The 105281-nt window shown below is 63.5% G+C and overlaps 9 protein-coding genes across 14 annotated transcripts in view; 4 read left to right on the forward strand and 5 right to left on the reverse strand.

Annotated features, from left to right (window-relative positions):
- Positions 1-3339, reverse strand: part of GFAP (glial fibrillary acidic protein) — a gene marked incomplete at both ends in the record, with an annotated part of 4226 nt that extends 887 nt beyond the window's left edge. Inside the window, 7 exons of the mRNA XM_084300907.1 lie at positions 189-232; positions 406-626; positions 819-944; positions 1592-1753; positions 1843-1938; positions 2142-2202; positions 2876-3339. Coding sequence (XP_084157033.1) covers positions 189-232; positions 406-626; positions 819-944; positions 1592-1753; positions 1843-1938; positions 2142-2202; positions 2876-3339 — 1174 coding nt within the window. The remainder of the gene's footprint in view (positions 1-188; positions 233-405; positions 627-818; positions 945-1591; positions 1754-1842; positions 1939-2141; positions 2203-2875) is intronic.
- Positions 3340-4744: 1405 nt separating this feature from the next.
- KIF18B (kinesin family member 18B) lies at positions 4745-17270 on the reverse strand (the record flags this gene model as incomplete). The annotated part of the gene is made up of 15 exons (XM_084301149.1): positions 4745-4887; positions 7144-7235; positions 7412-7507; positions 8206-8767; positions 9559-9755; positions 10566-10681; positions 10935-11055; positions 11365-11477; positions 11671-11745; positions 12096-12272; positions 12507-12704; positions 14246-14356; positions 14614-14718; positions 15207-15364; positions 16955-17270. The coding sequence occupies 15 exons, from the start codon at positions 17268-17270 to the stop codon at positions 4745-4747; spliced, it is 2580 nt and encodes an 859-aa protein (XP_084157275.1).
- Positions 17271-19374: 2104 nt separating this feature from the next.
- C1QL1 (complement C1q like 1) lies at positions 19375-25546 on the reverse strand (the record flags this gene model as incomplete). Its single annotated transcript, XM_084301058.1, has 2 exons — positions 24968-25546; positions 19375-19554 (listed from the first exon to the last, which is right to left on the reverse strand). Exons 1-2 carry the CDS (start codon positions 25529-25531, stop codon positions 19375-19377), a joined length of 744 nt encoding a protein of 247 aa, XP_084157184.1. The 5' UTR covers positions 25532-25546.
- Positions 25547-33500: 7954 nt separating this feature from the next.
- DCAKD (dephospho-CoA kinase domain containing) lies at positions 33501-41562 on the reverse strand. Of its 3 annotated transcripts, XM_084300996.1 has the most exons (6): positions 40844-41399; positions 39221-39338; positions 37158-37361; positions 34999-35086; positions 34315-34474; positions 33501-34148 (listed from the first exon to the last, which is right to left on the reverse strand). In XM_084300996.1, exons 2-6 carry the CDS (start codon positions 39330-39332, stop codon positions 34128-34130), a joined length of 585 nt encoding a protein of 194 aa, XP_084157122.1. In that variant the 5' UTR covers positions 39333-39338; positions 40844-41399; the 3' UTR covers positions 33501-34127. The 3 variants fall into 3 exon arrangements, with proteins under 3 accessions (XP_084157122.1, XP_084157121.1, XP_084157120.1); XM_084300995.1 differs by lacking the exon at positions 40844-41399 and adding an exon at positions 41470-41562 and having other exon boundaries at positions 33501-34474; XM_084300994.1 differs by having other exon boundaries at positions 33501-34474.
- Positions 41563-41866: 304 nt separating this feature from the next.
- On the forward strand, positions 41867-59813 carry NMT1 (N-myristoyltransferase 1). The gene is made up of 12 exons (XM_084301067.1): positions 41867-42027; positions 48810-48921; positions 50130-50274; positions 52626-52744; positions 53430-53521; positions 54186-54302; positions 54753-54923; positions 55348-55456; positions 56441-56611; positions 56847-57014; positions 57522-57659; positions 59477-59813. Exons 1-12 carry the CDS (start codon positions 41900-41902, stop codon positions 59495-59497), a joined length of 1491 nt encoding a protein of 496 aa, XP_084157193.1. The 5' UTR covers positions 41867-41899; the 3' UTR covers positions 59498-59813.
- Positions 59814-61488: 1675 nt separating this feature from the next.
- PLCD3 (phospholipase C delta 3) lies at positions 61489-71182 on the reverse strand. 3 transcript variants are annotated; one of them, XM_084301065.1, is made up of 16 exons: positions 71012-71182; positions 69127-69285; positions 67920-68148; positions 67700-67829; positions 66977-67202; positions 65911-66112; positions 65684-65828; positions 65433-65585; positions 65175-65357; positions 65067-65093; positions 64397-64556; positions 63816-63932; positions 63569-63717; positions 63121-63256; positions 62279-62428; positions 61489-62197 (listed from the first exon to the last, which is right to left on the reverse strand). In XM_084301065.1, exons 1-16 carry the CDS (start codon positions 71112-71114, stop codon positions 62109-62111), a joined length of 2358 nt encoding a protein of 785 aa, XP_084157191.1. In that variant the 5' UTR covers positions 71115-71182; the 3' UTR covers positions 61489-62108. The 3 variants fall into 3 exon arrangements, with proteins under 3 accessions (XP_084157191.1, XP_084157190.1, XP_084157192.1); XM_084301064.1 differs by having other exon boundaries at positions 65175-65360; XM_084301066.1 differs by lacking the exon at positions 71012-71182 and adding an exon at positions 70038-70094 and having other exon boundaries at positions 65175-65360.
- A 4227-nt stretch (positions 71183-75409) lies between these two features.
- ACBD4 (acyl-CoA binding domain containing 4) lies at positions 75410-83318 on the forward strand. 2 transcript variants are annotated; one of them, XM_084300930.1, is made up of 10 exons: positions 75410-75569; positions 75673-75793; positions 75883-75967; positions 76039-76159; positions 78423-78536; positions 79743-79849; positions 80413-80572; positions 81889-82067; positions 82424-82468; positions 82823-83318. In XM_084300930.1, the coding sequence occupies exons 1-10, from the start codon at positions 75500-75502 to the stop codon at positions 82931-82933; spliced, it is 1113 nt and encodes a 370-aa protein (XP_084157056.1). In that variant the 5' UTR covers positions 75410-75499; the 3' UTR covers positions 82934-83318. The 2 variants fall into 2 exon arrangements, with proteins under 2 accessions (XP_084157056.1, XP_084157057.1); XM_084300931.1 differs by having other exon boundaries at positions 75457-75569; positions 75716-75793.
- Positions 83319-84279: 961 nt separating this feature from the next.
- On the forward strand, positions 84280-85966 carry HEXIM1 (HEXIM P-TEFb complex subunit 1). Its single transcript, XM_084300913.1, has one exon. It carries the CDS (start codon positions 84471-84473, stop codon positions 85386-85388), a length of 918 nt encoding a protein of 305 aa, XP_084157039.1. The 5' UTR covers positions 84280-84470; the 3' UTR covers positions 85389-85966.
- Positions 85967-98658: 12692 nt separating this feature from the next.
- On the forward strand, positions 98659-100482 carry LOC311218577 (myosin light chain kinase, smooth muscle-like). Its single transcript, XM_084301307.1, has 6 exons — positions 98659-98779; positions 98994-99117; positions 99194-99346; positions 99537-99657; positions 99748-99838; positions 100217-100482. Exons 1-6 carry the CDS (start codon positions 98668-98670, stop codon positions 100381-100383), a joined length of 768 nt encoding a protein of 255 aa, XP_084157433.1. The 5' UTR covers positions 98659-98667; the 3' UTR covers positions 100384-100482.
- The last annotated feature ends 4799 nt before the right edge of the window (positions 100483-105281 follow it).

Consider the following 105281-nt stretch of genomic DNA (forward strand, 5'->3'; position numbering starts at 1 on the left):
GCACAGGGACCTGGCAGCAGGTTGGTGCCAGGGACAGGACCCTGGAATCCTCATTCCTTGAGATTCGGAGGAAAACATCCCACTCCTTCTGGATGGGGCAGGGCTGGCCAGGATGACACCTCCTCCCAGGGAGCCCCCAGGCCCTCCCGGCCCTCAGACCCCACTCACAGCACCACCATCCTGCCCACCTCGGATCTGCAGGTTGGAGAAGGTCTGCACGGGGATGGTGATCCTGTGGGAGCGATGGGGGCGTCGGGGAGAGTACCATGTCCCCACCACCCCACACAGCAGCTCCGCTCTGCCCAGGGCTGGGGCAGGAGGGCTGGGGGCTGCTCCCCACCCCCAGAGGGACCAGGAGGACGTGGGGATGGTTCGGGGCAGGATGAGGCCCCGCTCTGCCATCACCTGCTCTCCTCGCCCTCCAGCAGCTTGCGGTAGGTGGCGATCTCGATGTCGAGGGCCAGCTTGACGTTGAGCAGGTCCTGGTACTCCTGCAGGTGCCGCGCCATCTCCTCCTTCAGGCTGCGGATGTCCTCCTCCAGCCGCACCACCGTGTCCTGGTAGCCAGCGGTCTCCAGCGCGTAGCGCTCCTCCAGCTCCCGCAGCTGCCTCTCCAGGGACTCGTTCTGGGGGCCGCCAGGGGATGCGGTGCCCTCAGCGCCCACCTCCTTCCAGGAGCGAGGGGCTCCCCACGGTGCCCACCCAGCTCCCACCCCTGACCACTGGCCGTGCCCCCAGCCCAGGGCACAGCTCCTCAGCAGCATCCCCATGGTGGTGGCCCCTGCCCAAGGCTGTGTCCCCCCCTTTGTGGAACCTACCGAACCCCGCAGTGCCTCCAGGTCGCAGGTGAGGGCCTGGAGCTGGCGCCGGTACTCGTTGGCCTCCTGCTTGGCCGCACGCAGGGCCTCCGCGTGCCGGGCAGCCGCGTCTGTCAGGTCTGTGAACTGGGGGGGGGACATGCCATGGGGCAGGAGCATGGGGACATGACCCTGCTCTGCTCCTCGGGAGGGACACGGTCCCAGTGGCACATGCCAGGGGGACCTGTCCCTGCTCCCACAGGAGGGATGTGGCCACGGTGACACAGGAGAAGGGGGCATGTCCCTGCTCCTGCAGGATGGTGGGATAGCGCCATGTGTCACTGGGGACATGTCCCTGCTACCATGGGATGACAGGACAGTGGGTGTGGGGCACCTCATGGAGGCATGTCCCTGATCCCTTGGGGTGGTGGACGTGGGACCCATCCCTGATGGCAGGTGTTACAGGAGACATGTCCCTGCTCTTGCAGGAGGGAGGGATGGTGGTGTGGGATGTCAATGGGAACACGTCCCTGCTCCTATGAGACAGTGCCCGTGGGACCTGTCACTGCAAACACCTCTCTAGGGACTGTGACTCACCAATGGGGACATGTCCCTGCTCCCCCGGGGCCCAAACCAGAACACGGGACATGAGTGGGGACAGCAGGGATGCCAACCCCCCGGTGCCACCACCCTGCAGAGTCACCCAGCCCCGGGAGAGGCTGACCCCCTCCCCACAAAGGTGGCATCCCAGGAGGGGGACGGCACCCACCCGGCAGCCAGGTCCCACCCCGCACCTTGGACTTGTACCACTCCTCGGTCTCCTGCATGTTGCTGGCGGCCATGGCCTCGTACTGGGTGCGGATGTCGCGCAGGGCGGCCGTCAGGTCTGGCTTGCTGGCGTCCACCTCCACGTGCACCCGGTGCCGGGCCAGCTGCTCCTGCAGCTCCCGCAGCTCCTGTGGGGCACCGGGGGTCAGCACAGAGCCCTCTCCCCCACCCCAGTTCCCCCACGGCGTGATGGTGTCAGTGCTGTCAGTGGCGTTACCTCCTCATGCACCTTCCTGAGGAAGGCCAGCTCGTCCTGCAGGGACCCCACGCGGCGCTCCAGGTCCAGGCGAGCCAAGGCGGCGGCATCGACATCCTGCCACCACAAGGAACAGGACAGGAAGGAACGTCCCCAGGGTGGGCTCGGGGCGCTGCACTCCACACCCCTCAGCCCTGCTTGTCCCCATCCCAGCCCTGCCCGGTCCCACCAGGAGCCCCGGTGCTGGGGGGGGCTGAGCCTGGCCCCGCTCATGCCCTGGGGCTGGCAGCATGCAGCCAGGATCCAGCCCTTGCCCTCACCTGCCTGTACGCAGCCAGGGTGCTCTCGGCCTCCAGTCGCAGGGTCACCTCCTCCTGCAGCCTGCAGTGTCGCAGAGAGGCACCGTTACTCATTAGACACCTTTCCTCGTTACTCGCAGTGGCTGCTTGCAGCTCAGGCACAGGCACCCCCCCTTTGGGTCCATGCAGCTCCGTGGTGCTGCCTGCACCCACCCTGTCCCCATGTCTCCCACGCCACACACGTGTCCCTCACGTGTCCCCCGTGTGCCACACATGCTCCCCGCACGTGACCATCTTGGCCCTGCATCCCCACCACGTGCCCTGCGCCCTCATCCCCACCACCTGTGCCCAGAGCCCTACCAGCCCCCAGCTCGGCCCGTGTCCCATGGAGTCACTGTTCTCGGCCCTGTCACCAGCCTGGGGACAGCCTGATCCCCTCCTGAGGTGACCCCGCTTCCCTTCTGGGGTCACCCTGGTCCTTGTCACTGCCTGGACCCCAGGGTGCCCCTGGTCCTGGTGGCCACCCTGATTCCTGGGGACACCTTGGTCCTTGTCACCATCACAGTTCCAGTCACCACCCTGGTCCCCAGGACAACTCTGATCACCATCCCAGTAGCCACCCTGGTCCTGGTGGCCACCCTGATACCAGCCCCAGCGGGTACCTCGATCCCTAGGGACAACCTGGTCTTGGTGGTCCCCTGGTCCCAGTCACCGCCCCAGTCCCCAGGCCAACCCCAAGCGGGGCAGCATCTTACTTCTGCCGAAGATTTCCGAGGTCCTCGGCCAGGTTGTCCCTCTCGATCTCCACGCGGGCCTTGGCGTTGGCCAGCTGCTCCACGTGGCGCCGCAGGTCGCGCAGCTCCTCCTGGTAGACGTCGGCCAGGCGCGAGGGCTCCTGGTCCCGCGCCTGGTTCAGCTCCAGCACCAGCATCTTGTTCTGCTGCTCCAGGAGCCGAACCTTCTCGATGTAGCTGGCGAAGCGGTCATTGAGCTCCATCATCTCCACCTTCTCGTTGGTGCGCGTCTCCCTGAACTCCGAGTTGAGCGCCTCGGCCAGCGAGAAGTCCATCCTGCCCGGCCCGGGGCGGGGGGCCCAGCGGAGGCCCGGCTGCGCGCTGAGGATGCGGGGCCGGCCCGGGGGGCTGCTGGGGAGCCCCCGGCGCACGGAGGTGGCCGAGCCGAAGCGGCGGCCGTAGGAGGACAGCCGCTGGCTCTCCATGCTGAGGGCTGGGCACAATGTGTCCCGGCCCCGGGCGTTTTATGGAGTGTGGGGGCTCCCACCCCTGCCAGCCGCCCCTGGCGCTGGCCATGGGCCAAAGAGCCACAGGGCGAGCACAAAAGCCAGCCTTTGTGGCGCCCGGCAGGGACGGATGAGCCCTGGCAGACAGCCCGGGCGTCACAGCAAGGCCTCCGGCCCCCTGCCCAGACCCCCCTGCCCCAGGGTTTACTCCACGGTCCCATGGGCACTGCCAGCACCCGGGGCGGGAGGCAGAGCAGGACCATGGCCATGGGCACCCGTGGGGCACCGCTGATGCTTGGTGCAGTGCCAGGGGCACCGTGGGTGCTGGCTGGGTGCTGTTTCAGAGAGTGCTCACTGCAAGGGCACGGGGTGTCCCTGAGCCCTGGGTCCTGTCCCCACAGCCACTGACCCAGCTGTGTCTCCAGGTGCTCAATGGGCTGAGGTGTGTGGTGCACAGCCACACACACACCTGCACACACATCCTCATACACACACGTCCATGCACACCCACACGCACAAAGACGCAGCCACGTGTGCACACCTGTGAACGCCTTTTCAGGACACGGATGTGCTCACAGACATGAAAAGGCACCCACATGCACGCACAACTCCCTCTCACTTGTGCACCTACAGATACGCACACGCGTGTCTATCCATGGCCAGGCACACACGCACAGGGGTGCACTTGCACGTCCTCCCCCATACGTACACACACACCACGTGCAATGCAGCTACACACATGCATGACATGAGTGTGCAACAGCATGCACAGACACACACGTGTTGCTTCCCTGAACATGCGTGCACGTTGCACGCCCTTAGCAGTGCACACACACAATTGCTCCTCCCAAGCACATGCATGTGGTGTGCAGTGCAGTGCAGACAGACGTGCATGGCCACCCCATATGTGCACATACATGTGTGCACAAGCACGTGCACGCCCACCCGGCCGTGCGCGCGCGCGCGCACACACACACACACACACACATCCACGCACACACACACACACACACACACACAGACACACACACACACACACACACACATCCACGCTCACACTGCCCGTGCTGACCCCCAGAACAAGCCCTGGCTGAGCACCCAGGCGCCACAGCCCCGTTCCCCATGGCTGAGGCACCCCGTGGGATGCCTGGCAGCGAAGGTAGGCTGCTAATTAAAGCTGCTTTTAATTAGCCATCTGAAGCCTCCCAAGTCCGTTCCAGCCCAGTGAGGCTGTTAAGGGCGCTGGGCAGCGCCTGCCCCTCGCTGGGGCCTGGCTGGGGCTCGGGGCACCGCGTCCTGCTCCCAGCCCCGGGCCTGATCCTGCACACGCGTGTGCACGGCCTTGTCCCCGCCGCCACCCCCTGCACTGGCCTCACCGGGGTGCTCACACGTGCGCCAAGGCCGAGGGGGGGCTTTCTCCCCGCACCGGTCCCTGCGGCCGGGTGCCAGGGCTGCATGAAAGGGGCTCTGTGTGCCGGCGGGCGCAGGCCCGGCATGGCAATGAGGGGGCTTTGTGCGAGCCCGGCCCTGCCGGGAAACGCGGGGCTCAAGGCCGCGGTGACGGGCACAGGGCCACTGCCGACCTCAGCCCTTGTGAGCTGCTGCGGTGTGGCCATAAAGTGGGGTTACGGGGCTTGGGGACATCCTGGGGACAAGCCGGCGTTGGAGGGGACTGTGGTGCAAGGGGTGGGCTGGAGAGTGTTTTGGGGACCTGGGGATGTAAGGGACACGTGGTGGCATCGAGGGTGGCCGGAGGCAGCGGGTCCCTGGGGTGCTGGCTGGGGACACTGCAGTGGTGGGGACAGGCCTGGGCGGCTGGCAGCTAGGTGGCAGCCGATGGCTGGGAAAGCTCCCGGCCCGCCGGGTGGGGACGGTGCCAGGTCCCACTGGGCCATGTCCCAGGCGGACTGGGGAGATGCACCGGTGGCACTGGTGGCACGCTCAGGGACAGCCTCCTGTCACCACCGCCCCGAACACCCCACAGCTCCCTGCTCCCAGCCCGATGCTGTTCCCACACTGAGGATCCTCGGTCAGGTGCTGCCGGTATCAGGATGGGTTTTATACCCACGGAACCGTTGTGGTGCACGTCCGCACCCCATAGGTGCCGGGAGCTGCCTGCTGTCCCCAGCCAGCTGGAACAGGGACCCCCCTGAGGACATGCATTGGGGGGGGCTCTGCGTCTCTGCAGCCTTTCCCAAACCCACTGGGAGAGCGCAGGGTGCCCGGCCGGCCCCCACTCGGTTCCCCGGAGATTTATTTTCTCCCAGCTCCTACGCAGCCGGGATCAAAGCGCTGCTGCCTCTTGCAGAAAGCTGTCACTCCCAGCGCTGCAGGGATGCAGATCTGGGCTCTCCCCCCGCCTCCCCGTTCCCCTCTTAATGAGAGGAACGAACTCAGAGCGGGCTGGAAGTTTTAATTAGAAGCTTCCAGCCTCCGAGAAGACAAAGGCGAGAGCTGCGGCTGCCAGCCAGCGAGCAAAGTAGGGCAGGAGGAGCCGGTGACCCCAGTCCCCACGGGGAGCAGCCTGCGCAGGACGGTGCTGCTGGAGCAGGGCGAGGGCCGCAGGTTAAACGCAGCCGCCTGGCCCAGAGCCCACGCGGCTTCTGTGACCTCTGCCGGGGCCCTCACCACTGCCGGTGGCCCCAAGGAGCTGGAGCAGGCACCGGGGTACGTCACAGGGCCCAGCAGTGTCGTGGCAGGGTGGGGAAGTAGGACAGGGCACGGGGGACAGCTGCAGGGGCGATGCTCTGAGTTCTGCCCCAGAGCTGGGGTTGCGGCAGCAGCAGGAGCAAGGGACCCAGCAGGAGCCAGGGCTGGAGCTTCAGCAGGGGGAAGACAAGGCAGAAACGCCCCTGAAAGCACTCAAAGTGGGAGGAAGGACGGGGCAAGAAGCTGCCCCCCACCCATCCCCACACCAAGACCCAGAGCAGGGGCCTGCCCCCCCCCCCCGGCACCTCCCCTGCAGGGATGGGAGATGGGGCTGAAGCCTTGGGGCCGAAGATGGAAGCCACGGGGAGCCTGCCCCTGGGGGCCAGAGCCTTTTCCAGGCCCACTTCGGAAGGAGCCAAAACCCAACCACTGCTCCCTGCGCGAGGCGGAGGCGAGAAGAAGCAGCCACACGTCTCCCCGCGCCCCTCTGGTTTTAAGCTTAAAGATTTATTAAAAGCGTGTTAGTTCTTAGCATCACCCATCTGTTAGCACTCGACACCCCGGCGCGGAGTAGAGAGGGGCTGAGAGGGAACAGCAATAATCCATCTGCTACAAAAATACGCGGCGCTGCGCCCGGGGAGAGCAGGCGCGAGGCAGGAGGCAGCTGGGACCCCCCAGTGGGGGGAGCTGGAGGGTGGCAGGGGAGGTGGCCCTTCTGCGAGGAAGGAGATGATAGGGCCCAGAGGAAGAAGTTTGGCAGCTGGGTTTGGGCCCCCAGGAGAGGACTGGGCCATACTGGGAGCCATCAGCACAGGAGTTTTGGGGCTGGCAGTGTGGGGGCAGTGGAGGCGCTGCCGCGCGCTGTCAGCTCCTTGGTGCTGTGCTTGCTCTTCCAGCTAAGACCACGCCGAGGATGCTCTGAGGAGAGAAACAGGAGAGGAGGCGATGAGGCAGCTCTGGGGCAAAACCTGAAAGCCAGGCCCCCTCCTGAAGGGGATCCCAGCACTGCCAGCTCTGTCCCCCTTTACAATCCACTGCAAGCACCCCCTGCCCTTCCCCCAGGGAATATAAATTATATTGCCCCCAGCAGGCTGAACTTCACAAGAGGGGTGCCTGGCTGGGTGGGGGGCTCACCTGGGATGCTCGGGGGCTGCGCCGACCTCTGGCTGCTGCTGGAGAGCTGGCCAATTCTGCTCTGGAGCCCACCCAGCGAGCACGAAGTGGTGCTGTGAAAGAAAAAGGGGACACAAAGGGAGGGCCGTCTTAAATGCCAGGCTCAGGGCAAACCTGGCTGGCCCCCATCCTCCCCAGCTGGCCGCAGGCAAGGAGGGGGCTCCAAGCCCCCAAGGGGAGCAGCCCCCAGCCCTCGCAGAGCACTCCTAGCCCCCATCTATTGTCTCACCTCACCGCTCGCCTCCGCTTCCGCGCAGATGCTTTGGAGACAGAGGAGGGCTTGGGGATGGAGGAGCCCCTCGCGGCGAACACCGGGACGGAGGCCCTGCAGCCAGGGAGGAGAGGGTCAGCACTGGGGGGCCTGACCTGACCGCCTTGCTGGGAGCAGAAGCCACACACAAGCAGGACAGCAGCCCAGTTTGCAGCCCCAGGGGAAATGATCCAAACACAGTTAAAACCTCAAAAGATCGGCACAGGAGGAGGCAGCAGCTCCACCACCACTGCTCCCCGAGACACTCATGGTCGCACCATCCCCTGTGCCTCAGTTTCCCCAGCTGCCCTCTGCAGGAAATGTTCCCTCAGGTCTCCCACGTTACCTCAGGCATCACGACCTCTTCCCAGCCGGCCACCCAGTTCAGCAGAAGCACTGGCAATCAAGGCAATGCTGCACAGCCCCGCTCCTCACCCCAACCTCTCCTTAGGTAGAGGCACTGCCCCACCTGCTTCCCAAGAAGTACTTGGGGCTCAAGAAGCCACCTGGAGGATACTTCTCCCAGTCCAAAGGGAAAAAGGAAAAGGAGGAATAGATTCTTTGGAATACTTCTTCTGTCTGAGCAAGCCATTCATGCACAGGCTCAGCCCACTGCTTGCAGCCTGTTTTCTGCTCTATCTCCCCTCCTAGCCCAGCTGCAGGGATCCACAAAGGCTCTGTGGTGCAGTTAACTCAGAAAGCAAGATCAGGGAGGGGGAAATCCCCAGCCATGCAGGCAGCCCATCCACGAGCCTGGGCACAGCAGCACTAACCTGGGCACGAAGGGGCCACCCTGCTTGTTTAAGAGGCACTGGGCATTCTCCCAGCCAGGGAATTCGGGCAGGTTGAAGGTGTCTGGCTTGGCCACGCCAGGTGAAACGATGTCCTCGGAGAGGTCAAAAGTCCTGTTCAGGTCACGGGCAGCCAGGACAGTCGGGGTGCAGCAGTTCTGGGCAGCCGATGTCATCAGGGGCACGCGTCTTTTGGTGACTGTCAGCGGGCAGATTTTGGGGGTGCAACTCCGCAGCAGCTGGGAGGATTTGGCCTCTTTGAAGCAGGGCGTGCGCGGGCTCTGCATCGCCTCGGGAGCCTCCGCTTCTCTCCTGGATCCCTTCCGTAGGCCCAGCGGGGAGGATTTCCTCTGGCGCTTCGCCTGCGTTTTGAGGCTGTGGGGAGTTTCCAGCCTGGAAGCACTGCTCATCTCAGACCTCCTCCTCTTCCTCACCAGGCCAGGAGCTGCCAGCGTGGGACTGGAGAGCGGAGCAAGCTGCTGCAAGCGCCGCAGAGCTGCCCTGGTCAAGGGGACGCCGGGCTCAGCAGCAGGCGTGGTGGCTGCTGCCATGGCTAAAGGAGAGAAGCGAGAGTCAGCCCTGCCCGCAGCGGGTCCCAGGCATCCCCAGCACCTCCTTCTGTCCCCGGCACAGCTCCGAGGTGCCTGCCCAGCCCTAGCTGTGAGCCCAACAGCAGCAGTTTGCCAGCAGGTTTTGCCATCAAACCGTGCTCACACGAAACCCAGAGGGAGAGGCAGCGTAAAGCCCGATGTCTCATCAAACTACAGGCACCGGACTGGTTCCAAAGCAAATGCCCCGTGGCAGTGCCCTGTCTGTCCCTAAGAAACGGGGTCTGCAGAGTCCACAGCTTCACTGCTGGGTTCCTGCCGTGGCACTGAGGGTGTGGAGGAAGAGCTCAGCACTGCTCAGACACAGGCTGTCAGCTGGGAGACTGCAGCTGGGCTGACTTGGGCAAACGTACCAAGGAGTAAACAAGACTAGAAAAGATGAGAATCCGAGCTGCTGCTTTAGTCTCGTGGACAGAAATATCGCTCACGTTTAAGCTGACTCGTGCACACATGCTGAACTCCCCCAGGACAAGTGCTGCTCACTGCTCCTACCGTGCCCCGGGCTGCCAGAGATGCTGGCTGGCCTGAAACGCTCGGCAGCAGGGCTGGGAGCTGCTCTCGGAGTTCCCCGCCAGGCACCGTGTCAGGAGGAAACTCAGCTCTCGGCCTGTGCCCACGGCTGGGAGCTGCACCCTCCCACAAGCATCTCCTCCAAAGCACCCCTCCAGCACATGCTGTGCCCCGAGGAACGGGAGCGGGGACAGCACCAACTGTCCCAAATCCTTACTGTCACAGCCTTGCTGTGTCCCCTGGGCATCTGCGGGTCCGTTCGGCAGCGGGGCTTGCTCCAGGCTTGCACCAGCCTCCTGGTGCACCAGGCGCTCCAGTTCCTCGAATTCAGAGACCATGTCAGGAGTTAGGAGGTTGGCAGCCTTCAGGAGGGAATACTGCTTTCGGGCAACACTCAGGATAGCAGCCACGAGCCTGGCACAGAGAGGGACACGGTGTCAGGTGAATGGACCCGGCCCAAGGCAACCCCTCTGCATCCAGACCGAAGAAGCAATTCACAGCTGAGCTTGGGTCAGCATCACCCAGACCAGAGGCTCAGCACCACCAGCATCACCTCAGGGACCTGCTCGAGGCGGGGCAGAACCCATTAGTACAGGTTTGGGCAAAGATGGGCAAACTTTGAGGCTGTGAGGTACCGAAGCTGTAAATCTAGCGGAGGACCGGAGCCACAAGGTGCGCGTTCACCTGGTGGTTACAAGGAACACAACGGCACCCGTGCCCTTTCTGCCAGGCTTCAGGCACTCGTTAGCTCAGATAGAGGCAGACAGAGATCCAGGCACACGCTGAGGCCAGCCTCCCTCAAGAGACCTTTCTAGAGAGGTTCGTTCTGCCAAGATGCTTGGGGCAGAGACATCAGCAGATGGTGCCGCGGGAGCCCTGCCAGGGCAGGACCTTGGGGAGCCAAGGCAGGAAAAAAAGACTTTGCAGAGGTAATTTCAGGACTGACAATTTGCACTTAAGGCTCCTGCAGCTGCTGTGCCTGGAAACCTCCCTCTGTCCATGGAAATGGCATTTCCAGGAGATCATCCCACGGGATTAGATCCCTGGGAGCTAAATCTGTTCCTTCACACACGGCAGTGTCTGCAAGCAGAGACCTGCTCCTGCAGCCGTGTGGGCTGTCCCTGGGGGGGCTGCATGCAGCAGGAGGGTGGACAACACATCTTGTGTGGGAAACAGCACCCGCAGGCAGGAAGGGGCACGTGGGGGCAGCACGAGGACACTCACGTTTCTGTCTGGCTGCTGGACAAACTCTGTGGAAGGCAGCTTGGTTTCCTCATTCCCGGCTGGAGATCTGTCCCATCAGTTGCTCTGGGACTCCTGGGAGGAGTTTCCTCTGGAGCCTGGAGCAGTCATCCAGAAATGAGAACTTCTCTAGCCCAAGATTAGTTCATATCTCAACTGAGTCTGACCCCCACAAACTGTTATGTGGGAAGTTAAGAGGTTTTGCTAGCAACTTGCAGCTCACGCTGAGCCAGGACCCCACAGCCCAGCTGAGCTCCTGCCTTCTCCAAGCACGCCAGCTGTACCCCAAGTGTGTCTGAGCCCCCAGCTTGTTGTGCCAAGCCCTCGCATGCTGCACTCCCCTTCTCTCACCTCCTCCTCCCGTTCCAGCTGTGGCTGAGCAGCCTGTCCAGCTCCCAGCTCCTGCTGCCCTCCATCGCTCATCCCTTGAACACCCAGGGCTGAGCACATCTTTGGGACAGCTTCCTCCAACCTACAGCAGTCAGAGAGAAAGTCACTGAGCCAGAAGATCCATTGAGAAAACCATCACGTTTGACTAAGAAGTTTGGGCATGGATCAACCAGGACAAGACACGGCCTTTGCAGCACAACTTCCCTTGGAGCTTGCACGCTGTGGTCCCTCAGGCCCGTAACTACACCTCAGCGTGGTCAGGATGACGACACGCTGGTGGAAGAAGCTCCTGGGATGACACCTGGGCTGTGACCAGCTCTGGAGCTGTGCAGCCCTACTTGGCACAGGGGATGCCAGGACCCAGCAGCTCTGCCCCAATTCCTTGCCTCACCTGGGCAACCCCGCTGGGCTCGAGCTAGGGGCAGCCAGCGGTGCTGGTGGCTGCTTCTCTGCGTCCCGGGCGGTGTCCTCATAGGCACGGAGCTTCGCCCGCAGATCTGCCACCTGCAGGGAGGGATTAGCTGCTGCACAGCTGGCTCTGTGAGCCCAGGGAGCTCAGAGCTCCCCGAGAAGCTGACGCCACTTTCCCAGTGGGCAGCACTGCCACACAGCTCAGAGAGGACCACAGAGCTCAGAGGCGCACGTCCCAAGCAAACCACGGCTAAGGACAGTGCCCCCCTCCCTGCCAGCACCTCACCTCTGCTTTCAGCTGCTCGCAGATCACGGCGTATTTACTGATGTGGCAGTCGAGGCTGAGGACGTTGCTCTTCAGCTGCAGAGACAGGGACGAGTGGGAGGTTAAAGAAGCACTGGGCAGCACACACCCCTCAACCAGAGCTGGAGCAAAGCCTGCTCCCGAGTGGCTGCAGTGGGCACCACCAGTGCTCAGGGACCTGCTGTGCCAGCCACGAGCCCTGGGCTCTAGGCTGAGGGGCTTTATCACAAGACCAGGCACTCAGCGTCCTCAGCCTCATCCTGCCTGGAGCAGCCCCCGTGGCTGGATGCTGGAGCACAGAGACACCTCCTAACCTACCCCAGGTACCAGGGCACGTTGCAAAACCCAGCTCCTTCCCACCCACCCCCAGCAGCTCCCCAAACCACAGCAGGTCACGAGGTCCTCACCGACAGCTTGATCTCCTTGGCCCGGTTGGCGTACTTGAGCGTGTTGTAGGTGTCCTCGTAGGCCAGCGCGGAGGGGCTCACGGCAGCAATCATGATGGTGCGGCAGTTCCCTCCGATGGAGTCCTTCAGCAGGCGCGTCAGCTTGCTGTCCCGGTACGGGATGTGGGTCTTCTTGCTCTGCACCGAGAGATCAAAGGGCTGCTCAGCTTTTGGGACCTGCGTGCTCAGCCCCAAGTCCCGCACCACAAGGGCACGGCCACGCTCATCCCACTGCACCTTTCACAGCCCAGCCCAGGCTGCCAGCCCCACCACAGCAGCAGAGCCATCAGCCCTGGCACTCGAGGACCCCCCTCGCACCCACCTGCCCTGCAGAGCCATAGCCCAGTGGGGCCATGCAGGGAACAGCCTTACCTTTGCGTCAGCCAGCGCGTTGATGACGTTGATGAGGGCCAGCAGCGAGCGGTTGATATTGGCACCTTCCCGGAGCCGTTCGCCCCGGGTGTTGGTGACCGAAGCTCGCTCCGAGCCTGCCAGGTCGATCAGGCTCATCTTGGCTACTTGCAGGTCCTGAGCGAGGCCGACAACACGGTCCTGCTGCTTCACGTAGATCTGTGAAGAAAGAGAACCGCGAGGCTGCAGCTCAACAGGGCAGGTGAAGCTACCAGCTGGAGGCAGCTTCACCCGTAGGACAAGGTGTCAGCGTGTATAAAAGGATGGTGAAATGGATTACAAAGGCCAGGAGATGGGGCAGGGTTCAAAGAGGATCCCAGCACACTGAGAAGACAAGCCAAGACTCTCTGATGGCCTGGGTAGCAAAGCCACAGGAGGGATCCAACAGGGATTGACAGAGCTATGGGAAGTGATCGGCATTTCCGTGTGTGTGAGCAGCGCACAGCTGGTCGGGTCCCCAAAGGACACAGCCAACGGGGAGCCCTGGTGCCACCCGGGAAATGCTCGCAGCATCTCAGCCTCAGCCCCAAATCTGGCCGTGGATTTTGCCTCCAGAAGGTTGCTTGGAGATGATCACCACGGTACATGCTGGGAAACCCAAAGCTGACAGGGGCTGCGAGCCCCCAGGCACAGCCTTGCAGCCCCTGGGAGCATTCAGGCAGGGTTCTCAGTGCTGAGCCCAGGTCCTGGCTTACGTGGGCAAGGCAGAACTCAGCCAGTGAGACTGCAGCGCTGCTCCACAGCTTCCCCTTCTGCAGGCCTAGAGATCCCCCAGGAGCAGCAGACACCTCTCCCACCACCCCGTAACATCCTCAGCAGGCTGCTCGCCCCCCTGCCCAGCTGCCTGCCACGGGCCAAGAGACGTCCACGCTGGAGGTGCCACTGATGGCAACCAGTCGTGCGTCCTCACGCAGAGCCCAGCTCCTCCACAGCCCCTGCTCCAGCTGCCGGGAGGCAGAGCTGGCAGCGGGAGGGCAGCCTTCCAGTGCCACTAATGGATTCGCAGCAGGCAGGAGTCCAGCGCCCACCGCCGTGCCCAGCTGGGGAGCCGGCTGGGAAGCCATCCAGACACCTGGACTTCCCCTGCAAGCAGCCACGGGCAAGGCACCAGGTTCACACTGAAATTACAGTCAGAGTCCTCAGTCTCCCCACGCAGCCGTGACGGCCCTGCTAATTCAGGGGAGGGCCTGGCTGGAATTGAAATCAAGCGGCAGGTTTGTGCGGGAGAGCACCAAGGAAGCAGGAGCAAAACTTACAGAGCAGGGAACAGAACTCCTGGCTCAGAGCTGAGGGGGATGACGGGGCAGAAAACGCGCCTGCCCCCGTACTTGCAGGGAGGCACAGCCCCGAGGCAGGTCCCCCCTTGCTCTAGGTCAGGTTTGGGTACATCTGCCTGCAGCTTGCACACTCAGCCTGCTATAGTCCAAAGCAGCAAGTGGGTTTTCAGCCCCTGGGGGGTGTAACACCAAGCTGGGCCTGCTGGGACTGCTGGCTGGGGGGTGCAGCCACCAGCACGACCAGTACACTCTGTCCCAGTGAGGAGCAGGCTAAGAGGCCTGCCCAGCCCCGTGTCCCCTCTTCTCAGAGCCACAGCCGTGTTGATTTTCCCTGCAATTCACCAGGAGCAGCGATAACGACCCTGCTGGGCTTGCCTCCTATCTCCCGCTCAGCACAAAGCCTGCTCAGCCAGCAGCCCTCACCTGGAACACGGCGTGCGAGCGGGAGGAGGTGGCGTTGGCGTCTGTGGGGTGCTGCGTCCGGTTTTTGTTGCCGTTGGCCAACATCTCCAGGAGCTGCTCTGCCGATTTGGGCTGGAGGAGAACACAGAGAGGCAGGGATCAGCAGGCTGGGCGCCCCCTACACAGGCACCGAGACAAGCTGACATGGAGCAATGGCAACGGCTCAGATGAAAGGCAACCCACTGCTCTGCGGGGTTCGCTTCAGCTCGGGGTCATGTTTGCTGCTAGGAGCTGCACAGAAAGCACAGCCCCTGCCTTCCCTATGTTTGTTTCCAGAATTGGTTTAGCCGCAGCACCGCTCAGAACCCGTGCCCATCTTTTACACCCACCTGATGGAAGGAGAGGCCCTGGACCACGACTCCTTTCTCTGGGTCCTCCCGGATCGCCAAGGGGCCCTTGGGCTCCAGCAGGTCGTGAATCTGCTCGTTGTAGACCTAGAGGGGGGAGCCCGCAGTGAGGCTGAGCTCTGCTCCCCCAGCAGCGAGCAGAGAGAAGCTCCAAGCACCAGGATCACACCCGACCTGATCAGACACATCCTCCCCCCCACCACAACGCCCTGCAGGCCACTTCCCAGGCCTGACACGGAGCAGCCGAGGGTGCTCTAAATGCAGAGGACGGCTCTCGAGGGCTTTGCTTGCAAGTCACCGTGCCAGCGCTCCCCTGCAGCCCTCAGAGCCGGGAGGAGCAGATTGCTATGCAGACCGCAGGCAGCGCGGCGTGTCGGCGAGCAAGAGAAACTTCCCGGGCTCCAGGTGGGGGAGAGGCAGGGAGGAACCAGCAGCACCAGTTCACCCAGCTGCTCAGGTGAGCCTGGTTCCAGCAGCTCTCTGGGCCCCGGGGGCACTTGGGGGTCTGCGCCAGCCCTGCCTGGTAGCAGGGGAGCCTCGGAGGCAGGAGGGGACGCGGCGCGGGCACGGCGTACCTCCTGGTAGGAGACGAGCACCTCGCAGCTCTTCTCGTCCTTTCTGGCTTCGATCCTCTTGTACAGCTCCACCATGGTGAGGTACATGATGCCAGGGCTCTGCTCCGAGCCCAGCATGGTGTAGGTTTTCCCCGCTCCCGTCGCCCCGTAAGCAAACACTGGGAAGAGGAAGGGCGGACGTTTGAAGCTGTCGTTACCAGGAGCCGCGCAACGTTCCTGCAGCAGCCCCTGCAGCAGGGCTGGGGTCACTCCCTGCCTTCGGAGAGACCAGGCAGAGCGGTTCAATAGTTAATTATCCTCAGCACTGCCTGCACTCTCCTCTAGTGCAATTTCTTCCTAGTTTCAGCTGTCAGCATCTCTAATTTAGCAGATAAAGACAGAACGAGTCCCCAAACCGTCACCCATTTAGACACTTTGAGGCCATACTCGAGTCACCCTTTAACCCTCCCTTTAACAAGCTGAGCAGCCCCAGCTCCCTGCCTCTCGCTGGAAGGTGTTTCTTTTTCCAGACCTTGCAATTCATCTCATTTTTAACCCCGGTCTTTCAACACCATTTCTGAAGCATTAACATCAGAGCAGGCCACACTAATCTAGAGAGCCTCAGCCCTTCTCCCCCATTAGCGACACTTTGTGAGCGCCTCATTTGAGGATCCGGGCTTTGTTTTATGCAGAGAGAGACGCGAGACATGCCTGCCAGGTGGGCACGGTGACAGAGGCAGCCTTCAGCAGCTCGCCGGGGAGCCAGGAATAGCATCCTCCGGTCCCGCTGCCCAGCCCGGCGCATGATGAGACAGGAGAGCGGCCGTCTCCCGCTCGGTGCCTGCCTGGCAGCAGTGACATGCTCGTTACGCCGCTCCTCTGACAGCCCGCGAACCGCACGAGGATCCGCAGCGTCGGGCGAGGAGCTTGCAGAGCCGGTCCTTATGTGCTGCCAGCCTGGGAGACGTGCAGGGGGCACGGCAGCCCCCCCAGAGCCCCGACACGCGGGCGCCTCACCTGGGCTCCTGCTCTGACGCTCAGCGGGTGCCCCCCAAGCACCGCTGGGGGGTGAGGGCTCTGCCCATCGCAGCCTTTTGGGATGGGAAAGGATGGCAAAACCAAAGCAGCCTTTGCACTGTGAGTCCGCTCCACCTCCTGCTGCTGTCCCAGCCCCAGCACAGGCTGTCTGCCCCCAAAATGCCACAAACACCTGGGAAATGCCTGCCCGAGCTCACTGCCTCTAGCAGCGCCCTTTTCCCTCGGACATATCGCATCTCCTACAGTGCTGAGCACCATCGTGGCCCTCACAGCTCTGCTGGCTGTGGCCCCAAAAGGGCGCAGAGCCCTGGCTGCTGCCCCCCATAGCAGCACAGCCATCCCTTGGTCACACAGCTCCTGTCACCCACGCAGCACGTGGCTCGCTGTGTCCACAGCTTACTCCAGCCACCCTTAGCACCCAACCCCCCCCCTCCACAAACCATCTCCCACTACACCTCAAGTTTGTTTTATCCTCCTTGACCTGAGGAGTCCACTCAACACTTTTGTGCCAGGAACACCCCAGTCCACGCCTCCAACCACCCCCAGCTCATCGCCACTGCTTGAGCTATCCCATTAGCCCCAAAAAACCCAGGTGTGAGAAGAGAGCAGCAGCCACCTGCCCCCTTGGGGACGTCCCCACATGGTGACCGGCAGCACGAGGACCGCATCCTGGCCCTGCTGAGCCCACCCAGGTGGCATCACATGGGGTGGAGGCGCTGGCCGGGCCTTACCAGAGCAGTTGTAGCCATTGAGGACGCCGTCCAACACCTCCCGCGTGGTGTGCTGGAACACCTCCTCCTGCGTGGCCCCCTCCCCGAAAACCCGGTCGAAGACGAACTTCAGGTCCTTGCCCCGGTGCTTGGCCCCGCGGCCGGGCAGCGCGGTGCCGGGGGGGCCGCTGGGCTCCTCGGGGTCGAAGACGAGGATGTGCTGGTCGACGACGTGCAGCACGGCGTGCGCAGCCCCCTCCCGCTCGCAGGGGTTTGGGGGCCGCACGCGCACCACCACAGCCACGGTGCCCTCCTCGGGCGGGGGTCCCAGCGCCATGGGGCCGGGCAGGACACAGCCCGGGGGGGCCACACGCTGCGGGGGAAAGGGGTCAGCCCCGGGGCAGAGACAGAGTGGGGGGACCCCCACACAGCAGCCCCAGCTCCCACCTCCCCAAATTCCTCCCCATCAGTGCCACCCCTCCCCTGGTGCCCCCGTTCACACAGCTGGGGCCTAACCCACCCCAAGGGCCCTATGGGGTCTGCCCCTCCCATCCCCTGTCCCCTCCCTCCAGGGCCCTTCCAAACCCCCTCCAGGTGCCCTGTGACCCCCAAACCCCCACCCCTGCTTTGGGCCCTAATGCTGACCCCTTCAGGCCCTATAGGGCCGGAACACAAACACATGTATGTACGTATGGCCCCTTGTGGGGCCCTACAGCCCCTCACCGGGCCCTATGCCAACCCCTCAGGGCCCTATAGCCCCCCCCGAGCCCCGTACTGACCTCTTAGGGCGCGATACCAACCCCCGGGCCCCAGACTTACCCTTTAGGAGTTACAGCGGCGCCTCTAGGCCTTATGGCTCCTCTCCGCGCCCTACACCGACCCCTTTTGTGCCCTACAGCCCCTCCTTGGGGCCCTATCCCCACCCCTTTGTGCCTTATGACGACCCCTTGGGGCCCCACAGCCCTCCTTGGGGCTCTGTACAGACCCTTTGGGGCTCTGTACAGACCCTTTGGGGCCCCGCACCGCCCCGTTGGGTGCCCCCAGCCCCGCTGTGAGCCCCCAGCCCCCCACACACGGCCCCCGGCCCCTCCGCCCCCCTCCCCCGCCACTTCCGCCCCTCCGTGTTCAAACCACCCGGCAACCCCCGCCCGCCCTCCTGATTGGCCGCTCGCTCCGCCGCCTCCCATTGGCTCCCCCGCACCACGTGCCCCCTTCCCTCCCGCGCGGAGCCTCACGGGAGTTGTAGTCCCGCCGTGCCCCGTCCCGGTGGGCGCGGGGCGCCGCCATGTCGGGGTCCCGGGGGCGCTGCCGGGGCTCGTCCCGTGCTCGCCCCTTCCCCAGGCGGCAGCCCCGGGTCGCCGCTCCCCGCCTCCCCTCCCGGCTCGTGGGGGCTGAGAAAGTTGCACTGGGGGTCCCCAGCCCGTCCCCGCAGCCACCCCATGTCCCCAGGGTCCACCGGGCGATGTCCCCACGCCCGCCGCCACTTCTCGAGAGGTGTCCCCGTGTCCTGTCCCCATGTCCCGTCAACCACACTCCCGTGGGACCCCGCCACAGGGACAGCGAGCCCCTGAGGGGTCAGACATCCTGGCAGCCCCCCGAGGGGACAGGCGGGACCCTGCCTCTGGGCAGGACCCTCTGGGGACACCTTGGTGGCATCGCCGCATCACCCCCAGCCTGGCTCCCACGGGGACACCGGCACCCGGGGACAGGCTGCAGCCACCCAGAGGGGACGTGGGCCCCTCCTGGCACCCCCATTTCCCTCTGTGGGGCTCTTGGGGACGTGCCCCAGGAAGGCCACGAGGCCACGGGATGCCGTCCCCAGGGCTGGGAACACGGCTGTGCCCGACGCGGGGACAAAGACAGCACACGGGGGAGGTCACAGCTCTGCTTTACCGTGGAGTCGCCCGGGACCGGGCAGCGGTGGCCCCCCCAGCACAGCCCCAGCGCGGGGTGGGGGCACCCATAGGGCTCCTGTACATATCTACAGCCCGGCGCGCCCGCGGCGGGGACCGTGGGGCCAAGCAGGTCACAGCCAGGGGACACGGGGTGGGAAGGGGCAGCGCAGGGCATCCCCCGGCTCCTGCCTGCCCGCCGCCCCTCTGCTCCCCCAGCCCCGAGTTAGCAGCGTTGGGGTGAGCGGGCGGGGGGGAGCGGGGTTTTGGGGCCCCACAGCCAGCCGGGGTGGACGTCCCGGACCTCAGCGGGGGGACACCGCGGGGCTGGACAGCAGCAAGGGGACGCCGTGGGGCTGGACAGCAGCAGGGGGTGGCCGTAGGGCTGCACAGCAGTTGGGGGGAGGCCGTGGGGCTGGACGGAGGACGGGGATCCCATGGGTCCGAACCATGGCAGAGGGATGCTGTGGGGCTGGGTGGGCGTCGGGGGGTGCCGTGGGGAGATGCCGTGGGGCTGGACGGCCGCGGGGCGATGCTGCGGGTCCAGGCTCAGTCCGAGTAGATGATGAAGCCCGAGAAGGTGCTGTACTTGTTGTTGTTGCCGCCGTGGGCTTTGCCCCCGTCCAGCTTGATGAAGACCTCGTCACCCGCGTCCAGGTGCAGGATGACGCTGTTGCTGGCGTAGTCGTAGTTCTGGTCCGCGTCCTGTGCGATGGCGCTGGCCCGCACCTGCGCAGGGGACACGGCGTTAGCCCGGCCACGTCCCACGGCCCTGCCTCACCTGCAGGTCCCTATGGCCCCATCTTCACCCCACGTTCAGCCACCCCGAGGGACACCCAGCTCCGGGTCCTGATGTCCCTGCCTCGGCCCTGGCTGCGGGGAATGCAGAAGAGCAGCTTCTGTGCAGCTCCTGCATGCCCGTGGGACACCCATGGGTGCCCGGGGGCACGGTTCCCACTCCCTCCAGGCTGCCTCGGACCCACACCCACGGGTAACTGGGACCCAGCTAGAGGAGACAGCGCCGGCATGGGGATATTGGCAGGGCTCTGCCACCACGGTGGCACCCAGCAGCACCCTGAGCCTCTCCCATCCTGGCAGGCTCGGACACGGGGCCACAGCCCGGGTGTGGGGCAGGAGGGGACGCTCACATCAACAGCTGCCTCCGAGCGAGGACCCGGCAGAGCCCGCGCCTGCCCAGCAGACGCAAAACCTCCTGGAGAAGCAGCGCCGCGGCTGGAGCCTGCTGCTGCTACAGAATGATTTGGGTAATCAAATCTAAGCCGGCGCCGGAGCCTTGCAGCGAGATCTCACAGTGCCGGGTGACAGTGACAAGACGGCAGGTAAAATCCCGTGTGAAATACAAAGCGATGCGCCGGGGAGAAGTGGCTCCTAATTATAACTGACAAGAATGGGCTCTAAATTGGCTGGTGCTGGTCGGGGAGGCTCCGCTGAGCAGCTGCGGGGCCCCAAAGCGGTGGCAGGAGGAGGGAGGCACCCGCGGCACCCACAGCAAAGGGTCGTGGCCACCTCTGGGGACAAAGCAAGGCCACCCCAAAAGCCTTTGGGTGTAAAGGCAGCACAGCCTTTACAGGCATCTCCCCAGCCTGCGGGAGCGAAGAACCCCTCCAGCCAGGAGCTGTTCATTCTGGAACCTACTGATGGCCCAGCACAGTCCCCGGGGATGGCTCTCACACACACACAGACCCCTCATGCTGTCACGAGCACCAGCACCGTCACCACAATAAAATTCACCCTATTTCCACCCCACCACGTGGCACTGTGCAGCTTGCAAGCACCCCCGTCCCGGGGGGGTTCCTCTCAGGTGCAGCACCCCGCTCCCCGGGGGACGCAGCCGGGCTGGCGGCCGGACACGCGCTGCCACTGCACCCCGTGGGCTGCGGTGAGGAAGAGGAGGGTGGGAAGCAGCAGAGGGAAAGGGGAGGCAGGAAGAGCCACTCGGCTCTGTCCCCCCCCTCCCCAGCCCTGTCCCCGCTGCAGCGGGAGCCGCGCGGTGCCATCCGTCTTCCCTCGTTAAGGAGCCGCCTCGTCACCGCGCACCCGCCAGCCCTCCTCGCTAACCAGGGAAGATAAATGGCAGCGCCGGGGCTGGGCTGAGCAGCTCCCAGCTCCTCAGCGGCAGGGCAGGCGGGGGTGCCACCACCTCGTCCCCACGGCCTCGTCCCCAGGACCATGGGGGACACAGGGAGCGGGGAGCTCCGGGGTGGTGCAGGCGGCCGAGCGCTGCTCCGTGCCTCGGTTTCCCCACGGCACTGCCATGGGGAAGAGCGCAGCCCCCAGAGAGGGGGTGGGAAGGGAGAAGCAGCTCAAAGTGGGGACATGGTACCCAGCTGGGGGGCCAGGGGGGCTGGCCACTGTCACCAACCCAGGTGACCCTAGGGCTGCACTCAGGGGATGCAGGCAGCCCATGGCCCCACAGACCCCGCTCACTGCAGCCATGCCCCAACCCCTGTTGTCCCCCACCACGGAAGGACGTCACGGGGTGTTTGGGGACACCCTGTGACACATGCCTTGGGGACACTGGTCTCTCCAGCACACGCCTGGGGCCAAACACGCAGCCCTTGGGCGCATCCAGGCACCCCAGGATGCAGCGGGTACCCATGTCCCCACAGACCCACGGACACCTCTCCCTCTGTCCCACCTTGGGGACACTCCCCGTGCTGTCCCCGTGGTGACCACAGAGTCACCTGCACCCTGCTCTCACCACCGTCAGCTCCGTCGCAGCCCAGCCGTCACTTGTCACAGCCACACGGCCAGAGACAGCGCTGGGGACGGTGCCTGTGCCGGGACACCCAGCAGCACTGGCACTGCTGCCAGCCACAAGGGACCGGGGTCCCTAATCCCACCCCAAACCTGCTGTGACCCCACGGGACGTGGCACAGCCACAAATCAGGTGCTGTCCTACAAAACGAGGGCGGCCCTTGCCCTGTGACAGTGACACTGTGGCTCGCCCTGCGACAGTGACACCGTGGTGACATCCGCTCCCGCATACACGTGGCACCTCCGGACCCTCCGTGGGGGTGGGACAGGCTGGGACGAGGCGGCGGTGGCACCCCCTGTGCCCCCACCCCCACCCAGCTCCAACCCAACCGAGCCGCCCCGTCCGTCCGCCTGTCCCCACCGCTCGCCTTTCTCCCAAAGACCAGCTCATCGCCCCGCTCTCTCCTCGCCGCTCACCGGAACGGCTACAAGCTAATACAAATAAGAATAATTAATGCTAATTAATCATCAGGAGCTGCTCCCTCCCGGCACCGGGGCTCCCCTGGCTCTCATTAACTTGAGCACCGGGGCGATGGTGCGGGGGCGATGGGCTGCGGGACTTTGCGCTCCCCAGGGCCGGGGCTGACGTGGGAGCGGGGCAGGGGCCGGGGGGGGCTGACGTGTGCCCCCCGGGACCGACGGGGCCGGGGCTGCACCAAACCACAGCATCCTCCAGTGCTCACCGCCCCGCAGCTGATTCCTGCGCAAAAATTAACGCGGGGGCTGCCGCTGGGGCTGGGGGCACGTCCGATGCCGGGAGTGACATTTATTCATGGGGAAGCCAACCGCGTCCCCCGGGGCATCACCTCTGCGAGGAGCAGGTCACCGAGCCGGGCACAAGGACTGCAGAGAAGTCCAAGGGTGATCTGGTGATCTGCAGCCTTCCCGCGGGGACGCTGCCGGCGCCGGCTCGCCCCGCGCAGCCCTGGCAGCAACAAAAGCCCGAAAGGCGCCGCGGTGGCCCCGGCCCTGGTGCCCAGGGGTGCTCAGCGGGTGCCCCCCGCATCCCCCGGGGTGCAGCCCCCTGGTCACAGCACACCCCGGGCTGGCTGAGCATCGCCTGGCTGTCACAGGGCTGTGTTTCCAGAGCAGAAAGCCCAATTCCTCTGCTTTTTTATGCATTTTTTTTTGTACCTTTTTAAACTCCCTCCGCTCCAGCCCCGTGCCAGCCCTCCCTCCCGCCCAAAGCACTCAGCCACCTCCCGAGCTGCTTATTTATAAATATTTGAGCGGTGATATCTTGTTGGTAATTAGTACCCGGCGCGTGGAGATGGCTGCGATTCAGGCGCCCGACGAGGACCGCCGTTACGATGATTAAGCTGTATTGCAGGCGCACGCCCGACTGATTTTATTTACTCTTGACAGGGGCTTTGTAGCTTCTGGAAACGCATCTGTTAGCGCCTCGCCGCGCCGGCACAAGCCCACGGCGCGTGGGCCCCGCGGTTCACCGGAGGCTCGCGCTCGCCCCGGCGACCCAAGCTTTGAACGGCGAGGGTGCGGAAAGGGATGGGGGGGTCGTGCCCCCCCCTTCCAGCTCGGTTTCGGGGGGGTCGGGTTCCCGAATCGCTGTGTGGGCTTCTTAGGGAAGGAAAAAGCCATCCAGGTGCCGTGGGAGATGCTCACCCCGCGAGCAGGGGATGCCACGCGGGTGATGCTCCGAGTTGTCGCCATGGGGAAAAGCAGCCTGTGTGCTCAGGCATCGCCACGATCCCCCAGTTCGGGGCTGTAAAAAGCAGGTGCAAGTGAAGGGAGGGAAAAAAAAAAGAAAAGAAAAGAAAAGAAAAGAAAAATCCAACTGCTCGGTCACAGCAGCCCCGGTTACGATGCTGGGGGCTCCTGCCCTGCCGAGCCCGAAGCTTCTCGGAGCGAAGCGCTGGAGCGCAGCGGCTGTGCCGGGGGTGCTCGGCTCCCCAGCGATCACAGCCCGAGGATGATTTTGGGTTCATAACTCACTCTTGGCTTAATCTGGCAGCCTAGAGGCTTAAACTCGGGTGCGTGCTGAAGTGCATCAGGGTGCCAGGAGCGGGGCTTCGTGTGGGGGGAAGACAAAACAGCAAAAGCAACGGCAGGCAGGAGCCGGGGGCAGCGGCAGCGCTGCCGCGATTCCCTGCCCGTCCTTCCCCGGGGATGGATCCCGGCCGCGGCAGCACGACCGCACCGCAGCCGCCACGGTGACACCGGAGGAAATTCAGCTCGGGTGACATTTCGAGTGTGACAGCCAAGGCTCCAGCAAAGGCTGAGGATCTGTGCCTCGAGTCGCGGGTGGGGAGGACGGCGGGGGGAAGAGGCACCGTTCCGGGCATCACCAGAAAATCTTGGGAATGGTGCTCAGGGACAGCTTGGGATTTGGGGATGGAGAGGGCTGGGGGGGCTGCCGGAGGGCAGGGGTGGCAGGGACAGGGCCAGCTTCTGCCCTCCCCCCCCCCCATTGCGCAGATGTCCTTCAAGGGTGACGCAGGGACCACCACGGCCCCAAGCTGCCCTCCAGCATGGGGGGGCCACCAGCACCAGGGGGAGGCACCAGCACCGGGGAGCCAGTCCCATCCTTGGGTTGCGAGGGTGCCCCAGGGGCTGTCCCCAGGGCAGGCGGGATGTCCCACGGGTGCGTGGCTGCGCAGCCAGCCACAGATGGGGACATCGCTCCCAAAACAGGTGCCGGGCACTGTGGACCCGGCTCCAGGGATGCGGGGCAGGGGCTGCGCAGCCCCCTCGGTGCCCCTCTCGAGGCCACCACAGATGCTGTCCCTGCGGAGGAGTCCCCAGGGCAGGGCAGCCTGCATGGTCCATGGGGATGCTGGCATGGCCGGGGAGGACAAGGGACCTCAGGGACATGGCAGGGGACCACGAGGACACCCTGAAGGCATGGCAGGGCACGTCTGCAGGGCCAAGAAAAGGACAAGGAGGACCCCCGGGGACACATCGGGGCCCCCTGGGTGCACGGACGGAGCACATCTCCAGCGCTGTGAAAGGGACGGGGCGTCCAGAGCCTTGTCTGTGGGGCTGGGAGGAGGAGAGAGCACCCTGGGGGGGCACCCAGGGCACATCTCCGGGTGGGAGAAGAGCACAGGGCACCTCAGGGTGCTCCTGGAGCGCATCCCCGGAGCTGGGAGAAGGAGAGGGGGCACCCTGGGGGGGATGCTGAGAACGTCCCCGGGGCTGGGAGAAGGGCAGAGCACCCCGAGGGTGCACCCGGAGCACACCACTGCCAGCAGCAGGCGGGCAGGGCGCTCCCGGGGTGCATCTCCAGGGCTGGGGGGAGCTCAGGGCACCCCGGGGAGGCCCCGGAGCCCTTCTGTGGGGCGAGGGAGGTGGTGGCAGCTCCGATCCCTGCAGCGCGCAGCCCGGCGCGGCGGCCGGCCCTTACCTGGCCGTTCTTGCAGAGGTCGGCCCACATGCTGGTGCCGTCGCCGCCGCGCATGAGGACGTGGTAGGTGAAGAAGTAGGTGCCGGGGATGGCGCAGGTGAACTTGCCCGAGGCGGCGTCGTAGCTGTTGCCCAGGTTGGTGACCACGTCGTCGAACTTGAGGATCTCGTAGCCCTCGTGCGGGTTCTTGAGGCCGGCGTAGAAGGCGACGCGCGGCACCGTGCTGTACGTGGCCGTGCTCACCGCCCCCGTGGCCCCCGGCCCCGGCAGCCCGGGGGGGCCCGGCCGCCCCGCCTCGCCCCGCGCCCCCGGCGGCCCCGCGGCCCCCGGCGGCCCCGGTTCCCCGGGGGGACCCGGCGGGCCCGGCTTGCCCGGCCGGCCCGGTTTGCCCTGGGGCCCCTGCACCAAGGTGGAGGGCGGCGGGAGGGGGCCCCGCTCGCCCAGCGGCCCGGCGGTGCCGTAGGGCTCGCAGACCATGCGGCAGGTGCCCAGCATCTCGTAGCGGCCGTCGGTGCCCGCCGAGCTGACCAGCACCGGGATGAGCACCACCAGCACCAGCACCATCACCACGCCCGCCGCGGCCGCCAGCAAAGTTTTGCGGCCGAGGCTGAGCCGCCGCCCGGCCGGGGCGCGCTGCCGCCCGCCGGGGGGAATGGTGCCGGCGGGGGGGGGCGAGGCGGCGGCGGGCAGGGCGGCGGCGGCGGCGGCGGCGTTGGGCAGGGAGGCGGCGGCGGGGGCTCGGCGCTGGCCGCTCCGCTCCGCTCCGCTGGCTCCGGTGCGCTCCGCGCCCGCCCGCCCCGGACACGCCCCCTCCCGGGAAGCCACGCCCACCTCCTGCGAGGACACGCCCACCCGGCGCTCGGGACACGCCCCCTCCCGCTCTGGGCACGCCCCCAACGGCTGTGGGCACGCCCATTCCCTCCGTACCCACGCCCACTCCGCCCATAGACACGCCCGGTCCATCCATAACCACGCCCACAAACCCCATAACCACGCCCACTCCCTTCATGACCACGCCCATTACCTCCATAACCACGCCCACTTCATCCATAACCACGCCCACTCTTCGTAGACTCGCCCCCTCCCGCCGCAAACGGGTGGGAGCCACGCCCCCCGCCACACCCCTCGAGGCCACGCCCCCTCCACCACGCCCCCTCCCCCGGGCTGTGCCACCCCCCCCCCCTGCCCTGCGGTCCCCTGGTAGCCCCCCCGGGGACACCACCGCAGCTCCCCCCCCAGCGTCACCCGTGTCACCCCCACGTCCCCTCCGGCCACCCCATGCAGCCCCGCCGGGTCCGGAGCTGTCCCCCCGCAGGACACCCACACCCATGGGACCCACAGCCTGGTGACACCCTGGGGACAGGGGACACAGCCCCCGGGGCCACACCAGGGGACGTCCCCAGGGCCACCCGCGGTGTCCCCAGCAGGGCCAGAGGCAGCCGGAGCAGCCAGACGGCTGGGGACAGACGCAGGCCGCAGGAGCCCCAGCACCCCGCGGTGCCACGCTGCCTGTCCCTTGGGTGCCTGTCCCAGAAGGGCACCTGGGGACAGCCTCACTGCTCTGAGCACCCCGAGCCCCAACCCAGTGCCCGCTGGTGGCCACATCCCCGTGTCCCCACGGTGTGCCACCGGGCTGGAGGGGTGGGAGGTGGGCGGGTGCCCGGTGGTCCCTCAGATGTCCCTCCCTGTCCTGCATTGGTGCCTCCAGCTTCACCTTGGTCCTCGCTGTCCCACTGCCATGTCCCCATCACCCCAAAATCCTCCCCCAGCCCCACACATTCACCCCAACCTGGAGATCCACATGGGGCCATGCGGTGGGATGTCACCGCTGGTGGCATCAGGGCTGAGCACGGTGTCCCCAACCTGGCCGTGCCACAGGGCTGTGAGCCCCCCCCCAGATGGCACCGGAGCGCTGCTGGGGGAGCAGGCACACGCGTGCACATGGCCGTGGCGGTGGCAGCGGGGACAAAGCCCTGCGGCAGAGCTCGCTCTGCGCCCCGGGGCTCGGTGGCCCTGCTCTGCCGCTTGTCACCCTGCATTCGTGCCGAGGACCCAGGGGCTGGGGGGCCGCGAGCCCGCTCGTCATCGCTTGGCATCTTGGGCGGCCGCAGCGGCCAGCGACGCGATGGGAAGTGACAGCCGCCTCCGGCACCGGGACCCAACCGCAGCGGCGGGGAGCGGGACGAGGACGCAGGGACCGTGGCAGCAGAGCAGCCCCCGGGGCCGCTGCCGGTGACACCCGCCCGAGTGACACCGCAGCCCCGGGACGCGCAGGGCTCGGCCGCCCCGGTGGCCTGGGGACGCTCGCCGCGGGTGGCAGCGTGGCGGTGGCATCAGCCCCGGTGGCACCCACGGGAGGCACAGCAGGGTGCATCCGCGCCTGTCCCCTCTCCGTGGGGACACAATGGGGACAAAAACAACGCCCAACCCCCTAATGAAGCCGGGGGTGCGAGGACCATCCCCACGCAGGGCCATGGGGGCTTTGGCAGCCAGAGAGGTGCCCGCGTCCCCCCGCCGCTCCCACAAAGGGCCCCAAATTTAATCAGCGAGCAGGAATCAATTAGCCAGCTCCGACCCGCGCCGCTGCTTGCCGGAGAGCAGGATGGAGATGCCCCCAAAGAAAAAAAATCATGTTTCATAAGAAGCTCCCGAGGAGGAGGCAATTATTCCTGGTGGTTTAACAAGGCGCTGGCTCTGGGGGCTTTTTGGGGTTTGTAGGTATTGTGGTGTGGGGGTGCTGCCCCCCACACTGGCTCCGTGTCCCCTTCCGAGCTGTCACCAGGGGAAGAACAAGTCCTGCTCCACTGCCGCTCCCCCCTTTCTTTTCTCCTTCTCCCCCCCTTTTCTTTTCGTTTTCTAATGAGCTCCTAAAAATACGCCTCGGCGAGGCCACGGTGACGTGAGTCACCCTCCGGCACGGTGCTGCTGCGGGTGGGCACGGGGCTCTGCGTGGGGACGGGGACAGGGACGCGGACAGGGATGGGGTGGCCGTGGAGGGATCCCAGTGGGGCACCCCTGCTCGTAGCAGGGCACGCGTCTAATGCTGAGGGACAAGGGGCAAGGGACAAGGGACATCTCTGTCCCTGCCCATTGCGTGCCTATCGGGGGGGCAGCCCAGGGGCATCACGTCCCCACACCACAGCCACCACCCCGAGCCACTGTGTCCCCATGGCACGGCCACCACCACACCCCACCTCGCCACCCTGGGCCACCACGAGGTCCCCACAGCACAACCACAGCCACGTCCCCACCCCAGACCACAAGATCCCTGTGTGGCACTGCCACCACCCTGAGCCACCACGTCCCCATGGCATTGCCACCACCTCCCTACCCCAGACCAAAAGGACCCCATGGCACTACCACCAGCCCAGCCACCACGTCCCCATGGCACTGCCACCACCCTGGGCCACCACGTCCCCACAAGACAACCATGGCCACATCCCCCCCCTGAACCACAAAGTCCCCATGGCAATGCCACCACCACAGCCACCATGTCCCCATGGCGCTGCCACCACCCTCGCTACCACGTCCCTGCAGATCCAGCACGGGGAGCACTGCCCTGTGCCCGCAGAGCTGCACAGGTGGGGACAACATCCCGGGTGACCCATGAGGGAGCCCCCAGCGTGTCCCCATCCCCACCCCCTACACGTGGCCACCGCAGCCCCTCAGAGGAGCGCGCCGGGAGCCAGCCTGGCAGGGCCCCGTTGGCAGGCGCGGGCTGGAGAAGGACAAAGCCGAGAGGCAGCGGCTGCGGCTCCGCTCGACGCGAGCAGCCGCCGCTCTCTGCAAAGGTTAAGCAAACAGCAGCTCCCGCAGAATCGATGCGCAGCCGAGCCCACGGCTGTTTGCTCTGCATAATGAGGCGGAGGTGGGCGGCCGGGGGGCGCAGAGGGGCCGCTGCCGGCGGGGGGCCCGATCGATGCTCGGGGGGCGCGGGGGACGGCGCGGGGGCAAGGGGCAGTGGTGGGCGGCCACGGCCCCGCTGCTCGCTCGGGAGCTCATTAGGGAGGATTTGGGGAAGGGAGAGGGCAGGCGGTGCCGGGGCCGCGTGGTGGGGTCGGAGCTGCTCCGTGCCTCAGTTTCCCCTCCCGTGGCAGCCGAGCGGGTTCAGGAGCTGACGAGGCGTGCTGGACGTGGTGGGGGTGCTGTGGATGTGGGGTGGCACTGGGAGGGCACCCAGCCCCCAGCCCCATCTCCAGGGGGTGCTGCAGAGCTGAGCATGGCACACGCATGGCACACACGGGGGAGAGGAGCTGTGTGTGTGTGTGTGCACAGAGGGGCACGCGTGTGCGTGTGCGTGTCTTTAGGGTGCACTTGTTCCAGCAGGGTGTTGCACACGGGTGCCTGCAAACGCAGGTGAGCGCCTGCATCGCCCACGCTGGGCGCCACCACCCACAGTCACACAGCGTCCCTTGCACCAAGGGTCCATGACAGCCTTGCTAGGAGGCAGAGGCGATTAAACGAGGCTGTTAATGAGTTTTTTCAGCCCAGTGATGCCTGTGAAGATGTGGCACAGAGCCTGGGCACCGCAGTGGAGCTCTGGGGGCATGAAACAAGGGAAACTGAGGCACGGGGCAGGGCCACGACTGCACTGGCAGCGCTGCTCATCCAGCCGCCTGGTGACCTGGAGGCTGACTGACCACTGGCTGGCTCTTTGGGCTGGTGGCTGGTGGCCAGGTGGCTAGCTGGCCAGTTGGATGCACGGATGGCTCTTTGGCTGGTCGCGTGCTCTGCGAGAGAGCTGGTCAGTTGGCTGTCCTGGTAGCCACACAGCTAGGGGGCTGCTTGGCTGCTTGGTCAGCAGGTCACTGGCCAGATGGCAAGTGGCTAGCTGGCTGGCCAACTGGCTGGTCAGCTGCTTGGTAGACGGCTAGGCGGGTGGCTGGCTGGCCAGACGGTGGGTTGGCTGGCTGGCTGGTTGGCTCGCTGGTTGGCTAGGTGGCCAGTTGTCCGACAGGCTGGTTGGCTAGCTGGCTCATCAGTTGGCCAGCAGGCTACGTGGTTGACTTAGAGGGCTAGCTGGCTGGCTGATGGGCTAGCTGGCCAGCTGGCTCAGCCCCGGTATGGGGCCGTGGCAGCACGCCCAGCCCTGTGCCCGGCACTGTCCTTCGTCCTGATGGGTGACCCCATTGTGGCTGGGGGGGCGATGCGGGGGCACCACGTCCCCCTTGCAGCCCCCAACCCCGCCACATCGCGCTGCCTCTCGTTACGGAGGCTGCGGGCACAGCAGGGCCGCCACCCTCCCACTGCTTGGCAATTAAGGGCTGCCAACACCGACACTTAATTAGAGCCTGGTTGATTGGGACAGCCGGTGACTGATGGAAAATCACTGCTCGCCTGGCAGCAGGGGATGGGATGGGGTGGGCAGAGGGGACAGGCTCAGGGACCACGGGGACATGTCCCGCTGGTGGGGCCGGGAAGGGCGGGTTCAGGGCTGGTTTGAGCCCAGAGTTCACTGCTCTTGGCCACCTCAGCGTTGTCCCCTGGGCACGTGAACACGGTGTCCCCGAGGTGACTCGTCATGCGGTGGCACAGGGACCGATGCCACGCAGTGACCGGTATTTGCTGGGGACCTTCCACCCGCTGTGCCCTTGGGCAGCCGGTCACGGGGACGCTGTCCCCAGGCTGTCCCCAGGGCTGGCAGGGAGGGGGACTGGGCGCAGCGCACCCCAGGGGCGTGCAGTGACACTGGTGACAGCCCGCGGGACGTGCAGGGGAGTGGCTGTGGGGGATATCCTGCGCTGTGCGGTGACACTGTGACACCCCGTGGGCCATGCAGCGACAGCAACACTGGGTGACACCCGTGGGCCATGCAGTGACAGCGACGCTGTGCGATACGCTGCGGGACGGCAGTGACGGTGACGCTGCGTGACACCCGTGGGCCATGCGGTGACATGGTGCGGTGTGACACCTCCTGCGCCCGGCACTGACGGTGACTCCGTGTGACAACCCATGGGAGCTGCAGTGACACTGTGTGGCACCCCGTGGCCACGCTGTGACAGTGACACCCTGAGCACCGCGCAGTGACAGTGACACCGTGTGACACCCCACGGAACAGGGAGGTGCAGTGACGCCGTGCGGTGCCTCGGGGCCGTGCGGGACCCAGCGCGTGCGGGACCGTGCAGTGACGGTGACAACGTGTGACACCGTGGGGGCCACGCAGTGACAGCGACACCACGCCATACCCCAGGGGCCACGCAGCGACGCCGTGTGACACTGGGGAACACGCAGTGACAGTGAGACTCCTGACACTGGTGCCACCAGTGCCACCATTGAGCCTCCTCCAGCTGTCCCCTGGGGGCTGCTCCCTTGGGCGCTGGGGCCAAGACCAAGCCCATGCTCGGGGACTGTCCCCACCGGGCGACACCGCCCTGTCCCCATGGCACAGTTGAAGCCCCTCACCCAGGCAGGGACCCCCAGTGCAGCTCGTGCTGCCCTAGGAGGGGACACACGGGGAGGGGGCGGTCCCTGCCCCCACCAGCCGCAGCGTAATTGATCCAGGTGCCAATTAGCAGCAGCCAAATATTTGGCTTGCGCGCCGAGCCCGCTGGGCTCCCTGCTCAAACAGAGCCCGACGAGAGGAGACGGGTGGGCAGGGGCGAGCGGCTGCTCAGACGCTGCCCGATCGATGGCGTGAGGCGCGGTGAGCTGGGCCGGCCTCAGCGTGCGGGCTGGAGGACGTTGGGGACACGGCGCGGCGCGGCGCCTTTGGGCCACCACCAGCCCCCATGGCCACCTCCTGCCCACCCCATTCTGGTGGCTCCCTCCCGCCCGCAGCACCCCGGGGTGACCCACGGGTGACGGGAGCCCGCGTGGAGCCAGGTCCCCGGGGTGACCCCCCCAGCATGATGGGCACACGGGGCTCGGGCCGTGTCCCCGGGCTGGGTGCGCGCTGCCCTTCAGGCCCCCTCCAGGGCCATCGATTGAGCTGTCGATGTCACGGAGCAGCGCTGCCAGCCCGCAGAGCGGGGCCATCCGTCACCAGCACCGGCTGCGGGCCGAGCCACGCGGCCACCGCCGAGCGCAGGGGGACAGTTGTCTCCAAGAGGGACAGAGATGGGGACAGGGGTATCCTCACGGATGGTCCCCTGGGCGGGGTGGCTGCAGGAAGGGACGTGGGACCTCAGGGAGGACAGATGTGTCCTGGGGCACCCACAGCAGGGGGAACCATGGGTGGGCACCCACAGGGGGAGCAGCAGCTGGGTGCCTACCGGGCTCGGTGCCCCCCCAGGGGTCCCAAACGCCCTCTCCACACACCCAGAGGGAGCACGAGGTCCGACCCCGCAGCACCGTGGCCGCCCCCGGCCCCTTCCCACCAGCCCGTGCCGGGGGAGCGCTGCGCCTCGCAGTCCCCCTGAAAATCCCCCCTCCCTCGGCCCTGCTAAACTCATTAGCGGCTGGGAAACGTCAGCAGGGCAGGAACGAAGAGCCAAATGTGATTACTGTGCTGGTCTCGCTCCCCCCGGCCTCATCGCAGCCCCATTTATCGCGGAGGCAGCGAGCCGGGAGGGAGGAGCGCAATCAGTGCTTATCTCTGGCTTAGACCGTCCTGCTCCAGCCCTGATTTATGGCTTGCTGGGAGGGACTCCCAGCCCCGACGTTCCCACTGCAATTAAAGGCACATTAAAAAGGAGGCGAGGGGCTGGGTGAGGAGCGTGGCGTGTCGGAGGGTTATTGCTTGTCACCAGCTCCTCCCAGCACTGCCTGAAGAGCCTGGGTGCCCCAGCCAGGTGTCCCAGCTTGGGGACGCTCTCCCACAGCTGTAGGTGCCTGGGCTGTGGCTCGGGGACCAGCAGAGCCCCACAAAGAAGCCAGGCCCCCGGGCACCCCACTGGGCTTGGGGGGGGGGCGAGGTGTTGGGCTGGGGACAGGGGAATGGGGGCACACACGGGCTGGGCAGGGCTGGGACAAGCTGGGAAAGGTGCCCGTGCCAGAGGTTGGTGCTGGGGATGGGGGGCATGGTGCCTTGCTGCTCTGCAGCCCTGAGCTGATCGGTGGATCAGAGCCCAGGCACCCTGCAGGGTTTTGGGGCGAGCCCAAAGACCACCGCACACAAGCAAGGGCAGGCAAGAGCCTCGAGTGCCCAGAACTTCAGCACCCACCTCTCCCCACAACACCCAGACGTGCTGGTGGCAGCAGGATGCAGCTTCCCCGGGGGTAAAGCACTGAGCTCAGCCTCAGCAAAACGCCCCGAGCCCCTGAGCCAACACCGAGCCATGGCCCGGAGCCCAGAGCTGAGCTGGGGCCGAGCCCTGAGCCTGGCGAGGAGGCTGATGCTGCGGCTGCTGCCCGTGGAGCTCCCTGGGACCAGGGCCGGGCTCAGCACCACGAAAGCACGAGTGCACTCATAAGCTTTGCTCACATGCGGTGAACTTTACAGAGCGCAGCCGTGCCCCGGCAAAGGAACAACCTGGGAGCTGGCCAGGAAAAGAGCAGCGCTCGCAGCCCGGAGATTTCAGAGCCACGGGGAGCCGGCTGCTGTTCGGTGCTTTATTAAAACAAACGCCAGGAACCAGCACCCGCTTTGCCCAGACTCGTGCTCTCCCCCCCCAGGGAGCTGCTGAAGGCGAACTCCAACAGCAGCAATCGCATTTCCTGAGGCAGGTCCCAGACCCCTGCAGGGTAGGTCCCAGACCCCAGACCCCCTTCGGCAGGGGTGACCCACCAGGAATGGCCACAGGATTACTGATGCTGCAGAAATACAGGGCAGAGGGACCACAAGCAGCCAGCTGAGCACCTATCCCGTGTGCAGGGACATATTTAACACGGAATAAGGGGAAATCCCACACCTGAATTCCGATTAGCTGGGGCTGTGCACTAGGAGGGGACCAACCTGGGCACAACCGGTAGCAGCCCCGGGACCTGAGAGCCCCCATGGCTGCCCCAGGAGACACTGAAATGCCTGAATTCACCGCATAAGTCCCAGCATTCAGATCCACAAGGAGGAAAACAAGAACCTCATCCCCTCCAGGGGCAGCCACCCCACCCCACAGACAGCGGGTGGGCAACTACCTGAGCAGGAACTTAAAGAAAGGAGATGGGAGACGGTGCTGGAAGAAAACTCGTATTCACCTTGGGAAGGCTGCAAGGAGACGCCTCACCCCCTGTCTGCATTCAGCTGGCAAAGCTCATTAAAACAGGTGGCCTTTCGCTGCCCTTTTCAAACCTGGAAATCCAGGCCCTTCAAAGACAAAAAAAAAAAAGCCCCTAAAAAAGGTGATTTAAGAGATGAAGTGCTGGAGGAGGAGGTACAGCAGCCCTCCAAGCCCAGCCACAGCCGCCCCCAGCGCCAGCCGTGCCCAGAGGAAGTCCAGGGAATCCTCCAGCCGGGCGTGCAGCCTCAGGACCTGCCGGCGCGTGCTCTCGCGGTCCCCGGAGTTGTCGATGACGTGGCTCGCCAGCTTGCGCTTCTCGTCCAGCGGCAGCTGGGAGGCGATGCGTGCTTCGGCCTCGGCCTGGCACAGCCCGTTCCTCTTCATCAGCCGCGACAGCTGGGTCTGCGGGTCGCTGTCAGGGTGGGAAGGCAGCGCTGAGATAGGGGTATGGGAGGGAAAAGGGGTCTGCGGCCAACCCCATGTGCTGACGGGGTTTGTCTGACTTGGGCACGAGGGAAAATGGCCGGGATAGGGGGGAGAGATGCGCCAGAACGCAGCAACTGCCACCCCGCTGCCCAGGTGGACCCGGCTGCATGGTTCTGGCACTCCCCTGGCCCACAGGAGCAGGGTGGTGCCCAAAAGCCTGCCCAGCACAACAAGGCACAGCTTGTGCGAGGCCCAGGGACAGCAACTGCCATTACACTGGTGCCAGGTTTTAGAGAAACCTCGGTAGGAAGACTGTGGCACTCCTCCTCTAGGATGAAGGAAGATGCTGCTCCTTGTGAGCACCCACAGAGCAGAGCCGTGTTGCACGGCTTCACGCCAAGGCAGCGGCCAAATCCTCCCCGGAGGGCAGGGGAGGGATGGCACAGCCGCCCCCAGCCCCCGAGAGACGTGGCAGCGCCCTGGGCCTCTCGTGGCTCGCGTGGCACTTACCAGTAAACCAAGACCGTGTGTTTCATAAACTTCGTCAGCCTGTTGGTCTCAAAGAGCAGGGGGATGTCGAGGATCACGTAGCGGTAGCCTGCAGAAACGACAGCCCCCGCCAAAAGGAGCAGTCTCGCTCGCGTTCCCCAACCCCTCGCCCCGCACGTGCGGTGCAGCCACAGCTGCTCGAGCTTTACAGCTGCTCCGGAGGGAAGAGCAGAGCGCGCCTGCCCTCCTCCCTTGGAAGGAGGAAACGGTTCAATTCCAAGCTTCCACAGGAAAAAAAAAAAGACAAAAAAAAAAAAAAAAAAAGACAAAAAAAAACCAACAACCCTAACCTGGATGATCTCAGACCAAAGGTGAAGCTGCAGAAATATAATGAGGAGCTGAAACAAGAAGCTCAAATGAAAGCGCCTGTGCATTGCTGGCAAGAGTGGCAGCCTCAGCGCCTTCGCCGGCCTCTCGCGGGGAGCAGTGCCCACAGCACAATTTGCTCCTCTCTCTTTTGGCTGTCCAAGTCTCTGCCAGGCTGCAGTCAGTTAAGCCAAGGCTTCCCAGTTCATTTCTCAACTTAGTTTTCTTCCCTTTTGGAAAGCTTTAGCGCAGCAGTCCCACTGTTCCCTAGGGGAGCAAGGAAACCCTTGCAAACCTCTCGCAGCTGAAACACGCGCATGCCTCCGGGTACAGCTCCAGGGCCGAAGAACTCACCAGGATCCCTCAAGGTTCTTTAAAACACCCCCAAAACACGCACACAGCCCCAAGACCCCTCCTGGCTGCACCCCGGGACAGGGCTGGGCATGAAAAGTGTCGGTGGCACCAAGCACTGGGCTTCCTCCTGCACAGAGCCACGGGGACAGCTGGGGACAGCGCGGGCAGAGGAGAGCTGAGCCTGCCTCGGGGCTGGCTGGAGCAGGCAAGCTTTAAATCCCCTCCTCTCCACCTGTGGTGCTGTGAGCGCGAGGGGCAGCTGGTGGAGGAGTCCGTCACCGTGAGCCTCCATCCTCTGGGGCCCTGCAGCTGATCCCAACCTCTCCACGTGCCTCCGCTCCTCTGCCTGCAGGAACCCAAGCTCCTACAGCAGCTTTTGGGGCAGTGCTGCACAGCCTGGATGAGATGGTGAGGGCAGGGACAATGCCGTGTGCTGGGCCCTTGCTTCCCCGGGTCATTTGCTCAGACACAGCCGGCCACAGGGACATCTCCAGCTTCACTGGGGTCTCGGCTTCACAAACCAAGCCAGCGCTCCCAAACCGACCTGCCCACAGCAACGAAAGCCTTGACGAAGGCGTAATCATCCAGCAAACCACCATTTTACCAGCATCTCTAGATAGAGAGACTTCTAGCTGCCCTATGGCTTGATCAATAGCGCTTTCCTTACAAAGCAATCCTTAGAGACAGCATCCAGCTATCCCAAATCATTAAAGCCTGACTAATGAGGACAAAGCAGCCTGCTGAACACACACAGCGCTCTCGCCAAGGGGCAGGACAGCATCTTCCTTCTGCGTCCGCGGCCTGGGTTCGAACCTCCAGCACGGTTTAGCTCCCAGCTTCCCAGCCTGGGGCTCCTCTCCCTTCCTCCTCCTCCTCAGCCCAGGGGAGCGGGGCCCCATTCAGCTGTCACACGGCTCAGCTTTGATAAGCTGCGCAGAACCAGTCTGACTCTATTAAGACATCCTTCTGTCTACGCGGAGACCTCCAAAACAGCTGGTGATCTTATCTGGCATTTGATTAGACCAAGTTTGACAGCTGTATTTGTTATATTTATCAGGGGAAAAAGCGGGACTTTGGAAACCACAGCTGTCAGCCCATTCCTCACCTTATCGGGGCTCAAAGCGTTTTGCAGCTTTCATCGAAGCCCAGCGAGGCCGGGAGCGGGGGATAATACTTGGCCATTTCGGAAGGTATGACATTATCCAGCACGTAATCTCAGAAGAGGCCTCACAATGCTTTTCTCAGGCCCTCCAGATGTACTTTACACCACAGAAGAAGAACGTGAAGGGCAGCAGTGAAAGGCAGGGAGGGCAGGAACGAATCCTCCGAGCGCCGGCGCTAAAGGCCAGGGCTGGCAGACACAAAGGCCGTCACTCAGCGCCGGCTCCCTCCTCTTCCCCATCCCTCTTCCCACTTGAACGCCGAAGCCAGCGCGAGCGGGCACGGCCCGCATCGCTTACCTAGCACAAAGTACTTCAAGACCTGCTTCAGCATCTCCTTCTGGATCTCGGGGTGGGTGATGGCGTTCAGCAGCTGCCGTTTCTCCGGCTGGGAGAAGATGATGCTTCCCAGAGCCTCGCGATTTATCTCGCCGCTCTCCAGGAGGATGTCGGTGCCGAAGTGGCGCACTATCTGCTGATAGGCCTTCAAGTGGGGCTGCACCACTGATAACACGAAACAGCCGGAGGTTAGAGACAATTCTACGGCACCGCCAGCGCTTGCATCAGCGATCGGCCTCAAATGGGTTTTGTTCATTAAATAACCGTGCTCGTTCTCCTCGGCAGAGCGCATCTGGCTGCCAGCACACGCTGAGCCCGGCGCTGCAGCCTCGCAGCCACCTGGCAGCGGTGCTGCACGAGCCCCGTCTGCAAAGCTCCCAGCCCAAGGTGCCTTCGAGGTCTGACGCCCGAGAGATCGAAGCGCCCTGAGGCATTAATTCAGCGCCACGACCCGCCTCGTACGTGCGGGTGAGGAGTCAGCAGGCCGGGCGAGGGAGTTGCTGTCACAGCAGGGACAGACCAAGCCTGTTCCCACCGCAGGCAGGGCAAGGATTTGAGCGGGGGGGATCTTAAAGAGATTGGTTTCCTTCAGCTGAAACTTCACACGAGGGGAACGCAGCCTGGCTGCACGCTGGTGGTTGGCTCTGGCTGTTACTAAGGGTTTTTTTTTTCCACTGTCATTAGCCTCAGTCACCAAATTCTTTGTGAGCACAAACAGAAACCTTCTACAGATCCGTTCCCAGCAGGTATGTGCAGGGACTCTGACATCACACAAACACGGGATTTTAGAGCCATCAAAATCACCAATGAACAGGATGAAATAATAAAAAAACAGAATTAAGATCAAGCTGGGGCTAACCACAGAGAACGACAGCCTGTATATAATTTTCTCTCAGAAATCCAGGAACGTTGCCACAGGTTGTAACCTCAGGGCAACCTAATAAAAGGCTTTAGGGCCAATTTCTTTCTCTATTTGAATTCCACATTGAGGCAGTTTCAGTATGGGTGAAATCCGCATAGTAAACAGACCTCTAAAAAGGGAATCGGAGGAAAAGGAAGCGATTGGCAGAAAACAGACACCGAGTATCTGGGGTGTTTTCCTATGGTCTCTGAGGGCTTTTAGCACCTCTAGCAAATCTTCCACACCTCGAGGGGAATCACGGTGCAGCAAGATGTAGGAGCATCACAGCTCCGAGTGGCTACAAGGTGAGTTCCTCGACAAACAGCACGGCGCAGGCGTGGCCGTGACACAACCGGCAGCACTCCTCCGCTGCAGACCCGAGGCCCCGCGCATACAGAACGAGGGGGCCTCGTGGAAGCGAGCGCTGCTCTCCCCGGGGGCACTGACATCTCGCCCCTCGTCGCACCTGGGGAGAGCAGGCTCTGCTCCAGGCCCACTGCTGCAGCAGATCTGGATTTCTGGGTCTTTGCTGTAGCCAGGCAAACAGAGCAAGATGCAGATGTGCCGGGCGGAAGCACAGACCCAGTTCCCTCTGATCTGAGATATTCGCAGCCGCTTTTTCTGAGCACGTTAAGGCACAAGTAATTCTGTGGTTGATCTTTGTGTGAAGAAGAAAGCAACGCCCAGCACAGAGGGACATTCTCCTCCAGCACCAGCGATCCCACCTGCCATAAGTGAGGTCTGGGACGCGTGTCCTGGGGCTGAGGGAAGAAGTCGGATGAGCCGAGGGGACTCGCTGTAAGGAGCGCATTGCTCTCGCCAGGAGTTGGTTTCAAAGCCAGGAAGCGCTGACTGCACTGCACTCCAGGAGAGGGAAACTCAGGGCAAGATGTCCCCAGGGCATTTGTTATTAGGACACGATCCGTTTTTTTGTTTTTGATTAGAAATATATCCCAGTTCCAATCCCCCAAGACAGCCGCTCCGCACATCCTCATCGACCGGGGAATGGGAGGGAAACGGGCATCTGATGTACCCAGAGCACCCTCTGCTGTCTGCGCCTCACCGCACATCAATCCCAGTCGTCAGGGGAACCGCGGGGAGAGATGAGCCATGCACAACTCACCCTCTCTGGCAATAACATCGGCATCGATCACGGCACAGCCCAGCTCCCGGAGTACGGCCACCACCGTGCTCTTCCCCGACGCGATTCCACCCGAGAGTCCGACCAGGAACATCGTGCTCTGAAACAGAAAGAGAGAGCTGAGAACACGCCGGGCCACGGCTGCTTTGTTCATGCTGTGCCCATCAAACATTTACAGCAAACAGGCGACTTCATTGAGCTCAGTCACACGCTTCCAGGGAGGCACCAAGACCCTATTACACGTCTGACATCCTCTGCGCTGGGTGCCCCGGCTCCACAGGGTGAAAAACAGCCGGGTTAAACGAGGCTTCCCGAGGCCCTGCAAATTCTGGCTGCGTGGTTTGAGCCAGCTCTAAGCTCCTGCACCTCCCTGAGACTCGCTGGGATTGCTCCCATTTAGCACCCATGCATCAAGCCACAGCCTCACCTCCAGCGCCCCGAATTCCAGGACATTGAGATCTCCGGCGGGGCTACTGAGGGTGACTGAGAATCAGGGACAAACGGGAAGAACTTCCCCAACATCTCAGCCCACGAACACGAGGGCTGATAGCGAGAGCGCTGCTTGATCTCAGCAGATGGGGTGTAAGAGATGAGCTACCTCTGACATAATCGGGCCGCAAAGCGTGGCAGCCAGCGAGTAAATCCCATCCCCACGTTACCTGGAAGCCTGAACTGTCTGTGGCAGCACGCACTGCATGGACAGCACGACAGATGCAAGGCGGCACGGCTCCGTGCATGGGGCTCGTGTCTGTCAGCTCCCAACGGCAGCACTGCGCGCACAGCCTGGGCTTGCCGACAGCCTCGAGGCTGGGGGGGGCCCTGCGACCACCCTGCTGACCCACAGCAGCTCTCGCTGCTCCTGCGCTGAGGCCCCAGCTCGCTGGGAGATCTCTCCCTGCTCAATCCACACCCTGCGACCCCCTAAATCTGGTTTCCACCTTCTCACCAAAAGGCTGAGCAGCACAGGCACGGCTCTAGGCAGAAGTAGGGAGTCCTGTGAGCGAGGTGGTGTCTGAACCGCAGGGCTGGGAACGCAGGAATCCTGCAGCACCCAGGGCACCCACAGCAGAGCAGGGAACAGGCCTTGGTGCAGCTGAGTCCTGCAACCCCCCAAAGGCAGAGCCCCCAGCCCCACAGCACCTTGTCCAGGGCCATGACGCCCTCAGGGGCCAGGAGCTCTCGTGCCCAGCCAGAGCCTCCCAAGCCCCAGCGGTGGCTGCTGCTCCTTGCTGGTGCTGCTGAGCAGGAATTGGCTCCATGTCTTTGGCAGTGCCCCTCCTGGAGTCACCGTCTGCTCTTGGACACTCCTCAGCCTCCTCTTGGCCAGACAAAGGAAATCCGGGTCCCACCACCTCTCCTGGAGAGCCGCCTGCCCCAGCCCTGACAGCAGCCCCTGTTCTGCCTAACCTGGCTCCTGTCTCACACCTCAGCACCAGCTCCAAGAGCTCAGCACGCAGCTACCAGGTACCTACTGCCCATGTGGGCTCCCACAAAAGGCTGTTGGGACCACGCTAAGGGCAGGACCATGGGTGTGCAGGACTGCTGGGGATGAGTGGAGCATCCCAGACACGCAGCACAGCTTCCTTGCTGCTAGGAAAACGCCACCTTTGTTGTGACTCGGTCCTACAAAGAGGACCCAGGTCCACCACAGGGGCTGGATGTGTTCTGCGGCAGCTGGAGGCAATTCTGCAGAGGGAAAAACCAGGAGTGGGAGCGCAGCGAGGCCGCCAGCAGCACCTGCCAGCAGCAGCGTCGCCAAGCGGCTTCGCTCCCTGGCTGCCGGGAGCCGACGGCAGCACCACGGGCACCTTCCCCTTCCAAAACCCCAGCACACAGCCGGGGGCAGCTCCAGCAGCACCGGGGGGGCACGCACAGGGACCCCGGCAGGGCGGTGCGGACACAGCAGCGCCTCGCGAGGGGCGGACGCAGACCCCGGGCCTCGCTGCCCCGCCAGGGCCCGGGCCCCGCGGGGAGCTGCCGGCGGCTGCGGGCCCGGCCCCTGCCGCCAGGATCCCGGCCGCCCCCTGAGGCAGCCCGCAGGGGGCACCGGCAGCGCCAGGAGCAGTTTTTGGCCCAAATTCACCGGTTTTGGGGTGTTTGGGGCCTGCGCCGAGCGGCTCGAGCAGGGGGCAGCCGCAGGGGGCAGCCCCCGGGGCCGGGACCCCCCCGGGCCCTCTGGAGCCCCCCCGGGCCCTCCCGGAGGCCCCGCCCGCAGCCCCCCGTTCCCTCACCCGCTGCCCCCCTGCCCGGCTTCACTCGCTGCGCAGTGTCCCGCCCGCCCATTGGCTGTCCCCAAGCGCCGTCCCTCTCCCAGCCAATCGGCGCCGCGCTTATTGGTCTCGTTCCGCCCCGTCGTGCAGGAAGCGGGTGGGCAGCCCCTCCCGAGGGACGGGCGGCGGAGGGGCCGGAGGAGGAGGCTCCCCGCCACCGCGGGAACCAAACGGGCAGCGGGGGGCCTCCGCCGCCGCCGTGTCCGCCCGGCCCCGCAGCCCCGCCCCGGAGCCGCGCGGAGGCTGACGGGAGTTGTAGTTCCAAGCTCCGCCCGGCCCCGTCCCCGCCTGCCCGCGCGGACTACGGCTCCCGGCACTCCCCGCGGCCCTCCGCCCAATCGCGGCGCGCGTTGTTGCGGGGGCGCGGCAGCCGCCGAGGCCCCGTCTCAAGATGGCGGACGACAGTGAGACAGCAGCGAGGCGGCCGCCGGCGAGGCCTCAGCGGCCACCGGCGGAAGAAAACGACCGCGAGCACTGCAGCGACTGCGAGAACGAGGCGGAGCGCGGCTCGAACCGGGGGTGAGCGGCGACCGGGCCGCGCTCCGCGGCGCCTGCCGGGCCCATTGAGGCGGGCAGCGGCCGGGAAGTGAGCGGTGCCCCGCCCCTCGCGCGCGCTGATTGGTCGGCGGATAGCACCGCGCGCTGCGATTGGCCGAGCCGCCTGTCGATCGCGCCGGGGGGGGGCGGGCCGTCTGGCTCCCATTCACTCCCGTTGCGGGAGCGTGTCCCGAAGCTAAGCAGGGCCGGCCGCGTCCGTGGCCTGGATGGGAGACGGGATGGGGCTGCGCGGCCTCGAGGCCACCCTCAGTCGAGTGCCGGTCCCGGGGCGATGCCACCCCGCGGCCCCTGCCCCCACCACAGCCCCCGCGGCCCCTCGCGGTGTCACCCAGTGTCACCCAGTGTCACCCAGCGCCACACCGGGGCCTGCAGCTTGTCACCCTGCGACGGTGCCACCGCCACCCCATGGCCTCACGCTGCCGTCCCTGGGGCTCCCCGTGCCCTTCGTCACCCTCTTGTCCCCCGCGTCCCCGGGGCAGTGCCCGGGACACAGCCCAGGGCATGGGGGCAGCCGCAGGCAGCTGGCCAGGGGCTGAACCAAGCGGTGAGGGGCTCACAGAGCCCGGAGGGGGGGAGCAGTGAGACCCCAACCCCGTGCCCATGGCACTCCGCGAGGTGCTGAGCTGCCCCGAGGTGTGCAGGAGGCGGCGTCCCGGTCCCTGCCCCATAGCAGCAGGCACAGGAGCGCCCCGAAGCTTCACCCCCCGCTTTCTGAGGGGTTTTGTGCCTTTGCCCCACTCCTGCCGCTCGCCCGGCCCCGCTGCCCAAGGAGCTTTTCTCTCCCCGTCAGCAGCTGACGTCGGCTGTCCGGTAACCGAAGTTAATAAAAGGTCACCCAAGAAATATGACAGGGGCCTTCTTTGTGACAGCACAGATGTGCATTTGTATTTTATTTGCCTCCCGGGTGTGGCACAGTGTCTCGGTTTAATAGGTTTAGCCATGCTTGGGGAGATTTTTCTTTTCTTTCCCCCTGACATGATTAGGTTTGCGGAAACCAGATCCAAGCAGCGAGGAGACACGGCACTTAATCACTATTACGGGATGAGCTTTCTCGCCGTTATTTCCCAGCCCAGCTGTTTGGGCTGCTCTTTGCCAGGAAGAGGTGTGTTGGAGTGCTCAGAGTGCCCCGCTGCGGGCATCGCGACCCCGGGGAGTTGAGGGGAGCTTCCTTCCCCTGCTAGGACTGGGCTGGAGCACCACAAGCTGACAGCCCTGTAACAAGCATGCTTGTGGAGTTCCCAGCTCAGATAATTTGGGAAATAACCTTAAAATGGCAGGGCTAGTGATGGCCAGGAAGATTTTGGCGCTCGCAAGCGCATCCCCCACCAAGACTTCTGGCTGCGGGGCTGCGCAGGGGAGAAAAGGCCAAGCAGGAGAGGCTGTGGTTTGCTTTCTCGACGCGTATCAGTCCTGTGGATTTCCTATCGCCCCGCTGTGCTGAGGTGCAGACGTGTTTCTGGTACAGGGTGAGCGCTGTCCCAGCCCATGGGGACAGCAGGGGACGGGGAGCTCTGATTTCAGCAGGAATTTCCCAGCCGGGTGTGCAGAGCGCTGCCTGGAGTCCTGCCCCTGCCAGTGCCCAGTTCATGCTGAGAGTCACCAGACCTTGGCTCTGGGATTTAAAAACACAAAAATCTTGCAGAGCAATAGCAATACTTCCTTTCCTTTTAAGGACAGGAAAGAGGAATTGAGTTTCCTCCGCCCTGGGCCCGTGTCAGCACTGGGAAGTGGCTGCCCGGCCCTGGCGAAGCCGGCTGAGTTTATTTTCCAGCACAGGCTCGAGCTTTCGTATTCGTCCTCATTTCCTGCACGTGAGAGGGGCGTTGCGCTCGCGGGCGCTCCAGATCTGAAGCCTCAGCTTCATTTCTGGCTTCCCGTCGCACGGAGGCAGCGTGCGGGTCGCTTTGTGGCACAACCCATCCCGCTGACCGCTCTGTGCCGCGGACGTCTCGGCGGCCCCAGCTGTCTCATGTCCGCGGGGCCATCGCTCTGCTGGTGGAGAGCCCGTGGGCAGTTCCCTGGTTTCGCACCCGCTGCCTCCTCTTTCCCCCCGGGGCTGACAGGCAGAAGCGAGCTCGGTGCGCGGCGTTGCGCTCTGTGTGTCCGCGCCGTGCCCCGCTGCCCTCGCACCCCGCTTGGTGACGTCCCCGCTGTCTGGGGGCCTCCCTCTGCTCCAGCCTCGCCTCCGCCCCGCAGCCTAACGAGATTACCTGCCTACGTCTGCGCCCGATTAGCCGCAGGTTTGCCAGGAGGATTTGCCAGCAGCTAAATGCGGGACAGACGCCGTTCCTCGCCCAGCGCCTTTCTGGCTGCGAGGCTGTGCCCGGGAGGAGTTGCAGACGTACGTCGAGCAAAGCTGTCGTTTCCAGCTTGGTTCCTGAGGAGCAACCAGCAGAGTTGGGGCCTCTTGGCTCTCTTAGGCGAGGCGTGAAGCAGGCTGAGAGCACGAGCGCGACGTCTCGGTCTGTGCGCTGGCAGAAGCGCTCTGATGGCAGCAGCACTCACACAGCCCCCCTCATGGCTCAGGGCTGGGAGCTCCCGCTCCTGCTGGGTTTGGGGAGCCGAGGGGGCTGCGGGCAGCCAGCAGCAGCCCGGGCACGGTCAGAAGGCCTGGCTGAGCGTTGAGCTCTTCCCCCTTGGGCTTCCCTCCTGCTGCGTGATGAAATAAAGCTTTCAGAGGCAGAAGCGCAGCGGGAACACCTTCCTGGTGCACCCGATGTCGGCCGGCTTCCAGTGGGGCTGCACAGACAGCGGCCCTGAGCTGGGTGAAGGTTGGTGAGGGGCTTCTAAGGGCTGGCTCTGGAGATAGCTCGGGCTGTGAGCCTCAAGTACTGTGCAGAAAATCATGTGGGCTCCTTTTCCTCTGGCTGGAGGAGCCGTTCCCAGGGAAAAGTGCAGGAAAAGGCGATGGAGGTGACACTGAGGGCGCCTTGCCCAGAGCACCGAACGACCAGGTTCTGTGCTCGGGGGTGGTGGAGCCCCCCAGAAGAGATCCTGCAGGTGTTTGGCAAGTCGGGGCGAGACAGATAGCCCCTAACACAGCCAGCCTGCCCTCTCCACCCGCTCTATCTGTCACTGCAGCACGGGTCAAAAAGGAGATAGGAGAGGAGGGAGGCTGGGAGCACAGCTGGGAGTGCCGCGGGCTCCGTGCCGGGCTGACAGTTATCGGCTCCTCGGCAGATGGGAGGGGAGGGCGCGTGGCAGGGCACGGCATGGGGAGCACCAGCAGGGACTGGGCACCCTGGCGGGTAAAGAGGAGGGCGTTGGGTGCGCTACGTGGACGTGAAAATAGAAAACACCTCTGAGCGTTGCTGGGGGTAAGCTGGCAGGGCTTCAGCCCACCCCGATTTCTCCCTGGTCATGACAGCTTTGCTCATAAATCAGGGAGGATTTTCTCCCCGCTTTTACCTGAAAGCCCAGCGTGTCGGTAAAGTGAAATCGCTTGGGCTCGACTCATTAGCGGGAAGTTTGGACTTGGCAGCTCTGATTTATGAAGCGAGGCGACGCCGGCTGCATGCACAGGGACGGGCAGGTGGGGCTGGAGAAGGCAGGAGGGGTTTGGCTGTCGCCTCCGACACCCGCAGCATCCCGAGGTGAGGGCAGCACCGCTCAGCTGGGAGAACCCATCCACCTCCCTGGTCACTGGGACGCGCTCACACCCCCCCCTTTTGCTGCTTGGGGTATCAAAATGGGTAAGAAATCCCTGAAAGGATCTATTGCAGCCGTGGTGGTCTGCATGGTGCTTGGTTTCACTCCTCCCTCCAGCTCAGGACCCGGCTGCTGCCGCCCCAGGGGACGCTGTGTGGGGACGGCGCCGTCCTGCCCCTCCGCCAGCACCTCCCTGCTCTGCCGGGGTCTCTGCGGGGAGTTAAAAAACCCATCACACGTCTGCCACCAAAATCAATAGCCGTGTCAGGGCCGCTTTGCTGTAATTACTCGTGCTGTCATGTCAGACCGCGTTCCTCTGTGTCCCGGGGTGAAGTCGGAGCCCTTCCCCTCGCCGGGAGCAGAGCTGAGACGTCCCCTGCGGGCACCGCTGCGCACAGCCCCTGGCCGCCCGTCCCTGCAGAGAGAAGAGACGGTTTTTCCTCATCAGCTGCCAGAGCAAGTGCTTGAAACAGTCCTGCAGGGATCGGGGGCGCTGAGCGAGCTGAGCTGCCTTTGCCAAAGAGCTCCCTGAGCGGGGCAGCGAGCGGCCGGGTGCGACATCGCCCCGCGTGCTCACGAGCCAACGCTGCCCGTCTCCACGCAGGTAGCACCGACGGCCTCTCGCTCTCCACACCGGGATTGCCCTGCACACAGAGGAGCTGCCAGAGCGGTCTGAGAGGTGCTGAGCTCCGGGAGCAGCTCGCGGTGCCGTTAGGTTTGGTGTTTCACAGGGGCCTCGGCAGCAGCCGCCGGTACCGGCGCGGCGGCTCCAAAGCACCCGGCTCCCCTCAGCCTCGGGCTCGGTCGCGGTGCCGCAGGAGCAGCACGAACGGGACATGAGGAGGACGGGGAGCAGGCCCACGGGGCGTTGCAGCATCAGGGAAACGTGGAAAAGCCTGGCCGTGGAGGATCCCAGTGGGCAGGAATCGTCTCCCAGGGAAATGCCTCCTGCAGGCGTGTGGAGGAAGCCCGGCCCCGGTCACTGCTCGGTGGTGCAGAGACGTCCTGGAGCCACAGGTCGCTGCCTCGCCGGGGCGATGGCTCCACAGCACGTCGGGTGCTGCAGCACTCAACAGGAGCAGCTTCGCTGTCAGCACTCAGCCCTGTGCCCGGCCCTGGCTGTTTCATCCCCAAAACCCAGCTCTCGCTCCCCTTTCCCCTGGTTTCAAAACTCCCCTGCTGCTCCGTCCAGGTTTTTTTTTTTTTTTTTAAGCCTTATTCCCCCTCCTGGCTCTCTCCTTTTCCTGGCCTTTCTGAAAGAAATAGTTGGATGGTGCCGCAGCATACTTTCCAGTGTGTTTCTTCTTTCCTTTCTCTGCTCCACCCTGCTCACCGCTATCTGCTGCTTGGTGAAGTCGTTAAGGAGCCCCGGGAGCAGCCGCACCGAGGGGTTTCCACATGTCCGGAGGTTCTCCATGCACCGCCCGGCCGGGTCAGCGCTGTGGTCATGCTGGGGCTGCAAGGAAGAGGCAGCCTCTGATCTGTAGGGTGAAAAATGTGCTGGGCTGGGTCCCTGGAGACCTGCACAAGGAGCTGGGGAGAGAAGAGGAAGGAGGAGCGGGTCTGAGGCGTGCTTCGAGGGACACCGAGGCTCCCCGAGGGCAGGACAGCGTGCTGAAGGCCACCGCACGTCCCTTGTGGTGATCTGTGCCACGGGATGGGGCTTTGTGCCCGGGGGAGATCCTAACGGACAGGGGAGCAGGCAGATGATCTCCCAGGGAGGATGTGGCCACGTATGGAGAGACCTCGGCAGCAGCTGTGGGGTGGCCCCGAGACCTCCTGCAGGACAGAGGGGAGGCAGGAGCCCCAGCGCCCGTGAGCGGGCTGAGGTTCTCCAGGAAGCCTCCGCGCTCCTCAGCGAGGATTTTCCGTGTGGGTTGGGTTTTCCAGCTCCGCTCGAGGGGTTTGATGTCCTTTGTGAAAAGGGAAAAGCCAAGGGGCGGGCGTTTTTTAGCCAGACAAACTCAGTAAGGCCGTGGGGATGGGGCAGAGCTGGGGCACGTGGGTCAGCGGAGCCCGTTGGGTGTGGCTGGGCCTGGTCTGTGCCACCCTGTGCTGTGGGCGGTGTGGCTTCAGCTCGCTCCCTCTGCAGCCGTTTCAACCGGAGAATTCCCACCTGGGCCCTGCCCAAGGACACAGCCTGGCTTTGGGGACTGCTGGCAGGGGGACACCGGCACTGCCCGTCCGTCCTGCTGCCATCGGGCAGGAGCCGCCTGCAGCCAACCCCTGCAGCTCGTCCGTGCAGCCGAGGACACGAAAGCTTCGGGGGAATCCGCTGCCTGCCCTCCTGCCCGCCTCCCCCTCACCTCCCCTTGCTGCAACTCGCTTGCTCAACCCCGCAGTTTCTTAAGAGGGTGACGGGAGAGTGGTGGAAGAGCCGCCGCTGGCTTTGCGGGGACGAGCTGACGGGCGTGTTCCCAAGCTGGATCCCTGCTCACGGAGCCGTGCTGGGGACATGCACCTCCCCCGTGCTTTGTCCCGACACGACGTTGGGTTGCTGCCGGCACAGAGCAGGGGCTCACACCTGGGGCTTTGGGGTGGTTGCTGGCTGCACGGCCAGGGCCTGCCCTAAATCCCTGGAGAGAGCCGCAATGCCCTGGCCTGAGCGCTTCCCGCCCTCTGCTCCCAAAGAGAAGCTGTTGCCCTGGCTCGTTCTTCCAGCCCCAGTCTAACAATAAAATAATTTCCCAATCTAAGCACCACCCATCTCCGGAGCTCGTCACCCCTGCAGGTGGGGTGAATTTTGCTGCAGCCTCCTTGGCCACGGTCCCTCTGTGGGGCTCAGCCAGGACCTGCTGCAGTGCCTGCTCCTGGGGCTGGACCCGCACGGAGCCGGGCAGCCGAGCAAACCCCCGGGGCAGGAGATGTTCCTGCTCGTCCCATTTTGGGAGCTCGTTGAGCAAGAGCTGGGCTCGAGGGATCCTGGGCACAGTGCGTGTGGCTGCACCCCTCGTGCACGGGGTCCTCCTGTCCTGGCGGCTTGCTTGGGTTCAGAACAGGGAGCTTTTGTTTTCTTTCTAGAGCTTCAGAGACCGTGTAAGTGTCCTTTAAAAATAAACGTAAAAGGCTGCAATGATGTTTCTTTTGTTCCCCAGTGGCTTGAGTCCAGCAAATGACAGCGGAGCCAAAAAGAAGAAAAAGAAACCAAAACGGAAGAAAGAGAAAGGAGGAGACCAACCTGAGCAGGCTCAGGACCAGCCAGTGAAGGTGACCGACCCCTTCCCGGTGGCCGAGAGCGTCCCAAACCTCTCCCACGTGGCTCAGGGCGAGGAAGGAGCCTCCTAGGGCTGACACCGCCTGTTGTGTTCAGCCACTTGGCTCTTCAAAAGACCCAAGATTCAGTTCCCCGGCCTGGCTTGGCGCATGGGAATTCCCAGCACCGCAGGAGGTGCCAGGGGAGGGCTGTGGGGTGAATGCTGCCCTTCAGTGGCTGTCACAGCCGGGCACAGCGGAGGGGTCCGACCGGCGCCTCCGACTTGTTCCTTCCCCAGATGAGCTGGGTTCGGCCGGGAGCCGCCGCTCTGTGCCACCGAGCCCGGCCGCCGCCTGCCAGCTTCCTCTGCTGCCCGCGGCCGGCACAAGGAGCGCATTTTCCTCCTCCTTGGACCATGGCCGATGTTGTTGATTTTTGCTTAATTAACATAAGAACAGCAGGGGCTGGCTTGCTCCTCTTGGCTGAGCCCTGGGCTAGCAGCCGGTGCTCTGGGGGGGAGCTCGGGGCACGCACGGTTTGTCCCCGCTGTGGCGGCACCCCCAGTGTGGGAAGTCAGCCCCATCAGCCAAATATTTCTAATATCTTGTCTATCTGCCTGTGCAGAGGATTGAGTTGGGCTTTCTGAGCGTTTCAGACTTTCTTCCTGGGGAATCAGCGAGGAGCTGGGGTCGCGACTGCAGCGCAGAGCTGCTGGAGGTCTGGGTGGGGAGGAGGAAGAGGAGCGCGTCCTTCATCCGCACTGGGCCTCGCAGCCTCGCCGTGTGTTGTCCTGGCCTGCAGTGCCCAGTGACTCACCTGGAAGTCACGGGCTGAAGCGGTGAGAGAAGAGACTGCAGAAAGCCCAAATGCCACGTGTGGGCTGGCCCAGGGGGTCTGCGTGGCTGTGAGGCAGAGCTGTTTGCTCTGTGTGCTCGCAGCACCTTCCTCAAGCACCATGTGTCTTAAGGTGGTTCATCTTCTATCCCCTTTGCCCCAGGGGCACCCCGTAGCTGGGTTTAGGTGTGTGGCAGGTGGCTTCCAAAAGGGTTTGTCCATCTGGTAGGGGGTTAGGAGAAGATGCAGGAAAGGGAGGCTCATCTCCCCGTCCTGGCAGCACACCAAGGCAGGGTCAGCCCCAGTTTCCCCATGTGAGGAGCTGAATCACAGACCTGCTAGCTCAGCATCCTCATTTTGTCCTTTCATCTCCCTTTTCTACCCTCAGGTCAACTCTTTGCCTGCTGAGAGGATCCAGGAGATTCAAAAAGCCATCGAGCTCTTCTCTGTAGGTCAGGGCCCTGCCAAAACCATGGAGGAAGCCAGCAAGCGCAGCTACCAGTTCTGGGACACGCAGCCGGTGCCCAAGCTAGGTACGTGCAAGCCCTCGCCCTGCTGTACCCCGTGGTCCTGCCTTGTGGTCCCCAGGCTGTCCGAAGAAGCCCTTGTGGGAGCTGTGAGGGTTTATGGCCAGCGAGTGAGTCCTTGGATGGCCCCTCACTGCTGTGTCTGGGCTTTGGTCAGCACGGATCCCCCACCTGCAGACCCTGCTGCAGGAGGGCTGCACGCATGGCTGGGGGGACGGGGGAGGACAAGCAGCCACCTCAGATGTCTGCTTTGGTGCCTCCTCTGTTTGGGATCCCTCAGTCTCATTCTTTAGCCTTAAAATGGACCTTCTGAGCCCATTGTGGCTGAGTTTCACGTGAAGTGTTGCCGGTCTTCCTCTTACCAAATCCCAGGCTGGGAGAGGAGGGGGGCAGACACAGCAAGTACCAGCACCTCCAAGCTGTGGTGCGCATCCCAGTTTGGGGAATCCCACCTCCCGAGCCCTCCTCCCCCTGCCAGCAGCCAGACCGCACCTCCCGCCTCTAGTACTTGCTCCAGCCCTTCCTCCCATCCGCTCTTGATTCTGTCAGCGTGTGTCAGAGTGATTTCAGCGTGTGTCAGAGTGATTTCAGCGTGTGTCAGAGTGATTTGCTGTCGGTAACGAGGTGTTTCTCGGCATGGCAGGAGCGCTTAGCAGCTGAGCAGACCTGCAAGGAAGAGAGAAGCACAGAGAGGGGTGGGCTGCTGCAGAGCTGCCTTGCTGGAAAGCTCGTTCCCGAGCTAATTGGAGCAAATCTGCAGCGCTCCTGTGGTGCCTGGGATCGTTTTGTTTGCTCTCTCCCCCTGCACCTCCCAGCAAAATCCATGCAGAGCTCCAGAGAACTAGCGAACGAGCCCAAGCCCACGGTGTCCAGATTTCCCCGAAGCTTATTGTGGCTGCAATTAGCTGTACAAACTTGGCATGGTTGTGTCCGGCCCCTCTTGCTGCAAACACCACGACCGACTCCCTTTTCATGTTGTCAGCACCAGTCGGAGGCTTTGTTTGCTCTCAGAGGACCGTTTGCTGGAAGTGACACTCGGCTTTGGTCCCTCTTTGTGCTCATGCTGGGAAAACCATTGTGAGATACCCCGGGCACGGGGTTACTGAGGCAGCAAAGTCTGATCTTGTGTTTGCCCCCTTCACCAGAGGATCCTGACATGGCAAACATCATTTCTGCCTCGGTAAACCCTGGTAGGTGGAAATTTCAAAAACATTTTGTTTCTCGAAACAGGTGGAGAGGAAGAGGCACAACACAGCCACAGTGCAGCACGTTGCTGGCCGCGCTCTGGCTGACGGTCACACTGCGTCTCTTGGCACTTGGTCAGGAGCACTTTGGCACGCAGCGTTACATGCACGAGGCTATTTAGGGTCTGGTAGCAAAAGTGCTGCAGCATTTTGGGGCCAGATTTCAGAGTCGTTCAGCACCTATTCAAAACAGAGGGCACTGCCATGGGCGAGCATTTCAGGAACCTGTCCTGTTTCGGCTGTGATGGGGGCAGTTCTTGCTCCGGGTTTTGTTTGCTTCCCCATTGCCTGGAGACCTTTTTGAATCCCTTTTTAAGGGAATTCCTAACGGGGGGGGTGTGCTTCTCTTGGCAGCACTCAAGTGATGCTGCTGTTTGCAGAGCTGTGTTGACATCTCTGAAAAAGCTGGTGCTTTACCCAACACCTCTTGGCTGAATCGAGCGCTTCAGGAGTCAGTGTTTTTGAACAAAAGTTGTCCTGTTCGCGGCAGCTCTCACTTAAGCGCAGCGGGAAGGAAGCCCTGCTGCTTGCCAAATGGCAGGGCCAGAGCTGGCAGGGAGAGAGCCACCGGCCGAGGCTGCAGGGAAGGTGGAGCAGAGCATGGGAAACTGCTGGCTGGTGCTGGGGCTTGGAGAAGGGGAAGGCCGTGCTCTTGTGGTTGCTTTGCCTGGCTGAAGGCTGAAGTTCTGCTCGGCTAGGAAAGGCTGGGCTGGCTCAGTCTGCGAAGAGCAAGCCTGTGGGATCCTCAGCGCGTGTGCACAGGGTGCTTACAGCTCTGCGTAGAGTTCCCCTGCTGCAGGGCGAGCAGGCAGGCAGGTAGGGGCACCATGGTGGCGCTTGTGGGCACAGCCGATGTTGCTGTGGCCTTGAAGCTCTGATCAGTTCAGTCGCTTCCTCTCTGCTGCCTGCTTTGCTCTGCCGTTGCCCTTGAAAGAGCAGGTTTGAGTCTCTGCCCATGTTGTGTTGAACACGTGGCACGTCCCAAAACGGACGGGTGAAACAGCAGCAGCGAGGGTGAGACTGCGGAAGCGAGGCGTGTTGGTCAGACGAGAGTCATGGAGACTTGACCTCAAAGAGCAGAGCACGTCTCCATGTCTCCCTGCTCTCTTGCAGGAGAAGTGGTGAACACCCACGGTCCCGTTGAACCAGACAAAGACAACATCCGTCAGGAGCCATACACCTTGCCCCAGGGCTTCACCTGGGACGCCCTGGACCTTGGGGATAGAGGCGTGGTGAGTAGAGGCAGCTCAGCACACAGAATCACAGAGTTGTAGGGGTTGGAAGGGACCTCCAGAGATCATCAGGTCCAACCCCCTGCCAAAGCAGGTTCCCTAGAGCAGGCTGCCCACGTAGGCATCCAGACAGGCCTTGAATATCTCCAGAGAAGGAGACTCCACAACCTCCCTGGGCAGCCTGTCCCGGTGCTCCGTCACCCTCACCGTGAAGGAGTTCTTTCGCATGTTGGTGCAGAACTTCTGTGCTCCATTTTATGGCCATTGCCCCTTGTCCTGTCCCCACAAACCACTGAAAAGAGGTTGGCCAAATCCCTCCATCTCCCCCACTTGAGGTATTTGTGCACACTGATAAGATCCCCGCACACACTGGGTGGGCGTCTCTGGAGCATGGTGAGCGGTGCAGTGCTTGGACTGCTGGGGGTGATTTTGGGGACTGGAGCATACCTTTCACCGCTCTGAGCAGCTCTCCATCTCAACACCTCCTTAGAGCTGGGTGACTCTGACTTCCCCCCAGCGTGCACTTCGCTCTCGTCCCACACTGGCCAGGTTTGCCTGGTTTCTTCATGGGGAAGAACGAGAACTCCATTTCTGCAGCCGCACAACATTTGGGTCCCATCTCAGGGCAGCTGGGGGTGTGATGGGTGACTGACTCGCTTGACCTGCTCTATCTCTCCTGCTTTAGCTGAAAGAGCTGTACACACTCCTCAACGAGAACTACGTGGAAGACGACGACAACATGTTCCGCTTCGACTACTCTCCTGAGTTCCTGCTGTGGTGAGTGGCACTGCCACCGCGGAGCAGAGGGTGTTGGATGCTAGCGAGCTTGATCCCGGTGATAGCACTGCAGCTGCCTTTGCTCATCCCTTCTCACCTCCTTCCAAAATCTTCTTTTCCCATCTGTCACCACACGTCTGTCTGGGAGCTGCGTCCCAGGTACCGTGTGAGAGGGATTTCTCCCAGTCCTGCCTGCTTCTGCTTCTTTCAGATACAGGAGCCCCAAACTGTTTTGTTTTGTTTTGTTTTCCTCTTTGTTTTCATCCCTCGAGAGCTGCAAAAATCCTGGTAGCTGAGGAGCTTCCCAGTGACCCAGAGCTGTAGGGTGAAGGTGACTGCCAAGTAATGCTGCCAGCAATAACACTTGGAGACCTGTTACAGCTGAGCTGCTGTTTCCTCAGGGCGTTCATGAATCGAGGAACACAGATTTGCTCCAGTGTTGCCAGTGAGAACTGGCCTCGGCCGCAGAGTGCAGGAATGTCCCTGGATCCCAGCCGTCTGCCCTGTGACACCGTGGTCACCTCTCGTCCTCCTGCCTGCACACCCACGGCTCTCGGTGGCCTGGAGCAGGACTCAGAGTGTCCCAGGACAGGCAGGGAGGTGGGAGGCAGAAGGAGATGCACAGGGGACCTTAGGTGGGATGTGACCACTGCCTCTTTTCCAGGGCCCTGCGTCCCCCAGGCTGGTTGCCCCAGTGGCACTGTGGTGTCAGAGTTGTCTCCAGCAAGAAGCTGGTTGGATTTATCAGCGCGATTCCAGCCACAATCCACATCTATGACACGTAAGTGCTGCTCAGTTGAATTTCTCATCCTTGATGGCATTTCCAGGAGGTCTGACTGAGCCAGCTCTACGCTGTTCAGCCATGGAGATGCTTTGCTGCTTGGAGGAGAAGCTGGGGAGTGTTTAAGATGGGTGGCAAAGTTCTGTGCAAGGATGTCTTGGCGCTGAGAGCCACGAAGGGGGATATTGGCTCACCAGCGAGTGAGGTCAGCTTAGAGCTCTGGCTTACGGAAATCCTCCACGGCTGGATGGAGACTGTATTTCCTGGGAAAATCTTGGGTAATAGCTTAAATGAGAGTTCTCCAAAGCCAGACCGTACCCCTTGGCCTTCCCTGGAGCTTTGAGTCCTCTGTGCCTTGAAGAGGCTGGAAGTAAATTGCCCAGGGCGTTGGGCTGATCCTCCCAGGTCAGGACAGTTGGGTTTCATGCTATGCGTTGTTTCTTTCCCAAGAGAGAAGAAGATGGTGGAGATAAACTTCCTGTGCGTCCACAAAAAGTTGCGCTCAAAACGAGTGGCTCCAGTTCTGATCCGTGAGATCACGCGGCGGGTTCATCTGGAGGGAATATTTCAGGCTGTTTACACTGCGGGAGTGGTGCTGCCGAAGCCTGTGGGGACTTGCAGGTGAGTGTCTTCAGTTCTCCAAAAAGATTTAGGGCTAGCGAAAACCTCTGCAGACCTTCCCGTGCTGGGATCCCTCCGTGGCATGTTGCAGAGCGCCAGGACGGCTGCGCTTACAGGTGCGGGATTCCCCAGGGCAGGACAGATCAACTCCAGCCCAGGTTTCTCCTCCCCGTGGTGTCCTTCAGGGATTAAGTCCAGCAGCTTTGCTTAAGCTACTCATTTATCACAAGGCAGCAGAGTCTGTAGCACATGCTCTTCATGCCGCCCTGGTTTTGCTCTGCGGGAGCTCCTGGCCTGTGAGAGCCCCTTGGTGAGCTGTTGCAACGTTCTCGCTTGCCCTCTGATGGCAGCTACGAGAACCTTGTGCTCTTGCAGCCTGCTGCTGTCCAAGAACAAGTCTCCCACAGCGAGTGTGTTTCTGCAGGTACTGGCACCGCTCCCTGAACCCTCGGAAACTCATCGAGGTCAAATTCTCCCACCTGAGCAGGAACATGACTATGCAACGTACCATGAAGCTTTACCGGTTGCCCGAGGTGGGTGGCAGCAGGGCTGTGAGCTGCGGAGGCAGAGCTCGTGAGTTTCTCCTTGCTGAGCAAGGGATGAGGCTCTGAATCAGGCACACAACCACCTCAGCTGAGGTTCAGCCCTCTTCCTGGAGAACTGGGGTTTCTTTCATGTAGTAAATGGCTCTGTCAAGCCACTGGGCTTTATTTAATTTTTATTTATCTTGCCTGGGTACCTGCATTTTAAGGGCAAATTCTTGCAACTAGAGGACCCTGTGATCTTTTATTTCGTGGTGAGTCATACCCTGTCGTCCTAGTAAAACAAGAATGCAGATATGACAGCCTTCATCTGTCCAAACACAGCCCCAGAGTGACCTTGAATTGGGTTAGTCCCTCATTCTTCAGTCAAACTGATCGGTTCTGTCACTGCAGTTGTCCTGCTGGGGAAGTTCCCCAGCTGGATATGGGAGAAAAGAAAAACAAAGCATTAAAATTGCCACCACCTTCCCTGACCTTGTTTGCTTCCTTCTGTCGGTCGGAGCTGCTCGCCTCATTTGGAGAACGCTGGTTTAGCGCTGGGCAGCACATGGCTCCTGTCTGCTGCCTCCCGTGTCAGCACAGGCAGCAGCTGCTGTTTTGTGGCTACTTTTTGTACAGGAACCCAGATCCAGAAACAGTCTGTGCCGCTTCATTTGGGCTTCACTGAGCAATCCCAACCCTAGAGCAGGAATTGAGTCAAATGGGAAATAACGGCAGCTCCGTGCAGCACCCTGCCATGCCCGGGGCACCTCTCCCAGCCCATCCCCACTGTGCTCGGGAGCAGAGACCTGGAGGAAAGCAGGGATCTTGTGTCGTTAGTGCCTGGAGGGAGAGGGCTCGGCAGGGGCTGTGGGACTGCAGGTGGGCTGATCTCAGCACAGAGCAGCTCCGTGCTGCTTGTCTGAGGCAGCTGAGTCCTGGGGAGGGAAAAGCCACCTTACAAGCAGTGCAAATGATTTGTCCCGCTTCTTGTAGACTCCCAAGACTCCCGGCTTGCGGCCAATGGAGCACAAAGATATCTCTGCAGTGCACAAGCTGCTGACCGAGTACCTGAAGCATTTCCACCTGACACCCATCATGAGCCGAGAGGAGGTGGAGCACTGGTTCTTACCTCAGGAGAACATCATCGACACCTTTGTGGTAGAGGTGAGGGAGCAGGAACAAGACCGGGGGGGAGGTTCTGGGAGGACACTGGGACGTGGGAGCTGCTGCAGGGTGGTGCCTTTCCATCCTGGGCTGCCCCGAGCCTGCTCGCAGGGAGCTCTTGGTGGCGCTGGCATGTGCACAATGACACTGGCAAAGCCCCTCAGAGGCTCTAAGCAGGCTTTAATGTGCCTCTGAGGGGCTGCGGTGTCACAGAGGTGTCACTTTTGGTTTTTAGAGCGCCCAAGGGGAGGTGACGGACTTCCTGAGCTTCTACACGCTGCCCTCCACCATCATGAACCACCCAACTCACAAGAGTCTGAAAGCTGCTTACTCCTTCTACAACGTTCACACCAAGACGCCTCTCATTGACCTCATGAGCGATGCTCTCATCCTCGCCAAGTCGGTGAGCGCTGGCGGAGCAGCGTGGTGGGGCTGGGCAGGTTGGGAGCAGGGCCGTGGAGCACCGGGCAGCTCCCCACGAGCATTTCCTATCGCCTGGCTGCTCCTGGGTTTGTGGGGAGGGCTGGCAGTGGGGTAGGGCTTGTACGTCCCCCCCAGGGCTGTGCAAAGCCAAATCCTGCAATGTCTGCAACCCAAACAGCCTGAGCCTGTGAGGTCAGGGCACACAGCTGGCGCTGAGCTGAGCTCAGGGTGCCCACTCGGTTCTTAGAGCAAACAACATCGCCATGTTACCTACAGATACGTACAGTATGTCTGATATCTACAGACATATGGCAATAGGTACAGATATAACTTGGAACACCAGTGCCACGTTCATCCCCAGCACCCTCACTCCCTCCTTCTGGGGGCGCAGAGCTGGGCCAGAGAGGGGGCAGGCAGCATGCACAGAGGAGGAAGGCTGCCCAGCGTGTAAGCAGGTGGGGCTGATGGCCTTGTCTTGCCTCTGCAGAAAGGATTCGACGTCTTCAATGCACTGGATCTCATGGAAAACAAAACCTTCCTGGAGAAGCTGAAGTTTGGGATCGGGGACGGGAACCTGCAGTATTACCTGTACAATTGGAAGTGTCCCAGCATGGCACCAGAGAAGGTGAGAGCCTTGTGGGGTCCGGCAAGCATGCGGGACAGGGTCTCATCCCCACGGAGCCCCCAGGGAGATGAACGGGCTGCCGGTGCTGGGCACTGCCTCTTCGCCTTGCAGGGATCCTTGGGATCCTGCCCGCGGGCTGCCACATCCTTGCCGTGCGAGCACAAGGGTTTGCCCTCACAAACGCCTGCTCCCAGGCCAGCTGCTGTCTGCTGCAAAGCTGCACTCAGTAACGTGAATCCCGTGACACCACGTGCTCCTCTCCACCGTCCCCAGTGTGTCTGCACCGGGGTGGCCCTGGAGAAGAGCACCCATCTCCCCAGGCCCATTTTATGTTTGCACTGGTGCAACCCCAGAGTGGTTCAGGGTCCTTAACCCCACACACGTCTGCGCTGGTGACCTCTGTACAAGGAGGCAAGGTACAGAGAGGAAACAGGGAGCTAAGGCTGTGAAGGGGCAAAGGGCTGCAGGTTCACAGATGTAACACCAGTGGTTGCAGCAGTCACTTCTCCATAGCCTGCAGGTGGTTGCTGTGCCCCTGAGCCCATGCAGGGCTGGGTGTCCTCCTGCAGCCTGTGTCAGTGTCTGCCATGGCACGGAGGGACACAATGAACAAGAGCCCCCTGGAGAGAACAGGCGCTCCCAAGGGCCGTCGGGTTGCACTGTGAGGGACCCCACGATGATGGGGGCTCTGCAAGCGTGGCACCCACAGCGTGGGTGCTGCACTGCCCCCACGGCCAGCAGCCTGCTCCCCGCCCCGCCACTCTGAGCACTTGCAGGTGCTTGTAGCTCTGTCCGTAGACTTCATGGCTGCCCTGGGCCATTTTAGGCAGCATCTCCACCCTGAAGGCATTGTGCTTCAGCACCTGTCCCGTTCACAGCTGTGGAGAGGCTGGAGCTTGAAAGCCAGCAGCTGCAGCACTCGTGTCCGTGCTGCATCGCGACAGCAGGCGAATACTGCTGGCACTCTCTGGGAGAGTTGGTGAAGCCAGTTTCTGTCTATGCCATACAGAAAGCAGGAGAGCCCTGCAGACAGGTAGCCAGAGGTGTGAGGTCCGACAGGTTGACTAATGCCTGGAATTAAGTATTTCTGTGGCCTTCTCCAGCTGAGGCGTCTGGGTTGCTGTCCCAGCGGTTCTGAGTCACGCAGCACCCGCAGGTTACAAATCCACGCTCTTCAAAGCAGCTTTGCTCTGTCACTGAGCCTTCTGAAGAGCTCTCGGAGGTTGCTGGGAGGCTTAAGCAACTCCTCCCCTCGCCGAGAGCGCTGATGGGTTTGGAGCCTGGGTCTGAGCCCGACCCTGCGCTGCAGGCACATCCCTGGGACAGCCACCAGCTCGTCCGTCCTGCGGCGGCCAGGGAGCGCCCAGCGTGCCAGCTGCCTGCAGAGGGACCTGTCAGGAAGCAGCTTCTCCCAAATCTATTGTTATTAGCTTAGAGATAACCTTGACTAGCAAATCAAATCACCCCAGCTGCTGGAGCCCTGGAGCTCTGTGCTTTGTACAGCTCTCTGCTGTCCTCGCTCTCGCAGAGCATCCAGGCTTGTCACGCAGGTGTGAGCTGCGGAGCTGGGGCAGACCCCAGGCCTTGGTCACCTCCCCAGATCTGAGGGACTGTGCGCACACAGCATGCTCGGCTAGCCAGCAGGGAGCTGCCCGCAGCTCTCATTGGTCTCAAATCTCCTAGCGCTGGTAGCGAACGGAGCAGAGCCCCCCAGCAGGCGTGGCGAGGGAGCTGCATCCGACCGGAGCCGGGTGTGGGGCTGCAGCCACTCGTGCTCGGGCGCTGCCTGACCCGCGTCTCCTCCGTTGGCTCCGCAGGTCGGACTGGTGTTGCAGTAAGCGAACCCGACGAGGAGAGCGCAGCGCCGCGGAGGAGCCTGGCCCAGCAGAGGGGCTGCCCTCGCTGCTTCTGCCAAAACCGGAGCCGCGTGCGGAGCGGTGGGAGCGAGCCAGCCACGCAGACACCGGCTGATTTTAACGACTGCATCACGCAGCGCCGGCCACGGCTCCCCCAGCGCCGGCAGTGGTCTCCTTTGTTTTGATTTAATTGCATCCTCGTAAAGACGTGATCAAGGGAATGTAACTGCTGAAACTAGCTCATGATTGGCATATAATGGAGTTAACGGGTGAATAATAAAAGTATATATTATATATATTTTAAATCTTTCCTGTTCCAAACTGACACGAGCGCATTCATCTGCTGAAGGTCACCACCTGGTCGCTGGACCGTGACTTTTCTCGACGAGAAGCCGGGTTGATGGAGGTAGATGCTTGGCGTGCCGGGCTTTTCCCTGCGCAGAGCTGTGCGCGTCCCGCCCCAGCAGATGAGCGAGGTGTTTCCTCCTGAAGCGCTGCCACCGCTTCAGCACCGACACGGCGGAGCACTGGGCTGGTATCGGCGCGGTGCCGTGGCAGGGCTGCAGCGCTCTCCTGCGGCTCTGTCCCCGTGCTCGGCCGTCTCCATCCGCTCCCTCCTCTGTTTAACTCGGTCCTTGCTGGCCCAGCTCTGCCGCAAGTGCATGGAAAGGGAGGATGGTGCCGTCCCTCCCTGCAGTCCTGGGAGCACCTCGATATTTGTTTTTAAGGGCTATTTGTGCAAGCAATGCCTTGTCCCTTCTCCCCAGCCTTGGAGACTCAAAACCTCTCTGCTCAATGGGGCAAGCGCTAAACGGAGAAGCAGCAACTCCCAAAGACCTGGGGGACCCGGATCCTTGCCACTCTCGGAGCATGTCCTGTGCACCCAGCTCTGCTCGAACTCCGGGGTGCTCCCCCTCTGCTGCCCCAGGTGGCACCAGGGCCGCATGGTGCCTGCTGCATCTCCTCTGCCGCACCTCGAGGTTGCCCCGCTCGGCTGCTGTGCTGTCCACGCTGGTTTTCTGAATCGCTGAAATGCAACGCGCATGCCACTGATTGCCCTGTGACGTGCCATCAGCCTTCCCTGGGGGGTCAGCCTCTCCAACCACCCCAGTGCCTCTTCCACCAGGCTCATCATTGTGTGCTGCGGGAGCCTCAGAGGTGAAGGGAACATTTTCTTCCATGGAAACCCTCTAGACCGTAAGACATCTTTGAAAACCAACCCCTGAGAAGCTTGCTGCAAACCCCAGCCCTGCTGCGAAGCTCGGTGCTGCCTCTTCCAGGAAATGCTGCAGGCACTGGGACTCAGTGTGGGGAAGCAGCAGGGTAGGCTGCCTGTCCCCATGCTGCTGGTAGCCAGCGGGGGCTGCGCTGTCACCACAGCATGATGGTGCAGCCCCGTGGTTTGTCTCTGCTCCCCGGTACTCTCAGCTCGCCTGTTTCCATTGCTCCAAGATGCTCTTGATCTCCATGCCAAAGGTTTCCAAAGCTGCACGCAAAGCCAACGCCCATCTATGCACTCCCAGTGTCCTTGTCCCCCTGCGCGCTGTGGCTCTTGTGCCCCATGGCACGTCCCTGCCCCATGGGCATCTGTTTGCCTACCCCAGCCTGGGCCGATTTGGCTTCAGTGGTGGACCAGGAGCCACCATGCCCCTGCTGCCAGCACTGCTGCAGCCCGGTGCCCAGGGTCCTGTCGCCTATGCAAGCACCTCTGAGTCCCCTCCTGCTCCCCACAGAGCTGGGGGCCACCCCATGGTGGTGACAGGGGGACACCAACCATGAGGGCAGTGGAGCCAGGAGCCATGGGGCTTTTGGGGGCTGTGGGACCATGGGGCGAGCAAAACCTGGCTCCAACCAGCTCCCAGTGTGGGGGAGGACATCAGAAAAGGGGGCTCCCACCATCTCCTCCTGCTCCCCATGGCCACCAAAGCCACCCTTGCAGATGCCAGCAGGTGACAAGGACACTGGGCAGGCTCTGTTAAAATAAACCTTTATTCGACTCGCTTGACAGCCGGGTATCGGTCTCTGCCCATCGCCAGTACTCGAGCACAGATCCGAACATGGCTGGCCCTGCGTTTGTCGCTGAGCCAAGCGGAGGCTCAGCACCACAGCTGTGGTGGCAGTGTCAGGGTCCCCTTGGGGACCTCGTGGTGGCAGGCACCACCCCCACAGCCCAAGGGGCCAGGATCAAGCGTGTCTGGGGCTGGTGATGTTTGCGGGGGGGTTGCTGTCACTCATCGTGCCCCCAGAGCCGTGCTGGGCTGGTGGTGGCCTGGCCACCCTGTCCTGACTGTCACAGTGTCCCTGTCCCCATGACAGGGGAAGAGCGGGGTGTGCAGATGGGGTGGCACCGTGGGACCCAAACAGGGTCCCCGAATCCCACAGGGACCCCAACCCGCCCTGCTGGCACCCTGTCCAGCTGGCACCCTGTCCCACACATGGGCGAGCGGTGTCCCCAGCCTGTCTCCGCGCCCCGTGCAGGGAGTGGGGCATCCACAGCGCGGGCAGGTGCCCAGCCCCACACAGGGGCACCTCGACCCCACATGCAGCACGGGCTGGGGACGCGGCGTCCCCCCTCACCGCAGCCACGGGGACCTCAGTGGCGCTTGCATTTAACGTGCACGAAGAGCGTGGCGGGGGACAGGGACGCCCCATCCTTGGAGAGCAGGTGGATGTGGCGATACCCTGGGGACAGAGCTGGGCTGAGCGGGGGGCGCGGGGCCGTTCCTCCCAAAGCCCAGCAGCGGGGCGCGGGCGCCCACCCACCTTCCCGCATGCTGGCCAGGGGCAGGGTGAACTGCCCCACGAAGTCGTTGCAGGAGGTGCTGTCGTGGTCCTCCACCACGAAGCGCACAAGCGCCAGCTCGGGCGCCTGCAGCTGGAAGGTCAGCGTCTCCTCCCAGCGTGGGTTGAAGCCTGTGGCACCGTGTCAGGGTGGGCACGGCCACCGCGGCCAATGGCCACCCCGGGCACGGGACCGGCTCATCACGCCGCCGCCGCGCTCGCCCCAACTGGGTTTGGGTCTTTGGTGGCTCAGGTGTCACCCCAGGGTGGGGTGTGGGGGGAGTGAGGGAATGGGGGAGGCACTGGGGGTGGTATACTGGGGTATACTGGAAGGAATGGGGTTCATGCTGGGATGTACTGGGTGGAATGGGATCACAATGGGAGCAGGCTGGCGCGTACTGGAGGGAATGATGGTGACACTGGGACTGGGCTGTGGTATACCAGGGGAATGGGAGTGACATTTGGGCCAGGCTGGGGTATACTGGGGGAGTGATGGTGACACTGGGAGCAGGCTGAGGTACACGGGGGGAACGTTGGTGACAATGGGGATAGGCTGGGGTATAGTGGCAGGAAGGGGGGGCCATACTGGGAGCAGGCTGAGCTGTACTGGGTGGGATGGGGATGACAAGAGAGACCAGCAAGGCAGTGATGATGGAAATGGGAGTGACACCGGGACCAGACTGGAGTATACTGGACAGGAGGAGGAAGCAGAACTGGGAGGACTGGGATGCCCTGGGTACCAGCTCAGCCTGGGGCGCACAGAGGACCTCTGGGCCGTGGAGGACCCCCCACCCCTGGGTGCCCCGGGGCCCGGCCGCGCTCACCGTTGTTGCTCCTGTAGCCGGTTTGCTGCTTGCTGCAGTCGGCCGGCACGCCGTGGATCTCCACCCGCACGAAGGGGTCCACGATGGAGCTGCGCTTCTCCTGGTTCAGCTTGGGCAGCTGCTGGGCCGTGATGACCTGCGGGCCAGAGGGTGCAGGGGGCTGGCGGCACGGCAGGGACGGTGGCCTCGGGGGAAGGGACAAGGGTGGCACATGGCTGGGAGCGGGGACAGGGTTCGTGTCCCCCAGGAGATGGGCAGCACCTGGGTGGGCATTGGGATGGGGGCAGTGCCACCCAGGGGCAGGGATGTGGGTGGTTCTCAGAGAGATGCAAGGACAGCACCAGTGTCCCCAGAAGAGAGGTGGGTGGCACCTGGCCGGGCATGGGCTTGGTGTCACCCAGCGGGGCTGCAGGTGGCACCCACGCTGGCAGGAGGGGGGGACGCTCACCCTGATGTGCAGCACGAGGCAGCGGGGGCCCTCGACGTGGGGGCTGCGCAGGAAGGGGGGCTTCAGCACGTAGCCACAGCACCCATTGCCCAGGAAGCGCCCGGCGTTCAGGTCCATCTCGTAGCCCGGCGTCTGGAAGTTGAGAGCCACTGCGGGGACAGGGACGAGGACGGGGACAGGGGCATCACGCTGGATGCTGGGCCCAGGGGTGCCGGTTTGGGGGTGCCCAGGGGTTCTGGGGGCTCACCCAGCTGGCAGCCGGCGTTCCACATCTCCTGGGGGTTGTAGTTGGAGGAGTTCATCTTCAGCCCCAGCGGGTAGATGCGGCTGAGCTGCCGGGCGTTGTAGCGCACGAACGCCGGGCCTGGAGGGCACCAGCTGAGCAGGGCAGGGGCCGCAGCACCCATGGGTGCCACGCGTCCTGCCCACACCCCTGTGCCAGGGGACGCTCGAAGACCCTGCCCAGCCAGCTGGGCGCAGACCTCAAATCTTGGCCTGGACCCCAAAACCTGACCCCAACCTCAGACCTTGAACACGGATCCTGACCCTGGACCTTGGCTGCAGACCCCAGGCCCTGAGCCTGAGCCCAAAGCCCAGGCCCCGGCCCCAGATACTCCCCCAGTGTCACATCCCAAGCCCTGACCTTCAAACCAGAGCCCCCAGCCCCACCAGTCCTGAGCTGGCTGTGGCCGGTGTGTCCCCAACCCAAGAAGCCACCTCAATGGCAGGGCCCAGAGCATCCCCACCAGGTCCAGCCCTGACCCGTGGCCTGGTGTGGCTCCGTCCATGTCCCTGTCCCCATCCCCGTCCCCATCCCGCTGCCCTCACCCGCCTCCTTGATGAGCCTCCGGGCCTTCCTCTCGCTGAAGGAGGACATCTCGCAGGGCCGGGGGTGTTGCAGGGCCTGGGCCAGGCCAGGGAAGGGCACGGCCTGGCAGTACACCACCACCGCCGACAGCTCTGGGGCCACCTGCGACGCGTCCTTGGCCTGCAGGAGCCACCGTGGCATCAGGGCCACCAGCAGCCACCTGCCTGAGGGTCCTCAGAGCCCCCACACCGCTGGCGCTGAGACCAACAAGGCTATGGAGGCTACCACAGTGATGGAGAACCTGAGGCATCAAAGATCTCCAAGGCGATGGAGACCCCAAAGCAATGGGCAAGCCAATATATCAGAGACCCCAAGGAGATGGAGAACCTGAGGTGATGGACAGCCCAAAGCAATGGGGAACTTGAGGTGATGCAGACCTCAAGGTGGTGGAGACCACGAGGTGATGGAAAACCAAGGCGATGGAGAACCCTCCCCAAGGCAATGGAGACTGCGAGGTGATGGACGCCCCAAGGTGATGGAGACCCAAGGCCATGGTGTTCCCAAGAACATCCCAGAAATTGAGCACCAGACCCCACAGGGCAAGAGAGGCACCACCGGGGGTTCCCCAAGCTGGGCAGTGACAGCCGCTCGCCCCCCGTGGCCCCCACCCGCCTCCAGCACCCGACCCACCTGCAGCGGTTGGATCTCCTGCAGCGACTGGAAGAGGAGAGAGCGAGGCTGTGCTGGGGGACGCCACAGTGCTCACCTGCCCAGCACAGCCCCAGGAGAGCCCCTTACCCGCTGGCTGCTTCTCTCCTGCAGCCTCTCTTCCTCCTCCTCTTCTTCCTCCACTTCCTCCTCCTCTTCTTTCTTCTCCTCCTCTTCCTCCTCTTCCTCAGGGTCGGGGGCGGCGGTGACACCCCGGGGCTCACCCCACGGCTCTGGCAGCTTCTTGCCCTTCACCAGGACCTTCCCCTTCAGCTGCTGCAGGACAAAGGGCCGAGCTCAGGGCGGGCTGGGGACACGGGGATGCGGCGGCAGGCGGGGTGGCCTCACCTCTGGGGACGGGAGGTTGTCGGGGTCCTGCCCGTCCAGCGGCTGCGTCAGCAGCATGTCCCCGAGGATGGCCTTCATGTGCCGGGCCATGGTGGCCTGCTGCTCCAGCCCGCAGTGGTTCTCCAGGGAGAGGATGACGGGGTAGGGCGATCGCTGGGGACGGGAACAGGGATGGGAACGGGGATGGGGACAGGCAGCGCTGAGCACCGGGCACCCAGCACCCACCCCGGGGCTACCAGCGCCGGCCTCACCTTGAAGGCGTAATCGCGGATGCTCTCAATGACATCGCGGAAGAGGATTTTGGAGGTGAGCGTGTGGCCGTGGTAGATGACAGGCTCCCCGTCGGCACCTTCCCAGCAGTCCAGCTCCACGCAGCGGCAGCCCGTCATCAGCGCCCTGCCACCGCGCCGCCGCCAGGTGAGTCCCCGCGCCACCCGCAGTGACCCCGCCGTGCCCACGGGCACCTCACGGCACCCACCTGACGTAGGCTTCGGTGCTGCTGGTGCCGCCGATCTGGTTGTGGGTCAGGTAGGTGTTGTGGGAGGAGGAGATGAAGTAGTGGCACAGGGGCTGGCTCATGTCCTGGTGCACCTTGGTGTGCTCCTGGTTGAGGATGTCACCGGCGGCCGAGAGCAGGTACATCATGAAGCCGTCCAGCATCATCAGGTCCTGCTGCCTGGCTGAGGGACGCAGCAGAGGGGAGTCGCAGAGGGCTGGCATGCAGCCGGCAGGGTGGCCCCGCATGCATTGTCCCCATGTGGGTGTCCCCTGTCTCCTGGCAGTGCCATGTTCACCCCAGGCCCGGCGCTGTGGCACCCAGGGAACATGCGAGTCCCCTTGGGTGTGCCATGCCCACCCTGACGTCCTCCATCCGCCTCTGCCTCGACCACCCTGGACCTGGCATGGTGGCACCCACAAGATATGGAAGTTCCCTGTCCCCACCCCAACGTCCCCCATTTTGATAGCACCCCCAGGCCTCGTACTGCAGTACCCAGAGGACACAAATGTCCCCTTGGTGTCCCATCGCTGCCCAATAGCCCCAGGCAGCGCCACATCCACCCTGGGGCTGGCATCTCAGCTCCCGTGGGAAATGGAGGTTTTGTCTCCACCCAGATGTCCCCTGTCCTGATAGCACCATGCCCACCTGGCGTCATACACCCAGGGGATGTGGAGGTCCCCTTGATGTCCCACCTCCACTCAGATGTCCCACGTCCTGCTGGTGACATGGAGACAACTGTCCCCGCCCTGCTGTCCCCCGTCCCTGGGCTGTGCCACATTCTCTGTGGGACCGGCACTATGGCACTAAGGACGTGGAGGTCCCTTTGGTGTCCACCTCCACCCTTATGTGTTGGCGCACTGCCACCCGGTGCCACCACAAGGGAAGGACCAGAGGGACACAGAGCCACGCACCCCAGCCCTGGAGAGCCTTGTGCTCACCTGGGGGACACCACCACGTCCCCCCCATGAGCTGCCACCCCTTTTGCTCCACACCCAGGCCACCCGCCAAGCTTGCCGTCCTCATCGTGGGACATCCCCGTCCCTACCCTTCTCGTTGAGCTCGTAGGCGTGGATGATGGCGCGGGCCTGGCGCAGGGTGGCCTCCTCGCCCTGGTCACGCAGGAACTCGCGCAGCTCCTCGGCCGACAGCACGCAGTCCTCGCCCGAGTAGTGCCCGAAGAGCTCCTCCAGCTCCGGCCGCCGCAGCAGCCGCCGGCAGAACTCCTCCAGCTCCCGGCCCTCCAGCCGCTCGTCGCCCGAGCGGTCGCACTCCTGATGGGACCACGGCCCGGCCTCAGGGACTGTCCCCTTGGCCAGACCCACCCAGGCTGGGAGTCTGTGTGATGAGTTTGGGGGTCTCGGCTACCTGCCAGGGGGCTTGGGGATGCATAGTGGGTGTCCCCTCTGTGTCCCCCACCTGCCCTCTGTCACCTGGAGCACGCGGGTCACATCCCCGCTGTGTCCCCACAGTCCCTATGCCCCCCAAGCTCAGGATGGAGCCAAGCAGAGCGCCGTGCCTCAGTTTCCCTAGGGGTAAAGGGCCCTGGGGAGGTGCTGCTGTCCCCAAAGAGCCACCTGGGGAGGTGTCACACCCTGGGGACCAATGGAGCCATGTGGGGACAGCGTGGGGACAGCTCCCATCACAAGACGACCTGGACATTGGCAGCGCTCAGGGTGCCATGAGTTTGACAGTCCTCTGCGTTGGGCAGGGAAGGAGCCGGGGTGCCCTCAGCCAGGTGACAGCGGGTGACGGGGCACAGGGTGGGTACCTTGAAGAGCTTGTAGGCGTAGATGTCATTCATGTCGATGTTGATCATCCGCAGCATGCTCTTCACCTCCTGGAAGCACATCTTGTTGTCCTTGTTCTTGTCGGCTCGCTGCAGGATGCCGTGGATCCAGCTGCACCGTGCTAAGGAAAGCGCCCCAGGCTGTCCCCAGACTGTCCCCGGGCTGTCCCCACACCGTGCCCCGCTGTCCCACAGAGGATACTGGTCGAGTTTCTCCCTCTGGTTCATGGCCTGCAGCCGCGCCATCAGCTTGGTGAGCCCCTGCACCCAGTGCTGGGCGTCCTCCTCGCCCCGCGCCGCCAGGTCGAGGTTCTTGCGCTTGCCCTTGAAGACGATGGTGAAGCAGTGCCGCTCGGGGAAGGAGCCGCCGTACTTGCGCAGCCCCTCCGACTGGTGGCCCTGGCGCACGCCCTCGATGTGCATCACGGAGACTGCGGGGACACGCGCCGTGACGGTCCCCACCCCGTGTGGAGGCAGCCACCGGTCCCCAGCCGAGCCGATGGCTCAGCACGGCCGTGGGATCGCCCCCGCCCACTGTGCCCCAGCACCCCGCTGGCGGCCACCCCCGGTGTCCCCATGGCAGTGCCGGGTGTCCCCTCTGCTCCCCAGGGTGCTGTGGGCAGGGACCGGGCGCTCTCGGTGCAGCTGACGCTGCAGCAGTGCTGAAGCCACTAATCCCAGGCGAGACGGGGCCCAGCGGGTCCCCTGCGGGGATGGGGGTGGTGACGCCAGTGGGGGGATGGCGCCGTCTCGCAGCAGTGCCAGCACTGGGCAGACGTCCCAGTGAGTGTGGAGAGAGCTGGGTGACGCCAGGCAGTGGGGACAGAGCCCGGCCAGGATGGAGCCGGGTCCCTGCGCCAGTCCTGAGGGGGAGAGCAAAGGGAGTGGGCTCTGGGGGCTCGGCTGGGGGGCACTGGGAGGCACTGGGAGGCACTGGGGGCAGTGGAAGGCAATGGGCACAGTGGAAGAAACTGGGTGCACTGGGATGTGATGGGATGTACTGAGAGGCAATGGGATACACCGGGTGCACTGGGTCACAAGGGGGTGCACTGGGATGCACGGGGATGTAATGGGATGCCCTGGGAGGCAATGGGTACACTGCGAGGCAATGGGATACACTGGGTGCACTGGGACACACTGGAATGCATTGAGATGTACTGGAAGGCACTGGGATGCACTGGGTGGAATGGGATGTACTGGGAGGCACTGGGAGGCACTGGTCCATGGCTGGGGGCAAAGCAAGCTCAAGGAGGGGGGGGCCGTGGCTGAGTTGGGGTCCAGATCCCGGCTCCCACCCGCACCCACGTGGGCTGGGGCTCTGCCCCCCTCCCCACCGCTCCCCGCAATTCGAGGCCAGCAGGACCCAGCCCGGGGACCCTGGGGACGCCCCCCCCAGCGCCAGCACCTACAGATCTGCTTGGAGGGGGCGCGCCTGAAGCGCCGCTCGAACCAGACGGTCATGCCGTCCTCCTGCAGGCGGTACAGCCGCTCCTTCGCCCGCCGCGACTTCACCTTGCGCAGCAGCGAGCCCCGCAGCATCAGCTGGATGTCCTCGTCCTCCGTCAGCCCTGCGAGGGGACCGGCCCCATGGGTGCACCGGGGTGGGGGCACCGGGGGCACCGGGTGGGAATGGGGGGGGCTCTGTGCGCATCAGAGTGTGGGTACGTGCACGGTGCAGGGCACACGATGGGATGGGATGGGATGGGATGGGATGGGATGGGATGGGATGGGATGGGATGGGATGGGATGGCACGGGACATGACACAACAAGATGGACAGGACAGGACAACGGTTTGGGATGGAATGGGACATACATGACAGGATGTGACAATACATATAGGACACGACAGGACAAGATGGGACAGGTTGGATGGGATAGAAAAGGGTGGATGGAACATATATGACAGGATGGGATGGAGTAGTATAGGGCAGGACAGATGGGCTGGGCTGGGCTGGGACGGGACGGGACTGGACACGATGGGACGGGACGGGACAGGACGGGACGGGATGTGACAGGATGGGACAGGACAAGCCACTGCCATCAGCCCAATTTGGGCACTGCAGGGCCGGGACAGGGCACGGCAGCGGTCACGGAGCCCAGCCCTCGGGCCAAGGCTGCTGGATCCCAGCAAAGCCGCCCAAATCCGGTGTGGGATTGCTGGCAGCAGGCGGGCCCTCACCCGTCCCCTGCAGCCCCAACCGCACCCCCGGGGCTGGCGGGGACCACGCGGCGGTGACGGTCCCTGCCCGGACGGGGCTGTGACCAAGCTGGGCACAATGACGGGGTGGCCTCGGGGGACCTGCACACCCACAGCCTCACCACCAGGACTTTTCCGTCCATTCTCCATGAAAGTTATTTCCTCCTCCTTTTTTTTTTTTTTTTTCAGTTGTTTTGTTGGTTTTTTTTGCAACCATTCTTGGAGAACGGCCCCAGTGACTGTGCCCCCGCGCCCTTCAGGAATGCTCCTCCTGGGGTGGGAAACGGCAGTTTCGGGTCCCTGAGCTGGCCACAGCCTCGGGGACGCGGCCACCATCTCTGCCACCACCTCCTGTGACACCTCCTGGGGGATCTGTCCCTGTCCCCATCGGGCCACGTCCTCGCCTGGCAGCGGCAGCCCGCACATGAGCCACAGCCGGGGGCCAGGAGCTGACCACGCCGTGGGAGGACGCGTGGGTGCGGGGACATACAGACGGGTAGGGCTGCAGGCTGTAGGGCTGCAGGGACGCCTGCACATACAGGTGCAGCCATGCGAGGACACACGGACGCATGGACAGACGGACGGACGGGTGCACTGATGCAGGGACACCCAGACAGCCGGGCACCAGGACGCACGGACACGCGCCTGAAGCCACTGGAGCCAAGCTCCTGCCCCGACACCCGCGACAAGACCCAAACCAGGACCCCCCCCCCCATGTGGGGCCATACCCAGCCCCCTGCCACCACCCCGAGCCCCGAGCCCATTGTCCCCCTGCACCCCACGGGACAGGCACTGGTCACCCAGAGGGGGTGGCACAGGGGTGACAAGGGCTCTGTCCCCTTCTGCTTGCAGTGGGGACCCCCCCCAGCAATAGGGACCCCCCCAGCCATGGGGACACCCCTGGCAATGGGGAGCCTCCGACTGCGGGGACCCCAAAATCACGGTGACCCCCCCACCGCGGGGACCTCGCCCACCTTTGGGGACACCGCCCAACCGGGGACCCTCGCTGCTGCGGGGGGTTGGGGGGATAACGGGACAGTACGGGACAGTACGGGACAGTACGGGACCCTCCCCCGGTGCCCCCCCCGGCCCTCACCCATCTTCCTGAAGGCTCTGCCGGCTCGGCGGGGGCCACCGGCCCCGTCCGGGGGGGGCCGGGGCTGTTCGGGGCCGGGACGCGCCCTCCGCCCGCAGATCATGGCGAGGGCCCGGTGCTGCCGGTGTCCGCCGGGCCCCCGGGGCTCCCCCCCCCCGGGCTGGGCGGAGGCGGCGGGGAGGGGACGGGACGGGAGGGGAGGGGAGGGGAGGGGAAGGGCGGCCCCGCCGGGACCGGGGCCCGGAGCGGGGAAGGGCCGGGAGGGGCCCGGGAGGCGTAACCCGGCCGGGAGGGGGGGGGCAGCGGGGGGGGGCCAGGGGGTCAGTACCGGGGGGGGGGGTCGGTACTGGGGGGTGGTCGGTACCGGAGGGATTGCAACGGGGGGGGGTCGGTACCGGGGGGGGTTCGCCACCGGGGGGGGAGCACAGGGGGCTTAGGTACCGGGGGGCTCGGTACCGGGGGGTTCGGCAACGGGGGGGTTGCACCGGGGGGGGGGGGAACAGGGGATTCAGGACCGGGGGGCTCGGTACTGGGTGGGTCGGTACCGGAGGGATTGCAAAGGGGGGAGTCGGTACCGGGGGGGTCGGTAACAGGGGGTTTCAGCACCGGGGGGGGGCAACAGGGGATTCAGTACCGAGGGGGCGGCACCGGGGGGGGGGGGGCACCGAGGGCTTGGGTACCGGGGGGGTTCGGTAACGGGGGGCACCTGGGGGCCCGGTACTGAAGGGATTCGGCACCGGGGGGATTGCACCGGGGGGGCACCGGGGCTTCGGTACCGGAGGGTTCAGCACTGGAGGGGGTCGGTACCGGGGGGGTCGTTACTGGGGGGTCGGCACCGGTGGGGGGTCGGTACCGGGAGGTTCGTTACGGGAGGGGGGCGGCACCGGGGGGATTGCACCGCGGGGGTGGGGTTGGTACCGGAGGGATTCTGCACTGGGAGGGTCTGTGTCGAGGAGGGTCGGTACCGGGGGGGGAGGCACCGGAGAGGGGCGGTACCGAAGGGATTGCACCGAGGGGGGGCGGTACCGGCGGGGATCCATATGGGGGGGGGGCAGCACCGGGGGGATTGCACCTGGGGGGTTCAGCACCGGGGGTGTCAGTACCGGGGGGGTTCAGCACCGGAGTGGGGTGGCACCAGAGGGGGTCGGTACTGGGGGGGAGCAGTACCGGGGGGGTTGAACCCAGGGCCCTACACCAGGGGCCCCCCATCTCCGGCACAGGCCCCCGCTCTGCCCGGGGACACGGCTGCCGGTGCCGGAGCTGGTGCCCAGCACCAGGAGGGACCCGTGGGCCACCCCTGTGCCACCACGCCTGCGGACAGCGACAGCGCCTCGTCCCAGCCCCGGTGGCACCCGGTGCGCTCGGGCTGGGTGACGCTGTGCTGGCCTACCGGGGTGGTGGCAGCCTGGTGGCACACGGGGACACGGCCGTGTCGGTGGTGCGGGACGTGGTGGCCTTGCCTGGGGTCACGCCACAGCTGGGGTCTGGAGCCTGGCACCAAAGCTTTTGGCACCAAGGCCTGCAGCGAAGGAGCTGTGCCACTGCATCCCCTCGCCCCCACGTGACACCGCGGAGGACGTGTGTGCATGGCACGTGTGTGCACCCCTGCAGGTGTGCATGCGGCTGTGTGCACAGCTGTGCACGTGTGTGCGTGCGTGTGCGTGTGTGTGTGTGTGCATACACGTGTGTGTGCAGATATGTGGGATTTACCCCAATTCACTCCATTTGTACCCATTTCCACCTCTCCCCCAGCTGTGGCAGGCTCTCTCCTTGCTCAGGTGAGGTCGGAGGGGATGGATGGGTGGGTGGGCGCAGAAGGAGAGCCCCCAGCCCCATCCCAGGCTCCCTGGCCCTGGCCCCTCCACCCGAACCAGGCATTGATTTCAAGCCCTGTGCTGGTGGCAAGGGCTGCCGCCACCTGGCTGGCACCACTTCTAGCCAAAACTGCCAGCACCGGGGGACAAGAGGCTGCCCCAGGCCGGGACGTGGGGACCAGGAGCTGCAGCACAAAGCAAGGAAATGGGAACCACAGCACGGGGCGGGGGGGGAACATCACTGGTCAGGGAGAGGGCGACTGCGGCCACATGTGGGACCGGAGGGCACCCTGCAACATCTGGGCACCCTGGGGTGACATCTGGGCACTATGGGCAATCTCTGAGCACTCTGGGGGGACATCTGTAAATCTAGGGCAACATCTGGGCATCCCTGGAGCAACCTCTGGTTGTCCTGGAGCAACATCTGGGTACCTTGGTGTGACCTCTGGGCACCCTGGGGCAGCATCTGTACACCCAGGGCAACACAGAATGACATCGGGGCATCCCTGGGGCCACCTCTGGTTATCCTGGAGCAACACCTCTACGTCAAGGGAGACCCTCGGGCCCCTGGAGCAACACTCGGGTGTCCTGGATGGTCTGTGAGCATCCTGGAGCAACGTCTGAGGATCCAGGGCAACACCTGGGCAGCGTGAGGTGGAGTCTGGGCACCACGGTGGAATACCTGGGTGAGCTGGGAGCACATGAGGGCAGCTGGGGGGAACATCTGGGCAGCCCCTCGGGCGTGTTTTTGGGGTACTGAGGCCTTTGGGGACATGGGGACTTGGGGAATTTTAAACAGGGGCAGCAGAGCCCAGGGCAGTGCCCCCTTGTGCTTGGCCCGTGACTTTTACCCATTCAGGAGCTGCAGAAGGCATTTGGTGTATTTATGCAGAAATTAAGGCATTTGGTGTTATTTATGCAAAAATGAAGGCATTTGATGTATTGATGCAAAACGCCTCTTTCTCTGCTGGAAAACTTCGGAAAGCAGCTGCATCCACCCCGAAATGCACTTGCAACCGGATAGCCGGGCTCTGCCCTGGCCCCGCTCCAAGCCCTCGGCCCCCGAGGGGAATTGCACGGGCAGGAATTCAGCTGCCGACACCGAGCGAGTTTTGGAAGATCCCTGGGGAGAAGCAAACAGTGAAACGGTGCCGTGAGCGCGGCGGCAGCCCCCAGCCCCCGGGGGTAGGACACGTCCTGTCCCCCCCCCCTCCCCGTCCTGCACCAGCCCTGGGCCGCGCCGGGGAATCAAAACACGTTGCATAACCACAACCCAGCAAAAAAAAAAAAAAAAAAAAAAACACATCACCACCACCAATATTATTAATAGCAGGATTACGAGCGGGGAAAGAATGGCTTATTGCATAAAATAAACACGGCCGAGGCTGGGGGGGGGGGTATGGCTCGGAAATCCCTCACGGCCCGCAGCGGGAGCAGATCCCACTGCAGGCTCTGGGGGAGCGGGTCCCACCCCGGGCCCTGAGGGCTCAGATCCCACCCCGGCCCTCTCAGCGTTGCCATTTTCTGCCGCGATGCGGAGGCAGCCGATGGGCAGCGTTCCCAGACCCGTCGGGCTCAGCTTGCGTCCCGTGAGCCGGGCCCAGGCCATGGCTGGAGCTGGGGCGTTCGCTGCAGCTGGGGCTGGTTGTGCGGTGAGTCAGAGCCCGGCCGCCGTCCCGGGGGGGCAGGAACCCTCCGTGGGAGCTCCGAAGTGGCGGGAGGATGGAAACCCCCCCCTCGCTGCCTCGTTTCGCTGGGTCTTGAACTTTCGCACCGAGCGCGGGCCATGTGGCCGTGGCCTGGCCCCCTCCCCGCACCCAGCCCTGGCCGAGGGCTGGGCCCAGGCAGCCCCAGGTGGCCGCAGGGCTGCCCGTGGTGGCCCCCCGCTGGCCGTGCCCCCCCCGGGCCGTGCTGTCACCGCAACGCCCCCGGCCCCGGGGTGCCCCCCGCTGCCACCCCCGTCCCCCCGCAGCACACCCTCGCCCTGCGCCCTCCCCGCGGGTGCCCGGTTCCGCCCCCCCTCCCCACAGCCGTTATCCCGGTTCGTTTTTCATATTGACCTAAATTCGATTTTTATAATTAACCAAAATAACGACCAAAAACAACCAGTCGCCTCGCCAGGCCCAGCTGCCCCGTGCCCCGCGGTGAGTCCCCTGCCCCATGCGGTGACACCCACCCTGCAGTGAGCCCCCCCCCATGATGCCCGCCCTGCCCAGTGCCCCCAGCGCGTCTCCCAGTGCTCCCAGTGTCCCCCCCCGTGCACTGTCCCTTTAAATCCCCCCCCGCTATCCCCGGGTTCTGTCCCTTTAAATCCCCCCTTCCCGCCCCGGGGCCCCGCCCCCTGCCCGCCGCCTTGCAGCCCCGCCCTCGGCCAGCAGGGGGCGTCGCTTCCCCGGCCGAGCCGCGCTCCCATTGGCTGTCGCGCGCCCCTCCTCCAGCAGGGAGCGCTCGCGCCGCGCTCCCATTGGCTCCGCCGCGCCTCTCACCGAGCGGGGCGGGAGGGGAGGGCGCAGCGCGGCCCGTTTCGGAAGCGGCGCGCTGATTGGGCGCGGCGCCGAGGTAATGATGAAAGGCGCGCGCTGATTGGCCCCGCGCTCTCCCCTCACGGAGAGGCGCTCGGCGGGGCCGGGACCGGGACCGGGCCGGAGCCCGGGGCGGCGGCGGCGGCGGGGCCATGGCGGAGCCGGGCTGCGGGGCCCAGTTCCGGGCCGCCGTGCGCGTCATCCAGGGGCTGCCCCGCAGCGGTGAGTGCGGCCGGGCCCGAACCGGCCCCGGGGGGTGAGGGGGGGCTCGCTCGTTCCCGGGCCCGGCGGCCGCGGCCGCGCTGAGGCGTTTGCGGTGCCGCAGGCTCGTACCGGCCGTCCTACGAGGAGATGCTGCGCTTCTACAGCTACTACAAGCAGGCGACGGCGGGGCGCTGCCAGGGCCCCCGGCCCGGCTTCTGGGACCCCATCGGCCGGTACAAGTGGTAAGCGGGGGGGATGGGGGGGGGTCGGGGCCGCTCCGGGGCCGGTTCGGGCCCGGCCCGGCCCCCCCTGACGGCGCCGCGCCCCGCAGGGACGCCTGGCACAGCCTGGGGAGGATGACCAAGGAGGAGGCGATGGCCGCGTACGTGGCCGAGATGAAGAAGGTGGCCCAGAAGGTAGCGGGGAGCGGGACGGGCCCGGCCCGGTGCCTCCTGCCGGGCCCCGCCGCAGCTGTGGCCGTCCCCAGGTCATCGACACGGTGCCCATGGACGAGGCGACGCGGGAGATGTTCAAGTACTTCGAGCCGCTCTACGAGGTGATCCGCGACATGCCGCGGCCCCCCGAGGACTTCTTCAAAGGGGAAGGGGGTGAGTGGGAGCCCCGCTGCCCCCCCGCTGCCCCGCATGCCCCTCGCTCCTCACGCCTGGCCCCCTGCTGCTGCTGTCCCGGCACGGCCGTCGCCTCGAGGCTCTGCTCCCCAAGAGGGGACAAGGGGGACACACCACGTCCCGCCTGGCTCCCCAGCTCCCAAGGAGGTGTTGCTGAGGTGCTTGTCTGAGCACCGCTCTCCAGCAGGTGCCTCCTCAGCGTGGGCTCTCTCTGCCCTAAAGTTCTGGGGAGAAAACTTGAGCTTTGGCTTCCGAACAACCCAAGGCCATATGCAGCCAAAGGTAGAGCTGGGGGCTTGGTGCAGGTTCAGCATCCCGGCCACGGGGCTCTCCTTTCTCCTGGTCAGCCTGGGCACGGGCACGCCTCCAGGCAGGGCGGGCTGCCAACCAGAGCCAGGGTCATCCGATAGAAACAGGTGCCTGTTTTTGCAGCAGAGTGGAGATGGAGAAACAGGGGTTGGGAAAGGGGATTAGTGGGATCTGGAGATGCTGGAACAGCCTTGTACTATAAAAAGTCCTCTTCCAGCCCTTTCCACATGTGTCTGGTGGCTGCTGTCTCACGCTGAGGGGTTGCTGGGGACCCTTCTCACCCCTGGAGCAGGGTGGTTCCTGCAAGAAGGGTTTGAGCGAGTGAGGGGCTGGGTTTGGCTGTCCGAGAGCCAGCCGTGCTGTTTCAGAGGGGAGGCTGCCACAGAAAGGCTGTGCATCCGGACGTGTTCCTGTGCCTAATTTCCAGTAGATTAGCTCGGCAGCAGGTGAGCTTTGGGGTATATTTGCAGCAGGTATAAACCATCAGTGCTTCCCTAATGTCAGAGGCGCTCTGGCAAACAGCCTCACTCTCTGCCTGTCCCCAGGCATCTGTCCCCACTCTGACAGCCACTGTCACCCCCTGTGTCCGCAGAGCTGCCCAAACACATCGCCTGGACGGCACGCTCCTGTATGGCTTGGTCTTACAGGGGCTGCTCCTTCCTGTGGTGCCAAGATGCTTTTGTTCTCTATGTTGACACCAAATCTAGTTCCTTTAAAATGCAAACAGACTTTATTTTTCTCTGGTCAATAGAAGCTGGGGCTAACCTCCTTGTCATTTCTCACTCGAGTGTGTCCCCCTGCATAGTGACACGTAGAAATGACAGCCTCGCTTGTGCCTAAACCCGGCACTGTCTGCAGAGCAAAGGAACCCCAGGTGCCTGAAACATGGTTTAAAAGTCTGAGCTTCTTAAGCTGTTGAGTCATTTGTGTTAAAGGCTCTTAAACCTGCCTTGAGATGTGCTGCTGCAACTTCTGCTGGTGATGATGCAGGTGAGGAAGGTGGGTGGGCGCTGGTAGCAGTGCCCGAGGTACGGTCAGAATGTGGCAGGTGCTGGCCCGCAGAGAGCTGCGTGGTTTCCCTCGCCTTGCAGGCCAGAGGCGGTGCGTGCGGTGGCCGAGCCACACTCCTTCTTGTTTATTTACAGCCGGCGCACCATAAACCACGACTTGGAAGCCAGTTGTGAATGGCGCAGGGTCGCAGCAGGTCTCGAGCCGACAAAGCTTTCCCAAACATCTTAGCACACACAGGCCGAGACTGAAGCAACCCCGGACCCACAGTTAAGCACCTCCATCCTGCTGCCCAGGCAGTGCTGCTCCCCCGGCCCCGCGGGCGCACGGGGGCTGGTGGTGGAGCTCGGCTCCTCGGGGCGGAGGTGACGGGACCCTGCCCGGCGGGGCAGGCACAGGGCTTGCTCTGAGCAGAGGCCTGGGGTGCTGGGCTCGGAGCAGCCTTCACACTCACTCCTGCGCTGTGTGGTCCTGTCCCGCAGCTGGGAGCCTGGCGTGGTGGCGGGCTGGGGACGGCAGCCCCGCAGAGGTGCGTGGGCAAGGCGCCGGCAGGGCGGCGTTGCCACATCCCCGCATGGCCAGGAGCAGGGAGCAAAGTCCCAGCTGCCGAAGGGCTGCGTGGCTGGCTTAGCCCCGTGGGCCCAACCGGGCACCCGAGGAGACGGCGGGAGCTGGTTTATAAACACAGACACGTTCTGGCTGCTGCCTGCCCCTGGGTGAAGCCTCTCCTCCGCTCCTGTTAGCCATCGAGCTCGCTGCTGCACACATCCTTGCTGCACCAGGCTCCCAAATCCACATGTCCCCCACTCTGCCCAGCAGTGAAACAGCTGCGAGGAGCCCAGTGCAGAGCCGGGCAGGGTGGGCTGCACCACAGGGATGTCTGCAGCGCCTTCACTCTGCTCTCCCTCTCTCTGTCTCTGTGCAGATGGGCAGGAGCAGGCGGCCGACCCCAGCCAGGACGAGCAAGCGAGCGGCCCGGCCCCGGAGCAGCGGGAGGACGTGCTGCCCGAGGAGCTGCAGGACGGGCAGCGAGCGCCAGGTTGGTCTCCCCGGCGTGGCCAGCACCCGGCAGAGACCCCGCGGAGGAGGCACCGGCGACAGAGCCGGGCTGGGCTTCCACCTCTCCGCAGAGCTGTTGGCTTCAGGCACGTGTGGTCCGACCCTGCCTGTGTTTCGGGCACCGCCCCGGTCACGCAGAGCCGGAGCTTCTCATGGGGGCAGCTCTCGGTGCTGGGATAACCCTGAGCGCGTTGGGTGCCTTCGTGTCGCTCGTGTCTGGGCAAAGGGGCCTGATTCTGCTGGCCTGCTGCAGAGGGCTGAGGGCTGGGAGTGTGACGTGCTCCCATGGACGGGGAAAACGCCCTGAGAGGTGCTCTGGGAGGGGAAGATCTCCCTCAGCCCGAGCCAAGTTTGCCCAGCCGGTGGGGCTCTGTGGGGCTGTCAGTGCCCTGGTGGTGGATTTGCACGGCCCCAGCACACCCACCCGCTGCCGGTGCTGTGCTGGGGCCAGCAGACTCCCTGTGCCCCCCCCCGTGGCAACACACGCAGCTCTCCCCGCCCGAAGAGGCCCCTGCTTCGGCCTCGTGCTGCAGGGAGGAGTCCTGCCCGGCCCTCCCTCGAGGAGCGAATATGGTCACGGAGCGAGCGTGGGCTGGGGCTGAGCGCAGCCGGGAGCTGGCACCCGCTGGTGGCACCCGCGGGACGTACGGGGTGCGCTGCGCTGTCCCTCAGCAGCGCTGGACTTGGGGTGGAAGGGGAGGAAGATTGATTCCCTGGGGCCTCAGATGCTGCAGTGCCCCGTGCCAGGGGTTGTGCTGTCAGGACACGGCAGCCTCCTTCCTGGGGGGAGCTGGACGTGCACAGAGACCTGCCCTGGAAAGCCCCGTGCTGGGGCTTGTGGGTGAGGCTCTGCAACGCATTGGGCAGGGAGGGGACGGGGAATTCAGGCTCCCGGCCGCGGTGCTGAGCCAGCAGCAGCCCCGTTCCTTCGCCCTCTGTGCCTCGGTTTCCTCCCCAGGAGCGTGAGCGATGCGTTGCTGCCTCGTGCGGGTGGAGTTCACGCTGCTTTGAGCCTCCCACCGAAGAGCTCCGGCCTCCTGCTGCCCCCCTGCTTTGTGCACGCTGACACCGGCTCTGTGCCCGCTTGCAGCCCGGCTGCCTTCTGCCTGCGCGGGGCTTCTGCTGCCCCGAAATGCCTTTGTCACGCCAGCACCGCCTGCGGCTGAGCCGTGTGCTTCCCTTCCAGGAGGAGGGCTGGCTCCTGCTGCCGACACGCGCGAGGGTAGCCAGGTGGCCAGTGACTCTGAGGGGGAAGTGTTCTGCGACAGCCTGGAGCAGATGGAGCCCGAGCAGGTAACGTCTCCCAGGGCAGGACGGCCTCGAGGCAGGCTGGGGTCCCTCCACACCGTGGCAGAAACTTCCCCTGCCGGCAGCCCTGCTCCAAACAGCAGCTCTCTGCGTCTTGCTGTCACCTCCGCACTGCTTTCCTGGCAGCCCTGCAACACCCCAAACATCTACAGGGGCCCCGGTGAAGCAGCCCTGCCGCGTCCCTGTGCATTGGAGCCTGGTCCCCGTCACCGAGGGCAGGCTGAGGAGCCCTCAGGTGCCCCGGCAGCACCTGCAGCCTCCCTCACTGCTGCAGCACGGCCCCGGTGGCTGAGCAGGGCTGGCCCTGAGCCGTGCAGGCGCCCGGTGGCCCCGCCGCTCACTCGTTGCTCCCTGCTCGTCCCTGTGCTCACAGGCAGCGCGGTGCCACCCGCAGTGCGAGGCGCTTCCAGTGCCACAGCGAGCGCCCCTGGGCAGGAGGCACGAGGCCGCCCGCACGCCTGGGTCCCCCAGGAGCTCTGCCCCGGCCTCCCGTTTCCCCCGGGGAGGGAGGGGGGGTCTCAGGGCCGTTCTTCTCTACCCCCGCACAGGCTGGGCAGCCGCTGGGCAAGCAGGGGCTCTCCCTGAACAGCGCCCAGGCCGGGCCTGAGCCCCGAGCGCCCCGTGCCGCTGGGCGGGGAGAGCGGGGCGAAGGCAGAAGACGAGCGGGGAGGAGCGGCACTGGCCTCGCAGCCCCGGGCTCTGACAGAGGTGGGTGAGCGCTGGGCTCCTGGCGCCTTCCCGCTGCTCCCTCCTCACCCTGGGGTGCCCGTGCAGGGGCTGAGCAGAGAGGTGAGGGCTGTGACCACCAGCAGCCTGGCTCAGTAGCCACACGTCCCGTGCATTCCCTCTCTTCATCCCTTGGTGCCCAAGCAGCTCCGTGTTTCACCCCATGGGACAGATCCCCTTTGTTGTCCCCAGGCTGTGTGACAGCTGTGCCCGCTGCCCTGCGCTGCTGTGCCCGTGGCTTCTCTCCAGCAGCCTGGCTCAGAGCGCGGCTCCCCGGCAGCGTGAGCCCCACAGCGAGCACCACACGGCCCCACCGGCAGCGCCTCGGTGTGGTGGGACACGGCTGGGAGCTCGCCGCGGGGCTTGGGTGGGCCAAGCTGGTCGTGGTGCCCCTGGAGGCACTGGTCCAGGGGACAGCACCACTGCCCTGCTCCAGCCCTCCTGCGGTGCCAGTCGCGTGCCACCAGCCTCCGGTGCTGCAGGTGTCAGTGCTGCTGCAGGGATGGAGCCAGGAGCCCTGCTGCTGCCCCGTGCTCTCCCCGTCCTGCCGGACACATCCGGGGGCTGTGCCTGGGGCTGGCTCCGCCACCCTCGCCAGCAGAGCTCCATCTGCGGAGGGGCAGGAGCACGGCCCACCGCTGTGCTTATCTGCCCATTAATGTTTCCGTAAACCCTCCCAGGGTGCTTGACCTTGGGAGTTAACTTGTAACGAGGCCGATAAAGCCAGCCTGGGCTGTCCCTGGGGCACCGGAGCGAGTGGGCAGCGCAGGGGCCAAGGAGCAGCCCGTGCCACGGCAGGCACTTGCCTGTCCCCCACTTGCAGTGAGGATTATTTGGGTGTCGCACAGGCTGTGGTGAGGCAGGTTTGGGGGCTCTGCTGAGCCCTGGGGCCTGGCAGAGTGGCAGCAAACAGGCCAGGCACCCTCCTGGCCTTCGCTGCCGCGCTTGGTGAACTGAGGTGACCCACGTGTGCCTGTGCAGGTGCAGTGTCAGTGGGGCAGAGGTTGCCCAGCACAGCCACTGCTGCACTGGGGGACACGGTGCCAGTCCCTGTCCCCAGAGCTGCTGGGCCGGGCTGGGAGCTCCCAGCTCTGCGTGTGCCAAGGTTGGGCAGAGCCGTGTGGGCAGCCCAGGGCAGGACGCAGGCACCCGCTGAGATCCGTCAGCAGCAGCGCACGGCCTCGGGTCCTCGGGGAGCTCGGCCTGCCCGGGCGAGTGGCATCACCCCTGCGCCACGTGCACCGTGCGAGCGCCCGGCCGCCTCCTGTCTGAGCAGCGCCCGTCTTTGCACCCTGCAGATCCGCAGCTTGCTGGGGCGGCGCAGGATGCCGAGAGCGCCCCTGAGCTTGCCCACGGGAGCCAGGGGCTGCTGCTGGAGGTGGACGCCCACGTGGCCGGCACCGTGCGGGCCCTGCAGGACGACATGCAGCGCGTGCTGCAGCGCCTGAGCGAGCTGGAGACGCTCACCTCTGTGCAGGTACGTGCCCGGCCATGCAGAGAGCTGGGGGTGCTGGCCGGTGGGGCTGTGCTGCCCCCCAGGTGTCTCTGGTCCCTGACCCTGCCCACGCAGCCCGGGTTGGCCCAGGTGCTGAGAGACCTTGGGCTGCCGTCGTGGCCTGGCAGGGTGGAGGCTGTGGATGCTGCTCTGAGCTGCCCCGAGGTGCGGGCAGGGAGCCACCATCCCCGCCATCCCCACTGCCCCGGGTCCTGGCCCAGCTGCTCTGCAGAGCCCTGCCTGGGCCCGGTTGTTCCCAGCCCCTCTCTGTGGGGATGCGGTGGCTGAGCGGGGGTGCCTGGCCCTGGCCGCACCCTGACACCTCTCCTGTCTCGCAGGAGGACGCCTCTGGGACCGAACCTGGCCGGCTGCTTGCACCGCAGGTGAGTTGGAGGCAGGCAGGGCGCTTCCTGCTGCTGGCCCCTCCGTGTCCCTGCCCCGTGGGGCCTGGCTCCACAGCCCCTACCCTGATGTTGCTGGGGGTGGTGGGGGACAGACGGGGGGGACGGTCCCCAGCTGGAAAGCAGGAGCAGCCCTGGGGATGTGTCCCCGGTGTCCGGGCAGCAGGGACGATGCGGTGGCAGCACGAGGAGACCTCGGCGGGATGACGGCTGCCAAAAGGACGGCCGGGCTGTGACGGTGCCCCCGCTGCCCTTTGGGATAGGGGCCGGGGGGGCTCGGTCTCAGCGCTAACACCGAGCCCTTGTGCCCCCCCCCCCCCGTCTGTCCCCCACCAGGCAGCGTCCCTGTGGCCGCTGGCGGTGTCCCCGCGCACGCTGCTGTTCCTCATCGCCTGGCCCTTCGTCACCCAGTGGCTGCTGCGCCGCTGGCAGGGCACCAAGAGGTGACCGCCGCGGGACGGCCCCGCTCCGCCCGCCCCACCGCCACCGCCCTCGATCCGCTTCTCACGAGCCGGGAAAGCGCCGGGACCGCCGCACCCCCACCCCCCACCGCCGCCTTCCTGCCACCGGCGGCCCCGGCCCCGAGGGAGCCGAGCTGCGAGCCCGGGACCCCCCGGGCCCCCCTCGCAGCCTGCCTCGGGTCGGGGCGGGGCCGCCTCGCACCGCCGCTCCCAGCCGCTGGGCCCCGGCCCCGCACGCACGGGGGCGACCGAGCGCTGCCCGCACCCAGGGCGCCGCCATCACGCAGCGGGGAGCGGGGCCGGAGCCCCCCGGGGGGGCCCGCGGGGAGCCGGGGGAGCTCCGTGGGCCGAGGCCCCATTAAAGCGTTGCCTTCTCAGCCCGGCGCCCGCTCCGTGCTCTGCGGGGACCCCGGGGGGGGCACCCCGCGACCACCGGCCCGGCCCCGCCAGCCCCGGGCTGTGCCCGTGCCCCCCGGTGGCGGGGACATCGCTGGGGGGGGGGAGGGGGATGGGGGGTTGTGCCCGGCCCGGCCCCGCGCCTTCAGGCCTGGGGGGTCCCTGGGGGGGTCCCCGGGGGGTGCTGCCCCCCCCCCCCCCGTCCCTCCCCCTCTCGGCCCCGCCCCTCCGGTTGGGGCCGCGGCGCCTTTAAGCCGGGCCTCGTCCCCTCCCGGTTTGTTTACATCTCCCTCCGCGCTCTGGGCCGCATCACCCAGCGCGGCCCCGGGACTCCTCCGCCCGTACTCTCCCCCTCTCCCCCCCCCTCCCGTTTCTCTCCCCCTCCCCCTCCGGGCCCCGCCGCCGACCCCCGACAGCCCCGGGGGGACCGGGGCCGGGCCGCGGGGCGGGGCCGCAGCACCCCCGTGTGTCCCTCCGCGCCGCGGGGACTCTTTTCGGGCCGTGCCACCCGCCGGGCGCGGGGGGGGCGGGGCCGCTGCCCTCAGCGCCGCCCTGAAGGTCGCCCCCCCTCCTCGCGCGTGGTACGGCCCGGCCCCGCCCCCCGCCCTCCCCGATTGGTGGAGCGGCTCGTGAGTGACGTTCCGCCCCGCCAATCGTCGCCCGCTCGTCCTTGCGGCCAGGGGGAGGGGCTCCGAGCGAGGTCCCGCCCCCCGCGCCCGCCGATTGGCCGCGGGGCGGGGCCTGCGGCTCGCGGGGAGCCGCGGTGGCAGCGGCGGGGGCGGGGCGCGGCGCGCGGCGGGGGCGGGGCGAGCAACGCGCCTGCGCGGGGCGGGGCGGGGCGCTCGCGGCTATATAAGGCGGGGAAACGGGCGGGGAGCGGCAGTCGGGAGCTGGCGGCGGCGGCGGCGGGTGGCGGTGCGGGGAGGGGCGGGGCGGGGCGCGGAGGGGGGAGGAGGCGGCGGCGGCGCGTGCCATGCGCGCGGGGGGGCGGGCCCAGCGGCGTTAACCCCTCGGCGACCGGAGGCGGCGACCCCCGGGCTCCGGCCCCGTGCCATGGCCCCGACGGCCTGAGGGGGCCCCCATGCGGCGCGGGTAGCGGCCGCCGGCCGGGAGCGCAGCCCGGAGCCATGGCAGACGCGACGGCCGCCGAGCCGCAGCCCCCGTCCGCCGCGGAGCCGCAGCCCGAGCTGGGCGAGCAGCAGCAGCCGGCGGCGGCGGCGGCGGACGGCGAGGCCGGGAGGCTGCCGGCCCCCGGGGCGGCGACGGCGGCAGAGGAGGAGGAGGAGGCGGCGACGGCGGCGGAGGGCGCGGGCGGCGCCGAGGGGCGGCCGGCGGAGGGCGGCGCGGCGCGGCCCGGCCTGGGGCCGCGGTACCGGGCGGCCGTGGGGCGCGCCGAGGAGTGGCCGGCCAAGAAGAAGCACCGGCGGCGGCCGTCGAAGAAGAAGCGGCGCTGGAAGCCCTACTCGAAGCTGAGCTGGGAGGAGAAGCAGCAGTTCGACGAGCGGCAGAGCCTGCGCGCCTCGCGGCTCCGCGCCGAGATGTTCGCCAAGGGGCAGCCGGTGGCCCCCTACAACACCACGCAGTTCCTGATGGAGGACCACGACCAGGAGGAGCCCGACCTCAAGACCGGGCTGTACCCGCGGCGGGCGGCCGCCAAGTCGGACGACACGAGCGAGGAGGACTTCCTGGAGGAGGCGGCCGAGGAGGACGGCGGCAGCGACGGCATGGGGGGCGACGGCAGCGAGTTTCTGCAGAGGGACTTCTCGGAGACCTACGAGCGGTACCATGTGGAGAGCCTGCAGAACATGAGCAAGCAGGAGCTGGTCAAGGAGTACCTGGAGCTGGAGAAGTGCCTCTCCCGCATGGAGGACGAGAACAACCGGCTGAGGATGGAGAGCAAAAAGTACGGGGGGGAGGCGGCGGAGGCGGCCCGGGTGCGGCAGCTGGAGCTGGAGGTGGACAGGTTGCGAGCCGAGAACCTGCAGCTGCTGAAGGAGAAGGACCTGCACAGACAGGAGAAAGCCCCCAGCAAGCTGGGGGAGTGACACTGGGGGGGGGACAGGGGGGCTTTTTACAGTGGTGGGATGTAACATTATATACATGTGTACAGAGACGCCGGCGGACCCTTTTTACGACGCGTAATCGGAATAAACCACAGCCTTGTATCGGTTTGACGCTCTCGCTGTAGTGTAGTGTGTGTGCTGCTCGGCCTGTGTGCAGCTGAGGCTTCCCCCTTTTTTAGGTGGCTGTGACGGGGCTAGGGGAGGGGTTGATGTATAAGTGAACTTGATTTATGATGCTTTTTTTTTTTTGTGTGTGTGTGTTTAAACCAAAAATGATCCCCAAGAAACCTGTAAATTGGCCAAAACTGACTATAAAAATTATAGAGGTCTAATAAATTTAATTACTTGTAACTGTAACAGTTTCGGTGTGATTTCTAGAAAATATTCAAAATGTCATTCTCCCATGCGGGAATACATTTTGAATCATTTTCATGATATTACAACTGGTCTATGAAGTTTTTTCGATTAAAACTAGCCGGAATTTCTCACTTAGCAATTTTGCATAGTTGGTTCCGCCCCCTTCCCCCCCCCCCCCCCCCTATTTTTCACTTCTAATCCCATGAAATGATTTTATGCTCTGGCACTCTTAAAATACCTGGAAGAGGGATAACATCCTGTGCTCTTAATATAATTTGTATAATGGTCACTACTTATACCTTTCTAATGTATTAATAAGCTAAAATATATTTGCTCAGTTAAACTTAATTTTCCTGCTTCCTTCTAGTTCTGTAAGAGCCTGGGCCAGTTAGCTGAAATCACAGCAAAAATGCCTGGAAATGGTCTTAATGCTACAAGTGAGGCTTAAAGTTTTTGCAGTGGCCCTGTGAAAAGTTCTGGTCGTCAGCACTTTGCCTCAGAAATGGCTGACAAATGAGGCAGCTTGGTGGAAGTTGCACGTGATGGCCAAACCTTTTCGTTTCTTGCCGCTGTACCTGAAATGGAAGGCGAGCAGGCAGGTGAAGTGCCAAGCAGCTGAGTGGTTGATGGTTTGGGATTTGTTGTTTTTCTTGTGGGGAAAACCCAGGTAAGTTAAAGGGCAGAGCAGCGGAGGGGCTGAGCCTGCTCTGGTTTGTGCTGTTGTGTAATCGAAGGACAGCAGGCTCAAGTTTGGGAACGTGTGTTACAGAATGCAACTTGTATCTCCAGAACGGGGAATCGGGCTGCTTAACTACCTGTCATTCTGTGGGGGGAAACATCCCTTTATAAAATAACAGAGGGTTTAAACTAGGGGTGAGGGGGAAGACGAGGTTCCCCCAGCAAGGGTCTCCTCTGCTCAGAGCAGTTGTTACAGAATTGGGGGATTTGAAGCAGCACAGTGATGCTGTCACTGAGGGAAGGAGATTTAAGGACTGAGGGAAGTTTTTAACATGAGCTTGGTAAAAAAAAACAAAAAGAAAAAAAAAAAACTGCTCTGGGGTTTACACTGGCATCAATTCTTAGTTTGGGAAAGGAAAAAAGGAAAACTATCGGAGGTTTACTTGCTCAGGAGCCTCGCAGTCGCCTTTTTTCCCTTCCCTCTGCTATGACATCATTGGGCAGAGCCAGCGCCGGTGCAGCAGCGCTGGCTGCAGGAGGGAGCCGGGCGCTCGCGAGGCTCCGCTGCTGCTCCCGGAGTCGGACCAGGGTGAGGTGCTGTGAGAGGCAACGAGTTAATCAGGATCCTGCTCGTTAGGAAAAGATCCATCACTCGGGAAGAGAAACAGCAGCTGCTGAGCCCCCTGCCTTCACCCCGGGCTCTTCTCTCCAGCACCTGGAGTTGTCCAGATAAGATTTTTCCTCTAACTGTGCTGCGAGGGGCAGTCCTGTGTTCTTCTGGGGCAGGGCAGTGCCCGACAGCACCGAGTCCGGCAGGAGGCATCGCGCTTGGAGGCAGCACCAACCTGCCCAGCACGGAGCTGAGCACCTGGTTAAGGTGAAAAACTTAGCACAAGGAAACGGCGTTAGTCAAATGTGGCAGCAACAGTTACAAGGCGACATCTGCAATGATGTTCAGGAACCCAGACCCGCTGCCCCCCATCCAGTTGCCCCCAACTTTTGTTACATTTCATGCAGAGGCACAACTTTTTGTCCAACCTGCAAAAATACTTTACCTGATGGGACTTAGGAAAGTGAGGGGAGTGCCCCCGCACCTGCAGCACCACTGCTCCCACCGCAGGGATCGACTCTGATTCTACAGCCGTGCTCTGCTCTGGTTTAACGATGTCTTAATATGTATCAGGCAGATCCCCACTGCAGAAGGCGTTTTGGAGCAGCGTGCCTCCTTTCAGGGGCTTACTCCAGCTCCTGCATTTGTCCCTCGCAGCAGACACAGAATTACTGCACTTGGGGGCCTCTGAAGCCTCCCTGTGGATTGGTGAGGGACAGGAGCTCGTCCCACTGCCACGGCCCAGGGGAGAGCTCGGAGCTGGTGCAGAGGTGACAAGATTGTTTGAGAGGAACAAATAAAATCTTAGAGCTCGGCAAAGCTAATCGTGCTGCAGCACTGGCAGAGATGTGGTATCAAAGGGCAGCAATTAGTCCCTCCTGACAATAAGGCAGCACTGCCTTAACTAGTCGAGGGCAAGCACCTCCCTGGAGGGCGAAGCAGCCGCGTTTGCCAAAGCTTTGAAGTACATCCCTGCTCTCGCTACCACCGCTTGGTCCTTCCTGGGCTGCTGGAGCCAGCTGGCCTTTATTCCGGCTCCTTGGGTGAGCTGAGATCAAGCGTGCTGCTCGAGCAGTGAGCTGTGCTGCCCAGGAATGTTGCTGCCTCTGCAGCTTCACTGACACCGCTCCTAATGGGCTGCACGTCGGCACGGAGCCGGTGGTGGCAGGAACCTGCCATGCTGGGGCTCCTGCCCGTCACGGCTCTGGGGCTCGCTGCTGCTCCGCCTGCTGCTGCTGTGCCAGCTGCGGGGCCGGTCGTCAGCGCTGCAGCAACCTCAGAAACGCGGCCGTGCAAGGACCTCTTGGCTAAAGGTCTTTCACTGTTCCTCCCTAGCGAGGGTTTTCCAACTCGCTGAGGAAAGGCCTGTGGTTCTCCCCAGCCCAGCTGGACGAGGCAGAAATTATTGCGCTAAGGCACAACCACAAAAGGGGACTGAAATATCCCACCTTCAGTCACAGCCGTTCTTCAGTGCAACAGCAGGCCAGTTCCCTGAAAACGCTGCAAGAAGACAAAAAAGGAAGCAGTCCAACCCAACAGCGTGCTCACCCTGTAACAGCCAACGTTCATGCGAAGTGAAACCCAGATCCTGCCCGGTAACACCAGCAGAAGAGGAGGTGCTGAGCAACCTTCCACCAGCACCGGCCCGCAGCGAAGGGAGGGACGATTCGCCGCCACCGTTCCCCTGCTGCCCAAAGGCCGATCCTCGCCTTTTTCATTCCGGCTTGACTTTGGGATCACCTGGAGTGCTGCGATCTGCCTTACGTTGCCCATTAAGCCCTGCTGCTTGATGTCTCACAGTTTACCACATGCGGGTCCAGTGCCGGCAACACAGCGTTACCCTGCCCGAGACTTCCCTTGCACCAGTTTCATTGGATTTCTGTAGCTTTAAGCTACGGCAGGATACTTACACAGCTGTTCTGGATATCCCGACGATTGTGTTGTATTGCAATATAAGCAGTATTTCTTTTTAAAGGAGAAGCTGCGTAACAGGGAGTTAACCCAGTACAAGGAAGAGTTTTTACAGCGCTCACTGATGAGGCCAGTGCCCAACAGCCTTCCAAAAAGCTGGCAGCTTTTGGTCCATCTGCAACATACCAAAGCCTGGCTGTTAGGATCAGGCCCTCTGTGGTTTCTCTCATTTCTGCTCCCACCCTTCCCCCCCAAAAAAAACCTTCTAACAACCCGGAGAGGTGCAAGGCATGCGGCTTAAACTAAATATAACTCTGATTCGTTTGGCAAAATCAACTTAAAATTAGACCTTCGGCTATTGTGTGTGCGCTAAGACACACACGACAACAAACCTCCCAGCTTAGAAGTGCTGCAATATGTAAAACACAAAGCTTCAGAGTTCAGGAACTAGTACAGCAACATGGAAGCCAGTCTGAAAATTTGCCAGCAGTTATTTCAACAAAACAGCTTCAAAAAAAAAAAAAATCTCTAAGCACATAAACATAATCTGGTTTACGACTGGAAGATTCCACACACGACACAATCTGCACTTAAAACAGAAGCCTCCAAAACCTCGCTGTTTTGCCTCTGAACCAAGCCCCATGAATACCGAGGGGATAAGCTGGCATTACCTCCAATGTGCAGAGGGAAGAAAAAACGTGGCCGAGGAACTTGCTTAAAGACACTGTGCCTGTACCACAGCCAGGGCCTCAGCCCAGGGCCCACTGGGAGCAGCAGCCCCGGCACCCCCAGCGCTCACCGCTCAGGGGCTGCCAGCAGCCTCCCTGCTCCCCGGGAAGCCAAACTCCAGGGGCTCCTCTTGCCTCAAACCTCCCCAGCACGGCTTCCACGCAGCCACGCTTTATTTATTTTTTTTTCCTCTCCTTGCCCAAGAACACCCAGTTATTTCCACAGCTCTCGTCTCCACCAGCCAGAGGAGCGGCGTTTAGCACCGGGCGATGTTTGCTGCAGTTTATTATCGGCTTGAAGACTTCCCCAGGCGGCCCAGCAACGGGGAGCACGTTTATTTTGCAGTCTCTGGAAGCGACGCGGTGTCACGGCTGCGGGGAGCCCACGGCAGCTGCGATCTCCCCCGGGGCCGCTGGGCCGGGCCGTGAGGCAGCGAGCACCGGGCCCTGGGGGTGGCGGCGCGGGGCAGCCCCTGCGGACAACCGGCGGCCTCCGCCCCCCGGGAGCCGCGTCCCGGCACCAAACCCCACCCGAAGCCGCCCCCACGGGCACCCCCCGGGCAGCGGCCCCGGAGCGGCCCCGAGCGGGGCCTGCCCCGAGCCCCTCCCCCCCCCACCGGCAGCGCGGGGCCGGGCCGGGCCCGCACCGCCCCGGGCTGAGGCCGAGGCCACGGCGCAGCCCCCCCGCGGCTCCCCGCCCGGCCCCGCCGCGGCGGAGCCCCCGGCCCCGGCCCGCCCCCGGCCCCGGCCCCTCACCGGCCCCGCCGCGGCGGGCACCGAGGACCCGGCGCCGGCCTCCGCGCACACAAAATGGCGGCCGCGCTCCCCCCCCCCACCGCCCGCCCGGCCGCCATAGGCAGCGCCTCGGCCCCGCCGCGCTGCCGCCAATTGGAGGGCGCCGTGCGGCCGCTCGGCGTCGCGGCGGAGCCAATGGGAGCGAGGGGTGGAGAGGAAGGGGAGGGGGCTGCGCTGCCCCCCCCCCAGGGGGTTGTGGGAGCTGTAGTCCGCCGCCGCGGCGCGGGGATGAAGGCGAGGCGGTTGCGGACTCGCTGTCCCGTGATGCTGAGCGGCCCCTCCCGGGGGGCCCCGCACCTGGGCGAGGCGCGTTGCCATGGCAACGGGCGCGGGGCCTGCGGCCTACTGGGGCCTGGTGCGGCCTGCTGAGGCCCCGCCCGGGGGGCGCCGGGGCCGGGGGTTGGGCCCTGCCCCCCCCCGCTGTGACCCGGGCCGGGCACTGCCGGGTCCGTCCCCGCGAACGCCGCTCTCGTGCCCGGTGACCGCTCACGGGCACCCCGCGCCCCTCTGGGGAGCTCCCCGGGAGCCGCCGGCTTGTGCGATCCCAGTCCATTAACGGAGTTCTCAATTAATTAACCCCGGCTCTGCCTCCTCCTCCCGGCTCCATCTTGGGTGTCCAGGAACGGAGCGGCCCGAGGGGCGCGGCCGGGAGCTCCCCGCGTGGGGCCTGGCCCCGAGCCCCGGGGTGGTGCCGGGGGGGGCTCGGCCCGGCAGGCGCTTAGGGAACGGCCACGGTTGGGGGTCCGGGCACACAGCACGGCACAGGGGGCGGCAAAAAGCCGTGCAGAAGTCTTGGGCCATACGGGAGGCACGGAGCGGGCCGAGCCCAGGCTGTGTCCCAGTGCCAGTTTGGGAGGAACGAGGGGAATGGTGCAGGGAGTCGGCCTGTGCAGCCCGGTGAAACCTTTTCAGTCAAATTTTGCTGCTACAAAAGTAAAGAGATCTTTTCTGGGTTGGTAAACCACAAGATCACAGGCTCTCCTTGAGATTTAATTTTGACAGTTTGATTCTTCCTCGGAAGTAATCTGCCAACGTATCAAAATACACAAAACCATTTGGCAGGGCGGTGAGTGGCTCCAGACAAAGTGCCGCACAAATTCCCTTCCTCGGCAGCCTCCACAAACCCTATCTCTGCTTCCATTCCTGGCGTTCAGGGAAGGATTCAGAGCAGGGTTCCTGGCGAGCTGGTTCCTGGTGAATTAAAATCTCCAAGCAGCGCGGCAGCATTGCCCTCAGCTCCCGGTGGCACCTCTCCGAGGCTGTGCGGGTGAAGGTGTGCGGTAACGGGACAGGAGCGCTGCTTGCATGACGGTTGCCCCCACAGCAGCCCCTCGCTGTCAGGGCAGGTGGTGACAAGCTCTGTGGTTAAAGGACTCCCGGCGTTGCCACCCTCTTTGTTTGTGCTGTTGCTGAGTTAACCGTGCTGATCTCTCCTGCTGGAGGGCTGCCGTTGGAAACGGCCTGCTCCCGAAGGTAAAAGGGGAAGGGTGGCAGTGAAATGGGCTGGGGCTGCTTTCAGCCTCAGGATTTCAGCGGGCAGGAGGGGACAGATGCCCCCTCTCGCTGCGTCTGTCCCAGTGTGACCCTGCTGCAGGTACAAGGAAAAAGCAGGGAGCAAAAACCCTTTTGCAGAACCCCGTTGTGGCTGTGCCTGAGGCTGGCAGCGTTGCTGCCACGTCCACACCCCACGCGGCAGCTCCCCGGCGCAGTGCCAGCTCCCCTCGGCCGGCTCACTGCCCATGTCCCTGGCAGCACCCACCGGGGAGGCAGTGCCGGTAGGGCTCCGTGGCTGGGTGGTGGCGATGGCCAGCGCTTTGCTGGGGCAGGAGGAGCCCTGGGAGCCCAGCACCGAGCTCAGCCCCACAGCCCCGGCTGAGGCACAGTTGAGGTTTTGTCCCCGGCAGCAGCGTTAGCACAGGGGTCGCTGGCATCTTCTCAGGGGGCAGGAGGGAGGCAGAGCCGCCATCCCTGGGATGGGCTCATTGCTCCTCGCCTCTCCTCAGCACACCCCGAGCTCACGGGGGGTGTTTCAGCGCGCTCCCACGTGCCGGTCCGTCCCTGCAAGCCCGAGGACCCCCTTCTTTAGGACTTTATGCTTTTTTCCTGTGTTGGGGACACGGTTTTGGTAGCTGTGGCGACACTCACACATCCCATTGGCCGGGCTGACCCTGGCTCTGAGGTTGCCATTGCCACGTGCGGTTATTTTTGTCCCTCGCCATCACAATGAGGAGCTAAAAAGTCCCTCAGATAAATGGGGGGGGGGCTCTCCCAGCAGCTGCACCTGGGTTCGTTAGCCAGCAGCCTCGTTACTGGCTGCAGTGCTCGTTACTGCCTGCAAAGCTGCTGCTGCCAAGCTGTGTGTGTGCCACCCTCCCAGGGCTCTCACCCTGCTTTGGGACCGGGAGCTTCCACACACGCAGTCCTCGCTCCCACAGGCGGTGAGCCAGAGCCAGAGCTCTGCGTGTGTTGCCCCGAGCGTGTCCTGTGCCCAGCGGGGGCGGGGGAACCACAATTTGGGGCCACACCACACCAGAATTTGTTATTTTGGGGCGTTCTGTGCGGAGCCAGGCGTTGGACTGGATGCTCCTCATGGGGATGATCCATGGGGGTTGCTGCAAGGACTCGTGCCCTGCACGCCCCAAGCCCCAGCCCGTGACCCCGCATCGCGCCGTGCGTTCTGCTCCGCTTCATGCCAAGGCTGCCGCGGATCAGGCACCACCAGGCGTCCGCACCCAGTGCAGGTGGTGGTGGCTGCACAGCGCCCAGTTAAGAGCTCCCAGTTAACAGAGCCCAGCTGCCAGTTAACAGCTCCCAACCCCCAGTTCCTAACTCCAAGTTCCCAGTAACCAGCCCCCAGTTCCCAGCCTCCAGCTCCCAGTACTCAGCTCCCAGTTCCCAGTTAACACCTCCCAGCTCAGCTCCCAGCCCCTACCTCCCAGCTCCCAGTATCCAGTTCCCAATTAACAGCTCCCAGTTCCCAGCCCCCACCTCCCAGTTCCCCCCCGCGCCCTCCTCATGTGGCCCCGCCCCCAGGCCCCGCCCCCAACGCTCCAGGCCCCGCCCACCCTTCCCAGCCCCCGGCCCCGCCCAGAGCCAGCCCCGCCCCCGGGGGACCTGTCCCGGCCCCCCCTGCACCCCCTTCCCCCGGGTGCCCCCAGCCCCGTGTCCCCCCCACTGTGTCTCAGGGTCCCCCAGGTGCCCCTGGGTCCTCCCAGGTCCTCGGTGTCCCCCCTGTGCTCCCACGGCCCCCACGTCTGCTGTGTCCCCCCCCATGTCCCCCATGTCCCCCGACATTTCCACCATGTCCCGTGTCCCCCACATGTCCCTCACATCCCCTGTGTCCCCCACACGCCCTCCATGGCCCACGTCCTCTTGTGGCCCCCACGTGTCCCCACCCTGTGCCTGGTGTCCCCAACATCCCCTCTGTCCCCTCCACGTTCCCCTCGTGCCCCCCGCGTGGCACCGTCCCCCCCGTGCTGCCCACAGCCCCCAGGGGCTGCAGTCGGGTGGCCAAGGGGGGGTGGCAGCAGTGGGGGCACGATGACAGACGGTGGCTGCACCCCGACACCGCGGAGTGTCCCCGTGGGACCCGGGCTGATGGCTACGGCCATGGGCACTGTGGGGTGAGCGGGCAGAGCCCCGCAGAGGAGTTTTTATAGGGCCTACAGCAAACCAGGCAGCTTGTCATTGTCTGCCTCGTGTCCCACACAAAATGGGCGACCTGGAGCGGGCTGGAAACCACCCCAGGGACACGGGGACACACAGGGACAGGACACGGTGGCTTTCCCACCGGGAGCAGGAGGGGTGGCGTGGACGCGGCCCAGAGCCCCCACCCCAGGAACTTTCCCCACGGGCCCAAGCCCCCAAATCTTGCACCCGGGCCCTTCCTGCGGTGTTTTGCTCGGGGTGAGGCCACGGCGCCTGCTGGCAGCTGGAGACACATCGATCCCCGATCCCCCACGTAGGAATTAATGGTTGCCGGGGCGCAGGCGATAACGATCTAATTACTTCTCTAACGCACAAGCAGAGGCCGGCCTCGGCTGGTAACGCGCCGCCTGACATTTCAGACGGGCTTTCCCAGACCTGAAAGCAATTAGGCACAAAAGGAAGGAAAAATGTAAGCAAGGGGATGCGAACTGCACTCGGCAGCTGTTCGGAGGGAATGATCAGACGCCGAAGCCCCTCCACGACCGGGGTTTGTCCGGGAAGCCAACGGCAGCCGGGCACATGGCAGGGAGGAGGAGAAGGAGTCAAGCCCCTGCTCGTCGGTGGATGTCGGCCAACAGAGCTCTGCAGGGAGCAGGCTCCGTGCTCGCTGCCACAGCTCCCGGCTCGGGTCTGCCCAGCGCACTGAGAACCGGCACACGTGCCCCAAAAGTGTTGCCTTTGGGTTTTTTTGGCGTTGATGTAAAGGGGGGGTGTGGGGGCAGATCCAGCTGTGGTGCTCCAGAGGGGCTGATCAACGCCACTGAGGCGGTTGGGCCTTTTTCTGAGCGTTTTTGTTTTATAATTTCTGCTGCTCGTGGCCAGGACGAGCGTCGGGACAACACTGACATCAAGTGGCTGCTGGGATCCCTCACACGCGGGGCCAGATCCTGCTCCCCGGGAGCTGCATCACCCACACAGCCCCCGTCCTCCCCTGCCCATGCACCCCACAACCTCAGCCTGCCATTTTGTCCCTTTCTGCCCCATTTTGCACTGTGCTGAGATGCAAGAAGCCAGCTGACTGCCGTGTCAGGCAGGAAAACAAGGCCTGGACCCCCAAACCCTCCTGAGCAGGGCCCGACCGAGGATGCTGCAGGAACTGGGGTGGTGCCGGGCACGAGTGGGGCCTCCACCGCCTCTCCCCAGCCCGCAGGGTGAGGCTGGCGGTCCCGGCCTCTCCTCCGCTGCCCTCCCCTGTGCGTCCTCCACGTCCCCGGCGTGCCCTGCCGCATCCCGGCGGGGTCAATATCCCAGCAGGGCCCGGCCGAGCCGCGCGCTGCCCACGTCACCGAGCCGGCAGCAGCCGCGCGGCTGGGGGCCAGCAGGGACCCCACAGCCACAGCGCCCACCCCCGTGGGGCCCGCTGCACCCAGCTCCCCCCAGCCACCCGCGGGGTCACGGGGAAGCGGCAAGGCCGAGCCACCGTCCCCAGGCTGTGCTCCATGCCGGAGCGTGGCCGCGGTGTCCCCTGCCACCATCACCCGCTGGTGCTGGGGACGTCGTCCCCGCGCCTCCCGCCGGCCTTCAGCTCCTGGACTTTGGGCTGAGCACGGGAGTGGCGGTGGTGGCGGTGCGGCTGCCAGTGTTGGCGGAGCCCCACATCGCCTCTGCGGTGAGACCAGCGCCGCGACCCCGCAGGGGCACCGCAGGTAACGTGGGTGATGTCCCTGTGCCGTGGGGAGGCTGCGGAAGGGGGCTGCCTGAGGGGATGGGGCCCTCTGTCCCATCCCCAGGTCTGGAGGCTCCTCTGCAGGAAATCGCCGAGTTATTCCCGGTTTAAAGCAGGGAAACTGAGGCACGGTGTTCTGCCTGGTCTCAGAGCGGCCACACAGCCTGCAAGACCTTGCCCTGGGGGGGAGAGGCTGGGAAATCCCATTTTTTCTCCACACCAGCAGGGCTCAGATGCAGCAAGTTATTTTGCAAAACCTCGTTCCTGTTCATACCGGCTTTGCCGCAGCCACCTCCCTGTCCCCGAGGCCAGTCCAGAGCCCAGCTCAGCTGGGGACAGGGGGGCAGCCAGAGCCAGGGGGGTTCAGGGTGGGCGATGGCTCCAGTGGGATATTGGCCCCAGGGGGAGCCGGGGTAGCAGGTGCAGGAACTCAGTGCCCTTGTGGGCCCACCCATGGGTGGGGGCAAGGCGGGGCTGGGCTAGGGCAGGATTTAGGCCCTGAGAGGGAGCAGGGCTGGCTGCAAGCAGAGAGAGGGGCCCAGAGGTGGGGGTTGGCTGGTGTGGGGATTTTGCTGGGTGTTGGAGCGTGCTGGGTCTCTGCAGACCCCGGGGTGGTTTTGGATGGGGTTCCTCCAGCTGAGCCCTGCGTGGGGCTAAGTTTGGGAGCACGCTGCTGGTTTGGGGGTGGCTGCAGTGGCTGTGGGGTGGCCTAGCAGTGATGCTGGTGGTTGTTTGTCCCCAAGGCCGGAAACGGGACACGTAGAAATGCTCCGTGTGCTGGGAAGGAAAGGGAGGGGAGAGCTGGGCCATTCCCACACTGCTGTGGAGGGATGCTCCGGCTGCTCCTGGAGCTGGGCAGGCGCTCGGTGCTGAGACGTCCCCATCCGGGCTGTGTGGCCACCGTGGTCCCTGATGCCAGCCCCAGCATCACCCCTTCCTTCCCAGCTTGCGTGTGACTCCAGTGGCTCCACAGTGTCTGAGCGGGACAGACTGGGGACCTGTGCTGGTGGCCTGGGCCAGGACAGGACTGGACGGAGGCAGGTGAGTGCTGAGACTTGGTCTGGGGCTTGGGCGTCCCTGCCTCATGCTCTGTCCTCTTCCCCTACTCGTGTGCAGGTTGGGGAGGGGAAGGAGCTGAGGAAACAGCTCCTTTGCCCTAGAAATGCAGCTTTTCCTGGGGATTTCCTGGCTGTCGCAAGATGGAGCTTGAGAAAGGCTGCAGCTTCTTGCCTAAGGCATCAGTGGTCCTAGAAAGAGATTGATTTGAAGGAAATGGGGGTGTTGCTCTGAAATTGCCTCCCACCTCTGCAAGCAGCAGGTTTGACCCCATGTACCTGCTGGTGTTGGCGCCCAGCAAGGTGCCAGCTCGTGGGCAGGATGGGGGCATCAGGTGGGGCTGGTGCGGGCAGCAAGGTGCTCGAGGTCTCCTGTGGGGGAGGCGCGGGGCTCTGTGGGATGGAGGTGCAGGGGAGGCACTCGGGGCACAGCGGGGGCTGTGTTGGGGCTGTGCAGTGCCGTGGGGCTGCTCCCACGTGTCCAGCCTTGGCTCTTCCCCACGCAGAGCCTAGGGCTCAGCTGGAGCAGGCGCTCAGGCACCGCCTGCCTTGTGCCCCTGTCCCAACACAGGGCTGCCGGGACTCCTGGGGCCACATCCAGCATCCGTCCTGACCACGCCAGCACCTGGCAAGGAGCCGACAGCAGCACCATGTCTCAGGCAGAAGGTAGTGCACAGTCCTTGGGCTGCCCTGGGTTGGCCACGGCCCCAGTCTGCCCCCCACATCAGTGCTCACCTCCCATCCCATCCCCTTTCCTGCTTGGACTGGGGTCCTGCAGCCCTTCTGATCCTAAAGGCACCTTTGTCCCGCACCACTGAGGCACTGGGACTTGCGTGGTGCTGGCTGCTCTGGGGGTGCAAGTTGCAGGAACCCCTGTTGCGGCTGCAGTGCCTGGGGCTGGCAGCTGGATGGTCCTGAATGGACCCGGGGATGTTGGGGTACAGAAATGAGCACTGCTGGGGAAGGGATGGTCCCTGCGGTGTGAGGCTTGGGCTCAGCTCCATCAGGATCTGTGCATGTCCCTGCCAGCAGGTGAGGAGGCTTTTGAGCACTGCGATGTTGTCATCAACACCCGGGAGAAGGTTTCGGACGTGTACACGCAGCTGGAGAAGCTCGGAGAGTAAGCCAGGGTCCTGCATCCCCACCACCCCTGAACTATGGGATCTGACAACGTGTGGTCGGGGTGGTGGTGATGGCTCCTCCATGCTCGCTCTGTCCCAGGGGCAAGTTCGGCACCGTGTACCGGCTGCGGGAGAAAGCCAGCGGCAAGATCCGGGCTGGGAAGTATTTTCGGACACGGACAGCCAAAGAGAAGCAGGTGGCTCAGGCTGAGGTGGAGCTCATGAACCTGCTGCACCACCCGCGCCTCGTGCAGTGCCTCGCCGCCTTCCAGGGCCCCACTGAGCTGGTGATGGTGATGGAGTAGTGAGTGGGGGCCACGCTGGGAACACCCGCTGCCTTGGGGAGGGTCCTTGCACCCTGGGGTCCTGGCATGGGGTGTAGGGTGGATTGGGGGTCTGCAAACCCTGGGGACCTGGGCACTGAGATGCACCCAGAGCGCTGGGTCCGGGCTCTCTGGGGGTTTTTCCCCCTCCTCGGGGCTGGCAGACCCCAGCGGGGTCCCCCAGCGCCCTACCTGCTCCTCAGTGTGGCTGGCGGGGAGCTCTTCGAGCGCATCGTGGATGATGACTTTGAGCACACGGAGCCCAGCAGCACCCAGTACATGCGGCAGATCCTGGAGGGGCTGCAGTACATGCACGGCCAGGCCATCGTCCACCTCGACCTCAAGCCTGAGAACATCGTCTGCGTCAGCCCCAGCAGCCACTGGCTCAAGATCGCCGACTTTGGCCTGGCACGGAAGCTGGGTGAGTGAGGGGGGTCCCTGCTGACAGGGTGCTGTGGGGAAACCCGTGAGGTGGGCAGCCTGGAGAACCCTGCACCCATGGGTGCCCAGCGCCAAGATGGGCCCTGGGGGCAGTTCCTGGGCTTGCCCCCGACACCCCCAGGTAGAGGCGTGTGTTGGGGTGCCCTGGGGAGGTCCTGGCCAGGCACTGCCCCACAGCCCCACCTTCTCTGCAGCTCCAGACACCCCCGTGAAGGTGCTGCATGGGACCCCCGAGTTCATGGCTCCAGAAGTGGTCTCCTTTGAGCCCGTGGGGTTTGCCACAGACATGTGGAGCATCGGTGTCATCTGTTACATCCTGTGAGTGGCTGCTGGGGGACGGCAGTTGGTCGGGAAGGGGCTGAGTTGCTGCTGACAGCCTCTGTCCCCTCTCCAGGCTGAGCGGGGAGTCCCCCTTCCAGGGGGACACTGACATGGAGACGCTGAGCAACGTCACTGCTGCCCAGTGGGAGTTTGAGGAGGAGACCTTCTCAGACATCTCCCAGCAAGCCAAAGACTTCATCAGCCAACTGCTGCAGAAGGACCCTGGGTAGGAGCTGGGGGTGGGCGCTGGGTGCGTCCCCACAGAGCCGGGCTGGGTTTTGGGGTGTGGGGAGGGGGACGAAGAGGGGAAGGTGTGAGCCCTACCGTGCTGAATGCTGCCCGTGGAGTGCCCAGAGCCTCTCCCTGGGGCCAAGGGCCTGATGGCAGCCCCTGACCCCACTGTGCCCTCTCCCCAGCCGCCGGCTCTCCAGCCCCGAGGCTCTGCTGCACCCCTGGCTGCAGCAGCCCCTGCCCAGCAGCACAAAGGCGCTGCCGAAGGAGCGGATGAAGCAGTTCCTGGCTCGTCGGAAGTGGCAGGTGCATGGGAGGGATGTGCCTGGGAGATGGTGGTGGATATGAGGCTGGGAACTGCTGTGGTGGGACTCAGTGCTCTTCCCTTCTCTCCAGAAAACAGGCAAAGCCCTGCTGGCCCTCAACAGGCTCACCCTGCTGTCCCAGAGCACAGAGAGGAGAGCATCAGAGGCTCAGGATGAGGAAGGTGATGGCCCTGAAGCATTGGCTCCAATGCACCCCATCAATCCTTGTTCCTATGCTTTGTCACCCCCACCTCTGCCCTGACCTGCCTCGGTGCCACCAAGCGCCTTGGGCATGTCCCTGGTGTGGTGCTTCTGCTCTGGGGCAACTTCTGTGCCCCAAAGCCCCCTGTCCTCAGCCCTGAGGGGCCAATGCTGCTGTGGCCTTGGAAGCAGTGCATACTGCTCTGCAGCGCTGGGATCTGAATGTGCTCCAGATCCCATAGATCAGGAGCTGATCCCTACAGGGCCTGGTGTTTGGGTGTCGCGTACGTTCCTCCAGCAGAGGAAGAGGGTTGAATGCGGGTGACTCCTCACTGTGCCCTCTGTCCATCTGCCCACAGACCCGTGCTGCAGCCTAGAGGAGGACCAAGCCTCTGAGTCTCTGCCCCAGCAGGGTCCCAGCTTCTCTGATACACCGATGGACAAAGAAGAGGTGGAAGGTGGGAGCATCACGGCTGCAGGACAGGCAGAGAGCAGTGCCAGCATCCCCCAGCCACGGGCCACCTAGAGCTGGTGACTCTTCTCTGCTGTCACAGCAGCTTGCACCATGGCCTGGCCAGCCTGCAGTTGGCCCAGACCCCCGGTGCCACTGTGCTGGTGTGGGGACAGGGCTGCTCGCTGTCCCAAGCGAGGAACCAGTGCCCCCATGGCCACCTGCGCTAGAGCTAAGCCTGGCTCTTCTCACTGCATGTCTTGTGAGCACAATAAAGCACCGAGGATCTCTGCACTCCCTGTGCTGCTCCTTTCTCCCCAAATCACTGGGAGGGGTGGCAAAGAGCTGCCCAAGCTGTCCTTGCCCTTTGGGAGTCAGCAACCAGCTCTCCTGAGGCTGGGCCCCCACCTTTGCCTTGTCTGGGAGGGAGCCTGGCACTGTGCCCTGGGGACTGGGCCTGAGAGGGGACGGCTGCAGGTGAAGTCCCTTGATAGGGAGCATCCTCCTTCCCCTGGGGGCTGAGGGGGGGTGGCACTGTGCCCTAAACCCCAGGTGGGTGGGAGGAGCAGGGATGGGCTTGGAGGGGACCTCTGGGTCAATCTGGTCCAATTCCTTGCTCAAGCAGTGCCACCTCGAGCAGGTAGTCCAGGACCATGTCTGGGGATTCTGAATCCCTCCATGGAAGGGAGACCCCCAGCCTCTCTGGGCTCAGTCACCTGCGTGGTAAAGATGTGCTTCCTGGTGCTCAGAGCGTGCCTCCTGCATACCAGCTTGTGCCTGGCGCTGGCTCTGTCCTCACGGCACCCTTCCTCCACACATCTTACATCTATATGCATTCACATGAAGACCATCTGAGACTCAGCGCTCTGACACTGCCACAGGAGAGATCCTTCAGTCCCTTCACTTTCATGGCCATTTGCTGGGCTGCAAACCTGCTGGGGTTTCTCTGCCCATTCACCCACATCGTTAGCCAAGGTGTTGAGCAGGACTGGTCCAAGCGTTGACCCCTGGGGTACTCTGCTAGTTGCTGGCCTCCACTTGTTGCACCACTGATGGCCATCCTCTGGGCTCTGCCCTTCAGTCAGTTTTTGATGCCCCTCAATCTGCCCATCCAGCCCACGCATCACCAGCTTGTCTACATGGGGACAGTGTTGAAGGCCTTGTGAACATCCAGGCAGGCAATATCCGCTGCTCTCTCCTTGTCTGCCAGGTCAGCCGTTTCATTGCAGAAGCTCAAGCTGGTTAAGCATGACTTCCCTGTGGTGAGTCTATGCTTACTGTTCCTGATTATTTTCTTACCCTTTGTGTGCCTGGGCCTGGAAATGGCTTCCAGGTTTAGCTGCCCCAGCACCTTCCCAGGGTCTGGGGTGAGGCTGACTGACTTGTAGTTCCCCAGGTCCTCCTTCTTGAAGACAGGAGTGACACTTGCATTTCTCTAGTCTTTGGGCACTTCTCCAGCCACCGTGATCATTCAAAGATTATCAGGAGTGGTCTCGGAGTGACATCTGCGTGTTCCCTTGGCACTTGTGTGGTGCGTCCCATTAGGGCCTATGGATTTATGTATGTCCAGTTTAAGTGTTCTTTGATATGATCCTCTTCCACCGAGGATGCACCTTCCTTGCTCCAGTTTTTCCTGCTGTCTGGGACCTGTGATTCCTGAAGGCCAGTCTTGCTGGTAAGGACTGAGGCACTCAGTCTGTCTCCCTGTCCTGTGTAACCAGGTCTCCTGCTTCATTCAGCAGTGAGCCCATAGTTCCCCAGCCTTCCTTTTGTCATCAGTGTACTTACAGAAGCTGTCCTTGTTGTCCTTGACATTTCTGTATAGCTTTAATTCCATTTGAGCTTTAGTTTTTCTTAACTTCATCCTTGGCTGCTCAGTGTCTCCATTCCTTCCATGTTACCTGTCCTTGCTTGCACCTTGAGCTTGGAGGATGTGATCCTTGAATCAGAACCAGCTTTATTCAGGCCCCTCTTCCCTCCAGGAAATGCATCGTGGTTATTCCCAGTACTGCATGCATTAGTGTACGGGCACTTGAAAGAGGCTCCCCAGGACACTGAGTTCCTAGAAATGGTGTGGGAGGTTTCTCTGTAATGGTGCCTTGTGGGCACCTCCTTGCTAATAGCGAAGTGCTGGAGGTGACCCTGCTTGAGCCTTATGTTGCTGATTTTATGATCCCTCCCTGTCACATCACCTCGAGCCCTCTCTTCAGAAACCCTGCCCGTCCCTCCCTCACAGAGCTGCTGGTTGCTCTCTCTCCCCTTACTCTTACTTCAAAGCCCTCCTTTTGCATCCAGCCATCCCTGGGGACTCCGGTCTCATAGTTCCTGTACCAACTCTGCAACCAGCAGGGCTGGAGAGGGCCCAGAAACTGCAGCGTGATCTCAAACCTTACCCTAAGGAGGCAGCTTGGGCCAAAATCAGGATTTAGGAGCCCAGGTCTGCTCTGTCCTAGTCTTTCCCTGCCCTCAGTGATGCTGAGCAGCCTCTGGAGAGGAGCTGGTGGCTGCACTCACTCTATTTGTTCAGTTTATTTATTATTTGCAGCTTACTTGCTGCAATAAACCCACCTTTTGTGTTTAAACTGGGCTGGAGGCTGCTCTTTCTCAGCTGAAGCTGGAGGGCTTGTGAAAAAGCCCTCCTTTGTGTCCAGTTCTGGGCTCCTTGGTACAAAAAAGACAGGGATCTCCTGGAAAGCGTCCAGCAGAGGGCCACAAAGATGATACGGGGCCTGGAGCATCTCCCCTATGGGGAAAGGCTGAGAGACCTGGGTCTGTTCAGCCTGGAGAAAAGAAGACTGAGAGGGGATCTCATCAATGTGTATAAATAGCTGAGGGATTTGGCCAACCTCTTTTCAGTGGTTTGTGGGGACAGGACAAGGGGCAATGGACACAGAATGGATCACAGGAAGTTCTGAACCAACATGTGAAAGAACCTTTTTCATGGTAAGGGTGACAGAGCACTGGGACAGGCTGCCCAGGGAGGTTGTGGAGTCTCCTCTGGAGATGCTGACGGCCCGTCTGGATGCCTACCTGGGCAGCCTGCTCTAGGGAACCTGCTTTGGCAGGGGGTTGGACCCCGATGACTTCTTGAGATCCCTTTCAACCCCTGCGATTCTGTGAAAGGCACTGGGGTCTGAATGGTGCAGCCCAATGCCTGCTGTTGGGCTAAGGCTGTGCAAAATAATGCTTGAGGCACGCGTGGGACCCTCCTCTGGCACCTTCCTCTTTCTCCACCAGCTGCTTCTCCTCAGGCCCTCCCTGCTGTGCGCTCCTGGGAGCTGGAGGTGAGGCTGTGAGGGGGTAAGAGGAAAGTGTTATTTTTATTAAACAGAACTAAATCCACCCACTCTTACAACCACTGTGGGGACTGCTGCTGGGCTGACAGCAGCAAACCCACTTTCAGAGAGTTCGGTATTCCCTACGGGAAGCTGATGGTCACCATGGCAGGAGCCTTCTGTAGCAGAACGTGTCACGCTGCTGCAGCCCCCAAAATGTTAGCCAGGCCCAGGTGTCAGTGGTCCCTTGGTCGGGGATTTCATGGCTCTTATCTCTTCTTCTCTTGGCCTAACGGGGAAGGATGCCGTGACCTTCCTGTCTCGCTATCGCTGTGTGGACCCTCTTGCTGACGAGGCCTTATCAGCACCCAGGCCCGGCTCATATTTTTTGTGGCAAGAGCCTGTTCCTGTTAATAATGTCAATTGCTGACGGCTGCTTCTGGGTACATTTGACCACGGGAAGCCGGCAAACAGGAGACTGCTGCAGTATTGTGGAGCGGCAGCGTGCTCTGCCCAGGGCTCTCTCTTTCTCTTTGCTGGAAACGGGGATGTATGGCAGGAAAGGGAATCCAGAAGGAACTTGACTTAGGAGCTGGTGTGCAGACCTCCACTCAGAGCACTGGGCAGTGCTCTCAGGGAGCCCCCAGGTCCTCCCCTTGTGATGCAAATTAACATTATCATTGCTGTAGGATGTTCCTAGCAGGGTCCAACCATGGCTCTTCAGAGGCTGTGTCAGGCAGCTCCTGACAGAGTCCATCTACTTGCTGTCTCTTCCCATAAGTGACTTTTTCAGCAGCAGAAGTGAACTCACCACTATACAGAACCTGATGAAGACAGCTGTGACAACCACACTTCTCACTCCCAATGATGGGTTCTGGCTGCATTCCCAAGTCATGCTGGTTTTGAGTTGGAGAAGCAGCTCCTTAGAAACACACAAACATATTCCATATTCTGTCCACAGTTTTTGTCTTCCATTCCCAGGGAAACAGAGGCACTGAGGGCACTGAGCAACCCTCTTTTCCTCCACTACTCTAAGTGCTTTGCTTGATACTCACACACATCATATCCTAATTTCTACCCATTAGTATCATCTGTTCCGTGTTTTCTTCATTATACAGACTCTGGCTGATCTGAACTCACACACGTCCCCTGGGAACCGAGCAGAATGCCTTCAAGCTGCAGATGATAAGCAAACACCAAGTTACATATAATCAATCCCTTGATGAGCTATTTACCATGTGACATGACCAAAATACTTCTGGTTGGGAACTATGTTTATCTTAGTCTGTTTTTCAAACTGCCCACAGCCCTGAAAATCCATGTCAAAGTGTTCAGACGTGAGCTTTCTCTCTATAATCTTGCCTATTGCTTCAGGATTGCCTGTACTTTACACTGCAAATACTGATTTACCTACAGAAGAAGCTTAGTTATTGACAGAAGCCTGTGTCCCTCAGCACACATTTCTTCTTCCACTGCTTCCCGTGGCTTTACACAGAACAATGAACACTTGTCAGAGGAAGCAACAGACTAAATGAAGAGTGGAGTTATACCTGGAACTCATTACAATCATGGAGAAATTCAGCAGCACTGAAAATAGAAATCCAATTTCAGCTCTTGTGAAGAAAGGAATTAGTAAGTGATCCTTTGATCAAGACCGACTCTCTCTCCAGTTCACCTTCACTTCAGCCACACCACTTC

This window comes from Netta rufina, assembly GCF_964035555.1.
Source record: "Netta rufina genome assembly, chromosome: 24".
NCBI classification, from domain to species: Eukaryota; Metazoa; Chordata; class Aves; order Anseriformes; family Anatidae; genus Netta; species Netta rufina.

Bases quoted from the DNA above. Each gene is read 5' to 3' on its own strand.
- DCAKD (XM_084300995.1), bottom strand. From the start codon at position 39,332: ATGTTCCTGGTCGGACTCTCGGGTGGAATCGCGTCGGGGAAGAGCACG. The intron at 37,362-39,220 runs GTGAGTTGTGCA...TCGTGTTATCAG, and splicing joins CGATGTTATTGCCAGAGAGG to TGGTGCAGCCCCACTTGAAG. The intron at 34,475-34,998 runs GTAAGTGCCACG...CCACCCTGACAG, and splicing joins CACACGGTCTTGGTTTACTG to CGACCCGCAGACCCAGCTGT.
- NMT1 (XM_084301067.1), top strand. From the start codon at position 41,900: ATGGCGGACGACAGTGAGACAGCAGCGAGGCGGCCGCCGGCGAGGCCT. The intron at 50,275-52,625 runs GTACGTGCAAGC...GCTCTCTTGCAG, and splicing joins GCAGCCGGTGCCCAAGCTAG to GAGAAGTGGTGAACACCCAC. The intron at 57,660-59,476 runs GTGAGAGCCTTG...TTGGCTCCGCAG, and splicing joins CCAGCATGGCACCAGAGAAG to GTCGGACTGGTGTTGCAGTA.
- PLCD3 (XM_084301064.1), bottom strand. From the start codon at position 71,114: ATGATCTGCGGGCGGAGGGCGCGTCCCGGCCCCGAACAGCCCCGGCCC. The intron at 65,094-65,174 runs GTAAGGGGCTCT...CTCCTCTTCCAG, and splicing joins AGGAGAGAAGCAGCCAGCGG to TCGCTGCAGGAGATCCAACC. The intron at 62,429-63,120 runs GTGAGCGCGGCC...ACGGTGCCACAG, and splicing joins CGGCTACAGGAGCAACAACG to GCTTCAACCCACGCTGGGAG.
- ACBD4 (XM_084300930.1), top strand. From the start codon at position 75,500: ATGGCGGAGCCGGGCTGCGGGGCCCAGTTCCGGGCCGCCGTGCGCGTC. The intron at 80,573-81,888 runs GTGGGTGAGCGC...TGCACCCTGCAG, and splicing joins AGCCCCGGGCTCTGACAGAG to ATCCGCAGCTTGCTGGGGCG. The intron at 82,068-82,423 runs GTACGTGCCCGG...CCTGTCTCGCAG, and splicing joins AGACGCTCACCTCTGTGCAG to GAGGACGCCTCTGGGACCGA.
- HEXIM1 (XM_084300913.1), top strand. From the start codon at position 84,471: ATGGCAGACGCGACGGCCGCCGAGCCGCAGCCCCCGTCCGCCGCGGAG.
- LOC311218577 (XM_084301307.1), top strand. From the start codon at position 98,668: ATGCACGGCCAGGCCATCGTCCACCTCGACCTCAAGCCTGAGAACATC. The intron at 98,780-98,993 runs GTGAGTGAGGGG...CCTTCTCTGCAG, and splicing joins TGGCCTGGCACGGAAGCTGG to CTCCAGACACCCCCGTGAAG. The intron at 99,347-99,536 runs GTAGGAGCTGGG...CCCTCTCCCCAG, and splicing joins CTGCTGCAGAAGGACCCTGG to CCGCCGGCTCTCCAGCCCCG.